Source organism: Trachemys scripta, chromosome 19 (genome assembly GCF_013100865.1).
Source record: "Trachemys scripta elegans isolate TJP31775 chromosome 19, CAS_Tse_1.0, whole genome shotgun sequence".
In the NCBI taxonomy this organism is placed as follows: Eukaryota; Metazoa; Chordata; order Testudines; family Emydidae; genus Trachemys; species Trachemys scripta.
This window is the reverse complement of record NC_048316.1, coordinates 8,576,285-8,717,474: the sequence shown is the minus strand read 5'-3', so window position 1 is coordinate 8,717,474 and position 141,190 is coordinate 8,576,285. Positions and strand designations below refer to the sequence as shown.

General features: G+C 49.6%; 3 protein-coding genes across 12 annotated transcripts in view; 2 read left to right on the top strand and 1 right to left on the bottom strand.

Moving 5' to 3' along the window:
- Nucleotides 1-15,703, top strand: part of AGRN (agrin) — a 224,232-nt gene extending 208,529 nt beyond the window's left edge. For 3 of the 7 annotated variants that reach the window (XM_034753062.1, XM_034753063.1, XM_034753067.1), the window contains 8 exons: nt 1-62; nt 869-1,058; nt 2,004-2,091; nt 4,952-4,975; nt 7,467-7,499; nt 9,131-9,355; nt 10,093-10,196; nt 12,372-15,703. The exon at nt 1-62 is cut by the window's left edge and continues 55 nt beyond it. In XM_034753062.1, coding sequence (XP_034608953.1) covers nt 1-62; nt 869-1,058; nt 2,004-2,091; nt 4,952-4,975; nt 7,467-7,499; nt 9,131-9,355; nt 10,093-10,196; nt 12,372-12,529 — 884 coding nt within the window. In that variant the 3' untranslated portion in view covers nt 12,530-15,703. The remainder of the gene's footprint in view (nt 63-868; nt 1,059-2,003; nt 2,092-4,951; nt 4,976-7,466; nt 7,500-9,130; nt 9,356-10,092; nt 10,197-12,371) is intronic. The other 4 variants (XM_034753068.1, XM_034753065.1, XM_034753064.1 and 1 more) reach the window with 3 other exon arrangements.
- An 11,924-nt stretch (nt 15,704-27,627) lies between these two features.
- On the top strand, nt 27,628-111,948 carry LOC117867923 (tyrosine-protein phosphatase non-receptor type 11-like). 3 transcript variants are annotated; one of them, XM_034753390.1, is made up of 16 exons: nt 27,628-27,723; nt 80,748-80,870; nt 94,335-94,529; nt 97,439-97,631; nt 97,809-97,928; nt 98,558-98,671; nt 99,035-99,131; nt 100,703-100,782; nt 101,933-102,088; nt 104,442-104,573; nt 105,176-105,330; nt 105,758-105,825; nt 106,663-106,814; nt 107,577-107,674; nt 109,481-109,601; nt 110,485-111,948. In XM_034753390.1, exons 1-15 carry the CDS (start codon nt 27,710-27,712, stop codon nt 109,563-109,565), a joined length of 1,782 nt encoding a protein of 593 aa, XP_034609281.1. In that variant the 5' UTR covers nt 27,628-27,709; the 3' UTR covers nt 109,566-109,601; nt 110,485-111,948. The 3 variants fall into 3 exon arrangements, with proteins under 3 accessions (XP_034609281.1, XP_034609280.1, XP_034609282.1); XM_034753389.1 differs by lacking the exon at nt 27,628-27,723 and adding an exon at nt 41,714-41,826; XM_034753391.1 differs by lacking the exon at nt 27,628-27,723 and adding an exon at nt 55,473-55,719.
- Nucleotides 111,949-113,821: 1,873 nt separating this feature from the next.
- Nucleotides 113,822-118,998, bottom strand: RNF223 (ring finger protein 223). Of its 2 annotated transcripts, none has more exons than XM_034753393.1 (2): nt 118,704-118,998; nt 113,822-115,253 (listed from the first exon to the last, which is right to left on the bottom strand). In XM_034753393.1, exon 2 carries the CDS (start codon nt 115,243-115,245, stop codon nt 114,454-114,456), a length of 792 nt encoding a protein of 263 aa, XP_034609284.1. In that variant the 5' UTR covers nt 115,246-115,253; nt 118,704-118,998; the 3' UTR covers nt 113,822-114,453. The 2 variants fall into 2 exon arrangements, with proteins under 2 accessions (XP_034609284.1, XP_034609285.1); XM_034753394.1 differs by lacking the exon at nt 118,704-118,998 and adding an exon at nt 115,609-116,304.
- Nucleotides 118,999-141,190: the final 22,192 nt, after the last annotated feature.

Below are 141,190 nucleotides of genomic sequence, written 5' to 3'. Positions count from 1 at the left end.
ACTTCAGCAAGCTGGCGCGCGCCGCGGCCATCTCCACCAGCTTTGACGGAGCCGTGCAGAGGGTAAGACTGTGGGTTCGAGGAGAGCCCTGCGCGGGCACCCAGCAGCGAGGACCCAATGGTTGGCAGCCCTTCCGTCCCTAGTACCCCACTGTGCCACCATTGTAGAAGTCACAGGAGCCTTAGGACAGGCCAGGGGGCATCCTGCCCCCCCAAGCACCGGGGGACATTTTGCAGCATGGTGATGCATGCTCAGCCGGGGGAGGGCAGGGCGTGTTCTTGAGGGCCATGCCAGGGGGACATACCAGGCTCTGGGAAGTTCATTCTAGGGCAGGGGAGGCCAACCTGAGCCTGAGAAGGAGCCAGAATTTACCAATGGACATTGCCAAAGAGCCCCAGTAATACGTCAGCAGTGCCCCCCCATCAGATCCCCCGTCCCCGCACCTGTTTTGTGGCATGCAGGAGGCTCTGGGGGGGGAAGGGGGAGGAGCGAGGGCACTACAGGTTAGGGGAGGGGGCGGGAAGGGTGCAGTGGGGGCAGGGCCTGTGGCAGAGCCAGGGGTTGAGCAGTGAGCATCCCCCGGCACATTGGAAAGTTGGCGCCTGTAGCTCCAGCCCCGGAGTCGGTGCCTGTACAAGGAGCCGCATGTTAACTTCCGAAGAGCCGCATGTGGCTCCAGAGCCACAGGTTGGCCTCCCCTGGTGCAGGAGGTGATGAGCTGAATTTCCATGTCCTTCTTGGGATGGACTCTGTACGTACCCTCCTTTCTTTGTGCCCACCCTCACTTCAAACCCCAGCTGGGAGTGGAGTGTAACCCTCATACTGCCTCTGGCTTCCCTCCCTGTGCCCCCCCCCCCCCACCTTTCAGATCTCCATTAAGGGCATCCCGATCCTGAAGGAAGAGAACATCCACAGCGCCATTGAGATCTCTGCCTTCCGCTCCCACCCCTGCTCCCAGAAACCCAACCCCTGCCAGAACGGAGGCATGTGCACCCCCCGGCTAGAGAGCTACGAGTGCGCCTGCCAGAGGGGCTTCTCTGGGGCACGCTGCGAGAAAGGTGAGGCTGGCGGGAAGCGGGCCTGGGCCAGACGGCAGTGGCCTCGCCCATTAGCCCGGCTCTGCAGAGCGCCGATGGCAACCGGCTGGAAACTCTCAGGCCACGGCTGGGGTTTTAGTCTCGTTGGTGCCACTCATGTTCCTGGGCAAGGGCCTTCGGGTCCCGTGGCCTGGCCATGCTCTAGAATTACAGGATATGACCGGGTGAGAGCAGCGTGCCCTGCGGCTGCTAGCGTTTTACATGAGGCGCGTCAGTGAAAACGTGGCCCACTGAGTTAACCAAAGGAAGCCCCGTCCTCTGGCTCTCCCTGTGCACGGTGAGGCTGGACTGTCATCCGTCCCCACTGTAAGCTCCTTGGGGCAGGAACTGGGTCTTTTGCGGTGGCTTTGTACAGGAGCAGTGCACTCGCCGGCCCTGGCTTGTAAGGATCTGTAGGTGTCACCCTGCTTAGCTGACTTAGAAGCCCGAGTCCCATTGACTCTCCTGAAACTTACCCTTATGGTACTTCTTAAAATCAGACCTCAGCATGGCCGCGCTGAGAGGAGCAGTGTGAAGATCTGGGGTTCGGTGCTTAGGAAATAGATGGTCGCTCTCTAGTTCACTCCTCTTTGGTTTTATATAAACCCAGCTCCCCAAACCAGGCTACCCTGCTTCACTCGCCTCTGCCTCAAAACCAAGCGAGGCTGTGGATGTCAAATAACCTGGCTGGTAGGCCCTAAACTGGCCTGACCTCGCTCCGCACGCTGGCCCCTGGTCGCCCAAAAGGTGTGGGAGCCAAGGACTTGCTCAGGGCGTCAAGTTCCTAACGAACCCCAGGAGCAGGCGAGTTTGCTAGGTGCCCTGGACCCGTCGGGAGCGCTCTGTGTCGGGCCGGTTTATTATTGCTCTGTGGAGATGCACCGATAGTGTCGTGATCCCTGCTTCTGCTTCTCTCCCCGCCTGCAGTGATCATCGAGAAGGCAGCAGGAGATTCGGAGGCCATTGCCTTTGATGGCAAGACCTACCTGGAGTACCACAATGCCGTGACAAAGAGGTGAGCTGGACTGAGGTTTGGGGAGGTTAAATCGAGGGGGGGGAGGTACTGGTGGGAGCTAAGTGCTCAGACCTGGGGTGGGCAGAGCTGCGATTTCACCCATCACCCTCTCCTGGTCTGGTCTTTTCCTCCCCTTCAGTCCCGTCCCACAAGACACCCAAACATGGACATTTTTGCTCATGAGTTAGGTTGGTGGATTTCCCGCTCAGCTGCTGTCTGGAGGTCTGGTGCATGCGCAGTCCCTAAGCTGGGCGGGATCCACTCTCCAGAGTTACTGGCCCAGATCAGTCATCCAGTCTGGGAGTGAGTCAGCGCCCAATAGCAACAATGTGTTATGACACCCAGAACTGATCTGGGACTGTACCCTGCAAACCTCGCAGGCTGAGGGGAGCGAGAGGGTCCTGCAGCTTCGAGGACGAGTGACATCCCCCAGTCAGTTTGGGCAGTCCTAAGGGTGCAGAATAGCGAGAGTGGGAGCTCTGTCCCTATCAGGAGCTGCCGTGTAAACACTCCTGCAGCAAGGGACCTCTACAGCACGGCCACCCAGCTCTCCCAGGGGCCTGCTCCCCATCTTTCTGTGCTCTCCTATCTCTGTATGTCTTGGTCTCCAGTCACTGTCAGTCTCCTTCTGTGTCTGTCTCCCTTATGGAACAGACTCCCCCCTCCCCCCCCTTTCCCAGACTTGGCTGTAACACCCGGCAGAATGGGCCCTACCTGCAGAATTCACAGTTCAGGGCTTTTCAGATGCAGGGTTTAGGCTCAGCCCAGCTCCGCTCTGCCCCAATCCCCCTGGAATGGAGGAGGCCAGGAGGAGATCCCAGGATCCAGCGGTGCTGCTGAGAACTCTTCCCGCCCTTCCCACCAGGCTTCATTGCTTGCCAGCTGTCAGAGACTGTCCTTGGCCAGCGTTCTGCCGGGACCTGGCCTGGTCTGCACCCCAGAGGCCGATATTGTACTGTATAACTGACTAATGGGTACGGGGCTGGGGAAACTATAGGCTCCTTACTGTAAATTTCCTATCCTCATCATTGGCTGGCTCCCAATGATTACTCGTGTGGCTTGTGATGTAGCCAAACGTCCATCAGGGACTAGGCTGCAGGGCCCAGGCTCCCCTGTGCGGGTGACCGGAAGCCAAATCCAAAGCCAGGTTTGCAGATCCGAAATTCATAGATTCCGAGGCCAGAAGGGACCATTGTGATTGTCTAGTCTGCCCTCCTACCGAGCCCAGGCCGGAGAACTGCCCCACACTAACCCCTAGAGCCGAGCTTTTAAATAAAACATCCCCGCTGGATTTTAAAATGGTCAGTGAAGGAGAATCCACCACTGCCATGGGTAAATTGTTCCAGTGGCTAATGACTCTCACCGTTAAAAATAGATGTTTTATTTCTAGTCTGAATTTGTCGAGCTTCAGCTTCCAGCCACTGAATCATGTTAGGCCTTTCTCTGCTAGACTGAAGAGCCCGTTATTAAATATTTGTTCCCCACGTAGGTACCTGTAGATAGTAATCAAGTCACCCCTTAACCTTCTCTTTTTTAAGCTAATGCTTAACATTGATGCTAGTGCTGTCAATCCACAGTGTCCCCGAGCTCTCCTCCCACACAGGAATTTCAGCTGGCTGCTGCAGGCTGGGATTTGAAGAATTTGTTTCCATTTAATATGCTGTGGGCCAAATTCGGATCTCAGTTACACCCCTGCACTCCTGAGTCCAATGGAGCAGCCAGGATGTAGCTGAGGGCAGCATTTCCCCTGACAGCTCCATCCCAAACAGTGGGGTCAATTCTACCCTCCGTTCTGCTTCTGCAACTCCATTGAAATGGATCACTGACTGAGGGCAGAATTGGGCCCTTTGTTTTCAAGCTGATGGTTTAAACTAACTCCCCTGGGACCCTGTCATTCTCTCACTGGCTGTTTGTGCCGCGATGATGCTGCTAGGGGCCATCTGTACTACGCGGGTGTCGCTGTTTGGCATCTTCCAAACACACCTGGACCAAAGTCATCCCTGGCACCACGGCCGGCTTTAGGAAGTGTGGTGCCCAATTCGAACGGTTTCGACGGGGCCCTGACAGGAATAACTAAGTAAAAAAAAACATGTGGGACTTGTACTCACCAGGCCGTGCTCCTAGTCTTTGGTGGCAGGTCCTTCATTCGCTCCGGGTCTTTGGCAGCACCCGTCGCCAAAGTGCCGCCAAAGACCCGGAGCACCGCCGGGTGAGTAAAAATTAAAAAGGCACCTCTAGCCAGGGAAGGGATTCTCTGCCACTTGCCCCCCACTCTGGGCAGCCCTGCCACTGGGCGCGGGGCCCTCTCAGGCGCGGGGCCCGATTCGGGGGAATTGGTGGAATTGGCCTAAAGCCAGCCCTGCCTGGCACCCCTCCGTTGACTTCGGGAGTTCTGTCTAGAATTTTATCCCGGTGCCTCCTGATTCTGGCCCGTCCGTTTGTTTTACTGGCCCGTTGGGGGGTTTTCTCTCACACTCAGTAGAGCATTGTGGGCAGCTAATAACAATGCGCTGTCAGCCGGGCGGTGCTGCCCACCTGCGGCTGACCCTGTGAGACCCCACCAAGCCCCCAGCAGTGACCGACTTGTCCAATCCACATCAGGGTAGCTCAGCCGCTGGTTTTATCCAAAGGGCATCTCAACTAGTTTCCTAGCTGTTCCTCAGCCTCATGGTTCCTGGAGCTAGTCCAGCTAGTTCCCAGCTCTGGGGACCATTCAGCATTTCTGGAACCAGATAACTAATTACTCTCTGCCCTCTTCCCACTCTGCTCCCCCACCTACCACTGCTAACACCCCCGTTGCTTGTTGCTCTTTGTCTGTCTGTCTGTCTCTTCTGAATGTCCTTGTTTCTTTGTTTTCAAGCCAACTGACCAATGAGATCCCAGCGTAAGTAGTTCACACACACCCCTCCTCACTGTCAGCCATCTGCCCTCCACCACTGCACATAGATTGCCATCCCCCGCCCTGGGCTTCCCTCCTTGACCCCGAGCCCCGTTCCACGCAGCCAGATAGCGAGCGGTGTTTGAGGGAGACGACAGCTGCTGGGAATCTCTCATCCAGCACCTGGGAAGAACAGAGCTTTGCAGTGGGCACCACTTGCGTTTCACTGGCAGGGTGAGGAGCTGAGAGAAGGAGCGAGGGGCTGGGCTCAGAATGCAGGGCTGAGACGCTGCCCTCATTGAAGTGGATGGGAGCAGGGCCGGCTCCCATCTTACCAAGCAGGTGCTTGGAGCGGCCACTTCGGAGAGGGGCGGCACGTCCAGCAGTTCGGCGGCAATTTGGCTGACAGTCCCTCACTCCTGCTTGGAGCGAAGGACCTCCCGCCGAATTGCCGCCGCAGATCGCGATCGTGACTTTTTTTTGTTTGTTTGTTTGGCTGCTTGGGGCGGCCAAAACCCTGGAGCCGGCCCTGGATGGGAGCTTTTGCCATTGGCTTCAGGGGGGCCAGACTTTATGCCAGTGGTGTGTGCGGGTTAGCTCCATCAGCGCAGATGTGTTCAGGGCAATGGGCATGGGGGCTAGCGGGGAAGTGAGCAGGGGATCCTTTGTCAAGCATCTCTTCAGTCAGCAGTGAAGGGGTGAAGCAGTGAGCAGGGTGGACCCTCTGGGAGCCTGATTCTGCGCCCACTTGTACCAGTGTGGATCCGGAGTGAGTCCATGCAGTGTAAAGCTGGAGGGAGGGTGTGCAGAGCCAGGCCCTGAGCTCCTGCCACCCCAGGGAACGTAGCCCAGTTGCCCACTGGGTAACATGCAGGGAGGGGCTCCTTGGTGCCAAGGTTTGGCTGGGAGAGAGGATTCTTGACGGCTGCTTATTTGCTGGTTGTCTGGGAGCAGAAGTGGGGGGTACCTGATCCCTTGGAAGCAGCAATGGCTCATCCAGTTGCATTCTCTGTTGTGTGTGTGTTTGGGGGTGCGGGGCGCAAGCTGTCTGGTGCATCCCCGTCCCACCTCATTCTCTCCAGGCCAGGAATTGGAAGGAGGGCTCGGAGGCTGAGAACCTGCATGCATGCATGCATGCCTGCACTGAGGGAGGCGGAAAGCAAAGCAGCCTGACTGACGCTGCATGCTGAGAGCAGCCGGGGGCATCCTCACAGGAGCCTGGCCCCCTCACCGGCTACATGATGTGAGCCCCGCATCTCCCAGCAGCCGTCCAGCTGGCAGCATGCCGAGTCTCTTTGCCATGCAGCTGGAAGCCAGGCTACCCCGCTGTGCCAGGAGGAGCGATGCACACTCGTAGGGTAGTGGAACGCTGCTACCTCTCTGCCCTGCCCCAAATGAGAAAGGGTCACTGCTTCCCGGCTTGCTTGGGGAGCTGTTCCACAGCGGTGCCAGCCAGTGCCCACTCACCTGGGCATTCAACCGGCAGTGGAGCTTAACGCTTCTCCAGCTGGGATTTGGCAGTAGACACTCGCTGGCGCCGCTCGGGGCGTGCTCTGCAGAGTTGCCCATAAGGTCTGATGGCTAGAAACCAGATTCTTCTACCTCAGTATGTAAAGGTTGGAGGCATGCTGGCCACGCGGAGCTGTTGCTAATGACACAGTTGCCTTGCTGTGTCATGCTGGGCATGAAATGCCCTTGACTTCAGACCCTGAGACTGGCCCCTCGTGTGAGCAGGACAGGATTTCCCCCACGCAGCCCTGCCAAAGTGTCCCAGCCCTGACCCAGAGTTTGCTCCTCAGCCATTCAGGCCTTGGCCGCTCATCAGACAGCCAACAAGGGGCCGATCTTGCTGATGCAGACACCTGTCTATGACAAACTGTACCAAGATCCACCACTAAAGACCGGTTGGGTGGGATCTGCTGCCACTCTGGGCTAGATGCAAAAGGCTCCATCTCCTATTGCCCATCCCCTGAGCCATGCAAACCCTCTCTTGCCCTGTGTCAGCCAGTCTGGATTGGACAGTTTGAATCTCTGAGGGGTTTCTTGATGCAAATACGTACCAGTAGCAAAAGCAGCTGTGTAATTAGCAGGACCCCTTGCAGCACCCTCTCCAGTCCTGCCTTGAAATAGTACCTTGCTGCCTGGCCTCCCCCCTTTCACAGGCAGCCTTCAGAGCATCCACAGCAAAGCTGTAGTGAAAGTGGAGGCTGAACATGCAGCGGGCTCCGCGTTCCTGTGTGGGTCAGACATGCCATGTCCCTGCTTCCCGGAGTCCTGAGAATTCACCCCCGTGGGTGTCAGGAAATCCAGGCGGCCCCAAAGGACATTTGATTCCCTCTAGAGACCGTTCCCCAGGCTTTGTGCTCAGGGTGAGAAGCTGCCCTGAGCCAGGCAGGGCCGTGCACCGCACCCGGGGCCTCCCGCGAGCCAGGCGGGTGGTTTTCTTTTTTCTCCTCTGGCGCTTATGGCATGCCTCCCCTTTCTTCCTGCTTCTAAGTCCCGAAGCGCTGGACTATGCCCCGGATCGCAGGTGAGTCTCCGCCCGCCTTCTGCTCTCGTGTCTCGTGCGCTCTGGTGTGGCTGCTCTGTTGGCCTCTCCGTCTGTCTGTCGTGCGTGTCTGAACGGTTGGCTTTTTATTGATAAGGGACGATGGTTCGCAGCCTGCGAGAGCCTGAAATAAAGGCAAGGCGGGGAGGTGGGGGGCCCATACAGCACAGGACGAGGACTCAGGAGATGGGGCTACAGCTCTGTGTCCTGGAGCAAGTCATTTACCCGCTCTGGATCTGCCTTTCCACAGTAACTCACCCACCAAGCAAACGCTTGATAGAGCAAATGCCCACAGCTTAGTGGGGAGGCTGGGTCATATTGCTGGTGATGCGGGCTTCGCCCAGAGCTGCCATCTGGCTCTTCGGCTGCAGCGTCCCTTGGGAATAAAATGCTCTCCCTGCGGCTCTCTGTTTTGTCTGGTGTTCTGTGTGCACACGGGTCTGGGAGAACAGAGAGGGAAACCCAGCACTTATAGCCACCTGTAACCGCAGCGGCAACGTGGCCAGTCGCTCAGTGCTGTAGCCAGTGGCAGGAACGGGGCTGGGGTATTGTATCCCACCCCAGGAGTGACTGAGCGGAGATGTGGATTCTGTTGGGGGATAGGCTGGCCCCAGTAATGCACTGGTTTTAGGAGGAGAATGTCTCTGTTGCCCCAGGTTCAAAGTGCAGCCTTCCCTCCAGCTCCCATTATGCCTCTCTTCCCTGGGTGGGTGTCAGTCCAAGTCACTGGGGGAGGTTCAAGCCACATCGACTTTTGTTGCTATGGAGACGTCTGATGGTCTCGCCATTAACCCTTTGGTGCTATTTCTGGATGCTCGAGAAGGCACTCTGACACAGGGCCACTCCATCGTCTGCAGGGCCGGCCCGGTGCTGCTCCCTGCTGGCATCCTGTGAGTCAGGGCAGAGGACGACCCTGGGGCTCTGGGGGTGAGGGGGCAGCGGTGTTGGGGGGGTCCTTCCCTCGTGTGTGGCACCAGCAGGTGGAATGATGTCTCCTCTGGCCGGACCCAGGGAACTTGCTAGTGAAGGGCAAAATGGCATCAGCCCCAGCTGACGCCTCCCCATGGCACTTCTAGTCCAGCTGACAGAGCCTCCTTTGTACTGAACTCGCCTTGGCAAAGGCTGCGGTGCGTGAAGCCGTGTTCGATAGCAGAATTGGGGCCTGCCCGGCCCCCCCTCCTGGCCATTCCCCAGGGCCTGCGCACCAGCCGAAACCCCGGGCAAAGCTCGTGTGTCTCGGGCCTTTAGCAGGGGCTAAGATGGGGCTGCGGCGGGCTGCTTCAGCCCCTGCCTCTCCTCTTATCCCATTTTGCAAACAGCGCGTCAGGCCTTGTGACTTGCCTGTGTCGGAGATCCATCACGTACTGCAGATAGGTGTATAACCCCCCCCCCACACACACACACACACACACACACACGCTCCCCGTGCCTTGTTCCAGAGGCTAGCCGGGGTAAACCACCAGGGCGGTGACCTGCCTGGAAGCAGAGGCGCATGTTGCTCTGGTGGGCTGGCCACCTGCCTCTCTGCCCGAGTGGGGGGCTGCCCATTGCTTCAGTAGTCCCCTTCCTGACTCAGGCCTGTCTTCCCTCCCCCATCCGGCCCCTTGGTGCAGCGAGAAGGCCTTGCAGGAGAACCACTTTGAACTGAGCATCAAGACGGAAGCCACCCAGGGTCTGATCCTGTGGAGCGGGAAGGGGCTGGAGCGGTCGGATTACATCGCCCTGGCCGTAGTGGATGGTTATGTGCAGATGACCTATGACCTTGGCTCCAAGCCAGTTGTCTTGCGTTCCACGGTGCCAGTGAACACGAACCAGTGGATTCAAATCAAAGCGTACAGGTGAGGAGGTTCGGGGAGGCAGGGGGGGTAAGGGCTGGTGGGGTTGCAGACAGTATGCTCACGGCTGGGCATGAGCTGGGCTGGGTCACGTCTAGGGCACCTGAGTCATGACCCTGGAGCCAGTCCCTGCGGTCTCCGTGGGTCACTGAGCCCTATAGATAATAATAGAGGAGCGGTATTCGGCCAATGCGGCGTTGGAGGGGTGCGTGCCTTGACTTGCCTGCCCTAGATTCTAGGAAATGCCAAAGGGACAGGCTCAAGGAAGTACTCCCGTCCGTGCCTTTTATTTTAGCCGGCTAAGGGCTTGGAATTCTGTTCGTGTTGGGCCTTCTGTGGTTTTTATTTATATTGGTGATGAGGGGAGTGGTGAGCTGCTCGCATGGCTGGAATGCCAGTGGTTTCTGCTGATGAGTCTGGAGGGAGTATTAGGAAGCAGGGGCTGTTGGAGAGCTTTGCATGGGACATCAGCTTGCAGCAGGACCCCCCGCATAAAGGCAGGCTGGAGGAGAGAGCTCACCTTGCTTGTCATACCAGCCTCTCCCAGGAGGAGTCGCTGCAGGGGATAGTGCAGGAGTGCTGGCAGGAGAAATCAAGTTATGCAGTGGTCCAAAGACAGCACAGAAAGCAGGGGGCTGATGCATGGTGGTGGAGCCATCTGCAGCATCCCTAGTCAGGCTAAGGCAGAGCGCTGCTCCAGGCCCCTTTACTGAGTGTCCCTCTCTCTTTTCTGGGAATAGAGTACACAGAGATGGCTCCTTGCAGGTTGGCAACGAAGCCCCCATAACTGGTTCTTCCCCTCTTGGAGCAACTCAGCTAGACACCGACGGAGCCCTTTGGCTGGGTAAGTTGAACGCGGGAAGGAATAATTAAATTCTCTTCTGTACCACAAAGCAGAGAGTCTCCAAGCCCTCAAGAAGGGTTAGACACACCGTTCCCATTAACCCCAATGGGAACTGAGTCCTAAATCCCCTAGTTGTCTGAAAATATCAGCCCTGGCGTAAATCAGTGGGATGGGCCACAGCGCTGGAGAAGGTGATGGCTGCTTTGTGCCATAGGTACTGCTGTACCATTAAAGGGATAGCACATTTTCCTCTGTAAATCTCAAAGAACTGGACACAAGCATTAACCTCCTTCGACAGCTAGTCTAACCAAGTACAGAAATTGTACCGGCAGCACTGTGGGTTCGCCTGGTGGGTGCCTACCCCTTAAAATCAAGCGTCTGTTCCCACCTATGCCACACTCCTCCTGAGGAATCTTTGGCAGGCCCCTGTTAAAGGAACATTCTCCATACAGCAAGGTAGCAGGAGGAGTTGGCTTCCCCACATGTGCCAGAGATGTCCATGTCGTCATGTCCAGTTGGGAAGTCGATGATGGAAATACTCTCTGGCCCTGTGCTTTTTCCTCCAGCCGCTTCGCTGACAGAGAATTGTGTCCCGATGTCAAATAATGGCTCCTTTCTTAAAAACATTTCACCACCGCTGCCTTTGAAAACGGTCTCTTGCACGCGCCAGTATCCGAACACCCTCCCTGCCATTCCAGTTGGGGGGCGGAATGTCATCACCCTGGGCAGAGAGAGGGAGACCCAGAACTGGGCACTTCCCCGGGGAGTCATTGTAAAGTCTGGGCAGCTCCAGGGATGCTGAAGGGCCACCCCATGCGGGGGGGGGGGAGGGAGTGGTGCTCTGGAGGCAGTGACCCTGCTACAAATATCCGTTTGTCCTTATCAAGATGCAGCCCATCAACAGAAGATAACCTACAGGCATATACACCTGTGGGGCCAAATTCTCTGCCAAATCCAGTGGACTTGTGACAGCAGAGAATTTGGCTCGTTGTTTCTGATCCTGCCCCCACTGAAACCCATGGCAACAATGCCCATTGACGTGGGTGAGAGCAGGACTTGACCTCAGAACTGTTTGTTCACATCCAGGGGGGCAGGACAGGGTCGAAAATGACCCACAACAAATACTATTAACCCTGCTTAATTACACCCCATGGTCTTCCCCCAGTGCAGTGAGCCATTTTGCACCACTCGTTGGCGTGGTAGCGTCAGACTCTGGAGCCCTGTGTTCAGGTCTCTGTTCTGCCACCGTGTTTGGGCAAGTCATTTAGCCTCTCTGTACCTCGGTTCCCCATCTGTCAATTGATTATAACAGCACTGCCCCACCTCACGGATGTTGGGGGATCAGTACCTTAAGGATTGTGGGGTGCTCAGATAGTAAGGGGAGGTCTTCAGATAGATCGAAATGGTCAACAAGGCGTGTTTGCTGATGATCTGTCACAAAGAAGCAACGTGACACATTCTCTCCAGCCTTTGCAGACACATCCGCCATTAGGGGGAAGTGGTGCCATTTTCAGCTGTAACCAATTTCCCTTGCCAAAGTTATAGGAAGGTTTCCTAATGGACAATGCAGCCTTTAACGATGCGGTGGCTGTATCCCCTCTATAGTTTGTCGACATGGGAGTTAAGAGAAGGGTCATCAACAGAGCTGGTTGGAAAACCCAAGTCTTTCCCACAAGAAATTCTAGTTTGAAAAGAAAAAGTGTTTTCCCACTGAACCTGTCAGGTTTTGTTTTGGATCAACATTGCAACATGAAGCAAAAGATTAATTTTGTTTCCACTTAAAATGCCATTTTACTGCATTTTCACCAGCAAACAAAAAAGAAACAAAACAATATTTGAAGTCTAAGTGCTGATATAAAATGTAAATTTTCATTTTAAAAATCCCCTCCAGGAAAAAAATTTTCCTGGACTTGCAAACAAATTCAGTTTTGGCAAAACCAGCCAGGAAAACTTTTCAAGTGAAACATTTCAGTCTGCTCTAGTAATTAACTCTTAAGCTTCATGGCACCAACCACTCCTTGCTGAGGGGTCAGGAAGGAATCCCAGCTGTGCAGCACCGCAGGCAGCGTTGCACAAGTGCCAGGATGGAGAAAGTCACTTTCCTGTGCTGCTGCTCTAGACAGACCGGCCCATCCTCTGTGCCCCTACCTGATCTGTCCATGCCATCTCTTGCAGGGGGAATAGAGAAGCTCAGCCTGGCTCACAAACTGCCCAAGGCCTACAGCACCGGCTTTATTGGCTGCATAAGGGACGTGATAGTCGACCGCCAAGAACTGCATCTGGTGGAGGACGCTTTAAACAACCAGACGATATTACACTGCTCAGCCAAATAACCCCCCCAGGGGCCCTTCCTTCCCCTTCCCCCTCCTGCCTCTTGCTGTAATTATTTTCTATTTTTGTAAACTTATTGCTTTTTATATTTTGGGGGGGATGAGGGAGAAAGGGGGAGGAAACACCTGTTGTTGGTTTTTTTGGTTGGTTATTTGTTTGGTTGCAGTGTAGCCACATCGGTCGGACTTTGATCGAGCAGCAGCAACATAGAACAAGCCCTGAACCAAGTCTCCAGGAAGTGACTGAGGAACAAACCCACGTAGCCTCCTTCATTGTAAATGTCATTAATACTTGAAGCCTTTTCCCACCCCCCCCCCCCCTCTTATTTTATTTTTATTTTGTGTTGGTTCTTGTTTACGCCCACGAGGGGGAGAAAAACAAGGATCGCGGCGCCGGCAAGACGGCGGCCTTCGGGGAATCCTTGCTTTGCGATCTCACGCTCCGCTTCCTTCATTCCTGGCTGAGCAGAGAAGTCGTCATTCAGGGGAGGGGGACATCACGTTGCATTTGGGCCAGGATCTACCAAGTCTTTTGCAGGCTTCGTATCCATCCCCTTCTTTCCTCTCTGTCAGTAATGGCAGTGTGTGAGGATCTCAAGTGGTTTTCTCTGGGATACTCTGTCAGGGAATGCTACTTGCTGGAAGATAGACCAAGTTCAGCTCGTAGCAGGTTGGAAAGCGCCGCTCTGTGGTTGTCTCATGCCTCCTTGACGACTGACTCGCTGGACTCAAGTTTGTTTGTTTTTTTATCCGTTTGGCTGAGGAGGGGCAGCAGCTTCTTTATGTGTTAATCACTCTCCTCCTCCTGGATGCATGCAGGAGCAGCTGAGAAACTGATTTCCAGGCTTTATTTTTATCCAGACATGTCCCAACTGCCTCGCTGCGCTTTCCACGAGTCTTTGCTGTTTACCAAAACCTGCCCTCTCTTGTGCCAGAGAGAACATTGCAGAGTATGTTGGCTGTCCGGGCCTTGATCCGGCGAGGTTCACCCACCCCCAATCTGTTAAGGTCAACAAGATTTGAGGGCACAGGCCGAGGGCCCTTTTCCTCTGTAATCCATGTGAAGCACACTTCCCTTTTCCAGCCTGTCCTCTATTTACAGAGATGATGGTTTTGGACCAGCTGTTCTAAGAATTTCTGCTTACACGCCTTGAAAGCTAATGGGTGTTTGGCCATTGACTTCATATTGTACAACAGCCAGCACAACAGGGGACCCGATCCTGGCCAAGGCCCATAGACACAACCATGATACAAACCATAACTTCAATGGGGAACAAGATTGGGCCCTTACTACACAGGCAAGAGACAGGGTTGTCGGGTTGTTGTTTTTTAAGCTATTTTTATTTTCCACGATGCAAATCATTCCTTGTAAAAATTTGCTATAATGCAAATACTGTAACTCCAGCTCTGAACCCAGTGAGTGTGTGTGTGTGTCTATTTACATGTACGCATTAGTATGCAAACACCGATTCTCTTGTTAAGAGAAAAAAGCCCACATGGCTGTTTAAGAAAAAAGGACCAAGATGCTGAAAAGGACTGACCTTCTTAGGGTGACCAGCTCTCCCAATATTATCTGGACCATCCTGACATAAGGGGCTTTGTCTTATATACACAACTATTTCCCCCTTCCCCTGAAAAAAAAATGTCCTGATTTTTCACATTTGCTGTCTGATTACCCTAGACCTGCTGTGTTCAGTTTCATTGTCTGTGGGAAGGACTCACTGATGCTGTCTAATACGGTACGTCTCCTTCCTCCCTGAGCTAGGCGGGTTTTGCTTTACTGTGTGTAAAGCACATTTTATGGAGCAGCCGAGCAGGGGGCATTAATTTGCAAGATCCTGCCTCTTATAAAGTGATCTACGGTTGTAGCAAAAGGTGCCACCATTTTGCAGTTTTCTGGCCTGCCTGCTGGTGCTCCCTCCCCCCAAGAAAATAACATTTCTCTGGGCTGAACTCTGAGCCAGGAAACCCAACTGCTTTTCGTGGGGTGAGATCTGAAGGCAGGTGAAGGGGACCGACATACCTTTTAAAATCACTTTTTTCCCCTCCTTCTAAAGCAAGAGTACTATTTCAAAAGTCAGACCAACTCACACCAGAGACGCCTGGACTAGAAAGTGTCCCAGGCCTCAAAAGATGCCCTGTCTTGGACTTGTGATTCCCTTTCTTTGGGGTGGGGAAGAGGCAGGGGCTCATTTGATATTCCTTGCCTGATGTGTTTCTTCTTTTCCCTGCCTAGCTTTATTTACCCAATCCCGCTTAAAGAAACAAAAAACTCCATCCCACCTGAACAGCCCTTGTTTCATGTCCCAGCAGGCAAGACATAGATGTATTTTTCCCAGTGGAAATCTACTACGCCTACGTTGTTGCTGCCCCTATAAAAATCCAAAGTGTTAGTGACTCAGTGGAGGTCGTGGCCTTCTGAGAGCTACAATGGAGATTCCAGTATTTTCTTGTGTGTGGCAATACCACATTTTAAGTGGCGACTGTAAATATATTGTGGGTCCCAATGGAGAGTAATGTGATTGTGTTGTAAAGCAAACTGACTACTGGACTTGAAGCACATGGTGTCGGTTGCCAGAGGCTAACTCGGACTGGGGTGGCGGCAAGGCGGGAATGTAAAACTCTCCTGCCGTATGTTAGCTGGACAGTGAAACCTCCTGAGCTGCAAGTAAGGGCTGAAGATGCCACCCCCGTGGAGAGGGAGAGGGGTGTGCAGAGAGGAAGCTGCTCATTTCCCAGAATGCCACTAAAATGAAGCCAAGGTCACTGCAAAACAAAACACTGTCTGCTTTTGCTGGGGCTTGGAAATGCCTTAAAACAAAACATTGTGTCCTTGTTGTCAAGCATCTTGACCCAACATCGGATTCAGCAGCGCTCCCTGAGGGCCGTGCACTTAACTTCGGCTTTATTTTCAACAGCATTTATAACTCCCATGTACAAAAAGACATTGAGTTTTGATTTTTTTTTTTTTTAACTTTTGGTTGGCTATTTTTTTTACAATTTGTCTGTCCACGTGGCTTCATTTTTAGGGTAAATTAATGACCATTGTGAACTGCTGTATGAATTCTGAAGGGCAATGCACAGTAGAGGAGCAGCATGATATAACCATTACTAACTTGTGTCTTTCGTCAATCACCATGAAATAAAGTTTGAAAACTATTAAATACGTTTAAAAGGGGTCGTTGCTTTGTCTCTCTGTGGCTCACATCTGCCTTCCACCTACACTGACTTCACCAGCTCAGGATCTGGTCTAGCGAGCGTCAATCTCAAGTCATGGATACAAGACCCTTTTGGGACAGTCATTTTGCAAGCCAAGACCGTAGCCTCATATATTACGTACCATGTACAACAAAAGGCAGAGTCTTCTCTCCAGTGAACTTTGCCCATCGTTCCCTGTCTCAAAAGGTGTGCTGCTGCCCTAGGCTTTGGTGCTTCTTACTTTTCTTACTTCCCTAGCCCAAAACTAGGGCTGGTCGACACTGAAAACATACCTTGGCATAGCTGTCTCTCAGGGGTGTGAAAAATCCCCCCCCCCCCCCCGAGAGCCGTAGCTAAGCCAACCTAACCCCCGGTGTAGACAGCGCTAGGTCGATGAAGAATTCTTCTGCAGGCCTCATGAATTAACTCTAGCAATGGGAGAACCCCTCCCATCATTGTAGTGAGTGCCTATACTAAAGAGGTAAGTGCTAAGTGAAATACACAGTTTAGAGACCTGTAAATATCCACCAGGATTAGCCTGAGCTTGTCCAAAGCTATACTGAGGTCAGGGGCAGTATTAGATCGTAAGCTCTTTGAGGCAGGGGCTCCCTGTTCTATGTTTGTACAGCTCCTAGCACAATGGAGTCGTGGTCCATGACTGGGGCTTCTAGGTGCTACTGCACGACAGTAATAACGGAAGTCATTCCTTTTACTTCCAGCAGGCTTTGGACCAGGCCCAGAGCTTGTGTTTTAACAGTTACATCGTGGTCTGCTAGAAGGTTCAGCCAAGTCTGAGATCTGCTGGGCAGACGTATTGTGTGAATGATCCGTTTTAATCTTCTACTTGTGTTTCCCTCTTTATTTTTTAAGAAAAATGGAGAGCAACTAATGAAAAACGTAAGATTGTGATGCAAACTGATTAAAAATCCAGGAATTTTAACAACTAAGAATTCGGCCTTTGTCCCCCAGTATCCTGTTGGTTTGGGTTTTCTATCTAGCTATAATCCGGTGTGGCTGGTTACGTATTCACTTGACATGGCTCCATTTTTACGAGTATCCTCGCGAACATCTTTCTACCGGAAGGCAAAGCCTTGGAACAATAAATCTGGAAGTTTAAAAACTGCAAGCTGGGGCTAGATTCTAACACTAAATAGTGGAGGGTAGAAAAGGCCTTTTAAGAAAAAATTTACAGACGCTTTAGGAATTCAATATTAAACCCCTGACTTTCCCAGTGCTCTGCCTAGAACCAGACCTGCCTTCTCTATTCCATGCATTGCCTTTACTGGCATTTTTAAAGTTGCATGTGTCTTTATCTGCAGGGGTGGGACTAAGCTGTGTACTGTCTTTGAGTCTGCAAACACATAACCTGAAACAACAGCTAGGAGAGATGTGAAGTGCCCCATTCATCTCATAGCTGTGTTAACTCTCCATTTAAAATGCCAGCATTTAACCTATTTCACTGCTGATCATGGGAGCAGAAATTTCTTGTTGTTTGGGGTCTGTGGGTGGAATTGAGCTAAAATAGCGCTCACCCTCCTGTGCCCTGCCTGTATCAGACGTGTACATATCTGCCAATTAATGAATTGATCATAGTGATTGAAGGACATTGAATTATAGAGATGTAGGGCTGGAAGGCCCCTTGAGAAGTCACCTGGTCCAGCCCCATGCACTGAGGCAGGACCAAACAGACCTAGCCCATCCCTGCTGCTTGTTTGTCCAACCTGTTCTTAAAAACCTCCAGCAATGGGGCTAGAATAATCTATTATTTAGCCTTGATCCTGCTCTGTCATGCTAGGGCCAGGAGACCACTGCAGTCTGCATCTTCATTTGTATAGAGATACAGTCCAGAAGCAAACCCATCTCTCAGCCACCATTCCACTCTGAGCCAAAGTGCTCAACCTACCCCATCCAAACTCTCCAGGCTCTCAGAGTCCTGTTACGCCTTCCAAATTCACCCTCCCTCTGAGAGTCACCCTCTATCCAACCCATCCTGCACGTAGAGGCCAAACACTTCAAAACACCTTCACTTCCCTTAAGGTGCAGCCCTGCCCCCTATGCATTTTTTCTCCTTCAGCCCCATCAATATTCTTTTCTCCCCTCACCACACCCCTTTATGGGCTCCCCCAAAGCACTTTGGTTTCTCTTACCTACTCCAGTCTGGGACTCTCCTCTCTTAGACGCACTAATAACATTTTTTGCGTTCCATGAAGTTGGTTCACCCCAATTTTTATGTGACATCACTGTCACCTCGTTGGGTGGTGGTCCAAAATGCAGCTTGTCACGGACTGGCTGACCCCTTTAAGGGGAGATGAGCCAGTGTAAAGTGGCCACCTTTAAGGTACAAAAACTGGGACAGCTGGGATGAGCCTGAGCCCATCAAACTGGCATTGTGGACTGAACACCCTGACAGACTTCCCATGACAGCTACTTTGAAAAAGGGACACGCCCGGGAAAATCTGGACAGGTGCCAATCTTAGCCCAGCCCTAGCTATGATCCACTAGCTTGTGTGGGGCAGATGAAGGAGATCATGGGACGAATAGAGTCAGGTGACAGCCTGGTGAACACCTGGGCCTTATAGAAAGGGCTGAAGGAACTTAGGAGGAGGAACTACAGGAAGCAGGTTAGGTTCCTCTAGGGAGGCCCCAGGAAAGGGAACCTTTCTGAAAAAGAGCCTCCAGGGAGAAAGCCCTGGGTGAAAGTCCTCGGCTAAAAGAGCACAAGGAGGAACTCTGCAGGGGCCAGGAATAAGGGGTGAAGAGCAGGGAAACCAGGCAGGGAGTCAGCACTCTATAACAGAGGAGAGAAGGCTTCAAGGTAGCACAGAAGGGGCTGAGACCTGAGCCCAGAAAGTGGACGGAAGAGTCACCCAAGAGGGCGACTTTGGTTTGTGTGGATTTTTGTTAGCCTGGAAAGGGTTAAATTTGTTGAATGACTTGATCAGAGGCTCAAGCCACATCACCAACATGAACTCATGTGCAGAAGGCTGAGGGAATCCACCAGCATGGAGGAAAATGAGGGAGCGATGCTGCAGGGCTACCCCGTGCCATGAGGGAGCGCTCTGGAGGGGGTGACCCTGGGACACAGCTATCTTATCAACGTCTGGGAAAACCAGCTGCCCTTTGTTTATGGGGTTCAGAAGACCAGCAGGGTGAGCCATGCACCATATGGAGTGGGTGCTCCAATGAATGTATGACTCTCCTGAAAAACACTTTCTCCTTCCTGTGCTAAAATGGAGGTGACAGCTGTCAATTTCAAGACCATGTCCTAAGTCCTGGTTTGCTTGGCAACTAAAGAAGTCCAGATGTGTTTCAGGCTTTGCCGCTGCACCAGCCTGAAAAGGAAAAAGCTCCAAATGATGCTACTTTATCACTTGTCTCAGGACAAGTCCCTGAAAGTGGGAGCATTAGCATCTGGACTTTCATGCACAGCAAGCTGAGGTGCCATCCTGTGAGGGGATAATCACAAAAGGCATGTGATTAATTGGTTGGTTCTTCTGCACTGCAACTCACGGGTCATTATCTAGGTGGCTGGCCAGAAAGGTTTTCAGGTGCCTAACTCCCAATACCTTTGCAGATCTGGGCCTTAGTTTGCAGATGTGTTCATGGTGGTGTCTTTTCACCTCCTAGGAACCAATTTAAGGCTGTTCTTCTCAGCTGTTGCATAAAACGATGGCAAGTGGAGACTTTAATTCATGCTTCCATATACAGGAGCCAGTGCTCAGTGGAGCTGCGTGGGGGGAGTGCAGGTTCTGTTAACCAGCAGGTGACTAGAACTTAAAATCAAAGATGTTCTTGACATCCCGCAATGATGAGCATTTGATTGGGGTCGAGCACGTCTGCCTCGGCTCAGTGGGAAGTAAACTTTTCAATGGGCAACCAGACGCCGGAGAATTCTAAGGAGGGGGGAACAATGGGGCTAGTGTTTTAAGAGCAAAAGGGGTGGCACAACTCACCACAGGGCCTATGTTTTGCTGAGGATCAAGCTTCTGGTGCAGGGTTTTTCCTGACAATGACCCTATTATGCAGCAGCAGGCAGCAGCTTGCTAAATCGGTACCTCTTCAAGCCACTGACGCAAAGCGGCAGGAGAAAAGCCACTGTCTTCTGGCACAGAACGAGCAGGGCCCTGCCGGCCTGTGTTCCACTCTAGGCACTGGAAAAGCAGCGGGAGGATGAAGGAGAAGTGCCGTTCTGGGCACACGGCGTGTGCAGCAGGCGTCAGTCACCATTCAGAGGAATGGCCTTCCCGTGCTTTGGGAGGTCACACACGGGCTGGAAGGAGGCTGGTTAGCCAGGCCAGGCGGTGCCCATGGCAGCAGCGGGGGCTTGTCATCTCTGAAAATCAGGCCTTTAACTTCAGGGGGAGGCGCAGATACTCAGTACCTTTGCAAATCAAATCAAACCAAACAGGGTCTGATCCTTCTCTCACCTGCACTGGTGTAAATCAGGAGTGACGGCAAATGGGAAGAGAACTGGGCCCCTGACTTCCCAGCCCATAAGCTAACCCCACGCTCAGCCGTGAGCATCCTATGGGGTGAGAGAGGAGTGTCTTTTTAATAGCCTCTTCCATGAGCCTGCCATGGTTCCAATTGTCAACGAAATTACTGGCTTTCGGCTCTGTCCCTCCAAAAGGCTCCTCTGCTCTAGTGCATTTCAGTGGGGGGGGGGGGAGAGGGGAGATATGTCACTCTGCTTCCACCCAGCCGCAGCCCCATTTAACCTCCAACATCCTAGCCTTCGGAGGGAAGGGAGATATCTGTGGCTGGAAGCTCCAAGGAGGAGGGTGTCAGGCATGGAAGGTGCGTGTACACCTGTAACACTTCCTTGCACAACTTTGTCACGGGGACACAGCCTGGGGTGGCTGTGATCATACTGAATGAGAGAGAGTCCCAGCGAGGGGCTGGCTAGATGGGAGAGGGGAGATGTGTCATTTATGGAACATCTCTCTCCTCCCCCGTAAGTCTCAGCTATCGGCTGTTCCTGGAGACAGAGCAGTAAACTTAATAGTCTGAAGCAGCCTGGCAAGCCCTGTGCTGCCTGCCACATTTGTATGCTGTATGCAGTGAGGCGAGCCTGGCGCGGGGAAGCGGGAGACCTGGGTTTTCTTCTCTGCTCTGTCACTGACTCGCTCTGTGGCCCCCGGCTAGTCAATTCACCTTGCTGCACTTCACTTTCCCCAGCTGCAAAACCAGAGATAATGAGATGTCTCCATCTTGGTAAATTGCCTTGAGGGCTATGGCTGGGAAAAGGGCTCGCTGAAGACTAAGTATTATTGCTAGGGTAAGACAGGGAGTGAAACAGGGCCCTGGCCCCGACAAATAACATTGACTCTTATAACAATCCCTCATTCTCTAAGTAGAGAGGCAGCCGCACGGCTACTGTAATTAAGGGTAATTAGAAACCCCTCATTTCGGGATTTATAACACACTTGTAAAAGTTTGCTGCCGGAGAAAGCTTAGCCCCTGCCACAGGGCTGATTTCTTTCCCCTCCAGCAGAATTCCAGGAAAAAGGTTTGGGCTGGTTACTATAATAAGAGACGGCGGACTGGCATTTGTATGCATGCGGCACGGGCCTGATCTGGAGCCCGTCAAAGCCAATGGAATGATTCTCATTGTCTTCAGCAGGCTTTGGATCTGGCCCGGTCACTGTGTTATCGCCACTCCTAAGGGCTGAGATGATCCTGCCCTAGAGCATCTCAGCTGTCGGGGCTGGTCCTCCTGAGGATTGTCTCTCCCCTCCTGAGTTCAAGCAGCATTGGAGCTGTTCAAAACTGGGAAGGGAAATGTCCAAGGGAAGCCCACGGTGCTTCTGGATATGATGGGAACTCAGTAGTGTTGTCTTCCCCGACTTAGTTCCAAACCAATGCCCTAATGTGGTCTCAGGGGGCGCTGTGCGGCTAGGGTGACTAGACAGCAAGTGTGAAAAATCGGGACGGGTGGGGGTAATAGCATCCTATATAAGAAAAAGACCCCAAAATCGGGACTGTCCCTATAAAATCTGGTCACCCTATGTGCGGCTCTGGGTGCTGGCTTTCAGATGAGATGTAAACGTCAGATCCTGGCCCCTTACCATCATTACATATCTCGTGCCCTTTTGAAACTGGGGGAGTGGTATTAAATATAGTGTCTGGCAAAAAACCAGTTTGGGGGTTACATTCTGCCAAACTAAAATCCCAGGCCCCTGCAGTTTGTTACGTAGGTGTTCTTTATTTGCGTAGTATTGCTGTGTGCTGTTAAACAGTGGTTCTGTGCCAGCCCAGAAGTGGCTGCATTTCTTCGGTAGGGGAAATGAGAAAGAGAGAGAATAGATGGATTGGGGAGAGATTATAAATCACTTTGATCAGTTCGTGAAATGCTTTGGGATCCTTCTGGATGACTGACCTTATCTAAATGTGGTTTAAGGATCAGGCTTCTACCTTAACCCCTAGAATCTTTGGGTCAAATGGGGTCTTCATGCTCTTGGAGAGAGAACTTTGGGTGTGTGGCGGCTAAGATTTGTAACAGCCTAGAACGCAGGCCCTCAATGCCACCAACGAGGCTCCCCTGGTACAAGAATTGGGTTTTATACAGCTGTCCTTAGCCAACACTCTCCCTCTCTCCTCTGCTGAACAGTGTTCTATGGGCGTATTGCTGTCCTTCCACCCCAGATGGTGCCGCGTCTCAGTGGTGCTCTTTGTACAGCATAAAGGTCCTGATCTCGCTCCTGTTAAAAGCCAATGGGAGCAATACGGGGGCCCTGCTTTATTTGCCTTAGCAGTCTCTAGCATGGAAATGCACTCGACAAATATAAGGCAAATCCCCTGCCCCGGTTATGCTTTCTGGCGGGTGTTAGATTGTTAATAAACACAATGCCAGCTGCATGTGCGCCCCAGCCCTTTAGCACGTCGGCGTTTACCAGTCTGCCCCCCTGCCCCAATACGAATGCCTAGGAGAACGTATGTATTATAGCTAAATATACCATGTCCCGAGCCTGCAGCGGGAAATGCCTCGGGGCTTGGGCATGAATGATGGATTCCACAGCTTCTGAGTAAGGAGCTGAAACCCCCTTCCCATACAGTTATGTTGGGCATGCATCATCACAGCCGCTCCCCCCTCTGTGGAGGCTCGATAGCCCTCCCTGGCATGCGTCAGAGCAGTTGCCTCAAGAGACCAGCCTGGAATTAGCAGTGGCAAATGAAAAAGGAGGGAGCAAAGAAGCCATCCTGCTGCTGCTGCCAGGGCCCTGGGTATTCCCCGAATAGAAGTGGAATTCGGTGTGGCTTATTATAGTTAGAAAACTGCTATTTGCGCTACTGCAAGTGGGTACACGGCTGGGGGAAGGGGAGTTGGTCAATCATGTTCTGGCTTTTTCTGCCGTAGACAGCTGGCTTTGTTTTCATGCAGTGCTCGGGAAAGGGGCCGGAGGCTAGGACTTTCTTTGGGCTAAACCCTGCCCTCATATAAAGCGGGGTAAATCATTAAAGTCCTCTGGATTTACACCACGGATGGCCAAATATTTGTACAAGCTTCCTCACAATCGGCCAGCTGGAGCCTAGCTCCACTGATGCTGATTGACACCAGCTGAGGATCTGGCCCAGTGTCCCACTCATTGGACTTCACCTTTGCCCTGGGAAAGAGGATAGAGTTAAGGGGACATTCGGCCTCCATGGCCCACTCAGTCCTTGCCCATTTGGCTGAGGCTAGCTGGGGCACCAGTTGGGCTGGTGATGCTTCTGACGGGGACAACTAGAAACTGCAGAGCTCCACCCAACTCATTGCATACAGCTCACCAAGCAGCCTTCACGTGGTAATTGTAGGCTGCAAGGATTTGGCTTTGCTTTTCCAGGGGCACAATTGGTTTTACTGGAAGCTGACCTGCATGAAAGAGAGAGTGAGTCTGATTCTTCTCTCGTTTACACCCATTCAATTCTATTGACTTCAGCGTGACACTGGGGCCAGACCCAAAGGCTGTCAGGTGGAAGAGCCGTGGCTGTAGATCATATCCAGTGTCTTAGGGCAGAATTCAAACAGTAACACAACATCGATCCCTTTCTATTGTCCTTCACCTTTTTTAAAGCTCTGTCCTCTTCCCCACACACATGGCACCTAAGTTCTTGGGGCTATTCCTTCTATTCTTCTCTCTGACTAGACTGCAAGGACGTTGGCCTGTAGATTTCATCACTTCGGCCTTTTCTTTTCTCCTTCTCTGTTCTCGCGCGTGATTTCCCTGTTTGCCCGCGTCTGTCCCCGCCCCAGCTCTGAAGCAATGGCTGGCTGTCCTACCACCTCTCACGGAATGCTGCATGATCCTTCTGATGAAAGATGCAACATAAACATGCTCCAGCCTGCATCCTTCAGGTCTATAGTACCAGGCGTTCCTCATTTAACCAAAGTGACAGCAGCTCTGCTGTGGATTCGCTTCTCCCAGACCTACTCAGGGGTTATTGGTTTGTAACTGTCTTACCCTCTCGTGGCTGGTTTGTAAAGCAGTTGGCTGGCAGAATGGGCCTCCAGTGACCTTTGCTTTTTCTAACCAGCCTGATTACCAGCTTGCTCCTTTCATCAGAAACCCAAAGGGGGAACCTAGGGTGAGGGGCTGCAGATTTAAGAGATGTACCAATGCAGCGTGGTCATTGCTGTTCTTCTCTGAAACCTAAGCCTGATCCTCTCTCTAAGATCATTGCTTAGGCACAGGGATGATCACAATGTGTCCCTTCATATTTAAGGACTCACTCGCTCTCCAAAAGAGAAGGCAAAACAAGGAATATAACCAGCCTTAAAGACCAAGTGGGCCAGTGCTCATAGGCTTACCTCTTAAGAACATAAGAACGGCCATACTGGGTCAGACCAATGATCTATCTAGCCCAGGATCCTGTCTTCCGACAGTGGCTGATGCTTCAGAAGCAATGAAGAGAAGAGACAATCAGTGAGCAATCCATCCCGTCTTCCACTCCCAACTTCTGGCAAACAGAGGCTAGGGACACCTAGATCAGGGGGCTGCCTCCCTGCCCATCTTGACTAATAGCCATTGAGGGACCTATCCTCCAGGAACTTGTCTAATTCTTTTTTGAACCCCGTTATGGTTTTGGCCTTCACAGCATCCCCTAACAATGTCTGATATTATGTTGGCATGGCTGGCAGCTTTATGCCACCTATTTGGTTTTGAACTAGCATAGCTAGCAGGTTTTTTCTTCCTACCTAGTATTGTACTGGCACGGTGGGCTGCTTTTACCATAAGTTGATTAACGGAAAGAGAATTTTCTTTACTGGCAGCCTGATTTAAGTGCTTAACGTAGGGGATTGAATTACTGTGGCATTTGGCCACGAAAGCCAAAGAGACCATCCTCCAGTTGTAGCTACTGTCATTCTATAATCAAAACGTTTGCTGTTCCATGTAATAATTATGTGCTGCATTTTATTTGATTTATTTATTTTGAAAGGTGGCAACCTTCTGTTAACTTTCATGCTGGGCAATTAAAGCAGATCAGATGATAACATAGAAAGGAAAGGTGAGGTGGCGGTCCTGACCTCTTAATTAAGTGGTATTATTTTAGGGAGCAGATGAGGTTAGCTTCATCCAATGGTGAGGGGAAGAAAATATACAAAGGTATTGAACTGTGGAGAAAGGTAAACAGCACATCAGAATACATTGAGCAATTGATAATGCAAGCCACAGAAAACTATAGAGAGCAGGGGGAATGCTTTCCCTGGCTGGGAAATTATTAAGCCATAATTAATGTGTAGGAAGCACTTCAAGAACCTGTGATAAGAGGTTGCAAATACCAATTACACATGTATTATAAAAGTTTAGAAACCAGGGGCACGATCGTGTAGATTGGGTTGGAGGAGGAGGAGGAAGATTTCCTTGGTTTTTCAATAGACGTAGTGCTTTATTTTTTATTAATGTCTTAAACATATTAGTTCATCCAAAAGGATCTTGAAGCCTTTTCTAAATATGGACCACATCCTACTTCCCTTAGTGGTGGGAGTAGTCCCACTCCAATGGGGCGGCATGTAGAGAAAACCATGCAGACACCTCTGGGAAAGCAGCAGTCTGGTGTATAGGAGGGAGGTGGAAAAATGTGGTCCTGGGCAACAGGGTAACAAGAAGTGCCCTAGTACCTGTAGTGGGCAGCAGAACAGAGAGGATCCGTCTCTCTCTTTCTCCTCCTGAATGGCAGGTCAACTTGTGCTCCTAGCGCCCGCCTAAATGTGTCAAGAAAACAAAGGACAATTGTATGAAAATTACAGGACAAAGCTTATTTTAAAGGAAGGCCTATCACAAGACCACACACTGGCATCTCAACATGTGATCTCTGATCTTCTGCCCTGTGCTGCCAGAGCCACAGGACAAAGCACAGCCTCGGATGTCTGAGCCAGAGGGCCCGGCACCAAATCCAGGATGTTGCCTGAACGAACGCCAGGCGCCCTGCCCCAGGAATTTTATTTACACAGCAGCAGACTAGGGTGGCTACCTGCCCTGGGGTCTGGCTAAAGCTCACATCATCCACTGGCAGAGGGACTAAGGACAACGGGCTGAGCTGCTCCCTGCTGAGTGTACAGACTCCAGCAGGCCTGTCCATGGGCTCTAGGGAACAGCCACAGAGCTACCATCCATCCCCACTTCCCTGGGCCCACCTCACCCTGACCTAGCCCAAGCGCTAGGGGGACCACAGGCTGTGATCGTGCACCCTGCCGCAGCCAGGCTCCTACCCTGCCTCCTCAACCAGGCTCGGCCTTTCCAACCTGATGCCCAGCTGCCTAAGCCAGTGTTTTTCAATCCGTTGGTCGCAACCCACTACTGGGGTCGCAGCATGAAAGGCGCTGGGTGGGTCGCCTTGCTCTGGTCAGCACCGCTGACCGGGAGGTTAAAAGTCCCGGCGGCAGTGCTGGCTGGCTAAGGCAGGCTAGTGCCTACCTTTTCCAACACCGCGCTGTGCCCCGGAAGCGGCCAGAAGCGGTCCGGCTTCTAGGCAGGGCAGACGGGGCTCCGTGCGCTGCCCCCGCCCCAAGCACTGGCTCCGCACTCCCCGAGCATTGGTTCCTGGCCAATGGGAACTGGGGGAGGTGGTGCCTGGGTGCAAGAGTCATGCGGAGCCGCTTGTGCGCCTCTGCCTAGGAGCCAGATCTGCTGCTGGCCGCTTCCGGGGCGCAGCACAGTCCACGGTGCACCCTGGCTGCGCCACTGAGCCGCCAGAGGTAAGTCCGTGCCACGCCCCAACCCCTGCCCCAGCCCTGAGCCCTCACAAACCCAGCGCCCCTCCTGCACCCCAAACCCCTCATCCCCAGCCCATAGACCTGACCCCCTCCTGCACCCCACCCCCAGCCCTGAGCCCCCACAAACCCAGAGCCCCTTCTGCACCCCCAACCCCTCATCCCCAGCCCATAGACCTGACCCCTTCCTGCACCCCAACCCCTTGCCCCAGCCCTGAGCCCCCACAAACCTGGAGCCCCTCCTATATCCCAAACCCCTCATCCCCAGCCCAGAGCCCTGACCCCCTCCTACACCCCAAACCCCTCATCCCCAGCTCCCTTGGGGTCGCAGGTATCAACAAGTTTCTTCAACTGGCTCCCCAGAAAAAAAGTTTGAAAACCACTGGCCTGAGCCATCCCCTCCCCAGGACGTGGGCTGGCCCTTTAAGAGCCGCAGCGGCTGCCCTGCCTCTGTTGCTAGGCGGTGCCAGTTGCCAAGCGGGGAGGGAGGGGGCAGAGGAGCAGAGGGCGGGGGTCCCCCCTCGTCACAGGGAGGGCTTTCCCCCTGCTGACACGTGGTTTAACCTTCCAGCTGGAGGAGGCGGGGCTACCCTGGCAGGCTTGACCAATGAGCGGCCTGGGGGATGAGGGCCGGGGCGTGCCCAGTCCATATATGGCCCGGGAGTGGGCGTGGCTGGGGGCGGAGCACCGCCCCCTTCTCTGACCTGTGCAGCTGCGCCTCGCCGGCAGGCACCGTGCACTTTGCGGAGCAGCCTGAACGCCGGCGTCCGCGGCTCTCCCCGTCCCGCGTCGCCATGACTTCCCGCAGGTAAGGGCTGCCCGGGGGCAGCCGCCTCGGATCCTGCCTGCCGGGCCCTCGCCTTGCTCCCTCCGGCTCTGCCCTTCCTCGCCCCCCTCCCCTGAGCTCGCCCGGGTCTGCGATCCCTTCGCAGCCGGCTATCTGCTCCCGCAGGCTGGCTCCCAAGCGGGGGTGCGCTGCGGGGCAGGTGGGGGCGCGCCCTTCCGTCGCCCCCAGCCGCAGCGGCTTTAAACCTGTCCTGGACAAAGCACCCAACTGAGCCCTCTCCCTGGCGGGGCATGGGCCAGCAGACAGCCCCTCCCCGGCCCTGGGCGTGAGGGCATGGCTTGGGCTTTGTTCGCGTGCGCCCTCCACATGTGGGGAAAACAGGGCGCGGTGGGCTTGCTTTTAAGGACCTGCTTTTTAGTTCGTTGGGACCATCGCCGGGGCCCTTATTTCCTTTTTTTTTAAAAGAAGTTGCTGAGTTGGTAGAAAGAGACTGAAACCTTTCCGCAGTGAGGTATCAAATAAGTAACACAGAGGAAATCATGAGAGCGGCTCCTGAAGGCTTGGAAAGTTTTGGCCTTGTGGGTTTTTTTTTTTTTTTGTTTTCAAAGCTGACTCTGGTGCATATTGCATTGTAGGTACGTTTAATAATCTAACCAGCCTCTTGGGCCATAGTGTGTTTAAAGGAAGCGGAAGGTGCAAAGTAGCGTTTGAGCTGATATTGGCCATAGCTGGTACACAGAAAGGAACTCACAAAAGTACTTTCCTGCCTGCGTTGCTAAAGCCAGGGATTTGAAGCCGGGGGCGGGGGAAAAGTTGATCCAGAATTGTGTTAAGATGTTGCTGTTTCGGCCAGGCAAAAGGAGGAGCTCGGTAGCGGAGTTCTGATTTCTACTGCAGTTCTTTTGCGAGTTGGCAAGGTAAATGCAGTTTAAGAGGTGGCCTTTGAAAACAAAGCAAATGGGCATCGTCCATCTGTCACATACCTCTCTACTCCTCCTGCCCCTTGGTCCTTCCTTCAAAAAGTGTGTTCTCCAAAGTCTGCTCTCCTTTACCAGTAGGACTTGATTTAAACCCATTCTACAGGCCATGGGTAGCAGCCGAATGTGGTTAAAACGGAGTTCTGATTTCCATATATAATGTGTGTAAATATGAACGCATGTGGTCGTTTCAGATCAACCCTTTTAATGTGCAGAGCTGCTCCATGGTTAGTTGCACTGAGCTTTTCAGCGAAGGCGGGATTAGCTGGGCTCTCTCTAATAAATGAGCAGTTTGGCTTCAGTTTTTCTCGACAAAGTGTCTTAACTCAAACTCTGCAAAGCTTTCCTTTTCCCCGATAGGGGAGGGAGAGAGAGGGTGGCTGACTCTGAATGTCTTCCCTAAATACTTGAGGCCTAAATCTGCCACTGTCAGAATCAGTCAGTTGCAAAATTGTTCCTGACTTAAGCCTCTGTCTAGCAGTAATTCTGTGGAGTAGCCCCATTTCCTTTATTGGGGCTCTTCCCGGGAACAGGGTTCTGATAGCATCATCATCGTGGACTTAGAGTGAACCAAGGGTTGCTCCTTATTTATGCAGGGGTTTTAAGGAGCGGTGGTGAAAGATGTTACCTACCTTTAAAACTTTCTAGTAACTGGCTTCCTGAGCCGTGGGTCTAAAATGGGTAAACAGACATTGCAAAGGATTTCTTTTTGACATGCAAGCTGCTTTCTCTTGTGATCCTATGAAACCAAAACACCTGCATAGTTCTGTATACCCCCGAGTGACTTTGCCCTTGGCGTCTGTCAGGAGCAGTAACTTTCAGAGCTTTTGTCCGTATTAAAAATGGGGTGGAGGGTGTCTCTTCTGCTGGGAGGGTTGAGATGGTGGTGGAAAGCAATCCTGCAAATGACTGACACTTTAAACTCTGATGTGGCTAGCTATAGGACAGGGACGATCTTTTTGTTCTGTGTTTGTATAGCCCTTAGCACAGTGGAATCCTTGTCAATAAATGGTGCTCCTAGACGCTACAGTGATGTAACGAATGTCTCTGGACTTGGGTGGTAATTGAAGGAATCTGTTTTCGCTTTACTCCAAATATTACTGGGTAGCAAGTATGTGCTCATGATTTGGGATCTTCACATTTTTTCTTAAAGCAAAAGGTTTGAAGTTTGCCTTAGACTCTTTCCTGCAGGGAGAATCACGTGAATGTTTTCCCCGAAGTATAACGGGGAAGTAAAAAATAGAGGCACCGCACTAAACTGGTGGGTGCCTTGTTCGCTTATGAAGCACACATCTGCTGACAGGCAACGGCGTTAGAGCAGAGGAGTGGGAGTCTAAACGCTTGGGTTCTATTCTCAGCTCCAGCTCCAGCCCCAGCGCTCTGAGCTTGAGCCAGTTGCTTTAAGCTCTCGGTGCTTCAGCTTTTCTGTCTGTAAGATAGAGATAATGGGCCAGATCCTCCTCTGGTGTAAACTCTCCCAGCACTATTGACTTCAGTGTAGTGACGTGACTCGTAGCAGATGAGGAACTTCAGTGAAGTCAGTGGAGCTGTGAAAGTTTATACCAGATGAGAATTCATCCTAGAGCCAGTGTAACCCACCGGCTTGGTATGTATTATGAACATAAGCACGGCCATACTGGGTCAAACCAAGGGTCCATCTAGCCCAGTATCCTGGCTTCCGACAGTGGCCAATGCCAGGTGCCCCAGAGGGAATAAACAGAGCAGGTAATCATCAAGTGATCCATCCCCTGTCGCCCATTCCCAGCCTCTGGCAAACAGAATCTAGGGACCCCGTTCCTGCATCCTCCTCTGTGCCTGATCCAGAGATGATGATGATGATCTGTTTCGAGCCACAGCTGCAGAGCCTGGCTCTTTGGTTCAGGCTGTAAAGACTTGCATGTTTAGCTTTGGACATCCCTAGTTCAATCCTCGGTGTTTCTTCCAAGACCGCGGCTGTCACACCTGCTTAGCAAGAGTGCAAGCCGTGTCATGAATGTCTATAAAACCACATGGAGATGCGTAGGTGCAAAGGGCAATAGCTGTGCAAAGTGTTCTCTCGCACCGTGCACCTGCTTTCTTGTTCGTGCATATTTCAGACTTGCACGGCAGCCCATGGTGCTAAGAGGTGCTCTGGAATGAATAGGCTTATTGGCTGCATTATTACCGGATGGCAGTGCGGAGTGCTTGGAAAGTGAGTGCAGGGCTCTGAAGTATCTTCCTATCCTACTGTAAGAGGCTACTCCAAGGGGGGGTTCTCCTCCATCAAGTGATACTCCAGTGGTTCCTGCCCGGGCCGAGGTGTGCTGATCTGCTGTTTCAAGTACCACCTCTGTGGCTATAGCTACCCTCTGCATCGAAAGATTGCAATGAGGTGCTTGCTAGCTTAAAAAGCTGGAGGCAAGTATGAACAGGAGTGTAACTGTGGGTCATCACTCATGTGTGTGTGTGTGACAGACTTGGTTTTAAACCCTCGTGGGGGTCTCCTGTCCTAGTGGAAGGCAAGACCAGATCCCCTGATATTAGCTTCAGTGTGTGTGTGTGTGTGTGTGTGTATTTAATGCTTTGAAGTAGGCCCTGCCTGATGTCACGAACCGGTTGCGTGCGGCGGCGTCACGGCTTTCAGCCTAGGGGCAACGTGAGGTGGTTACGTCGTTACGTGAACTGAGGCCGCTTCGGAAGCATTTGCTGTTGGGCTCAGTTGCCAGCGCAAAGCATCAGCACGAACGGCCCTTCAGCTTGTAATCTTACTGAAATAAGAAGGTTCTGTGCTCTGTTATATGGTGACTATTTTTGGCCCTTTCCACTTCAAACTGTAGGTCAGTTGTCTCGTGTGTTGGTGATGGGGCCTCAGGTTTTCTGGAAAGAGGGTGCAAGCTGTGAATTGACACTGAACTTCAAAGATCAGATGGCTACTGCTTACAAGAGGGCTTCGGCATGTGGCTAGTCCTAAAACGAGCTGATGGAAATCGTATCTGATTGGCCATTATACAGGGATATCAAAGGGCACATGGTGTACAAACCAGAGAGCAAGTTCTGTGCCCCGATGAGCTTACAGCTTCAGATATGTAACTAGGCTTGGAAGGATGAGGTTTTGTCAGTCCACATCGATTTCGGCATAAGCACTCGCAAACCGAGGAAAGAATATTTCCACTAATGATGGAAATTAACAGCTAGGCAAAGTAAGAAAAATGCTGCTTGAGAACTTATTAGAATTTGGTCTAAGGATATTTGCATGGTATATATTGACGTGTAACAGTGACATTTTGTGTTTTAATGGTTAAAGCTTTTACTCTTTTTGAATCTCGGTGCCTCTACTGGTATTACATCATGGTCTGATCCATGCCCCCCCCCCCATAATTTTGCACAACCGTGAACATTTCAATTGATGAAACTTAAAAGAAAACCCTGAATTCTGCGCAAGTGTGAAAATTAAATTGATTGAAAAATGAGCATTGGTATTATCTGTCCAAATTATTTTTAAAAAGGAGGGGAAAGGAAAGCATCTCTCTGGACAGATTTGTTACAAAGAATCGACCCTTTTGAGAAAGGGTTGAATCCTGCTTTCCCGATGCACAGAATGGGACTGTAATAATAGTGTGAGCTGGACAATTAAGCCCTTTATTTGTGTGATTCCCTGCCCCCATACGCAAAACCGGAACGAATGATCTGCCATGAAGTGTGTGGCGGGGAAGGAGCGGTGGTGAGGAGGGGCAGAGCTGAATTCAGCATTGGGGGCTGGCCTTGCTGGTGGTCGGCATTTGACACACCTCCTGCTTGTGTGTATCTGTTTTGGGAAGATAACGCGACATGCTAAAACTGCTCTTCCTTTAAAGGAAGGCGTAGGATCAAGATAGGTTCCTTTGCTTATTGCACATATATATTTGTATTTAATCAAATCACATTAAAATTAAATATTCCCCCATCCCCGAGAGAACTGCAGGTGACAGATGCTAATCTCCCTGCCTCATTATGCTTCTTGAAGGCACTTGGATACTAGGAGCAGTGGGGGCTGTATAAGGGCGTGTGTGTGTGTGTGTGTGTGTGTGTGTGTGTGTGTAAACTGACACGTGTTCACAGCTCTGCAGTAGAGGGAAATGGGTTTGTTGTCTTAAAACTGTAACACAAAGCTGTCCCTGGCTCCTAACTTTAGTCTTCTGCCAAAGCTTTGTTGTATTGGTTCTCAAAGGCAGCCTGATGAAAGAATAGTCACTTCTTCCTTCCACCCCTTCATTCACCCTTTAATAGCATCTGCTCCAGTTCAGGCCTCAAGACTGTCTGAAAAACACCCAAATCTGCAAGGTTAGAGAGGGCAAGCAGCAGGGTTCTGCTGAAACACCCTAGCTGGCTTGCTGAGAAGTCAGGCATCTAAGAATAGCTCCCCCCAGCCTCGTGCTTAAGTCCACTCCGGTGAGATTAGAGGTCTTTTGCTGGGATGTAGAGATCGGAATGGATAAATCTTGCCTCCCAGCCGTGACCGGCTGCTACTAGCTCTTGTGTGCCCTGCGTCCTGTTCCTAGAAAGGAGACGCACAGCACTTGTACTGTTGCTCCTGCAGGACCCAGGTATGTGCTGGGCCAGGCTTTAACTTCCATCAGTTCCCTGGGACTGCAGGGTTTAGGAAGAAAGAAGGGGTGGAGGAAACCAGCAGAGCTGGGTGGGAAATGGTCTTCCCCTCCCAGGAGAATTTTTGCATGAACGGAAAAATGTTTTGTCCCAATTCTGGACAAAGTCTATCTCAAATTTTCCAGAACAAGAAATCTTTTTTTCCAGATTGTGTCAAACAAAACCTTTCATTTCAATTTTGCCTTTTTTGTTTAATTTTTTTAACCTACATTTACTAAAATTTCAAAACAAAGTTTTTTCGCATATTTTTTAAAAAAAACCTTTCTGGTTGAAAATGTTAAAATTTCAGGAATTTGAAACGTTTTTTCCAAAAACATTTTGTGTTGGGAGATTCGTCAAAACCAACCCAGTTTCTCAAACAGTTTTGATGAAGCAGCATTTTTCAGTTAAAATAGTTCGTTGAAAAATTCCTCACTAGCTCTAGAAACCAATTCGGTAGCAAATGCCATTGGGCCAGACCCTGAACTTACTTATCCCCATTGTCTTCAGTTGAGTGACACTAACCTGAGCTCAGAATCCAGGCCCTCAGATATAAGAACTGCCATGTTGGGTCAGACCAATGGTGCATCTAGCCCAGTATCCTTTCTCGGACAATGCCAGAGCTTCAAGTTGTAAGTTTTGGCCATCGTGACATCTCACGAATAGTTAGGGCCCTTTGTTTTCAGTTTTTATTTTATTAAATTTCTCCCAGGAATTTCAGTGTTTGTTACCACCACAACAAAAACAGGTGAAAATCAGTGCAAAAAACTAGTGGTAATTTTTCTGGGTAAATATCAGGGTTTATTTTGATGGACGGAAAGATGGGGGGAGGGGGCAAGTATTCAGTAGATTGAACGGAATTCAAAGCATTAATGTGGTTTGCTGTAGAACTAAAACAGAACTCAAAACACACTGCCACCTGTGAGTTTAAGAAAACAATACATCCCTAATCTCCAAATAAAACTTTTGATTTGAATAAACAGTTTACTGTTGTAGATTTAGAACTATTAGTTTATAAACATTTACAGCGGATACACTCAGCTTCGTCCCTTTCTCCTGCTTGTGTTGTGTTTAAACTTTTGAATACTTGTGTTCTGAAATATATTCTGATACAGATTTTCATTTTCTTCCCATTTTAGTGTGTCAAATCATTATCTGCTACAGCTTAAAATGTGTACATGGTGGGCGTGAGATTCACCAGTATGTTCAGATGTACACGCACTTCAGAGCTTGCGTGCGTGCCCGTTTGTTTATTGTGTGTATCTTCTAGACTAATAAATATCTTACTTCCACAGGCAGCTTTGCATATACACACAGACTAATGTATTATCATAATACATAAAAAGAACAGGAGTACTTGTGGCACCTTAGAGACACGAGTACTCCTGTTCTTTTTGCGGATACAGACTAACACGGCTGCTACTCTGAAACCTATCATAATACATACATCTCATGCAATATTTTGTTTTATTAGGAAAACAAGTTATTTTTTATATATTTGAATGATACAAAAGTAGGGTGAAAATCAGAAAATACTGAAGAATACTTTTTGTAAAACCTGAGAATTTTTCGGTAAAAATCAGTTTAAACTGAAAACAAAGGGTCTTATGAAGAGAGTGGAAAGAGAACATAAGAATGGCCTTACTGAGTCAGACCAATGGTCCATCTAGCCTAGTACCCTGTCTTCTAACAGTGGTCCATGCCAGATCCTTCAGAGGGAATGAACAGAAAAGGGCAATTTTGATGGTCCATCCTGTTACACAGTCCCAGTCTCTTGCAGTCAGAGGTTTAGGGACACCTAGAGCATATCGTTGTGTCCCTGGCCATCTTGGCTAATAGCCATTGATGGACCCATGGGCTTATTTAATTCTTTTTTGAACCCAGTTATACTTTTGGCTTTCACAACATCCTGTGGCAATGGGTTCCACAGGTTGACTGTGTGGTGTGTGAAGAAGTACTTCCTTATGTTTGGTTAAACCTGCTACCTATTGATTTCATTGGATAACCCCTAGCTCTTGTCATGTGAAGGGGGTAAATAACATTTTCCTATTCACTTTCTCCACACCATTCATGATTTTATAGACCTCTATCCTAGTCCCCCATAGTCATCTCTTTTCTAAGCTGAATAGTCCTAATCTTTCTTTTTTTTTTTTTAAGTCTCTCCTCGTATGGAAGCCGTTCCATACCCTTGATCATCTTGGTTGCCCTTTTCTGAACCTTTTCCAGTTCCACTCTATCCTTTTTGAGACGGGAGTGACCAGAACCAGGTTGATATGGCTAAAGGCAGTAGGCTGTACCCGCACTTGTGCTTGCAGACTCAAATGGTGCACAGTCCCTGACTATTCTGTGTCGCTCCCTTTGCAGTCCCCAATAAAGGGCGGAGGGGGGCTTCCTCCTTTTCTTCCTGTTTGTGTGTAAATGTAAACCTTTCTTCTTAAGGGCATGTTACATCTGAAACTGCTGCTAAGGCCAAGCCTTTAGTGGGTTTTGTATGCATATACAGTGGCCGTGACTGTTCACAATCAACACAACACATCCTGCTCACTAATGTTACCACCCTCTAAGGGTAAGTCTATAGTGCATTGTAAACCTGGGTCTGTGAGATCCAGGCTTGTGGACTTGGTGTTTGCAAACCTGACTTGAGTGTGTGCAGCATTGGACACCTGGCTTGACAGTTGCTGGGCCTGGGTCCCACCGCTGTGCTAGCATGTCTGTAGTGCCCTACACAGACCTTCTGACTCAAGTCTGGCTTGAGAATGACAGGGTGTGGACCCGAGTCACAGCGGGACTTGGGCTCTGGCCCACCCAGGTCCTGAGTGCTTGCTGACCCGAGTCACTGATTGGTGTGTGTGAACGGAAGGGGAGCAGAGTCAGAGTCCAGGCTTGGTGTGTAGTGTAGACCTACCCTGAGCCAGGGGTTCTTAGGACAAATTTTTTGGTGGCCTCAGAGTGCGGCCACCAGCTCTTGCTGGTGATACTAAAATACTTGGGGGCTGGAGCCTGAAGCCCTGGGTCCAGATCCCGAAGCCCCATGGCCTGGGGATGGAGCCTGAAGCCGTGCGGCTGGAGCCTAAGGCCTGCTGCCGCCCACCCAGGGCTGGAGCCCGAAGCCCCATGGCCAGAGCCTGCTACCCCCTCACCCCAGAGCTGAAGGCCAACGCCTGAGCCCCACTGTCCCTGGGAAGGTGGGGAACTCGCCATCTGTGTCCTCCTCCAGCATTGTGCCCCAGGTGTTTCCAGAGAGGGGCTGCGTCCAACCCCTGCTGGCAGCTCCAGCAACCAACACCAAGGGGTGCATCCAGGAGTAACAGGGAGGGGCTGCTACTTTACTACATCCCCCTCTCCCCCATCACAGCCTAGGACGCTGTGGCCACAAGAAAAGCTCCTGGTGGCTGTGTGCGGCCAAGGTGGCCGCAATTGAGAAACCCTGCTAAAGCAGCCTGTATAGGTGCTACTTCACTTTGGGTTTTAGGTTTTGGGCTCCCTTCTTCCAGTCAGGCCCCAATGACAAAAAGCAGTCTTTGTATTCGTTTTATTCCAGAGACCGCAGATTTAACTCTCAAAGGAGTGAGGGAGTTAAATTTGCAGCTTGGCAAGCATCTAGAAGTGAGTTTACAGCGAATTTAAGGCTGAAATTCTGGCCCTATTGAAGTCAATGGGAACTTTGCCATTTGCTTCAGTAGGGCCGGGGTTTGACCCCGAAACTGGCCTTAGTACATGAAAATGTAGAATAAACATTAAGCTGCGGAGTCTTTAATAGCCATTATATCTGCAGAACTGTCAGCAGTTAGGGAATTAATGACCCAACTTTCCCATTACAACCCCTGACAGAAATCTCTGCTTGTATGCAGTGCACCTCTGTATTCTGGACAGTCACAGGGACCCTCAAGGAGGGTGGGTATTTTAAATAAGACGACTTAACTTTGAAAATCCCAGCACAAGTCCCCAAGGGTCTCTGAAAATCTCTCCCCCAGTTTGTCTCCTTATACGTTGTTGCCATCCAGCCTTCCAGCAAACCTATTTTTGCTGTAATATAAAATATATAGTCTTTCAAACTACCCGCCCTGGTTGATTTGCTGCATTAGCATGTTGAGAACAGGTCTTGTGCTGTGTAGAAGGCTTAACCCTGGAATACACACATAGGTACCCCACGTTAACCATGTGTGACTGGATGGCCCTACTCTCCAGGTGGCCTTGCTTCATGCTTCCTGACTAGCCAAGGGCCAAATGCAAAGTTTAAATGTTTGTAATACTTTAAGCTTTGTCACATCTCTTGGTCTTAAAAAGAAACGGGCTGGAAATCTTGGCAGAAAATCTTCCAACGCGGCACATCCAACAATGAAAAACAAAGGGAGAAAATGATCAGAACTTGGCTGGGGCGGGGGGCGAGGAGGGACTCAACTAAAAGGCAGGAGTTTGAACAGAGGTCAAAATATGGATCTGAAGTTTGCAAAGTGCTTCTAATTTTATAATGGGCTGAACCCAAACCCCTCAATCCAAACGATCCTGAGCTTTGGGGTGTACGGAATCCAGATCTGTCCTGGACTCTGCAACTTGTGCCTCTGCTTAGAGAAAAGGTTGTTTGAGCTGTGGGTGAAAGTCAGAGCTGCTTCCTTGTTTATCCAAAGCTTTGTCCATTTTCACTTTGCAGCCTGTGACCGAGGGTCCGTTTTCAGGTCCCTGCTCACCTGTAACTGGTGGGGAAATCGTCAGTGCTTCAAGTGCTCGAGTGTGAAGCAGGCGCTTCTGGAGCTCAGCAAATAAATCCCCGTTGGAGCCATTTCGGAGTGTGTTTTCCCCGCGGATATGTCTTCCACGAGGCGACCGGTTACGCTCCACAACGTGCCGCAGAGCTGGCATTACCAGGGACCTGGGCTGTTGGAGCTATAAAATGGCTCTGCAAAGGCCTTGAATTGCCAATCTCCCTGTTGGGTTTTTAACCCTGACCCGTTGTTGCAATAGGAAACATCATGCCAAAAACCTGCCCAAGGGCCTGTCGTGGAAGTGCCCCACTCCTTCACCGACGAGAACACACGTATTTCCTGAACTGAGTCTGAATGTAAATATTAGCCATAAGTATTTGCAGTAGCTGCTTGCTTTGGCAGCTGGGGGAGAGAGGGGGACTGGACTGGGGAGATTAAAACCCGTGAAGTTTTTGCCTCCTCCAGAGGCCCTTTAACAATATTACAGATAGAACTCGGGCAGCATTCCTTGAAATCAAAATGTCACGGCGGATCCCTTTTGCTTGGCAGCTGTGTGTCCCAGAGCAGCAGTGTCTCTAGGCTCCTAGTCAAGGACCGTAGCTTTAGTGTGGTGCAATAGGGAAAGAGCCTGATTAGGATGTCCTCTGAATAACCCTCCTCTTCCTGTTTTCTGCACACGGGCACTTCCTTGACCCGTGCTTGCCTAGCTGGGGTCAGTCCCAATACCAAGGAGTCCCTGGCTGTGCGGGTCACTGTATCTCCTCGATGCCCCGGCTTGTCTGGTCTCTGGGATTGTAGCAGCTAGAGAACATCACCGCCAATTCGGCAGCAGCGTCGCCCCTCTTCTCGGTGGCTTCTCTACAGCTGGTGGCCAGCCCAGCATGTGCCTGCATCTGTCAGGCTGGCTGCAGTGAGGGCGTTTTCAGTCGCGGGCTGAAAGCGAGAGAAACCAAGCGCTCGCCCCAGAACGGGGTTTCCCGCGATGCAGCTGTATCTGTCCCCCATATTGCCAACGAGAATTCCTCGCCGGTTTAACTGGAAGAGCTGCTGGTGCACTGAAAAGGAACTTAGCCCCCCCCCCCCCTTACTCTTCCCCCCCCCCCCCCCCCCAGTTTTCTGCAGGCCGTGAGTAACTGAGCCACCTTCTTCCAGTACGATGATTCTAATCTAGCTTCTAGGAGGGTTTTTTTCCAAACCTAGCAAAACCAAGTGACTTGTTCCTTTGTTCCAATAAAGCTACAAAGTTGCTAACAGAGGACAGAAACTTTCAGTCTCCCCCCGCCCCAAATACAGAACAGGCCGGCAGCTAGACCCAGATGGGTAGCTGAGGAGCGGCCCTCCCAGTCGGGGTTGATTACAGAGCTGAGCCTGTATTAGCAGGCCTCCTCCGAGGGCTGTATTGCTGTTTCCCATCCGTTGAGCAGTAACCGTGTCATGAGACCTGCCCCAGCTTATCGCTGGCAGGGTTTGAACCCAGATGTTCCGTGCTAAAAGCATGACCCTCTGTGCCGTGAGCTGAAGCAGCGGCTCTACTTGCTGTCTGTAGTAGTAACCTCTCCGCAGACGCGTGTGTGTGTGTGTGTAGATAAGCCCTCTCCTGCACAGTGATCGCTATTAAAAAGCTGGTGTCTAGGAGCTGTTCCCACACAGTGGGTATCTCCCCAGTTGATTCCTCTCCCAAGCAGAGGGTGGGGTGGGGGCTGAGCTGTCCCCTCGTTTTAAGCATTGGGGACCTCTGTGTATTGGCGTCAGCTTCGTGCCTTTAATGCACTGCATGTGGCGAGCCCGGATCCTGCTGGCCTTCTGTACCCATCTGGTGCTCTTCCATCCCTGATGAAGGCCTTGACTCTCACTGACCTCTCAAGATCTCCTCTTCTTTCCACCCACTGAGCCATGGCCTGGCCAGTGCTGGCCAGCTCCTTTCTGAACCAGGAACCTCCTTTTTTTGTTCAGGGTGGCCTGGTAGGGAGGGCACAGCCTGGGAGCTGGGAGACCTTGTTCCTGGTTCCGGCTCTGCCACTGACTCACTCTGACCTGGGCAAGTCACTTCCCCTCTGTCTCAATTGCTTCATCTGCGAAATGGAGATAGCACTTCCCTTGCCCACGTGGGCGTTGAGTCATGGGGGTGCTGGAGTGATGAACGTCATAGAAGTACCTGTGAAATTCTCTGTGGCTCTTCTTTCCTTACCTTACCACCCAGGCTGCACCGCTGCCCTTGAAATACAGCTTGTGTCTAAGCACATGCCCTGCCTTTGCCTGTCTTAGCCTCTCTAAATGGCTCACTGCACGTGATTGAGCACTGCCCTTGGTTCTAACTCAGACGCCATCCCTGCCCTCAGGGACTGGCAGTCTGAGTAGGTACTTACTGTCCAAACATCAGTCCCTGTCCTACCGGGGGTGTGGGGGGAAGTGCCAGTAGGGTGCAATCTTCGTCGGCATGAATCGGATAACTGCGTCGTCCTTTCAGTTGCTCTCTAGAACCCAAGACTGATCCCCTGGCTGGAATCGCACTTTTGGGGGCAGGAGTCGGAATGGAAAGTAACTCCCGCAAATCGTTTGTTTCAGGAAATGTGCGTAGGATGGAACCTAATCAGATCATGGAGCTGGTCTGTTTGCAGGCTTCCTGCATGAGTCTGAAGGGAAGAAGGAAATTCTTCTTATTAAACCAAACTGGAAATCAGGAACTGGCTCTTCCTGTATAGATGTGTGTGTGTGTGTGTGTCTTTTTTTGCAAACAGCTCAAACTGCTGCTGCGATCTACGGTGCTCTCCAAAGACCTGCGCTTTGTCTGACCACGGTGACTGAGGGACATGTACAGAAGAGAGATTTAATGTCTCCTCCTGCTTTCCCTCGCCCCACTTCCCATGGGGTGGAAAAGCAGCGAAATCTGGAATAGCAAAACTATTTCATAGCTTCGGCAAGCCTGACGTTAAAATGAAGAGGGCTTTGGGGGAAGGCTGTGGCTAGAATCCTGCTTCTATGAAAATGCTGGCGAAGCTCTCACTGGCTTTGCTGGAAGCCAGGAACAGGCCCGTTGTATAGGAGAACCCTTGCTAGCGGCAGCTGCTGACTACTTGGCCGTTCTTTGAAAATTCCCTTCTCGTTGTTTGGGGGTGGGAGTGGCAGAAAATTGTCAGCTTCTTCTGCCGTTTAAAAATCAGGAAGTAAGCTGGAAATTGTGCACAAGTCTCGCCCATTCCAGTCTTGCCATAGATATTCTGGGGTGAAAATCTCCCAAAGTCTGTACCCCTTTCGCTCCCCCTCCTCTGCAGGAGTTGGTCTCATCTTTTCATTGCCCTGGATAGGAAAGATGGGATCCCGTTTAAAAAGGGTGTCAGTAAGAATGATGCATAATCCTGGGCTGCCCAGCGGTGGGATATCCCCCAACCCCTCCAGTGGTTGCATCTATGGATAACCTGCAATCCAAACTTCCCTTTCAGAATTTAGGGGATGACCAAGAACAGCTGGATCTTGGCGTTTTGCTCTGCTGTTTGCTGGGAAGGGTACTTTGTTCGATTACTGTCCATACAGGTGTGGACAATAGAAATATGTAGCTCCCTCTCCCCCTCCATGTTTTTTTACCTCTCCCTCCTGATCCTTGACAGGCAGCATTAGAGCGATATCCAAATGTGTTCCATTTGTTTGCTGTCTGGTCTTTTAAACATTGACATTGTGGGGGGAGGGGGCAGTCAGGAATCTGGTTTTCCCTTAACAGACGGTTATTCTGCGTTTGGAGCGCTGATCCCTTTAGAAGTGAGGATCTAAACTCATCCCTTGGGCAAGTCCATCTGTTCCATGCGGCCCTCCACCATTTGGCCCCCGGTGTGTAATGCAAAGCAAAGGTCAGCAGAAGCTTCTCAGTTTCTTTGGCGATGTTTTGTATTCATTTCCCCGCATGTTTGGGATACAGATTAACTTCCTTGGCCCCTGTTGCTGTTACAGCTTCACGCTGGGAACAGCGGACACCCTGGTAAATGGATTGCGAGGTCACCTGGTGCGGCTGCCGTTCCTGGTAACTCCTGTGCACCCGGGTGAATCACGGCACCGCTCCCCTGCGGATGGTGCTGGTGAGCTTGCTGCAGCAAGGAGCGAGGCACTTAATCTGTCCTGTTGCAGGTTCTTTGGGTTGAAAGCAGCCGTGGGGGTGGGGGCTGGGAAACCCCAGCAGGGTTCTATAGACAAGCTGCTGGTGGCTGTAACTGACCTGATAGATCAGGTTCAGGCCCATCTCTTAGCAAGCATCTGCTCCCAAGCTTCCTGCGCAGGAAGAGATGGTCAGGGTGCGGTTCCCAGCCTGCTCTTCATGTGCGCAACTGTGTGACACTCCCCCGCCCCCCCCCCACCCCCCGGGAAAAACGAATGTGTGCACCTGTGACTGCTTGCTGACTTTGGGAGGAAGGGTGAGCACATCTGCTCAAGGCTTTAGAGAAGGATGTGAGTGTAACCCTCAGCCGGCACCCTGGGTTGCTGTGGGTGCATAGCACCTTTGGGAATGGCAACGTAGCCCTTTAATTGCAGCGAGCCTGGAGCTACCTAGCGCTTCCCTGTGGTCATGACGTTGCATCCCAGGCCCAGTCGGAACATCCCATGGAATTCTCTTCCTCCTGCTCCAAAAGTACCGGGGGTCTCGCTCGCGCACGCCTTGCAGTTCTGGTCCCCCTTCCCCTGCCCTCGGGGAGGGAGTGTGCCACGCAATATCCCGCTCTTTACATGCAGGTGCTGGTTGTTTAGACCAGCTTTCCCAAAAGGCCATGGGAAAACTTGCCAGCCTGGGCACAAAAATCTATTCACCCATCATTTACCGTGGTTGGTTTTTTGGTTTTTTTTTTGGGGGGGGGGGGCGCATGGGAAGGCAGTATGTAGGTGATGTTTCCTTTCTCAGGAAAAGGGGTGGGGGAAATGACCTCCGCTTTCTGCCTGTAACCCCAGTGTAGCTCTGTTCCCCTCTAGTGGCCGGTGTATGGGATCATGCTTTTAAATCCCGAAGCCCTGGGTTCAGTCCCCAGTACCCACCTAGGGATGTGGTGTTACGGCACATAGAACCTTGTGCCAGGCCCATTGAAGTGGAGCTGCCACGTTGGCTGCTATAATTTGTATTGCCGTAGCCCAGGGGTGGCCAACCTGGGGCTCGGGAGTCACATGCGGCTCCTTGTACAGGCACCGACTCTGGGGCTGGAGCTACAGGCGCCAACTTTCCAATGTGCCGGGGGGTGCTCACTGCTCATCTCCTGGCTCTGCCCCAGGCCCTGTCCCCACTCCAGCCCTTCCCACCTCCTCCCCATAGCCTGCCATGCCCTCACTCCACCCACTCCCCCCCCCCCCCAGAGCCTCCTGCACGCCACAAAACAGCTGATCGGGAGGTGCAGGGAGGGGCTGTCGGTAGGCAGGAGGTGCTGGGAGCGGGGCGGGGGCTGCTGATGTATTAATGTGGCTCTTTAGCAGTGTCCTTTGGTAAATTCTGGCTCCTTCTCAGGCTCAGGTTGGCCACCCCTGACATAGCACCTTGGAGTCCTAGTCAGAGACCAGGCCCCCACTGGGCGAAGGGCTGCGCTTTGGGATTGTTGCACACCCCCTTGTGGCTGGCCTTTAAACCCCTTTCACCCTTGTGGGCTAGTCTGATCCAGGATCCTTGCTGTGAGCAGCAGAGAGTTTGGCTCTCGGGATCAGGACAGAAGGCATTCTCTCCATCTTCTAGCAAAGAACAGCCCGGAGCGGGTCGGTCCCCTCCCTTTTTGTGGCTTGACAAGAACTGGGGGAGGAGATGGGGGAGTTGCATGAAGTCCCTCTTGAATCCATCCTTTTCCTTCCCCCCGCTGAATCGGACCCGGCTCCGGCTGCACGATAACAACAAGGGAGGGACCTATCGAAATTCTCTGGCTATTAAATGGGGATTGTGTCATGACTCTCTAACTAGCTGCCTACTAATCTCCTCTGTGCTTTACAGAAGTCTGCACTTAAATAAATTCGGGCTTGCTATAGCCAGCACCAGAGCAGCTAGATCTAAAAAGATGTCCCGCTCCCTCCTGGCAGCTTTGACAGACAGATGCTAAAGATATCTGCCTCCTGCTAGAGTGAAAGGCAGGAGGGTGAGACTGGAGACTGGCTGCTTAGCTAGAGGCAAGGGTGTGGGGAGAGGGTGCTGAAAACTGAGCAATGAGGGGTTCAGACAAGGGGGAATTCCCCCCCCAACCGTTCCCTTCACGTTAAACCTTTCCCAGGAAGGTCCCATTCCAATGGGATTCTGTGTATTCCCTGATTTGGGAGGGGGAGTCAACAACCTCCCTCCTCAGGGGTAGGAGCTGCAGCCTGGACACCAATTCCAAATTCATGGCCCTGGGTCTTCTTCCATGGAAGTCAATGGTCAGACTTCCGAGTTACTATAGGACCAGTCTGACTGTTGGCTTGTGTTTTCCTGTAGCCCACCCGGTGCTGCTACGTCTCCTTTCCCCCCCTGAGGTGCTTGGATCCAGTGAACTCCGTCTAGTAGAATCCAGTGAACTCCGTCTAGTGATATGGGGCTCAGAAACCAGGAGACAGACACAAAAACAAACAACCCCTGAACGAATTCATTCATGATTCTGGGGGGGGCCAGTCTCATGACTGCTGAGTACATGTGAGCTGGCCACCCATATGGGGGGGATCGCACTGGGGGCCTCCGGAGCAAAAGGAATGAGCTGCTTCAGCTTGAGTTCAAGAGCCAGATCTGGCTAGCTTGGGCTGGAACGTCTGCCTGTCCTCTGTGGATTGGGCACGTGGGAGGATGTGGAACAATGGATCGGGCATGGAGTTGTCCGTCCTGTTGAGCTGGGCGAACCATGGGTGGTTCTTTAATAAACTGAAAGCTCTCTAGTTTCAAGGTAGTTCTGATGGGGGAGCCTGTGTTGCATCTTCTTTAGGGAGCTATAATGGAGGACGTAGCCCCTCCTTCAGCAGTCGTTGAATAGGCACGACTGCTGGTTGGTGTCTTGATTTCCAGAATGCTCCACGATTGGCATATGCAGCTGTGCAAAATCAGTACAGCGCCTCCTACTGGAGAGGGTCAATGGAGCAGGGGGAAGAGGACCCAACCACAGAAGAGGTTGGGGAGTGACCACAGGCTGTTAGTGTCAGAGGGTGTGAAAGAGATGGGGGGGGCGGGAGAATAATAACAAGACTCACAACGGATCCAAGCATTGTCCATTCCATGTTTGGTAGTTGCCACAGCTGCTGTTGTCCTGGCCCCCTTCCCTAAATATTAGTCTCCTCCCTAAGAAGCGTAACCCGCCCTGCCGCTGGTGAAATTCTAAATATAACCGTGTTATTTATTTATTTATTTTTATCCTCTCCGATTCTTCATGATGCATCTAGGTAAAAAATAACCCTGGCAGCTCTTCAAAGGCGACACGGGTCTGTTACGGGCTATATTTTGCCTTGTCACCCTGCCGAGGCCCAAAATAAACCCATCATTGAATTAGCTCGTCGTGTTGTATAATCCTGAAAGGCGAGCTTGGGCCTGGCAGGAATGCATGTGATTGCCTGGTCTCTGGCAAACAGCAAACGGGGGAAGGTGTCCTAGGGGCGGGATGTGGCAGGAATCCCCTCGCCTTCTTTTCCCTCTAGTGCTGAGGTGGAGGGAGCTTGGGCTCCATTGCTTAGTACCGCCTTGCCTGGTCCCTGGGTGTAGGTAGCGGCTGTGTCAGGCTGCCTTCATCTTCCAGTGTCTGCTCCTGCCCTGGTTTTTTAAATCTTGTTAGCTGGGCTTCAGATGTGTGGCTGTAACTGAGAGAAGGGCCTCTTTAAGAATGGCCCCTCCTTGCCTGATAGGTCTGCCCCTTGGGGTAACCCTGTTTAGCTGGGTAGCGCTACAGGGGGGTGGGTTGAATTCCTTTTTCTGTTGTTGCCAAACAGATGGCCAACTCCTGGCCACGAGATCCCCGTTACTCCGTGGGTGGGTGGGGAAGAGGGGGTTATGAGTCAGAAAACAGTACAACTTCATTTTATTTGTCAGAGTACAGGCTGAGGGGTATGACTACGCTACAGTCGTAAGTCAACCTATGTTAGGTCAGCTTACAGCCACCGCAGTAACTACTTCAGTGGTGCATGATCCTGCTACCTTCCTTCTGTCGGTGGGGTGTGTTCTCCTCTGGAGCCATGACAAGACAACCCACGTAAGTACCGCAGTGTCTACACCAGGGGTCGGCAACCTTTCAGAAGTGCTGTGCCAAGTCTTCATTTATTCACTCTGATTTAAGGTTTCGCGTGCCAGTCATACATTTTAACGTTTTTAGAAGGTCTCTTTCTATAAGTCTATAATATATAACTAAACTATTGTTGTATGTAAAGTAAACAAGGTTTTTAAAATGTTTAAGAAGCTTCATTTAAAATTAAATTAAAATGCAGAGCCCCCCAGATCGGTGGCCAGGACCCGGGCAGTGTGAGTGCCACTGAAAATCAGCTTGCGTGCCGCCTTCGGCACACGTGCCATAGGTTGCCTACCCCATGTCTACACAGACACTGCGTCTCCTTAGCTACACTGTCATCAGCCCTACGCCTCTCATGGCTTAAATTGTCTCCTAAATGCCAGAGGTTCCCTGTCCTTTAAGGAGGGGTGTCCGTGTCGCTTCCATGTGGATGTCCTGCTGTGTCTCCTTGGAATGCTGCATTTGCAACTAGGAAACTCCTCTGAAGCAGCAGATCTCCTTTAGCACAGTAACTATGCCGACAGCTCCCTGTTCCTGCATCCCCTAAAGCAATGGGATCTGTGGGCTATGTCCAGGGAGTGTTGTATTTTGATAAAGAAGTGTCTGGGTAAAGGCCTAGCAAAGGTTTGGGCTCCTCTCTTGACGATAGCAATAGCTGTTCTTGCTCAAGTTGGTTTGTGTGAATTTATTACTGAGGGAGCCGTGCTGGATTGCTAGCCCTGAAGAAAGAGCTTCTGTCTGCTCCCCTGAACTGACAGAGCACGGACAGGGTCACTGACCAACAAACCTGCCTGATGCCTGGCCTGAAGGGGCTGCAGCTGTGGAGTGAGAAGGTATGTTGGGTCCTCCAGGGTCCATCCAGCCTTTGGCCTCTCTGCTGAGGTGGAAACCTCCCTTGCCCATTTAGTGATGCTCTGTACCGCTGGAGCAGCACAAAGAGGACTATGGGATCTGCCGAGGTGTCTGACATCCCTTTGGGCAGGTGTCCGTATCTTTTGAGGGTTTGTCAGCGGCCATTCAGACAACCATGTGTGCTGGCCACCTCTGCTCGGCCATGCATGAGTGGGCAGGGAACCCAGAGGAAGCCGAAGGGTTGGTTGGGGTGCATTGTGAGACACAGTGGGGAAGACAGAGGGACTAATTGAGTGGTGGGAACTGCTGGATTCATGACTCCATGACCGATGATTTGTTTTGCTGCCACTGTCTCTTTTTACAGAGCCTCCTTGTCTCCCCAACCTGCTCAGAGCAGCCCATCGCTCTTTCACATGGGATTCTATTGTTTTAGTATTGCAGTAGCACCTAGGAGCCTGTCGCAGATCCCATTATGCTAGGGGCTGGGCAAACACATGCATACAAATTCCATCTTGTGGCCTCCTAGGCCTTTGTCACTCCCTAGATGCTCAATGGTGTCCCGACATCCTTTGCTCCCCCCACACTCGTAGTCTCACCTTTCAAAGTGTGAGTTCACCTCTCTGTCTACCTCACAGGAGTCGTGGACATAAGTGAGTCTTTGGGGCGAGTTATTCTAATAGCCTCTCTCTATAGTTTTGCTAGCATGTGACTTGTCAGAATGTTTGTGGTTTTAAAGATGCTTCGTTAACGTTTCACTTGTAGGAAGAAGCTGCTTGTGGGCAGCTCAGCGAAGTTTAAAACTTTCTAACCACCAGATGGAGCAAAGGAACTTTAAAAAAAAAAAAAAAAAAAAACCAAACCAAAACCCATCACCAACGTTTTGGCTAAGGACCTCCAAAGGATGCCAGCTGTAAGCCATTGAGTAGGTGTTTCAGCCAGGCATCTAAAGCAAGACTTTTTCCTGTTCCTCCCTCCTTGCGATCTAGTGCTCTTAAATTGTCTGAACTGGTTGCTCAAAGAGAGTCCTGTAGGAGCTGAAGACTGGCTGCAGTTTGGTGAGCTGTCGGTATGTGCTTTGGGAGCTTCCCTCAAATCCCAGCCTTCTATTGGACATTCGCTGTTCCAGCCCCAGCCTCGTGGAATCTCTCTAGACATCAGTTCTGAATAGTGTGGGGTGATCTTGCAGTGCTCAGAGAGCCATTTGTTAACTAAACTGAGCCAACCAAGCTAATTTCACGTCTGCCCACAAGCCAGGCTCTCACTAACCCAAAGGGTCGTGCTTGTTGCTACTACAGCTAAAAGCAGCTTCACTCCTAGCCCTGACATCCTGAATTCAGTAACTATTCAGATTTGGTAAGTGGAAACACAATCTACCAGAACTTCAGAAAGTTCCACCTTCATGTGCGTCTCTTAATCTCTTGCGTCGGCAGAACTTGGTTGGAAAGCTGGCAAGAACGAGGCCCTTTCTTGTGGGCTTCTAGTAATTGTGGCCCTGTCCAGAACCAGGAAATGCAGAGACTAAAATAATGAAAGCAGGAGTTAAACGAATTTCTCAAACTTTGAAGTTTTTCAGGTTGGCTCTTGATAAGGTTGGACGTAAGACGCATAATGGGGAGCTGGAATTTTTCTCCCCCCAAATATTGCTGTGTAGAGCTGGCCTTTTGGTTTTGCCCATTGGAGTTGTTTGCAGTACCTGGATTTGGGTTTGAAACACCTCTGAGTAGGGAGGATGCGGGGGACATGTACTGGGCTAGCCCTCTCCAGTTATTTCAACTTAATCCAAAGGGCTAGTTTTTGCATCTGCATAAAGTTAACTCCCCCTTGCAAGATTAATTCTTGAGGAAAAGCCCTGTCTCTTGGCTGCAATCTCTGCTTTGTGCATTTATAATTCCAGCATCCGGACTTTTGGCAGGATCTCATTTTGAGAGGAGAAAGGGCGAAGTGGGGGCAAATATGCTTTTTTTTCCCCCCCCTCCCCTGTGTGCTGCATACAATGTGTAGACTGGCAGCTGTTGGTGCATTCTTTATCCATCCTGCCTCACCCCAGTGTGAAATAGACCAGGAGATGCTCACAGAACTCATGATTTGGGGGTAGGGAATGTGGCTGGGTGGGGCAATTGCTGGCACTTTGTGGTTTTTATTGGTCTTCTAAAAGAGCAGGGACTTGTGCTACTTAAAAATGCTGTGCAGCTCTGGTTGCATAAGCTCTGGTATAAAAAGGGAGGGTATCTGGGAAAAGAACAGGAAATTTCCTAATCCTGTTGCTGCCTGTTCCTTGTGATCACTCAGTCCCCAATCCTGCAGAGTTTTCCAACTGGGCTACGTGCCAACTTGCACCAAAATAGCTAAATGGTTTGAGAGTCACTTTGGTTGCTTCGTTGCAGATCTGATTGTGGACATTTGCACTGAAATAACTAAATCAGTTTTGATTCTCTGTTTTTGTTATTTCGAAGCAAGTTTGCATGCGGACAAGCCCTTACACAAGTGTGCAGTCCCATCAACATTAAGTTCATGCATCTGTCTCTGCGGGATCGGCCTTGCTGTCCTTTCTCTTTGTCATTTGGGCTACCAGCATTGAAATTTGGTTTGGGTAGTGTGCTTATCTAGCATGGAAGCACACAGCAATTTCCTCTCCTCCACCTCCTGTTGAGCTTAAACAAATATTGACTACAGGAGAAAGTTCTCGCTGCAGTTGTTCCGAAGTTCTGAGGCTCGTGTGGGAAGATTTCTGGCAAGTGCCTAAGGAAAAAACATTTTCTATAGCATTCGGAACATAATTTATCCTTAAGCTCTTCCTCCACTGCTGTCTTCCCCTCCCCCCGCCCGACCCTCATCCCCCTCGTGCCCAACCCTGGTGGGTTTTTTGTTTGTGTGGTTTTGTTTTGGTTTTTTTTTTTTTTTTTTTGGCTGGCATTTCTTTTCTATAAAATACAGATTGAGATTTTTTGAAGTGTAATGTAAGGGAGTTAAGCATCCAACTCTCCTTGACCTCCAATGGGATTTGGGCACCTAAGTCATTAGGCTCAGAGAAAGTGTCTCTCTGTCTCTAATGGAATACTGGTAACCACTCCATAGCTAAGTTTGGAAGCCAGTTTCTATTGTAAGACTTTTTATTTTTTACTGTTATGGATCCACCCTCTAAAATCCACAAACAAAGGATTATCTGCCTAAAAATGGATAGGTTAGATCTCAGGCAAAAGGGGCAGAGTTAAGGCCGTTTGAGGTTCCTTGACTGAGTTTCATAATTTAAAATGTTTAGGTTCCTTGTAAGTTTATCTCTAACTCTGAACTTCATGGCTTTACAAAGGGCTTTTTCCCTGTGCTATAATTTGTGGGTGTATAAAACCTATACCCAAAACGTGGTGTGGGTGTGTAAACACACATTAGTATGTCTCAGTCATAGCAAGAAGGAAAATGCAAGTCCAGCGGAGTCCTATTTCAGCCCAGGATGTAACCTACTTCTTTCTTTCCAGTGTCATCACAGCTGCTATCTCGTACATCTACTATCTCTGACCATTAACTGGCAGCGCTATCTGCCCATACACGGCATTGAGCCGAGAGGAAAAGTGCTTGAGTGTCAAATAGGAAATTGGTCTCTATTTTAAAGCACAGGTTTGCACGGAAGCGTTGGTAGTAAACAAAGGAAAGTCATGTTCTGGCTGTAAAGTTGCTGATGCAGTTAATTGCTGGAGAGGCAGGGTTTTGAGTCTCCCTTGGCACAGCAGAGCTCGCTTGGTTGCTGTTTTCACTCTTGGAATGATTGTGGGGAGGGAGGGTGGGTTTCCCACCCCTCCCAACTCTTCATAAATTGTATTTAATGACTTGTGTGCTGTTTGGGTTGCAGGCGGCAGGGCTGATCTCAGTGGAGTACCTCCGTCTTGTATGTGTATCTTAAGGTACAGGAGAAGATAGTATGCCAGCCTCAAGCACCACCCTCCAGCAAGGGACTCTTTTCTAGGGAGAGCTCACCCTCTTCCCCCGTACGGCATTGACTGTATAATAAAACTGCATGGGTGGGGGAGGGAGACACAGAAATGTCTGGGGAAGAACGGGGATTGAAACCTCATGGATCCATAAGTAACATGCAGATGTTTGTGTGGTCCTATTCTCTTCTATTTGTGAGCAATGCCCTGGCCTATGAAGCATGAGGTGCTGGCCGCTGTCCGTCAGGCGAGCTGGTCAAGATGGACCATGGGCCTGATGCCATAGGGCAGTTCCTATGTTTCCACTGCAGTGTTGCCAACTCTAGAGGGTTTTGTTGAGTTCCATGATGCTTGGGGATTTAAGGTCAACCCCAAAGAACTCCTAGAATCCTGCCATTGTGAGAATATTAATATTTCTAGCCTTTATGGTTGTGGAGAAAATCTGGAAAATGTGACGCGCACACGCACCCCGGCTCAAACCGAAGGCAAACAAAAAACTCCGGTTTTAAATCACGATTTTTAGGGGGCCTTACTCTTGACTTGTTTGAAATGCTCGGGCTTGGCAGTGCTGCTCCTGGGCTCTCTGCAAAGGTACTTGTGGAAAGGCCTGGGAATCCTGAAGGCGGTGAGAGGGGTGGCTCCTCCAGAGTTTGTCGTGAGATACGGAAAGGTTTGTCTTTTTGAAATATTTCAGTCATCCAGGCAGGGAGCAAACCCCGTTTTATGTGATGGAGGTGACCAATCGCGTGGATGCAAACGACTAGTCGACGCCAGCAGTTTGGGTGAAATACACCCTGGTGTAGAGGTCCCATCCAAAGTGTATATGCCACTTTAATCCCCACTAAAGCCCCTGGGGATTAAGAGACTTAAGTGGTGCATAGACATTGTGTGGGCTGTCTGCAGAGGCGTGCTTTGCCCTTTCTGCACAGTCCAGGGTCTGTAGATGCTCCTTGGTGAAAGGAACAAAGATATGGAACGAAAATCGGGATAGAGGCACAGACAGCTTGCGACCAGGAAAAAGGGCTAAAATCATAATGCATATTGGGCCTCATTCTGGTCTCCCTTATGTGGGTGTGAATCGGGGTAACACTTTGGGCACTACTGGAGATACACTGGTACAAAACTAGCATAAGTAGGAGCAGCCTCGGCCCATTGTTCACGAAGGGATAGCTCAAGCGGCCGAAGAGTGGGCGGAGAACTACAGGGGGCAGTCAGTGCTCTGCTGCCGGTTAGCCTTACCTGCTCCGGTGGTGTTAGCTCATCTTTCTGCCATTCTTTCTATGCGTCTGGCAGCACAAATTCCCTTTGCTGAAAAGTACCTGTCTGGCCTTTTGCGGTGTAATGACGGGTTATTCGTGTAATTGCTGCACGTTCAGGGGTAACCCTGAATTTACCAAGTTTGGACACTTTGTAGATTCTGACTATTTTGCTTGAATCAGACGCCGAATGTGCTTAGTCCGAGCTTTGGAAGATTCTCTGACAGGAGACTTCCTTTTGTGTAAAAGCGCCTTGTTTCGGAATGACGAAACATCAGCAAAAGTCCCCACCAGGTCTGATGATGGCACAAACCTGCCCTTTGTTCTGGCCCAGGCATGGTACAGGTGGGTGGCTGCTGGATAGTTCGGTTGGCGTTTGGCACAACCACACTCTGGCATGTAGGGAAGGCAGGGGTTACAGGGTGAGGGGGGAAACGTGAAGGCTGATCTACTGTCAGGGGTAGCCCATGCAATCTGTTATAACAGAGAGTTCCCGAGCTGTGGGCTGGTGATCTCTGAATCTAAAGTCCCTGAGTGCTGCCTCCTCTGTTTTGATTCCCGCTGAGAGGGGGAGATGGAATGAGCGGACAGCGTGACTAGCCGGGCTGGTGGCAGACGACAATTCCATTTCACGAAGAGTTCTGAGATTTCAGCACATTTCCATTCCAGTGCAGAATGAAACCAAAACTTTTCTGTGTGGGGGGTTTGTGAAAACTTGAGACAGATGCTCACCCATGCTGCAATAGCCAACAGCCCAGTGCTTAGAGTGTTCACCTAGCGTATTAGAGACCGCTCCAAGCCCCTGCCCTTCCCACATCAGACCAGGTACTTGAACCTGGATTTCCCATATCCCAGTTGAGTGGTCTAACCACTGGGCTATTGGCTATTCGGGGGTGGGTCTCCCTTGTTCTCATTTTGAGCTGAAGTTCCATCCTGGACCTGAGATGTTCCCAACCAAAGCTTTAGCAATAACGGTATGTTTTCACTGTAAGTCCCAGTTTCAACGAATCGGCATTTCACAGAAAGAGAGAACCACCCCCCACACACCTTTCTCAACATTTCTGACCAGCTGTAGTGATTAGGGTAGGGAGTCCTGGAATCTATTCCCAGCCCTGTCACTGACTCCCTGTGAGGCACATCCCCTCTTTTGTGCCTCAGTTTCCCAAAACGTAAAATGAGAAAGCAACCTTCTTTTGTGAAGTGCTTGGAGTTCCTTTGCTGAAAAGGGCCTCGAAGGGATCTCATGTCTGCATGGCATACTAAGCCCAGACCTATAGGACCTGGGTTTATGGACTTGGTGTTCCAAGCCCACGCTTTAGCATCCGCACTGCATTGTAAAACCTGGGTTTACAATGGCTGGCCTTGGGTCTCTCACGTCCATACCGCACTGCTCAGACGTTCTGACGCAGATCTGCAGCAGAAGCTATGTCCACCCTACAGAATGACACGACTTGGACCCAAGCCCCAGTGGGACTCACCCCCACCAACAGGGTCCTAGGACCTGGGTCCTGAGCGCTTGGTGACCCAAGTCAGACAGATTTGAGTGTGGACAGAAGTGGGGGCTGGGCTTAAGTCTGTGGGGTTTGGGGTCCGATTCCAATCGTCCCGCCCAAAAGTCATCCCTGAGTCTAATGCCACATGCAGGCAAAGTTTCATTCTGTCCATCCCTTCTCCCCTCCGTTCTGATGACCCAGGCGGTTTGAGTTAAGGTTGCTCCTCAGGCTGCAAAGGGCGGTTTCCATGCCACGCGCTGTTGGCCAGACGCACCGTGCAGGAACCCGACTCCAATCCACGTCCGATCTTTCCCCATCTGAGCTGATCGTGTGTGTAACCCCCCTCCACCCCCTGCTGCAGGGCATTTCCCAGCTTATCCACACCCTTCTTGGAAGCCCTCGCTCCATGCCGGAGAGCTGTTCTGTGGTTAGGATACTGCTGCCCTCTAATCCCTCCTATGCCTTAACTGCTCTGTTGGCACATTAAAGGCTTGCCACAGAGCGACCATAATTGCGCTAAGTGTCTGTTGGGTAATGGACTAAACACTCGCACATGCGGAGGCTGCCACATGCCTGGATATTTAATACCCTGATTGATGTATATTTAGCCGTCCTCCAACCCTGCGTTCCAGGGCGGCTCGTTTTCCTTCACTGTGTCAACCCTTGGGGTGGAGGAGATGAACAATGGGGGCAGGGCTTTGTCCTTTGCCAGCTGTCTCGCTTGTCGGCAATTTAGTTCTCCCATCGCATCGCTGTCAGTGGCTCTGAATCCATTGATGCGTTGCTGGGACTGCCAACCGGTGGCCAGGTGCCTGGGGGGAGGTCTGCGTGTTTCGCTTCTTTGGCAGGATCGTGCCCTGCTCGCTACTTGGTCAAAATAGGAATTACCCTGCCTACGCAGTTACTCTGATTAGAAGCGGCTGCCCAGGCCTGGTTGGAGCCAGCCAGCCTTGTGTTGTGCCTGTTTTGACTGCAGTTCAGTCCTGCAGCAAGAATTTTAAAGGGACCAAAATTCTTGCTTGGCTAATCTCTCAGCATCCAGCCTCTCTTTGTACCAGCCCTCCACCTGCCTTGTAGGGTTATAGCACTTAAAAAGGGAGCTTTGCGGTGTCAGCCCATGAGCAAGAGTCCTATATAGTTCGGGAGAGCCGGAAGCAGCCGGGTTGTGGCTCTGTGGGTTGTAGGAGCCCAGTGAAGCCCCCTTTTGTGTCTAAACGCACAGTAAGAGGCGCTCGCTGCTCCAACCAGCTGCAGTGTAAGAGGACAAGGCAGACAAAGGAAGGATTATTATCTTTGTTTTACAGATGGGGGAACGGGGTCGCAGAGGGAGCGGCTCTCCCGATGTCCCGCAGGGAGTCTCTGGCACAGGCAGGAAGTAAATCCAGGTTCCCTAAGTCCTGGCACAAGTGCTTGAATCACAAGCCCATCTTTCCTCTCCATTGCCTGTCCTGTATGAGTTTTGCAGGTTCTTTTGGACCTACCCTGTCGGGTCCCCTAGCAGGAGCGGAATCGCTGTTGAATTCTGTAGCCCCGGCTCTATAAAGGAGAAGAGAGGAGGGTACACTGGGAAATTCCATCCTGATGCAGGAGTTGCACACTCCACGTTTGGCCGGGAGGCCGCTCATCGATTGCCCTTGAACTAGACAGATAAGTGTTGTTTGTGGTGTTCACACCCTCCCGCCCCTTCTAAACATTACATTCACAGCTGCCAGCTCTGCGCTGATAAGAGAACGAGATGACTTCCTTTTCTTCTCTCCACCCCCTCTCCTGTCCAGAATAAGCTGAGTGGTGGTTGGTTTTTAGTAAATAACTTCAGCTGTCCCCTCTTCATTCGAAACTGCTCCAGTTCTGTCCCATTGGCCAAACCTCTAGTATCCTCAGAGGCTGGAGCTCTATTGAACAGCAAACTCTACTGAACAGTCCCACCTCTGGTGCCTTACAACCCTGCCTCCGCTCTGAGCTGCCCTGTGGTTTGTGGACTAAGGACTTCATACGCTCCTGGGGCTGGCGAGCCTTGACCGCTATGGTGAGGTAGGAGAATGGCTCTCTGCGTCTGTAGCGTCTGGGTTTCAACAAAGAAGATGCTCTTGAGTCAGAGCAAAGCAAAAGGGAGAAGACTGTATAAATTATATGTAGCTCAGATCCTATAATCTCTTCCACTTGTGCAAATGGACCAGCAGTTAGCATGGTGTGTGCACTATTGCAATGCAAATAATTACTATTGTCCATGAGCAGGTCCTCGTTTCCTTGGAGGTATAAGATTTCTGCAGTGGAAACGGGGTCTCAGATGCTTGGCTTTCCCTGTGTGGTTTTTTTTTTTTTTTTTTTTTTTTTTTTTTTTTTTACTAGTGTTTAGGAAAGTGCGTGAACAACTTTATTTGTATGATTAGCACAGATGGGGTGCATGGTGCTGTATGCCAGTGGCTCTCAACCTTTCCAGATAACTGTCCCCTTTCCAGGAGTCTGATTTGTCCTGTGTACCCCCAAGTTTCATCTCACTTAAAAACTACTTGCTTACAAAACCAGACCTAAAAATACAAAAGTGTCAGCCACACTAGTACTGAAAAATTGCCCCCTTTCTCATTTTTACGATATAATTATAAAATTAATCAATGGAATATTAATATTGTACTTACATTTCCGTGTATAGTATATAGAGCTGTAAAAACAAGTCATCGTCTGTATGAAATTGTGGTTTGTACTGACTTCGGTAGTGCTTTCTATGTAGCCTGTTGTAAAACTAGGCAAATATCTAGATGAGTTGATGTCCCCCCTGGAAGCCCCCTGTGTAGCCCCGCTGGTACACATACCCCGGGTTGAGAACCACAGGTGTACAGCATGTGGGAGAGGCGGTCCCTGCCCTGAGGCACTTGCGGTGTGTGTGATCTAACATGTATGTAATGGCATATGTATTATTACTTTGTAGCAATATTGCATTTATTGTGCCTTTGTTTAGAACACTTAGCCATGCACTGTAGTCAAGTTTCATTTTCTTTAATGATGAACCACAGTGCCTGTGTATGGGCTTTGCTGCTTCAAAGGACTGAATGTGTGTGACTGAATTTTTCAAATACTCATAAAATGCATCAGAAGAAACTCAAAAGTCCTCACAAGGGCAGTTTAGAAAAAAGTTAGTTGAGACCCAAAGCAACTTAAACTGTGAAAGCTGCTGCGAGTGAGCGAAATCGAATGGAAAGGGGAAAACTCTCTCCATCAGAGAGTGGATGAAGTGTGTGTATCAAGTCTATACTACGCTCTCTAAATTTACTTGGGGGAGAGGTGGGCTGGGATAAGAAATTTGAGTGTTCCTGAAGCCACACTTTGAATCTGCTAAATGCAGCCGGATCGTTGTGAAATTGAGCTTTTCAGGCATAGACCCTCGCCTCAGAACAGAACACGGAGCATGCTTAGATTTTACTCCAAAATTACTGGTATGATCTGGGTGTGGATGGATTAGAACCCTCTCTTTAGAGGTCTGGACTGTGCTTACTTTTCAGGAAGTTAACCTGCTGTCCATTCTACCATAAGAGCGACCCAAGGTTCTCATTAGCTCATCCTAAAATCGATTGTTTAGTGCCTTGCGAAAGCCACTTCGTTCCCTCTCACCACCTGCCTCCCGGAGTCTCGGCTCCTACCTTGAAGCAGAATGCAGCATCGGGTCATAGCAAAGCAGCTAAACCAATAACTTGCTGCTCCACGATGGGACATGTCACTCAGGTGGCAACCAAGCAGTTTCGTAGGTGGCTGGTGACACACTTTTTTTTAAATGCCCCAACTTTCTGCCAGGTGTGTACACAACTTAATTACAATGGGAACAAGAGCATCTGTAACATGCAGGCTGGTAAATATCCCAATAATTAAATGAGATGCTTGATTTAGTCTCTCAGCTGTGTAGTTCCACCTTAGCTTGATATGGAAATGCAGTTCTATTGGGGATATGAAGTTTACTTGGTGTATAATGTAATACAATATAATACAGAAACTTGCAGATTGGAGAGTTGATGGGTTTTATTTGGCCAGTAATTTTGAATATCTAATTTTAAATGACAAACTACTTGTGGACAACTTGCGAACAGGAAGAGGTAAAAGTTATCAGCTAAATTATTCCCTCAGTTTTTTTTATGGGGGGTTGATCACTTTAAAGTGGCTTTGAGGATTTAGTTGCCCCTCCATTAATTTTAAAGGATGATGGGTCTAAATCCTCTAGGCTGCTTTGAAATCTCAGCTGTAATTCTTGTCCTACTAATACGGTGGCGTATGATGCTACGCTGTTCTACTGACATACAATGTTCTTCTATACATTTGGGCTGGGCTACATTAGACCAGTTTCTCCCCTTCATAGGGGACCCAGTCTAGAGTCAAACAAAGCCATGGCTTCTTCCTATGATCTGTCCGAAACTCCCTTGGGTTGAGCTTTTTTCCCCTCTTGCTTTTTTGCTCCTGTCGGTCACGGTCTATCCATTGCACAATTGACATACAAAGTCTGGACTGTAGTCTAGCAAGCAGCCTTTCTTGGTGGTCTGCAGTGTGCAAGTCATCTAAGTTCTGAAATCCATCCTTAAAACACATTTAATGCAGGAAGCCTGTAGTCTCCCTAGTTCACATATTGCCTATAGAGGTCCAGGCTTTCTGTGTGTTGGGTGAAGAGAGGAAGGAAGCAAGGTATCAAAATCCCGGTATGAATCTGACATCTTTTTTCACTTGCAAAACTTGTCTACAAATAGACACCTGGCTCGCCATCCACTTATATGCCTCTCGATCTATTTGTCTTGGGTATTTACATTACACTTGAACTAAGCACCTCACAGTCCTTGTTTTTTCTCCCTCAACAGCCCTATGAGGCAGGGAATTGCTATTAACTGGGGCAAGTCACTTCTAGTCTGTCTGAAGTCACAGCAGGGAGCCTGTGTCAGAACAAGGGAACAAACCCAGGTCTCCCATGCCTCCAAGCAATCACCATAACAACGGACCTATCCTTCCTCTCCTAGGTCACTTTCCATCCATCTTTGCACGTAGCCGTGCGGTGCTTGGGAACACCGGCATGGATAAGAACCTGGGTTCACGTTAAAAATATCTGCTTTGTATGCTAACTAGCTAAATGGATGGAGTGGGCTACATTGTGTCTGGCAGGGGAGAAATAAGATGCACGTTCTTAAAGCAGTGTCCTTTAGAGAGAGAGAGAGCGACACACATACACACACACACACACACACACACACATACACACACACACTTCTGCAGCAGTATAATCCACCCCCACGTTTCTGGAGCGTTCTGCCCTAATCCCATGGGAAGAGTCGCATTGACAGTTGGCTGTCAGAGATGGAAGCTGGTCCTTCTCCTGAGAACCCCACCCTGGCTAGCTGATGGCCTGCGGACATATGCATTGCTTTATGTACATGCAGTCTGGGGGTCCGAATAGCCTCTCTCTAGAAGTGGAGAAAACTTGCTCCAGTACCAATGAAAGGTCCAGTTGTGCTCATTGCTGTCCCACCTGTGTCCTGTTCTGTGAGAGTTCCTGATGTGAAAAGTACCGGATGGCTGGTGTAGAGGACTTCAGTGGAGCTATGCTGACTAGCACCAGCTAAGAACCAGACTCCAAAATTTCATCTAATGAGTTAGGAGTTTGCATTGTAGGTGAAGGCACAGATGGGACACTTCAGCCAAACGACCCGTCTGGCCGAGCGGCACTCCCTGACCTTTAATCCCTCTAATGTCAGAGTCCTAAGACTTCACCAAATTTGAGGTGGACGTATCCATGTTTTTACACCAGTGCTGAGTGCAAACATCCAGCTGCTATGATCTAGCGAGGCGCCAAACGAAAGCTCAAGTCTGAGTGCAAGCCTGTGATGTGAAGGAGATTCTGTGATGTTCACACAAGTGACTCGCTAAGCGGCTGACCCAGGTTTCGGGTTAATCAAATGTGGCGAATGGGTGGAAACACAGATTCTAATTTTAGAGCTTGAGATGGGAAACGTCGCTGCCGGATTTACATGCAGTGGCTGTTAACACGCCAGGTCTTGTGTGGCCCAGGACACTGATACTTTTCTCCAGGCAGGTGTCACGACTAAGTGCACTTGTCTGTGAGAATGCATCGGGGAGAACAACACCATGAACCCCAGTGCTATAGCCCTTCCTTGCAGCTGAATGCCGTGAGGTGCTGCTCTAGTGGCTTGGAAGGGGGGAAACTAAACCTGCCATTATAGAGCCTTTCCCCATTTGAGTCCAGGGGCTTGGAAAACCATTTACAATTTCTTCCCCGCTTGACACATCGGTTGCCTGCTTGCCGTGTAAACCGAACTCCCAAGTGAGACTTGTCATGGTGTGATCTGATCAGTAACAGCAGGTACAGTTGGAGAGATTGTGTTCATCAAATGCAGAGCAAAAGTCCTTGTTAGCTGCTGTCGGATACTATACCCCAGCCTCCATCTCCAAAACATCCCTTGTGGAAGCAGGTGACACCTGAAAGGCAGTGGGCAAAACGGACACATCAAGGTATGTTCAGAGCCAGTTTCTGATAAAGTGCGTTGTGTGACTCAAAGCAGTGCCTTCAAAGCCCACCCTGAGGACGCTTCACCGTGTCCCCAGGAAATTAAAGAGACAGCTTGTGAAGAGAAGATGTCTGTCTGCAAATGCTGCACCTCCCCTAGTTACAGATACCACCAGAGAACATTAGAACTGGGGGAAATTAGCAAGAAGGCTGTTTGCTGTGTGCTTTTGACAGCACTGTATGGATAGTTTCCTTCACCATATCATAATCAGACTTCTAGCATGTACACCCCGACATAAATCAACATCTGCTGAAGCAGGTATTGTTAGAAATGCATGCTAATGTGCAGTGTGTGTGTGTGTGTGTGTGTGTGTGTATGTGTGTGGGCGGGGAGAGAATGGAATGGGCTTTGCTAGATTTCTATAGGCACTATAGTGTGGGGCCTTTGGATCTGAATGCAGAAGCGGCCATAACATTTCATTTCAAAGATGGGGTGTGTTTTCTGCATGTGGTAGGGGAAAGCTTCTCTTTTGGGATACTGGGAATCTGACCACTCTCCTCCTCCTGCCCCATCTTGAGCCATCCTCCCTTTCTGGCCAGAGACCAGCTGGGACCCCTTATGGTGCAGCTTAGCGCTGTCCCTGAATTACCTGTTGCAGGTTGTAGTTGTGATGCTAAACAGCACGGTACCGACGGGCTGTTGCGTTGGTCATCATGGCCCAGTTTAATGGGACCGTTGAGCGGGCATGCGCAGACGTACACGTAACCACAAACATGTCAGCGCACATGTACGGTTTCGCGCCTGTGCCGCTAAACCTCTGCCCGTTTCTAGAATAGCTCTCCACGGAAGTCCTAGCATCTCCCTCCCCTGCCACGTCAGCTGTCGTTTTTGTGGCACCCTTTCCATTTCCAACTTTCGTGGGGGCCTGGAAATAGAAGCTCTGCCGTCCTGTCGGACAGGCTGTTCTCGCTACATTGCTGGAAACTAGCCGCCGCTTGTGAGGCTTCCAGCTCAGTGTTACAGGCACCATGAACCAGACCTTGGGCTACCTGTCTGAGCTGCCCCTGTACAGAGGCTCACTAGTAATGCTCCATTAGAATCTTCCCCGGGAGCTACTGCCCAGAGCAGGGGCGTCTGCTCGACATTCGGGTTTAAAGACGGCTGGTGACTCGTCATTCCTTGAGCTAAAACTCTCTGTGAACACTGCCTTGTGCTAGGGTGATGGACACCTTTCCATCACGTTGCAGGCAGCCTCATACGCTGGCATGTTGAGTCCAGCTGTGTGTACAGCTGTGAGGCCATACAGATAGGGGGGGCTGTGGCAGTGGTCATGGGGTGCATCACAGCTGCTTCCTGGCCCATGGCAGGGAGAGAGCAATGCGCGGGTATGTGCTGATTCCCATACATGGGCAATCTCATTATTTTCACCTCCTCCGTGCACCTATATTTGTGTGCACATCTCAGGGGTTTTTTTTGTATGCGCATGTGGCGGCAAAGCGGGTCTTGCAAGCCCCAGTGCGTCAGCATATCTCTGCCTGCCATGCAGTTCGCTGCGTTCCCGGAGCCGGTCGTCATCCTTCTCCTCCGTAGAGGACGTCTTTTTTTAGCTGCTTCCCTTCCTTGTCACTTCATGGCTTTTTATCTGGGGGGGGGGGAGGGAAGAAAACTGTTGAAAGAGGCTGTCCACATCGGTGCTGTGGCTTGGCGTGGGATGGGCTGTGAGGAAGTCCCTGTGATATGCAGCACGCTTGGGTTCAGGGTATGAGCTCAGGGCAGAGTCTAGCAGGAAAGCAGCTTTCCAGAGGGTGTTGGGCTTAGCTTTGCCTAGGACCTAGTCTAATCTCTACTGCTGAAAAGATTTCCATTACGGGGACTCAGGAAATCAGTGTAGCCATGAGGACTCTAACACTTGGGGTAGAAGAGAACTTGGGTCTGATTTCTCTTTTTTCCAGGGGGGCTCAGCCTTGCCTTTTCCAGTGGAAGTAAATGGGAGCTGTAGGCTCTCGGCATCTGTGACAAGAGCTCCGATTCAGGAAGGTACTTAAGTTCATGCCTAACTTTAACGACTTCAGTGGGACTACAGGCATGCTGAAGTACTTTGCTGACCTGGGGCTTAGGAGGGGCTGAAGCTTCCTTTGCTTTCCGACCAGCTGCGGGAATTAAACGTGGGAGGAGAGGGGGAAATGTGTAAATTGCTGCATTTTTAGCAAAGTCAAGGCTGACTTTTAGATTGCAGGTGTCTGCGCATAACCGTACTCAGGTCAGCTGTGTTACCGTGCTTGTAGATGTGTGATCTTTAAAGACTGTTGCTTTTAGGGTTGGCTCACCCCAGCTATGGGATGGTGCCTTATGTATTTAGAGCGGTTGGCTCCAGAGTTACAATAGCAAGGATCAATAAAGTGGAGGGAGGGGGAGGGGAGTCGGGAGAGTCAGGGTTTCCCAAAACGGGTGCCTACCTTTAGGCTCCTAAATAAGTGACTTCTTGGTGTTTGTTTTTTTTAAAGGGCTGAGCACTCAGCTGCACCCAGCTGTTCAGTGTGAATGAGAATTTTCAAAGGGTGCCGGTAGACGTCTTAGACCTGGTCTACACTGGGCGGGGGAATAGATCCAAGTTACGCGACTTCAGCTACGTGAATAATGTAGCTGAAGTCAACATACTTAGACCTACTCACCGCGGGAGTACAGGAATCAACGGGAGAGCGCTCGGGGGCGATTTATCGTGCCTAGACTAGACGCGATAAATAGACTGCTGCCCGCTGATCCGGCGGCTTGTGTAGACGTACCCTTAGAGTAGCTGCTAGTGCTTGCAAGCATCAGGGCCTCCTTGTGCACTAGGTGCTGTAGTGACAGATGATCGCCGGGGAAAAGGAGTCTGCGACAGACCTGGGAACATGAGTTCATTCCCCGTATCCCATTCCGGTGATGCTCCAGGTGGTTCAGTGCACTCGCCTTCCATGTCTTGGGATATGAGTTGAAATAAGTCCTTGCTCAGGTCACCGATGAGAAAAGAGCTCACTCATATCCCGGTTCCTATTTGCCTGTGTCACACAACCATCTGGACAACTAGCAGTCCTCTAAAAAGCATAAGCACGTGGCCTTTGTTTGTTTGACAATTCCATCCAGACTTACCAGGAGCGTGAGTGGCTGTCATTCTGATTAGTAAACTTTAAATCCAAATACTCTCTGCAAAGGGAAAGCCAGTTCTTGCGGTTTCTCCCCACTCCTTGGCTTATCTCTGCCATTTGCTAGTTTTGAGCTGATGACCTGGTTAATAATCTGTTTTCCCCAGGGAGGTAAGGGATGACCATGTGATGGGATTCTGACTCTTCTCCTCTTAGATCAGAGCCTTCTTTAGATATGTGAACTCTGCACACAGCTGTCTCCTGCAGAGTGGCTTTCCTTCTGAGCGTGGGAGTGTGTGGACCCAAAGTTGGCCGAGGGTGGTCAGGAGGGTTCATTTGCAACAAGCATGTTGGGCCTTCACGCCGCAGTCGGGACCCTACGCTTAAACCTATGTGCTCTTCTGTTCAGCCTGGACAATCTGGGGGGCAGGTCTTAGCAGAAACCAGGCCTGGTTTAGAGAGGCAGCGTGACCTGCTGGATATGGTGCTGAACTGGGAGTTGGGAGACGTGGTTCTAATCCTGGCTCTTGAACATGCCACTTCACCGCTTTGTGCCTCTCTCTGTATCCTAAAAGTGTATATTCTTTGCATCAGGGGCTCTTGGGCTGTGTCTCTCCACAGTGCCTCGCATAGTGGGGGCCCTGATCTCTGCTAGGGCTTCTGGGAGTTACTGCAATGCAAATGCTATGGACTCTAGGCCTACTTTTGCAATGGCATCTCCACAGATGGACTTTATTAAGCTGTGGGTCTGCCCATGGAGATGTCATTGCAGGACACTGTCAAATAAGGGTTTAATTTGGGTGGGATAAAGCAGTAGTTATATATTAGTGTTACTTGTTTCCTAAAAGGGAGCATTATTGAGACAATTGAGATAATATTTGTGTAATGCTGTGTGTATAGATCTCAGCAGCTTTATTTCTGATCTAATTTCCTATTTCCACTGCAGGCCTGGGTGAAATATTCACAACTTAATTTAACTTTTTGAAGCAGAGATTTCAACCCTCAGAAGTCAATTCTGACACAGATCAGTTTTCGTACAAAAACATGGCAAAAGATTGCATTATTTGGTGTGGAAGTTCTGGGGTTCAGAATTGCACTGAAATTTTGAATGTGTGCGCACACACAACCCATGTACTAATGTGCAACCCTAATAAGTTGCTAATTATGAGTCCCATCTAGGCATTTAGTGTTGTACAGCCCCGTGGTGACATGGTCCTGTCCTGATGTGCTTCTCTCATCTCATTAAGACGCAAAGTAGGGCTGACACAAATAATGCATGAGATTCCCGTTTAACTTGAAGGAAGGTGGGCATTGCATGGAAAATGCAGCAGCATGTTTTTTGGGGGTGAGATTTGAAGGAAAAGGTTTGGTGCATAACCAGAGGGATGCTGTTCCATGTGGAAGAAGGCATGCGAGTGAGAGCAGGAGCAAGGGACAGAAAGGATGGACATGATCAAAGCAAAGGGAATGAGGAGAGCAGGAGGGAATGGGTGCAAAACCTTGGGGTATGAGTGGGAATCTCAGTGGACATAACACTGGGCTAGTGGACATAACACTTGAGCTATTATCAGCAATTTACACCAGCTGTGCATCTAGCCCAGTATCGCAACCCTGAGGGTGTTACGAGGCCAGAGAACAACCACCGTGTGACTTCACCCACTCCAAGGTTGGCAATTGCTCAGAACGGAACTGCCGGGTCTCCCCTCCTGCCTGCTTCCCCCCTGAAGCCCGACTCTGATAGTGAAATAAACTTGCTCTCCATTACCATGTGAAGTCACAGTGGCGGCATGTGACCGTTTCTTGTAAAAACTGGTGGTGACCTTCCAAGAGAAACAGAAAGCCAAGAATGATTATATAGTGGATACCATGAGATTAGGAGCCAGGACTCCTGGGTTCTGTTTTTCTAGCTCTGCCCCTGACTTGCTGTGGGACTGAGTAAGCTCTTACTTACTTTAACGTCACTGAAGTTGGTGTGGGGTAAATTGATTGAAGTGTCCATGCAGAGGTTTGCCCTGGTATAACTAAAGCAATATCCTAACCAATTTTAGTTGAACTTGGTGCAAGTTTCGTGTGTAGATATGACCTACGCACCTGATTATTTTCAGAAGTGCTGGGCACGTACGACTTAATTTTGAAGCTAGTGAGCCTGAGAGAGTTCAGAACGTCTGAAAATCAACCCCTTAACTACCCGTGCCTCAGTTTCCCCACTGTGAAGCGAAGTTGTAAGCCTGAATCTGCTACGGTTTCTAAAGTGCTTTTGAGACCCTCTGTGGAAGGTGCTAGAGAAATGAGAAGTATTCCTGGAGTCGGGAGCGGAGTTCCTGTAACTGCCATGTAATGCGAAGGGTGGTGTTTTTCAAATGTGCCCAAGTGACTTAAGAGAGCAAGTTGTATTAGCTTTCCATAACACTTTTGTGCTCAAATTACGTAGGGAGTGTGAAAAATCTGCCCAAATCTATGCAAGCTGTTTACTATGAACCAAATTGGATTCTCAAGGCTTCTCCACCCTGGTGATGTTTGCAGTGGTATAACTGCGCTCGTGCAAAGCCCTAGTGTAGATGTGTTGCACTGTTTTTTTGTTTTTAAGGGGGGCACCTGAAGTGACTTATCCTGGATTCAAACTGGGATAAGTTGCAGCAGTGCAGCTCCATGGTGGACAAACCTCCCCACCAAACAGACAAGACTCCAGTTATGCTCGGTCAGTCCAGAGGAACGCCACTGGCTTCGGGATCAACCTCCCCTTTCAGTTATTGGCTGTCTCGACTTCCCTAAATGAGTGGGTTGGGTTCTTTATACAGCATGTTACCCTCACTTCAGCTTTTCCTGTACTTTTGGCTGTATCTCTGGGACCTGTCTGGGAAGAAGGAGGATGGTGACTTTTTTTTTCAGCTGACGTGCAGTTTATCTGAGGCTGTGGCACAGTTTTCACTGCCAAACCCTCCCACTTCCCACCCCATGCTGAGCCAAACTAGGGGTTTGAGGAACACGTCCTACCCTCCTCCATTCCCCAGTTCACCCCTTCAAAAATAAGGAGCCTACGAGAGTTAAGCACCCAACTAGACTTTGATCAGGAGCATGTAAAATATATGAAATGATCAATAAGAAACAGAGCACCTGATTTAAAAAAAGACACAGAAAAAACCCACCAAGAGACTAATCTAAGGCTGACAGCTAAGTTTGTGGAACATGACTCTCAGCTATCAGGGTGGTGGTTGCATTAGAAGCAGAGAACCGATTGGTGGGTAAGCTCATCTTTTCACCAAGATAAGGATGCGATTCGCTTCTAGAAACAAGGGGGAGGGAGTATGGCCTGATGGCTAGAGCACTGGATTACTGGGTTTAGGAGACCTGGGTACTATTCCCAGCTCTGCCATTGGCCTGTTGGGTGAGCTTGGGCAAGTTGCTTCACCCCTCTGTGCCTCAGTTTCCCCATCAATCCTCATTTTACAAGTTGTCTGCTCAGGCCTGTGGTGGTCTTTTCTTTTTTTTTTTTTTTTTTTTTTTTTTAAAGCCCAGACCCAAGTTTGAGAGGGTTGAATAGTTTTTTAGCCTGACCGCTCCCCGCTGACCCTGAGTCACTGTCGTCTCTCTCCTCGCCCGGGGTTGGCGTGGCTGTGTGCTCCCCTCCTGCCATCCGTGCCCCATGCGGTGTTCTGCGCGCTGCGGGATGAGATGCTGCCATCCCTCGGCAGGCACGTTCATTCAGGACTGCACGCGGCGAGATGGTGGCAGCTCACAGGAGTGGGAGCAGCAGTGGGAACCCGCTGGTAGGAGGAGGAAAGCCAGCCCAGCCTGGACGTGACACTTGTAGTTGGGTTGGGGTTGGTTTGCAGGGATCTAATGAGGATAAAGATACTGACCACCTTTGAGAGGCATGTTGAGATGTACTGATGAAAAGCGCTATAGAAAAGCTGGGTATTTGTTTATTTAAATGTCTAATGTTGGAATGAACCCGATAGCTGCTGTTAAAGGACCAAAAGGCAAATAGGGCTCATGCTTTTTCAATGCTATTTGATGCTTGTTATAACTAAATCATGTTACTTATGTTTTAACCTCCTTTATCCCATTCATCCGAATGGCCGTTCTGTTGGACACCACTATTGCTAAGCAATGCATTGTGGACCTGGCAGCGGGGAAGGGTTTAACGCAACCTTTTCTTGACCATATATAGATGGGGCGGGAGGAGAGGGCTCAGTATGAAGCATTTTGCCCAGGAGTGACTCATCATGTAACTGAGCAGTGTTTCTCTGGGGAAGTCCCTTTTGAGCGTGTACACTAACCAGCTACTTCAAAACTACATGGAAAATATCTGTACAGTTCTTGTCACCGGGCTGATGGAAAGTCTCTACCGCTGGTCACCGGGTGCAGCTAGCAACTGGAAATATGCACACACCTGGGCATCTGTAGCAGCCCCCTAAGGTACCAGAGTAGACTGGCTTCTACAAATATAGGACTTGCCATACCTGATCAGACCTGTGGTCCAGGTAGACCAGTATCCCATCTCCAGCCATGGCTAGTCCTTTCAGCTTCAGAGGAAAGTGGAAGAAACCGTGAAGTAAGCAGTTTGGAGATAACTTGTCCCCAGAGAAATTTCCATCCTGACCCAGTTAATGAGCGAGTGAGTTCTGCCCTGAAGCATGAGCGTTTATATCCCTTCTAAAATTCCCTCTTTGCTTTTCTTTTTATTCTTACTGGTGTGTGTTTTAAATATTCCTTTTTTATCCAATCACTTTTTTTGCATCCTGCTAAGCTCTTGGCCTCAGTTACCTCTTGTGGCAATGAGTTCCACAGGGTGATTGTGTGAAAGTTTTTGGCTGATTATTAACCTGAGTGCAATTATAGAGGTTTAGCTGTATATAAATAAAAGGCTCAGTGCAGAATGCTAGTCATTATAAGAGTCTTTGCCTCTAGGTAATGTCCTAGCTGTCTACGGTGAAGTATGTGCTTTCGACCCTGCTAACAAACTAGGCTGGAAAGGGAAATTGACTGAAAGATTGTCTTGGGGTAAAACCACAGCACTGGGCATGAGGAGATCTGGGTTCTGTCCCTGGCTTTGCCACAGACTTGTTTGATCTTCAGCAAGTCCCTTTGCTTTTCTGTGCATCTGCTCACCTATCTTCAAAATTGGTGGGGATAGGGGAGGAATAATGCTTTCCTGCCTCGCAGGTGGGCTGTGAGATGAAATTGATTAGATTGTAGGGCACTTTGACATCCCGGGATGGAAGATCTGTAGAAGGACAAAGTGTTACGGTTGGGTTGAGACTGTGAATTCTCAAGTGAATTGCAAAACAAATTTTAAAGTTTTTGCCCTTTCTTGGGAGTTAGTGACTGTCCCAAAGATGTCTCAACCAGTTGTTCATGAGTTGTTTATTTTTTTTTCTTGTGGCGTGTGCATATTTAACTCGCATTTATCAGCCCCTTACTGCTGTCTGTTTGGAGCAAGATTCAGAGGACCTTGGTAGTGATGTTGCACAGGACTATAATCTGTGCTGCCCACCCAGCCTTCATCAGTGCTGCGAATTCTACCACCCTTGATCTAGTACCAGTGGGAGCACTAGTGTGGACTTGTCACTGGAGTTCTTCCCTGTTTGTCATCAAGACCAGCTCTGAGCCAAAGGTAGGAAGGTGAGACTGTTTAAAAACCCAAGTGCCCTCTCTGTACTAGTGACCAGAGGGCCGGGGGATTATGGAGAGGCAGCAAGCCACACTGTTTTTTCAAAATCATCTTGTAAAAATTTTCTTGTGAGTTGGCTAAGGCTGTGTCTACAGTACACAGTTTTGTCAACAATAGTCGGCTACTTCCGGGGTTCTCAAGCATTGGTGTACCTCACTCCTGCCTATTCTCTGCCTGTGGCAAATAATAGTCTAGTCTCCGGGGGGCTGTAATACTCTGGTTATTGGATTTGGTGTGTGGGTGCTGGGGGGATGTCAGTGGCCTGTGACACGCAGAAGGTTAGATGGACTGATCTGGTGGTGGGCCTTTTGCACCTGGATCTCTAGGACCAGGCTCGGCAGAATTCAATAATTTTGATCGAAAAATATTGATATTTTAAAGCATTTTTTCTGTCTTTTCACTATTTAAACTCCCACCGTTGCAGGAAGCGTGTGCGCGCGCGCGCATGTGTCAGATTGCGGAGAGGTGGGAGTCAGACCATAATGGCTTAATGACCGAAGTTGAGATTCAAACAGTTAATAGTTTATAACTGTTAAAACACATCAGCAGCATCATGTGTCTAAATGTATGAAGTAAATTGCCTTGAATTATAATCCAAGAAGTTCTCAAGCAACATTTTGCATATTCTGCCTATCTGTAAATGTTGAGTATCGATGTCACCTTGGTTTGTGAAATCCATGTTTACAAACGTTTATCAATAAAAATCTAATCCTTCCAAGCATACCTATGACTTTGTTGAAATCAAATCAGTACATAACTTGCCAGCCTAAAGTAATACATTATTCTGCGTACATGTATATGGTAGCCCTTGTGGAAAAGCCCTATAGAATTGATAGGTCTAGAACAAACAGAGTTCTATAGAAATGACTTTCAAATCCTGTGGAATGATAAAGCAACATTATCCTTGCTATAGAACTGGAGATGCTGGTTTCAAAATTCAATCCAAATGTTCTGTTTCCCTTAAGTTCTGTAAGACTTGTTCCCTAAAGGATGCTTTAAGTGCTGTGCAATGGAATGCTTAGCTGTCTGGATGCTGATTGCTTTGGGAAAATGGAAAATATTTACCTGTATGTAAAACTGACCCTATTTGCTGGATGTGTTTGTTTAACACACTCCCTTTAGGCTAGGGTTGGTATAATTATTCTCCTGACAGGGGTTTGAATTGAACCAGACTAGAAAGAGCAAAGGAGGCAGACTTGTCTTATCAGGTTTAGGAAATGTTTTATATGCAGGCATGCTTTTATGTAGAACCGCTATTACCATACTATTGAGAGAAACAACTAATCTACATGTATGGAAACATCTCAAAGCAAACGCAGCATTTACGGTACAGTCAATGCCCAGTTTTGTTAAAACACTAAGCTTTAATATACTAAAACAAATGTGACACCCACACATCCCACGCCTCCCTCAATGATACTGAATTAAACGGCTTGCTTATTTCCATCTCTGTATCAACAAATCTTTGTGCAAGAGGTCTTAAACCCCAAACTATGACACACGACCTCCATGCTGCTCTGCGTTGTGGACTCACGATGACTTCTGTTTCCCGAACATCTTGCTTATTTGCTCTCCCACACTGATTAGCGGTTCAGTGTTGCTACTTGACATGATAGGGATTTTGTTTTTAATCCCTTGTCTTGCAATATTTGATATTAAAGCCCCAGCTGCTGGAGTCAAGTAATTGAGAATCTCGGCTTTCATTGGGGGGGGGTTGGGGGGGGAAGAGGGGGGGAGAGTTTCACGCCCTTGTGGTTGTGGCGAAAAAAGCTAGAAAATGTGACCTAAAGACTCAAAACACAGAGGAAATAAAGAATCTAGCATTTATTGTTTAAAAAAACCTCCTGATTGTGAGGGTTTTGTTTTTGTTGTTTTTCATTTGGAAAGCACCAGATATTTTGGGCACTATACTGACCTGGGGGAAAGTTGATTAGGGGGGAAAAAGACGTGTGTGGGGACACTAAACCTTGTGTGCCCTCCAGAGACGCTGCCATCTTAGTAGTGTTGCATAACCCTGTAATGTAGATGCAGCCTGTGCCGATGGAAGGGGTTTTTCTGTTGGTGTGGGGGCTTCACCTCCCTGAGCAATGGTGTCTAGGTTGACAGAAGCATTCGTCTGTCAATATAGCTGCAGCTGCACTGGGGGTTAGGTCAACATCGCTACCTTGGTTGGGGTGTGCTTTTTTTTTTAATGTAGCTATGTTGACCTAACTTGCATGTAAACGAGACTCTAGTGGTGCAACTTCTCTGCCTAGACAAGGCCTAAAAGCTTTTCTGTACATAGAATTGCTTGAGTCCTTTGTTCCCATTAAGAGTAACCCAGTGGGAACAAGGCATTTTTGTTCTGGAATAAGTGTCCACAGGTGGAGTTATTAGGAACAGCTGTAGAGCTTTAAATTCACACTCTACCATAATCCACATTCACTTTCTGATGTAGACAAGCCCTACAAAACAATGCCTTCATTGCCCAGTTGAGGTCAACGGGAACTGCGGGTGCTGAGCCCTTTACAGAATGCACTTTGTTCCACACAGGAGCAGGCCCAACAAGACAGCGCTTTCCTCTGGGTCTCCCAGTGTCACTTCTTATCTGAGTGCAAATCGCGTTTGGAGGGGTGCACACAGTTTATGTCCCTCTTAAACTAAGGAGTCTAAGCCATGTGTAGTTGTGCGAGAGACAAGGCAGTGTGAGGTAAAACCGTGTGAAATGAAGTGGGCAATTGCTGTTGTAACACACACCTTCCTGCCCGCTAACCCTTAATTCACCACTTCATTGTAAGTGGTCTCCTACAGCACGTGTGACTCCCTTCTGCTTAACAATCTGTCCCATCCTGTGTTTAGCTTGGACACTTTGGTTACCTTCTCTGGACCTGAGGAACTGCTCTTTGAAGCTCGAAAGCTTGCTGCTTCCACCAGAATAAGTAGATCCAATAAAATGTTCCCTCACCCACCTTGTTTCTCTCAAGGGGACCAAAACAGCTGCAACAAAAACTGCAAACGCCACCATTTGTAGGCAAGTTAAAATAGAGTGGGATTTTAAATCCCGTTTTAATGGGAAATGGGCATCCAAACCCCTTTGAGCAGCGTTGAAGACTTCAACCTGGATACATATGGTTTTCCAAGTTCCCTTTCTTTGCAAAATAGATTTTTAAATAACATTGATTCTTGGAAACCATTAGAGTATGCAGCTATTTCAGCATGGTCTCCAGACCTCCATAGGGCTATTTAATAAAAAAAAAAAGCTTTGTCTATGTCAGCATTTTTTTTTTTTGATCGTTGTTGTTTTTTTCTCCTCCCTCCAGATGAGAGCTTGCTGACTTAGAACTTGTATATTATTGCCACAACATAGTTCAATAAAAGTAAGTTTTTCGGTCTTTTGTTAGTGCCAGAGTTAGAGTATGTCTTCGCTGGAGGTTAGCTGACTCGAGTTAAAATAACTGTGGAAAACCTGGCAACTCTGCTTTTAACTTGTTACCAGCTCAAGTTCAACCCCAAATTTCCCTGTAGGTAGGCTTGGAAGGAGTAGATTTTTACTGGTAAATGTCAGTAAATGTGGATTTCACCACACACAAGCTGACAAAATATTTCCGTCGATAATTGAAATTTGCAGATAGGCAAAGATTTAAAAACAAATCAACAACAACAAAAAAGGCTGTTTGAGAACTTGGTTTGATTTAAGGATATTCATTTTGTCAACATCACATGTCAAAATAGACAACTTGTGTTTTAACAATTATAGAGTGTTAATGTCTTCTGCTATTAGGAATTAACAGTCTGATTTCTGACCTCTTTCCTCTCCACCCCACCTTTGTCTGGCCCCTCCATAACTTCCTGAAACTGTCATTCGAATTCAGCTACGCTGCAGCCTATCTACAGGCTTTAACTGGAGGGCTTAAGTGGGGCATATGCTGTGTGCTGGTTCCTGTGCATTGTGGTGAATCTCATGAGCATGAAGCCAAAAACATGATGCTTTTTCCTCAACCCTTTATCAATGACTACCAGCTTTCTGCTTGTGATCCTAGCTGTCATGGGGGTAGATGGTCTGATTGGTGCATTGAGGGAGGATTGTGTGTGCAAGGGAGGGCTATGTGCACGCATGGCTGAGTCAGCATATGTAGCTGTGAGATTTCCCTTCTGAGCAAGATGTAAATTTCATTTTTTTTTTTTTTTTTTTTTTTTTGTTCCTGGCAGCCTTAGTCTTAACACTTCTGCTTTCCCATCACTAGGGCTGCAGGAAATGTTCTGCGCTGGGTGTCTCGGAAAGGGGGCGCACTATTTTTTGCGACACGGGGGGTGTTCTGTCACCCTGGGGCAGTGGAGTTCACAATTGTGACCATAGGAGTCAGCGCTGGGCATTATGGTGCAGCGGCTGGAGGACTGATGGGGTCGAGAGAGAGAATGCAGTGTCTTCATCGATGCTGCGTCAACCTCAGTGCATTGACTGGGCTCGACACCGCTCAGGCAGGTGGCGTTACTATGTTGGCATAATGGAGAACTCGTGTCGGTGGGAGTCACGTTTAAGTGCAAACACGTGCACAACTAGGTCAACACAAGGCAGCTTCTGTCAATCTAACTTTGTAGTGTAGACCTGGCCTCAGCGGCTTCAATGCAGCGCTGCATTGGTGCCACTGTAGCATTTCCAGTGTAGCCGAGGCTAAGGCAGGGTTTGAAGCAATTGAACTAATTCGGGTTTATCCTCATTTATGAGTAGGGTAAATCCTGGGGTTTGTACCAATTTAAGGCTTGCTCCTACCTGTAACTGGGGTAAGCCCTAACCAGTTCAGTGGTTGCAAGCTCCAGTTGGCCCTTGTCTAGACTCAGGGCCGGCTCTAACTTTTTTGCCGCCCCAAGGCCCCCCCTCCAAATTTTCAAAATGCACCGCTCCGCCGTAACAACCCCCCCAAGCATTTTGCCGCCCTGCCCTGCCGAAACAACCTCCCCCCCCGAGCACCGCCCTGCCCCGCCAAAACAAACAAACAAACAAAAAAAACCTCGAGCGCTGCCCCACAGAACCAAAAAAACAAACAAACCCCTGAGCACTGCCCCACCACCCGAAGATTGGCCACCCCTTACAAGGTGCCGCCTCAAGCACGTGCTTGGTCGGCTGGTGGCTGGAGCCGGCCCTGTCTAGACTTAGGGTGGGCCCGTGTGCAGCTACATAGGTGGTGGTCCACCCCTAGCTGAATTGGGGCTAGTCCCAGGTGCGAACAAGGCCTCGGGGAAAAAGGCTAGTGTAGACGCAGTCTGTGCAGGAGGAAGAGCTAGTAAGATCCTGACCTCACAAGAGCAGTTGAGACTCAGCTGTGTTGCCTCAAGGGAAAGTGTTGCATGTATCATGTGGGTTGTCTGGGTTGTCTCGTGTTCACCAGGTGGTTAGTCATTCCAGGTTTTCACACAGGGCTTTCTGGCATTTTTGTGGTTGTCAAACCTCTTTCTCCTTTTGACTGAGAGCTGGAGCATTAGTCAGCCTGGCTTTACATTTAAACAGAGAGCATCTCTCGCTGCATTACTGTGTCAATTCCTGTCCAAACTGAATCAGGCTTTCATAGCCTTCTTCCCTGCAGAAAGGCCTGAGTAACTTCCTTCTGGGAGTCTGGCTCTTGTGCTGTTTAACTTGTCTCGTTTCCTGTCTTGTTTTACAAATTTCCTGGGGCAGCTTCCATTGTTGATCTTTGGGTTCCTGAAAAGTGCTTGTTTTTTATTTTTTATTTTTTTTATTTTAAATTGTATTTTTGGTTCGAGTGAACCATGGAGGAAATCTTCCATTTCTTTGTAGAAAAGCCGACTTGTCTAGAGAAGATTTCAGCTCCAGATACAAAAATGATGGTTGTTACTTTAAAATGAAAACGGAGATCAAAGTCTCTTAAGGCTGACCCAGTTCCACAAAAGCAAAAACAATTGAATAGTTGCACCGCATGTTTTATTTTACAGTGGGTCACTTATGCAATTCATGTTCACTAAAACAATGGACCTACTTGAAGAATGTTCCGCTAGTCATACTTTCATCTTGTGCTTTCCTTCCCAAAGGGGGGGAGAGAGTGTGAGTGTGTGTCTCAGAGAGAGAGAGATCTATATTCATAATTAAAGAACGCTTGAATGAATGACCTTTTTAGTTATTGGCTTTTGTTCTGTTTTTTAAATCCACTGTCTCAAGTTGTAGAGGGAAATCTCCTCTTCTGTTGGGAAGCTGTGACTTTCCCATTTTTAGCCCTCATGGGCTGCATGCAAGGTTCACTAGCCAGTCCTGCACCAATAATGGGTCATTTTGGGGAAAAAGAAACTACGGTAACTTCTGGTGTTGTCAGATGAAGCTGGGGATCTCCCTAGAAGCAGCTTTCTTTCAAGACTTCGTTCAAATACTTCTTGCTTCCTGTCAGGGCAGAGGTTATTGGCCTTCTGGGCCAACCTTGAACCCGAAAATTAAAGACCCCCCCCCCAAAAATTGGGTGGATAGCTGGGAATTAAGTCACCTGCATTTGTTTCAGCCCTGTCAAAGGTTTGGTTTGGAATGTGTATTTGAACTGAACCAGTGAGCCCTCAGTTTTTGCACAGCTATTCATACACGTGCAGAGTGTCCTTCACAAAGACTTTGCATTTAGGAAAGGGAACTACCGAGTGGGGATACCCTTGTGATAACCATCTGTACTTGAAACAGTCAATTTCGTGCGGTGAGTCTGCAGTTAGCTGCATTTCTGGGCCAGAGAACTATCCCAAGGCAGTTCTCAGCAAATCGTTCCCTTCTGCACGTAACCTTCAGAAGGAGAGACCTCCGGGGGAGGCTTTGTTTTTTCTCTTAGCACCCAGTGAGGGTCTGTAAACCTACTAATGTTTGGAAGAGATTCTTCCACTACTGAACTCGGAAGTTGGCCTTTCCTGCCTCTGTTTATGAGGACCACCTAGGTTTCATGCTTCGTGCTCACTAAACACAGCGGGGTGTGTGCATGGATGTTTGTATTGACTTCTTTCCAAGCAGTAGGGAAGCATCTTGGCTTTTAGGTTCTGCTTAGCTTTTGAGAGATGTCACCCAAGTTGACAAGCCCCAAACCTGACCCCTTCAGGCGCCATCTCGTCCTCTGTTCCTGACGGCCTTGTTCCAATTTTGGGTGTGCATGTGAAAGGCCCACATTTCTTTGCCATAGTGCACTGAGAATCAGTAGCCAAAGAAACAGATGCTAATGAACATTGCAGTGGGCCCAGGGAAGCTAAGTTGATACGGGGTGGAGGAAGAGACTGGAAAACTAGAGGATACTGGGCATCTCTCTGCCCCTGAGTCACCATCCTGCCATTCCCCCATAACAATGAGACCCTTTCCTGCCCTTAACTCAACAGGCTCCAACAGCATCTCTGTTCCTCCTGCCGTCAGTGACCACCTTAATACAGGTGCCCTGGTTTGTGACATCAAAAATATGGCTCTAGCCAAGAACCTGCTAGCATTTAAATATTAATCGTGGGATACAGAGACCTTTGTAGGTGTCAAGTATCAGGGGTAGCCGTGTTAGTCTGTATCCACAAAAACAACAAGGAGTCCGGTGGCACGTTAAAGACTAACCGATTTATTTGGGCATAAGCTTTCTGCAGAAGTGTTTTTTTTTTTTTAACCCACGAAAGCTTATGCCCAAATAAATCTGTAAGTCTTTAAGGTGCCACTGGACTCCTTGTCTTTGTAGGTAGGGGTGTGGGTGTGTGTGAAACATGAGATACTGGCAGTATGACCACACATCACACCCATATCCCGATCCTGACCTCTGCATTCCCTGAAGTTCTGATCTCTTGGATACTAGGATGGTATCAGAACACACTTAGGTTCATTGCTGTCAAGCTTGGTAGGGACTGTTTATATGCATGTAAAGTCGTGTAGCCCAGAGTTACCTGTGATGCATTTAGCTAGAGAAGAAATCATGCCCAACGCTCACAGCTCATCTTTGTCATTAGGCACTCAGCTAAAACACTATCCATGACATTTCGCAACTTTGCCTTGTCCCCGAGCTCCATTAAACTCCATTAGAGCCATTTGTTGTTCTGGCTGTAGCAGCTTTATAGAATACTAAGTACTTGGCTTCTGCCCATGGCAGTATAATAAAAGGGGAGTTGCTGCTTGCGGTCTCAGAAGTATGAGGTTCTAAAACAGTTCCGATTCTGGCCTCCACTCCCTGTTTTCAACGTGGTTTTTTTGGACCAGTTACAATGTAACTTCCCCCTTCTCCCCCCTTTCCAAAAGAGCATTTCAGTCGGGAGAAATAGCTCTAATTGTCGAGCAAATGTTACATTCATTTTAATTTTTTCTGTGTGCATGTGTGTGTCTCTTGCACGCGCACACAAACACAGGGGCAAGACATTTCTCTGTCCTTCACTTTCCCCATCAGTGAAATGGAGGAGATGATGATTTCCTGCCAGACAGGAGGTTTGTGAGGTTTATCTGGCTTAGCGCCCTACATATAAACTAACTTATTAAATGTCCCCAGATTTGCCCTTCTTGTGAAGACCCCAATTTCACTTTAAATGGTTGATTTGAGAATGAGGTCTTGTGTTTTGGAGTCACTTTATTTAGAGTAGTAGTGCAAATCTCTCCACCCAAGTGAGGTCTCTTCCGAGATTGTCCATAGTCAGTGGAAGGGGAGCCTGAGTGCAGTGCAGTAGAACTTCAGAATTACGAACACCTCGGGAATGGAGGTTGTTCGTAACTCTGAACAAAACATGATGGTTCTTTCAAAAGTTTACGACTGAACATTGGCTTAATACAGTGTGAAACGTTGCTATGCAGAAGAAAAATGCTGCTTTTAACCATCTTAATGGAAACGAAACAGTTTCCTTACTTGTCAAATCCTTTTTTTAATTTTCCTTTATTTTTTTACTAGTTTACGTTTAACACAGTACTGTGCTGTATCGTATTTGTTTTTATTTGTCTCTGCTGCCTGATTGTGTACTTCTGGTTCCAGATGAGGGGGATGATTGACTGGTCAGTTCGTAACTCTGTATTTGCTCTTGTCGTCTGTGACAGCAAACCCTTGAAGGACACCACTTCACACCTGCTTAAAGGTGTATTAGAGCTTGCTAGCTAAGACCTTGTAACTAATACGTATTAATATGCTAGGTCAAGATATTAGTGACTAATTTTGTTTTTAGATGTGCAACTTGAGATGCTTTTAAAGGGGCCTCGTTTTTCAGAACGCAGGTTCAGTGCGTTCAGACAATCAAGCCCTATTTAAGGAGTGTTGAACTGAGCACCCAAAAATGGTCACTTCCGGAAAAATCTTTGCTCTCGTGTAGATAAGGCTTTATCTTGTGCTGGGCTGGGGGAAGCACCAGTGTCTTGTAGTTCCATCAAGGGATTTTGGTACTGATTGATACCATGAGAATTGAGGTCAGTAGATGACTTGACACTGAACCTGAGATGAAATTAAAATAATCTAAATGATGATGAAACCTTGTCCCCTGTGCATAAGTAGTCTCCTTTTTACTAACCCTTCTTCCCTGGTACTCCCTATGTATGATCTACATACACTGACACCAGTGGCACTTCTGAATAGCACTCAAAACAGCTTCCCGCATCCTGCTGTGTTCTCTGCTTTCTTTATCATCTGATGCTGAGGACTGGGCTAGTTTTTAATAGTCTCCATGCTTTACCAGACCCGTATCCTCTATGGGGTTGTGCATAGCGGGACACGTACTGGCCAATGGGTCACTCTCACACTTTAAAAGGGGTGTTAAAATTAGGCCCCCGGGGGCTCCCTCACACAGGCAGTGGCAGGACAAGCTTCCCCCATAATGCCCTGCCAATGTGTCTCGACCCTCTCCTGGAGGTGTAAGGGTAGCTCTGTCTCCTTGGCCTGTTGAGTCCCTGACAGCAGCTGTAACACAAATTGTGCCTCTTGAGTTAGTTTGATACTCTCTAGGAACAGGTGTAGTATTGTCACCTGGAAAATTAGGTTCTCTCTGGGGCACTGGCCGCACTGCAGCTCTAACAAAACTTGTGGTCAGCGCAGGTCTAAACCTGACTTGTGTCCACCCACCATGTGGTTAATGCTGTTGTTAAACACATCGCCTCACTGGCCAGGGCCTCGACTAAGCTCATGAGTAGGGTTGCTGAATCTGGGGTGCAAACAACTGGGATCTCTGAGCCATTTCATCTGGGACGGTTCCCTCAAAACAGGGATGAATGGGGGCAACCCTGCTCATTGGCCTAGTTAGCACTTGCTTTTTTCCCTTTAAAAATCCCCTCCTTTCATGAGGGCTCTGTGCAGCCTTAGTACATCACAGGCTCCCCTCTCCTTCTTCCCTGATCTGGCAGCAGACCCAGATGGGGAGGGCCCTCTACCCTCTCTCTAACCACTACCACTCGGGCAGCAGAATCGGAGTAGAAAACTCTGAAGGTCTGATCCTCTGCTTCTTGCTCAGGATCTGTGGCTACAAGGTAGCATTAGAGCTTTGGTGTTTTTGTGCTATTTTGGTTTTGGTTTTTTTCACCCCCCCTTTTTTTTCCGTCTTAAGACACCCACACAAACCCTTAAATGAATACCACAAATGGGCCTGTCATACGTTGGGCCAAACTGACTGAAGGCAACAGTCTTTGGCCTGCTTCTTAACTGCTTTCATAGGGCCCCCATGAGTTAGGACTAAACCTAGAACTGTTATTTTCCCTATTTTTTTCTTTAGCACCACCTTGTGCTAAAGAAAAAACCCTGTTGTTGCTGGGGGAGTGGCATAGGAGATGTGGTTTGATTTTTCATTTGCCGTTGTTTGGTCTGTAAGTGTATAGAGCGGGGGGGCAAACTTTTTTTGGCCTGTGGCTGTGTCTCCCCAAACAGCCTGGCCCCCACCCCCTCCCACTTCCCACCCCCTGACTGCCCCCCAACCCATCCAACCCCCCTGCTCCTTGTCCCCTGACTGCCCCCTCCTGGGACCCCCCCCGCACCTAACCACCCCATCCCCTATCCAACCCCCCTGTCCCCTGACTGCCCTGACCCCCTTACCGTGCTGCTCAGAGCACCAGGACTGGTAGTCGCGCTGCCCAGCCAAAGCCAGCCACACCACCGCGCAGTCTAGAGCAGGCTGGTGGCTCTCACAGCCACACTGTCCGGCAGGCGCTCACAGCCCCACCACCCAGAGCCACACTGCCCGGCACGGCGAGCTGAGGCTGCGAGGGAGGGGAGACAGCCGGGGGCTAGCCTCCCCAGCTGGGAGCTCAAGGGCCAAGCAGGATGGTCCCACTGGCCATAGTTTGCCCATCTCCTGTATAGAGCATCTGTATGTGATTGCTTGCGCCCCCGCCCCCATTTTCAGAACCCTACTGTCCTCTTCTAAGCACTTGGGTTCATTTCCTTCAGCTTTCCACTGGTTATTGATGGTAGAGAGGGTTTTTTTAGGTCGCTTGCTATTTGGAAGTTAGAAAGAAAGATTGTACCCTTCCCCCAGCTAATGCGTATATTTCCAGTCTTCTGTGTCTGCGCCGATAGGGAGGAGAGAGGGATGGGAACTGCCATTCTGAGATCCCACCCAAATTAATCGGGGGAAGAAGGGTTGGGGCAGAGCCGTTAAAATGTAAATGTCTGCAAAGGATGGTTCTTGGGCCCTAGGACAGTGGGGGGCAAGCTTGTATCTGTGAGAATTGTAACTGGGTGGAATGGAAAGACCCATCGCTTTCAAGTGGGTCCCAAGTTCTCCTACCTGGCCTAGTCAGTGAACAGAAGCCAATATGAACACCCCGGTGGAGGAGATGTTGATGACTGGATGGTACCTAATGTATATTTCTTTTCACACCCCACATTTTCGTTGTAGGTGGTTTCACCCCAACATCAACGGAATAGAAGCAGAGAAGTTGCTCCTGACGAGAGGCGTCCATGGGAGTTTTCTGGCCCGGCCTAGTAAAAGCAATCCAGGAGATTTCACTCTTTCCGTCAGGTATGAAAATGGGGGCAGGGGAGCATTGCACTGGGGCAGCTATAGGCATTGGCCTAAATTTTCAAGCATGCACTCTTGCAGACATTTGGTTAATTGGCAAATTCCTGATGAATGCTCCTGCAGATGGGGGGAGGGGGAGCTGTCTGCTGCACACAGGTACCGGTACATGGGCCTGATCCCAATCTTGTTTAAGTCAATGGACGTCTTTCCGCTGACTGCCACAAGCTTTGGCTCGTAGGGGGTTGTGTGCACACTGGGCCAACTTGTTGATCCCTGTCGAGTGTGCATAATAGAGCACCGGCAGGGTTCTGTGTTTAGGTGCGAATGCTGATAATTGAGGGCTTTAAGTGCAAGAGACAGGCTAGTCCTCTGAATGTCAGCTTTGAATCCCTCAGCACCCGAGCAACACAGCATTAAATCCTGGCACCGCTGAATGATCCCTTCATTGTTCCAGGTTAAACTTGAGTACCATTCATGTTGGGTCGGCTTTTTGAACGAGACCTGTGAAAACCCAGGTCCTGTCTGCTCCGCATGGACAAGATCCCAAGGCAACTTCCATTAAAAATTGGGCTTTGCCCTTGAAAACTGGGTCAGTGTGTCTCATTGTCAATGCCCAAAGCCATTATTATGGTGATTTGGCTTTGGAATGTGGCCTTCCAGGAAACAGTGGATCGCGTTCCATTTGTGCCTGATGGGACTCCACTGATGTGAAAGTTACAATGAAGATGAACATAAGAATGGCCCCACTGGGTCAGACCAGAGGTCCATCTAGCCAAGTCTCCTGTTTTCTGACAGTAGCCAATGCCAGGTGCCCCCGAGAGAATGACCAGAAGAAGGCAATCATCAAGTGATCCCTCCCCTGTCATCCAGTCCCAGCATCTGTCAGTCAGAAGTCTAGGGGCACTGAGAGCATGGGATTCCATCTCTTACCATCTTGGCTAATAGCCATTGATGGACCTATCCTGCATGAATTTATCTAATTCTTTTTTTAATCCAGTTAGTTTTGACCTTCACAACATTTCACAGGTTGACTGCATTCTGTGAAGTACTTCCTTTTGTTTTAATCCTGCTGCCTATTAATGATCATTCGGTGACCCCCTGTTTCTTGTGTTGTGAAGAGGTAAATAACACTTCACTTTCTCCACACCGTGTATGATCTTATAAATCTCTATAATATCCCCCCTTAGTCATCTCTTTTCCAAGCTGGATAGTCCGTGTTTTTAATCTCTGCTCATATGGAAGCTGTTCCATACCCTTAATCATTTTTGTTGCCCTTCTCTGCGAGGTGACCAGAACTGCACGCAGTATTCAAGGTGTGGCCGTACTGTGGATTTGCATAGTGGCATTGTGATATTTTTTGTCGTCTTATCTATCTGATAATGCAAAGACTAAAGTTGACTCCCTGGGTCCGTGAGGCTAAAAGGGGAAGTTGTTGTATTCCAGGGGTAGCTTTAACCCCTCCTATGCCATACCTACCTGAAGCCTTACCGGTAAAACAGGGTCCCTGCCCCCATGCAAGCCTCTTCTGAGGTTATTTTAGTCGTTTGTTGTTTTTTCAGTGGCTGTTAACTTAGGTTTACAAGTCATTACCATATACTTGGTTTAAAGTAACCCCATGCAGCAATATATTGGTTGGTTTTATTTTTATTTTTCCCCCGATCTGGCAGGGTATTGCAGTGTTACAGGATGTAGCATAACTCGTTAATTGGAGTGACTGTATCCCCTCCCCCAATGCCCTGGCTTTTGGTAGCCACTTGCAGGTTTTAATAGTGTTTTGAATATTTCAAGTGAGTTTTCACTTTTGCTGTTGCCCCAAAATAAAATCTCGCTCCTCCTCCCCACGTTCCACCCCCCCTCATTCCTCTCTCTGATGCTGGAACCCAAAATATCCCCATTCATGCTGATCTACAAAGGGCAACTAGTTTCTTGGCCACAGTGAGAGGGTTTTTGCCTTTGTTGCTCTATAAAGCAAGCAACAATTGATCTGTTAACAAGCTGGGCAGGGCCCCTGACTTTTCTGACCATAGAGCAGTAATGCAGAGGGCCCTGGGAAGGAACGTGGCTAACTTTTCAGCAGGCTAGAGAGTTTCAGCATCAGACTCTAATTGCTTATGCTGCAGGTAATCTTTGCAATCAGAAGCTGTTGGGTTAATAAGCGACAGGAAGTGTTTCTAATTAGAATGGAAAATAGAGTTAGTCACACAGAGCTGCCTTGAACAAGCTGATCACTGGGAGAGAAGAAGCGTAAGACTGGGTTTGGCTCTGGGTGATGCTAATGCCTTTTTTCTTTGAATTTCTTTTTTTTTGTGAGTCAGTGTTTTTGTCCGTTTTCAAAGTGAGCCACTGACGGCATCTCGGTAGAGTCAGGTATAGTGTGTGAGAAGCGGCATCTGCCTGCACAAGCTTTCCTTTCCAGCACTCTGCCCACACACGCCTGCCATTCCAGTGCCTTGCCGGGGCTCCGTTCTTAGCTGGCCCTTTGGCACTACCCTGGGCAACACGACGGAGGATGATGCAAACTGCCCTTAAATCTGCAATCCCGTCTGTTCTGCTCCTGGCGCATGCTGTGAGGAAGGGTTAAAATGCCAGTGACCTCCTGCCGCTGCTAGCCAAAGCTCCCCAGATCTCTTGTGTAAGGAAGTCTCTGTTCCTTGTTCTTGCAGGTGTGTGGGGAGGGGGGCAGCAGAGGGAGAGGAGGGTGATTTGTGATTTCAGGGGAGTACCTGGAACATTTTTCTAGAGGAAGACGATGCTTGTGTTGCCATTTAGTCTGATCCATGATGATTTTACTTCAGGGGTCAGTTATTGTATGTGCTAAGAGTGTAGGTGCTTTCCCACTACTCTTTGGGAACCAGGATGCTCGGTTACTGTTTGTAGCCCAATGGAGTCTTGAGCTGGCTGGCCTCTAGGTGTTACCACAGCATAAATATGGACTTAAAAAAAACACTGTGGGTAGCTCAACCCAAATCAAATGTCCCTCGCCCACGGCCAGCAAGGTCTGTGTCAAGCACAAAACACAAAGTTTACCTTGAAGTCTTAATATTTATCAATTGTGTGGCCACAACCCACTGACACATTTTGATTCAATGGAAATTCTGAACCAACCTCGCACACAAAGTATGAAATCAGCAATGGCTGTGACACTTAAATGTTTCCAGGAAAGTGCCTCTAAGTTGGTGCATTTGATTTTTGCAACCCAGGTGTCATATCTGAAGTGTCAGATGCTTAAGCGATGGAAAAAATCTTTCTCCCTGATTATCTTACCTTTGACAACATGCTGTCATCTAAAATCTTCCCACCTTAGCTCCCTTCTCATTTCTGGTGACTGCCTTCAAATGCTGGCTTTGTCACACACATGGGGCCACGTGCATGATGTATGGTATCTCCTCTTGCACACATTTCATGAGTCAGGAAAGCAGTTCTGCACACGCTTGTGTCCCATTGAAACTGATGCCATGTAAGTGTGTGCTTTCATGAACTGGAACTATAAAGCATAGATCAGTGTACAGAACGAGTAGCATTAGATTATCTGAGTTCCAACCAATCATGTTGCCCAGCATGTTCTTCGAAGAACCAAATGGGTCTGAAAAGTCAGGAGCAGAAAGTACTTTTTCAGAGAGCAACCTAGCCTTCCACCTTCAGCTTCTCCAAGAATGTGTGAAAAGGCAGCTCCCTTTGTGAGAGAGGGGATGTGGGCCCAGGAGAGATGTTAGATGTAGCTCTGGCTGACCAGACCCCAAACAGAGGGATCCACATGTTCATGGATCTCCAGATAAGTCTCTTTCGAGAGGCTAGCAGCTGTTTTGCAGAACCTCCGAAGCCTTCGACAAAAGATGCAGCAGCCTCTGTCCGCATCCCTTGAATGCCTCTTCCCACTGAAGCCAGGCTGCGTAGAGAGGAAGATTTGCTTCTGTCTCTGCAGCAATTACTCTGTGTTGGGTTGGAAATGGAGTGATACCCTCTTTATCTTCTTTGTACTTATTTGGAAAATCAGGTAACTTCTGAGTGAGTCAGGTTAGTTCTTTCCAAACCAGTGAAAAATCTGAATGGAGACAAATTCAAAAACAACCTTCTATGGCTCCATCTCTCAGTTCTCTTTCTTCCTTCCGCCCCTCTTGGGATAGTTTTCAGCTAGTTAGTGTAACATGTTGCCACACTTGGGATATTGAAAGCCCCTCATATTCCAGTGTCGGGAGAAGTTTGTTTTCTTGAGCAGTCTTTATTTTTGACATGGGTCTGTGAGCACTGAGCCTTTTGTTAACTGAGTCTGTCTCAAGCTCTGTGCACTTCAGCAGTGCTAACAGAATACATTTAATAATAGCTATGCATAAATATTTGATTCAGCATAGAGCAGAAAGGGTCTTGCAACTTTAGCTGAAGAAATGCAGCAGTGACTCTAATACTCAGATTAAGGGGGAGATAACTCACGAGAAACCGTTGTATATTATCTTATTGTGTCTGTAGAGTGTCTAGCCCAGTGTGATCCTGATCTGTTATCTATTCCAGTAGCAACTAGATACACTAACAAGGTGACTGTGCACACATCAGTGGGTTACTTAGTGCTGAATTACCCTTTCAGGGACTGGCTCATGTGGGTTATGAGAAGTGGAAGCTTTTCACAGGGACCTGGCAACAAGCCAATCCTTCCTGTTTTATTACAGTGGCACACAAAGCCAGTCTAGACCAGGATCTTGGGGAACAATGGGGCACTTTGGGAGAGATTGTTAAACTTTCACAGGTTTGTAAAACTTAATTTGGTTTGAAGGCCAGTTACAGAAAATGTGAGGGCGGGCGGTGTGGAACGGTGACATCAGAGGTTGTTCAGCCAGTTATCTTAGAGTTGATTTGCATAGAGGGTATTTGCATATTACATTCTCGATTAAAAGATGTTCTAAAAATACCGTAAACGTTAAGTCTGTTTTCACTTCGCACTTAATCACAACTCTCTCTTATCGGTTCAAAGGAAGGACTGGATGCTAATTAGGGTTTTGGTACCCAATCTTATAAAGCTCAATACTGGCTCTTCTCAGAACTAGCCTTTTATACCAGGGGTGATATGATGGAGGTTACTTGAGAGAAGCAGGGAGAGACCCTGGACTATATGTACTAGGCCTCCTCTGTTCTCATGTGGGAACTGTAGTGGGTGCTTCTAGCCGGGTCTCTGGCCTTTTGAAGCATCTAAATATTTAGAATCACTTCTGAGAAAAGCAAGGGTCCATTTACAGAATCAGCCAGCTCTCTGTAAATAACTTTAAACAAGGGGAAACAGTATTTTGAAAGTTTCCTGAGATGCAGCTGGCCTTGGGCCATAGCGTAACACAAATCTGTTAAAAGCACCTAATAGAGATCCTATTAACTTGGTAAATAGGTCACATTTTATGGGAACAGATCTTATCTAGGTTTGCTGCATCCAATAGAAAATGCTTCTGGGTAATAAAATCTTGCTAGAGTGCTTCTCTAGTGATGTCCCTATTAATACTTCTGTAGGACACTGTGATTGTTAGCTAGACAATGGATTTTATAGGTTGTTCCCCCTTCCTCCCTTCAAAAGGTAGTAAAAGTACACTCCAGCTGGTATTTGGATGCTTCAATCTGTAACCAAAGAGACAGAATTTGGGATTCTATCCTATGAATTGCATATACACACTGCAGGGTTCAAATCAAACTCTGTTACTGAGGAGATATTGTTTGTTTGCAAGAGTATAGATACAATGAGGAGGAAAGACGCTGAAAGAGGAATTCAAGAAATCTTGTGAAAATGTCTGTAAAAAAGCTATTGTCCTTGCAGCTTAGTATGTTAGCACCTAGAGGTCCCATCCCAGAACACAATATACATATGCTTGGTAAGACACAGTCCCAGCTTCAAAGAGTTGACAGTCTAAATAAGCCAGACAGAGAGTCATTTTCATTTAACGGCTAGGGAACCGAGAGACGTGCCCAAGGTCACAAACAATGTCTGTGTCAGAGCTGGGATTAGAAACCAGCTGTTCTGAGTGTCAGTCAAGTGCCTTAATTGCAAGACCATCTTTCTCGAGGGCTGGGTTTCTCACCTTACGAATAGTAGATACAAATCCTGTTTTGTATTCTAAAGGGCCAAACTCTCTGTGGATGTAACTGCAAGGAACTCAGTGGAGTGTCACTAGCAGAGAATTTGGCCTAAATGCTTTGTTTGCTGATATTTCTTGCTTTTCAAGTTTGACTCCGGACTGTGGTTTGCCCGATACCTTGGTACATCCTGGGAATGCCTCCTTTGAATCATACATTTTGTTCTTCCCAAATCTGGCTTGACCAGCAAAATTGGGGAAGTGTTACTCTGGGACCAGCAGGCAGGGAACTTGTTCTGTATGGAAAGCTTGGAATCTATGCAGCACAAATCTCCCAGAGAAACCACTGTCCACTGATGAGCTTGCTAATGGCCTAGATATCCTTGATATCTGTGCACCATCCTGGGTCCATGATGTGCCCCTGTGCTCGGTAGTGCATGTGCAGTGCCTGGTACTGCCCTGCTGATTCACGTAAGCAATGCCTGACAGCATCTCAGGTGGGACGCATGTGATCTGGGATCACCTACTAGCTTTTCCAGAAGTCTCTCTCCTTCGTGGTGGTTTTTTAAGCACCCTACCAAGTGAATTCAAATGATAAGAGAATGGGTCTCCTCCTATTGGGGAACATTTCTTGTTGCCTTGTAATAGGAGGTGGGTATCTTATGTTTGTTCTGCCTGGGACGCTCTCTTCTCTCCATTGCAGAGAAATCTTGGGAGTGGTGGGTAGCGGGATGGGAGAACTCTCTGCCACCCTCTTGCCGCCCCCATTGAAGCCTGCATTGCTTGAACCATCTGCACCCATTCCATAATTACCCCATGTGGTGATTGCAGGAGAAGTGCCCATCCAAGTTAGGCTGTTGTGTGAAGCCATCCCCCCTGGCCTCATGCTAGCTGGTGGGAAGGAGGAGATGGCCTCAGGTCCACATGAGTGAATATTGATTTGGGGCCTGGTGAACTGAGACAGACGAGGCTGAGGGGGAGCTTAATGCAGCGTGGCTGAAGGGCACCTGTGGTCTGCGTGGGCCTGTAAAGAAGGGAGGTGCTTCAACGCTGGGATTTCTCTCCAGCATGGGTCACCAAAGGTTTCTGCCCCCCACAAGGGACTCTCGTGATGGTGAAAGATGCCAGAAGGTCTTTCTGAGAAAACAAACAGGTGCAGCAACAGCACAGGCTCATGTGTGCTTTGAACCTCAGCTGGAGAGACCGATTCTAGGGTGAGAGACTTAATCGCTCTCCATGCCCTTTTGATCCTTGGCCTCTCTGCTAAATTGCTGTACTGCGTCACCTATCCAATGGGGAAGAGGGCTGATTTCATATAAGCCCCTGGGGCATCGGGTGGTAGTGAGTTCTAGCCTTCATGCACCCAACCTGGATTTGAACCATTAACCACCTGGATGATGACCCTCGACTCCATTCTGGAGCCATTTAGTTCTCTGACTTCTGTCTGTCCAGTTGGATGTACGTTTCAAAAGGCAAGAGAATAACATTCAGCTTTCTTTGGCATGGTGCAATGGTAGAGAACTCAGCATTTTGTGAGCACCCAGGCTACTGTCTGATCAGGGCCAAGTTTTCAACCACGTTTCTAAAATACGTGGGAGGCTCTTCCTGTTTTGCATAGACAACATTTTGGTGTTTTGCAAGTGGGGTCACACGTTGCCTGATAAGCTTTAGGCTGTCTTTGTGCCTCTGCCCGATGAAACATGTGACCAAAAATACTTTGGGGGGACAGCAGCCAAGCATGGCTCATGTTTTGACTCGTAGACCAGTTCTTCTGCCTTTGGTGCCAAAAATGATCTGATTCAGATGCCCGCCAATCTGAGCGTCTTCGGTCTAGAAATCGGCCTTGAAACCTAATGAGGCTGTTCTGGAAGTCTTGAGTCTGTTCTCAATTGGCCCAGTTAAGAAACAGCACCGAGAACGATTTCTCCCAAGGGGGAAATCTTATAATAAAGAAAATGCCAAATATTTTCAACCATCAAAAAAAAAAAGGGTTGTGGTTCACTTTGGGGCCATGGGCAGGGTTTGGGTGAGCTCTGAGCTCATGCAAAACATTTTGACCACCCATCGTGAGTTTTACCTAGTGGTTCTGAATGCTGTGAGTAGCTGCATCCCCACTTCATTAGCAGAGCATGTAGGACAGAATTCTTGTCCCTGGTAGGGCTCTTCCAGGCACTACTGCTTGTCCTACACAAGCTCCTACAGAAGCTGCTGCTGATGTGAAGGTTATGAAAGGAAGGGTGGCCAGATTCAGGAGATCTTGTTTTGAATCCTGGCTCTGTCACCAATTTCTTGTGACCTTACAAAAGTCCCTTTATCTCCTTGTGCTGCAGTTCTTCACCTGTAGAATAGAAGTAAAAATGCACAATAGCTCTCTCCTTTTATCTCTCCTCTAAGTAGATTGCAAAGCCTTCAGGGCAGGGACTGAGAGTCTCGGTGTTGATGCAATGCCTAACATGGTGGTGCCCTGATCTCTAACAGGGCCTCCAGATATGCCATTGTAATACAGGTTATCGGGGTTTCTCATGAGAAGTTTGGAATGGACGCACCATCTAGTTCAGAGGGTTTTGAACTTGCTGACTCTGAAATCTCCAGAGAAGTTGGATCCTGCTAGCAAACAGTGCTGCGTCCACGTGCTAGAACAAAGTCCATGTTAACGAGCAGTAGCAATGCCACTAGGTGAGCCGCGTATCTCGGCTTTGCTCTCTTTTTTTTTTTTCCCCAATCAGGCCAGGTTGTTGCATCGATGAGGATGTATTTCTGGGATCGGGGTCTATGGCCCAGTTTGAAACTACTCAGGGAGACTTTTAAAGTTGCAAAAGGGCACTGGGGGGGAAATGAAATCCCTCAATGCCCTTTGTGCTAAGCATGACCTTGAGGGCTGCCTGGATAAAGGGCCCCAATTGTCCATTTTCTCTTTGCATCCATGCAGTCAGTGCTAGCAGTCTTTTTGACCGGGGGGGGGGGGGGGGGGGGGGATTTCAGTGAACTGAGGCTTTGTAGGTTTTTAATGGGCTTGGGTTGTGGGGAGGGAGCAGCAGAATGAAGGAAACTTCAGAGCGTCTGGCCAAATGGCGAAGATGTGGCTTCCATCCGGTGTGTTCTGTGCTGAGCAAAGGCTCGCCGCGTCCAGCCTCAGGCACGAAACAGCTGGCGAGCGTCATCTGCCAGCTGTGATTGGATCAGTAACGATGCTGCCCAATTTAGGACAAAACTTTTGCCCGGCCAGGCTGCCACATTGGGGAAGCGGAGCCTAGAGATCTCCCCCCTTGATGCTTTTATAAGCACAAACTCACTTTGCATAAGGGGTAGATAAGGTCTGATTTTAACCCACGCTCACTCTCTGCCTCTCTCACTAAAGATGTTTCCAGAGCGTGTGGTGACGATTACCATCTCTGACTATGGTCAGGGTGTTTTTGAAGGGCTGAGTAACCACAGTTGGAGACAGACTTTGAAAAGACTTTCCACATTTCTCTTGAAAAGCTGGCCCAGAATCCCCTTGGAAATCCTTCTCTAGCAGGTCAGTGGCAGGGTTCATCATCTGCACCCCAGATCCAGATGCTCCCAGACCTTTTTTAAGGCGGTGTCTATACTACAACTAGAACAGACTCCGAAAGGATCCGATTCAAGCCGGAGGTAGACGGGTGTTAACCATGTCCCGGTAACTCCATCTTTCAAAACAGTCGCTTCTGCTCTGCCTTCGGTGCACGGCAGCTTAGTTTCTTGAGGACTGAAATGCTGTGGTCTATCTCGAGCTTTTGCGCTCAGTATATGGGGTTTCTGGGCGAAAGGCCAGACTAAAATTCACCGCTCGGCATCGTGTGCCTCTGTTTACTGCGTGTGACGTACTGTGACCAGGAGTGCAGTGCCGGCCCCTCCAGAGATGGGTTTCATGTATTGCTGGGCCAAAAATTCTCCTGGCACGTAGAGTGGCTTTTCAGAAGCGCCCGGCATTGTCCTAGCTCCGCTCCGTTGACTCTACTGGGAGCTTCTGTGGAGAAGGGCTGGTTTGCTCATGGCAGCATCCTTATTTGCTTAAGAAACGTCTCCCTCTGGCAGAACCAAAGGTAAACGGCCCGAGCTCCCCAGCATATGGGCACAGCGCCTGTGGCGCTTATGCCACTTTACACCCGTGGAGGATCTGGCCTACCGTGGGTGGCTGCTGAATCTTGGAGGAAGCGGAGCGGCTAGAGAACATCTGGCTACTGCTGCATTTCTGGAAGTCAGACTTTTGCCCTGGGTCACCAAGGATTCAGAAATCCTGATGGCACTTAAAACTCATCTGCACTTCTTGAATAGCTTTATTGATCTAAAATAATGCAGCTATGTGCCTTTGAAAGGGACTTGCCCGCTGAGCTGGACCTGAATAAGAGATGCTCTTTCGCAAAATCCATTGGCTTTGACAGTCACGTCATCCCTCTGCTATTGCTGCTGAGTATTAAATGAAATGTATTTAGTGTAACGACTTGGCCCTCCTTTCCTCATTTGATTCCTGCCGTAGTGATGTCACAAGCCTCCCTTTTGATGTCACGGTCCCTAGATGCAGAAATGATTGTGCTGTCAACTGATGGGGCGACTCTAGGCTGGAAACCCATCTGAGGACCCAAATCTGGGCCAAAAATCGGGGCTAGATCATCAGGTGATGCAAACTGACTTAGCTCCATTCACGCTCATTCCATTTCATTGCTGGCTGGAGACACGGCAGGCCATCACGTGCACGCTTGCACCGGTTCGCAGTAGTGTAGATCAACTTGTCTGTACCCGGCATCCTCTGATTTCCCCCAACCCATTCTACAGTGAGGGGGGCTTTCTCCCTCACTCAGAATAACTGGAAGCAGCCCCTTGAGGAAAACTCAGCCTGCAAGGGCTTGTCTAGATTAGAGGAATTTGCACGGAAGCAGCTAAATTGATGTAAGACACTGCTGCAAAGTCTTGTAGGTGTGGTGCCAAGCTGGGCTTGTACTGCTGCCGCTGTCCCAGTGAGTTACGTGGTAAAGCAGTTCTGGTACCAGCCCCATCTCGCGGCAGTGTGGTGCTTCTAGACTGGGATCGTAGCCGCGTTGATACAGCTACTCTAGTGCACAACCTGCAGTGTAGTCTGGGCGTAACCACGCCTCTTGCCGCTTTGCTCCTCGACACGCAGCCCGCTCCTGGGGTGACCTGTTGAAAGCAGCCTTGCCCAGGGACTGGTGGACACCCAGGGAAGGGCTTGTGTTTAGTCAGTGGGCTTTGGATGTGGCTCTTTGTTCCATTTGACCCCGCGCAGAATACGTCCGGCTCTTCTAATTCGGTGTTCTCCGAAGCCGGTGACTCTTCTGCATGACCTAGCCCACCCCTTGCACCTCCTGGGTCGTCTCCATCCTGCTGTAGGAGTTGCTGTGGCAACAAATAGAGGCCAGGAGCTGCTTGTCCTCCCTGTCTGTCTGTCTTTCTCAGCGACCGACCGGCTCCCAGCGACCATGGAAGAGCTCAGCAGGGCAGCCGCTAAGTGCATTTAAAATGCAATTCTCTTGCCTCTCGGAAAGGTTAGCAAGAGCTGTGGCGGGAGCTGGCTGGGTTTTACAAGGGCTGAGAGGGCCCTTGGAAGAAGCTGGTAAACACATGTACTTGGGGCTCCGAGAGACACCGGGGCAGAGCACGTGGCAAAGAGGGGATGGACTGAGTTTGCTTGGATGCTCTGAGCACTGGACTAGCGTCTCATCGCGCCCAGGCCCCTGTGGTAAAGGGTCGGAGGGAAACCAAAATGAGTTCCAAGTGCAAGTCCGTCCTAGCCAACTGTCTCGATGGCTTTAGAGGTTGGGGTGGGAGGGAGGGAGAGAATGAAATAATCCAGCTCCGTCCACGTTCTACTGCTTATTTGCTTTGAATGCTGAGGGGTGGTGGGGACCTGGACTCTAGCCAAGGTCGGGTTGTCACTTTCCTTTCCAAGACAGGTCACACGTGGGCTGGAAGCTTTTCTCCCCAGGTCACGGCCAGTGCACAGTATCTAAATCCTGCTCTTCCTGTCGTAGGCTTCTCTCCCACGTCTAGAAATGGGCACCAGCTGCACTCTGCAGCATCCGCTTTTCTCCTCCCGCGCTGGGCTCGAGGACCTCTGCACAGCCCATGGAGGCGAGCCTCCAAGCCTGGGTCAACAGACTCGGTTGTGCTATCGCACTGAAAACAGTGGTGTAGCCAGTGCTTTCGAGTTGTAACTTGCTCTGAAGCCTCGGCAGAGGGGTGGGCTATTTTTAGCATTGGAGCATGAGCCTGTCTGTCAGGGCTCGGCACCTGCTTGCTGCTGTGGGCTGTGTAGACATAGCCTGTTCAGCTCTGCCAGTGGACCTGAGTCCTGGCCTGCATCCAGTCCTGGGTCTTGTGCAACAATGCTGTTGCAACTCTGTCCTGCTTGTGTAACGCCGACAGACCCTGGTTGTCAGCGGGCGGGATCGAACCTGGGACCTTTGGAGCTTAGTGCGTGAGCCTCTACCGCATGAGCTAAAAGCGAAGTGGCTGTTAGCTAAGGCTGTAGCAGACTCATCTAACGCTAAGTGGTCTAGGTGCCACTAGATGGGACAGAACGCCGCACCCAGGAGGTGTGTGGGTTACACTTGCATCTAGGAACACCCTGCTAGTTCAGTCCTGGAGCAGGCATGCAGAATGTGTGCACAAGTTCTGTGGCTTGTGTCCTGAATAAATGTCCGTCGGGTGCTAGGAAGGAATCCTCCTCGCTCTGTCCTGAGGTTCCAGGCTTTGAACCTGGGGTGAGTAGGTAACACGCACGCACCAGTGTCCCTTAGCAGCGATCTCCAAGTTGCTCTAACTGGGGGAGGGAGCCGTAGATCTCCAAACTGGAGTTAGAAAGGAGAAAACATCGTCTGAACCAAGTACAGACACCTCTTGGGCTCTTAAGCACCTGTAGGGTCTGAGTTGATGGGAGAGGCAAATGCCCAACTTCTCTGAAAATCAGGCCCCGAGGTGCTTTTAAATGGGGCACTGCTGGGGAAAAAAATACGAATTATCTGATGTGAGGTTTGTGCGATATGACTCCAGTTGATGCGGATGCCTATTAATGTGGGTGTATCCGCAGAGGTAGTGTTGCTTAGTGGGCAGAATGCTGGACTGGGACTCAGGAGACCTGGGTTCCATTTCCAGCTCTGCCACTGGCCTGCTGACTGACTTGGGAAACTGAGGCATGGGGAGGGAGTTGCTTTCCCTGTCTGTAAAATGGGCATAATGGGGGGTACCAGCCTCCTTTGTAAAGCCTCTTGAGATCTGCTGCTTGAGTGCTAGATAAGAGCTGCTTGTTACGATGCCCTCGTGTTTGAATTCTACCGGGGGCCTTGGACTCCGAAGCTCACTGCCTGTGTGTGCTGTGGTCCGTCTCCCCTCCCCTCCCCCCCCACCCCCGCACTGATACAATGTCTGTCTTCTCCCACACCAGGAGAAACGATGAGGTGACGCACATTAAGATCCAGAACACTGGAGACTACTACGACCTCTATGGAGGGGAGAAGTTTGCTACCCTGGCCGAGCTGGTGCAGTACTACACTGAGCAGCAGGGGCTGCTGCGGGAGAAAAACAGCAACGTGATTGAGCTGAAATACCCTCTGAACTGCCAGGACCCCACCTCCGAGAGGTGAGCTGCCAGGCCCGGGGGACCTCTCGATGAACATGCCAGGCAAATCCCCAAGCATCACTCACTGAGGTGCTCCAAGGGGGTTTGCGCTCCAGCTAACCATGCAGCTGGGCTGGGTTTGGAATGGAGCCCAAAACTGGGCGCGTTTGGGTTTTATAGTCCAAGAGCTTCCCACACAGACCCTCGTGATCCCTTTCCCGTCCTGTTTAGCAGTGCGTTGCCCCCTCCCGCCGCCGCCCCTTGTGACAGTCATTAAAACCAAGAACCTGTAACACTGGGGATCCCTTTGACTTCTGTTGAATTGCAAACTTGCCTCCGGTAACCTCAGACTTTCCCTGAGTCCCAGATTAGCGCCCCCGCCCCCACCCCCATGACCATCGCGCTCCGATTTCCCCAGCGTTACATGCCCCCAAAGAGCTGGCCTGCCTGGACCAGAAAGAGAAATGCATGGGCAGGCAGGCGGAGATGCCACTTACGGCCCCTAATTACTCTAACTTTAGCAGCCACAGTCAGTTGGCGGGACGGTCTCACTTCCTGAAATGGCAGCTCCGCTCCCTGTGCACTATCATGTGAGCTGCCCCGGGTGAGGGGCTGGGAAGTCCCTCCCGCTCATGTGCTGCCCGGTTGCTAAGACGGGGTAGTTGCTCATTCCATCCTGCAGCATGAGAAGCAGCTAACACTAGCAGAAGACCTGGAGAAGTGGAAACCCCCCTTGTATTGATTCCCTCCAAAGAGACTCTGGCATGGTGAAAGTTTTTTTTTTTTTTTTTTTTAAAGGGTTTCTGCTCATTGCCAGCACTATGTGACTCTGGTGTTTAAGAAAAATGGGCCCCAGGTCCAGGAATACAAGGGGGTGGGGGCTGCAGATGTGGGGATCTGGCTCTGGAGTAGCAGAGGGTGCTGGGAACGGGGATTGAGGCGCATTTGCAGAGCAGCGTGTGGGAAGCGTGCGCGGTGCCTGGCTGGCTCTAGCCAAGTGCTGTCATTCCATCACTTTCAGCAGCAATAAAATTCACCCATACGTGTAATCCTAATACAGTCTCAAATCGGTGTGAAGTGATTTGCTCTTCAGGTTCCCCACAGCCCGTGGCTGAAATCGCTGTCATCGCAGCCCGCTCCGAAAGATCGGCCTCGCTGGCTCCCTCTCCATAAACGTTGTCCTCTGGGACAAAGTTACCGAGACATGACGTGATGCCGTTGCATCGTCCCTGGAAGATATTTTGGGCCACTTTGAATTCCCATCAGCCTGGCTTGCAGGCCAGGAGCCAACCTCATCAAACTGGGAACCAAGTGGCATCTGCCCAGAGACACTGTTCAGTTGTTGATTGAGCGTGGGCAACGGATGCCCTGAGGCAGAGAAGCTCTGCGTTAGCATAGTCTGTATTACAATAGTGACGAGAGGCCTGATTGTGCTGGGTGTTGTATGCACGCAGTAAGATAGTGCCCACACCCACCAAAGAGAGTAAATCTAAACCGATGAGACAAGACTGGGAGAAAAGGAAGAGGAGTATGGCTGGAGCACTGGCACGTAGACAGATTTACCCAAAGTCACACTAGAAGTTTGTGGTGGAGCAGGAAACAAACCATGGGTCTCCCAAATGCTAAGCTAGTGCTCTAACCACTGGACCATCCTTCTACGATCAAGGCTGCTGGACCTAAGTGAACAAACGAGTCCAGGAATAAAAGCAGCATGTTCTAGTTGTGGCGCAAGGCTAGGAGGAACTGTTCTGTGCTCAGCCAGCCCTACTTCTGATTCACTAGGTAGCCTTGAGAAAGTAACATAACTGCTATGTGGGAAATGGCCACTCTTGTAAAGTGCTGGGGTTCTGCAGGTGAAAAGTGTTATTTCAGTACGAGCTCTCGCTTAACTAAAGCGTGTCCCCCTCTGTCCAGAGCATGTTAGCGCTGCCATCTAGTGGAGAAGGTGTGGAACAATAAGTGGCTTGCATTTTAAAAGCAGGGCGGCATGGAGATAGGAAGGTAATTCTGTGCAAGGTGAGAGGGGTTGTAGTTTCCTGGTAGAGCAGATCAAATCCTGCTGTTTTCCCAAACTCTCAGCGCAGCAGAAAGCAGAAGGCCCATCGGTGATTTGTTTCCAGTGTTCTTAAATCTCAAGGTGAATTTGGTGGTCAGGAAAGTGAGTGGCTGAATGGTGCTAACTGGAGCTTGTGGGGTTATTGTGCAAATCCTACACAGACTCCCAGGGTGCAGTCTGCTAATGCATCTCATTCCTGAGCGGCAGCAACCTCTGCTATTCCACTTGTGGGCTTTTGCTGACCAAAGACTGCTAGTTATGAGTGTCCTGCTGTGTCTCTCTTTAAATATAGATGTTCCCTAATGAGATCTGCTAGACTGATTTCACTTGTAACGTAATGAGGAGCTGATCCCAGAGGGATAAATTAGTATATTAAACCAATGTGTTATCTGAGGCTACTGCCGTTTTGTATTTGTCCGGTGGGGCAAATAAAAGTCCTGATGTTTGCATCCTGTCAGCCAGGTGAAGTCTTGATGTGCCATTGCAGCATATACCAACAATGTCCCTGGGGTTTTACTCCTAAAATATTCCAAGCTGGGGACTTTCCCCAGTTAGGCAGTGGGGATGATGTAAAACCTGTGTCTCCTGAGTGGCAAGGATAGCTGTATAAACTTGGCGTGCCCGCTTTGCAGGAGCTCATGGGAGCACTCTTTCCGGGTTTAGCTTGAGAAGTTCCCATCTCTTTGCTCTGTCTTCTCTGGTTCGGGCCTGCGGTTTGCAATAAAAGCTGAAGCCAGGTAGCATCATAAGTTTTTGGCCCAGTCTTAGTGGCATCTGAATCACCATCTGTCTATAGGGAGGCAAATCTTTTCTCCGAGTGCTGCTATATCTGTGTGTCTCGCCTCCACCCTGATTGCCTTCTCCATTCTCCCAGGTGGTACCATGGGCACCTGACTGGCAAAGAGGCAGAGAAGCTCTTGACGGAGAAAGGCAAGCCAGGGAGCTTTCTGGTACGGGAGAGCCAAAGCAAACCGGGGGACTTTGTCTTATCAGTGCTGACGAATGAAGACAAGATGGACACAGGAGACCGGAAGCCACGGGTGACTCATGTGATGATCCGCTACCAGGTGGGAAACCCTGAACTGGCTGTTAGAATGGGGAGTTGGTTTTCTTTGCTCTCTTCAGGCCCCATCCAGCTCTCCGTGGAGTCCAGTGGGAAGAATTCCACTGACACCAGCGAGTGTTGGATCAGGCACATGACGCGTGCTCTGATCACACTAATAACTCGCCACTTCCTCCCGCAGCTAGATGGGAAGTATGATGTTGGTGGAGGCGAGAGGTTCGACACGCTCACGGACCTGGTGGAGCACTACAAGAAAAACCCCATGGTGGAGAAATCCGGAGCTGTGGTTCATCTGAAACAGGTGACTACTACTAAACGTGGACTCGGTACACATGAACTAAGTAACCCTCCCAAGAACACGTCACGGGGTGCTCTGTCCAATCCCGTTTTACAACGGGATCGTTGTTTGCATTCCCTCTGGTGTCCATGTAGCGGCTTCCCATAAGATGTTTCCGCCCCCCAGCCTGGCTTCTCCCACTCAAACAGTGGTGCCTTAACAAACACTTTAGGAAGTGGAAGAGTTTAGGGGGTTGAGCCTGGAACTTCTTGCGTTATGCCATGCCATGACTCTGGCCTGAGCCTTGCTGCATTAGTGACCCCTGGCGACACTGTGCTTTTGTCACCATCTAGTGGCTAGTCCACAAGCAGTTTTGTCTGCTACAGCGCCTGGTTCTCTGCGTTGGGTAGTAGATTCCTGCTTTTTAGGTCCGGAGATAGTGGCCACTGCCCGACCCGAGCACATCCTGTGACTCTGCCATGAGCCCAGCATTACAACTGCAGGATCGAGCCGAAGATGCGCAGGAGGGTGGGTGTGTGCTTTGAAGCCCATCCTCTAGCGAGTTGGTGGGGAGAGAGCAGGGCCCCCCTGTGGGAGTGGAGTCCCAGTGTCACGGGGCGTCTCTCTGTGTTCTGACCCTGCCTACCTTTCAGCCCTTTAACGCCACGCGCATCAACGCCGCCAACATCGAAAACCGAGTGAAGGAGCTGAACAAAATGGCGGATCACAGCGAGAAGGCCAAGCAAGGTTTCTGGGAAGAGTTCGAGGTACAGGAGTTCGGCTGTGTTACCCCTCCCCTACCGCCACCCGCAGAGGATGCGATCTCAGCATTGAAATATCAGGCTTGCCCAGTGTCTGAGCATAAAGGGAGGCGTCCCCCACTCACAACCCTCTGCCCTGCCCTATCTGAGGGAGTTCCCTGCATCTCCTCTCCTCCCACCCATGCTGTGTTTGTGAGATCCCTCTTCTAGTCCTACCCTCCTCTCCTCCATTCCTTGTTTCTCGAGGAGCCCCCTCCTGGCTCCCCATCTCTCCAATGCCATGTTGGAAGAACCCCCCCATCCCAATCTGGTATCTGAGAGCCCCTTGGTTGTGTGTCACTGTTCACTTGCGTGTCCCCTTCTCCCCAGATGCTGCAGCAGCAGGAGTGTAAGCTCCTCTACCCCAGGAAGGAAGGGCAGCGAGTGGAGAACAAAGCGAAGAATCGCTACAAGAACATCCTCCCCTGTAAGGAGACATAGGCTGTTGTTTTTTCTAGCCACCAAGTGTCTCTGGGGACAGTTGACCCGTGGTATTGGGGGCTGGGATTGTCTGGCATTAGAGGCTGTCAAGGCTGGATCCCCACTTTGAACTTTAGGGTACAAATGTAGGGGCCTGCATGAAAACTTCTAAGCTTAACTACCAGCTTAGCTCTGGTTCGTCTGCCACCATTTCAAGGGATTCCCTTCCTGGGAAAGCTTGAAAAACCTTCACCAAATCCCTGGTGAAAACAAATCCAAACCCCTTGGATCTTAAAACAAGGGGAAATTAACCATTCCCCTCCTTCCTCCCACCAACTCCTGGTGAATCAGTTCCAACCCCCCTGGGATCTACAACAGGGAGAAATTAACCATCCCCCCTCCTTCCTCCCACCAACTCCTGGTGAATCAAGATCCAAACCCCTTTGGATCTAAAACAAGGAAAAATCAATCAGGTTCTTAAAAAGAAGGTTTTTAATTAAAGAAAAAGGTAAAAATCATCTCTGTAAAATCAGTATGGAAATTAACCTTACAGGGTAATCAAACTTAAAGAGCTCAGAGGACTCCCCTCTAGTCTCAGGTTCAAAGTACAGCAAACAAAGATAAACACTCTAGTAAAAGGTACATTTACAAGTTGAGAAAAACAAAGGAAAACTAACACGCCTTGCCTGGCTATTTACTTACAAGTTTGAAATAGGAGAGACTTGTTTAGAAAGATGTGGAGAACCTGGATTGATGTCTGGTCCCTCTCAGTCCCGAGAACGAACACACTCCCAAACAAAGAACACAAAAAACAGCCTTGCCCCCCCCCCCCCCCCAAGATTTGAAAGTATCTTGTCCCCTTATTGGTCCTTTAGGTCAGATGCCAGCCAGGTTACCTGAGCTTCTTAACCCTTTACAGGGAAAAGGATTTTGGAGTCTCTGCCCAGGAGGGGTTTTATAGTACTGTACACAGGACAGCTATTACCCTTCCCTTTATAGTTATGACAGAGGCCCTGGCCTAATATTCACAAACCAGTGAATCGTTGCCAGTCTGCTAAGGAACGTGGGTTTTGCCTATCGCATCAGAGCCGGGGTCCGTTCAGTTCAGCCCCTTTCTCTCGCTTTCCTGAACTCCGCACTTCTGCATCCCAGGGACTCTGGCAAAATGGGTTTTTCCTCCTTCCCCTTTTGTGAAATTCAAACCAGCCCAGAGCTCAGTTGAGCCTCGCTGGCGTCGGCCAAAAATCACATGAAGCCAGAGCTGGTCCCCGGGGAAGTGAGACCCGCTCGAGGGTTGTACCATTGTGCCCCTCACTGCAGTAGCATCCGAGCTCCTCCCAGGTGTCTGGGCTTAGTTGTGGGTTTGTGGCGTACCCCAGAGCCAGGCAGAATGGACTACCTTGATGCATCACTAGGGGAAATTTTCTCTCTCCACTCTGGAGTGGGACCCAATTAGCCCCAGCCCTGAAATAACCAGCTGGTCACATGTGAACGATGCGGGTAAACTGTTGGGGGCCCGGTGTGCAGCGCGGCGATGCTTCTGCGCGGGGCTCGATTGTGGCGTCTCTTCCCATGCAGTCGATACCACGCGGGTTGCGCTCCGAGACGTAGATGAGAGCATACCGGGCTCAGACTACATCAACGCCAACTACATCAAGGTATGTCGGGAGGGAAAGGTGGCTCTTGCGGGTGGGGGAGGGGCAAGGCTGCCCCTCGCTACCCATGAGCGGGTGCAGCGGCGCCAAGAATGATGCCGTCACAAAGGCAAGCCCAGCAGGAACCCCTGTATTTCGCTGGTCATGGGCCAGATGCCGTCTCTGCTGAGAATCCTCCTGCTCTCCAAGCAGTTTCCTGATACTCCCCCACCAGTTCTGTAGACAGCTGCCGCTTTGGCAGGGTAAGAGGCCCCTGTGGGCTGCTCCCTGCAGCCAGAGACTCTATTCCAGTCTGTATCTGGCAAGAGGAGCTGCTGCCTAATGCCCTGCGGTCCGCTCAGGAACTGACTCTTTGTCAGGTTGCCTCAAGGGAGGTCCAAGAGCCGGGTAACTAGCACCCGGGCCTGCTGTCGTTCTGGGTGGCCAGAAAAAGCAACAGGGTTGTGGTGCACAGAGCAGGAGGGTGTGTGTGTGTGTCGGGGGATAAAGAGGGGAAGCCTTGCTTTTTTGTGAAGTGTGTGTGTGTGTGTGTGTGTGCGCGCGCTTCCAGACCTGAGGCTTTGCTATTGCTGGTGGGCGCCATGTCCTGGTTGCCCCTGCACCGTGACTCCGGAGACGCCTCCGTCTCGATGCCTAGCATCGCTCTTCTAACCCCGGCCTTCCCTGCCAGCGTGGCTGTGTTGCACAAGGTTGTCGGCTGGGTCAAACTCATTTTCGCCTGGGAGCTGAATCCAAATTGGATTCGGATTTCCAGCCGGGAACAGCTCAGGTGTTTAAGCCCCTAGTCTTCGTCATGTGATGGGGTCGCTTATTTTCCAGTCTGATTCAACCAGAACTTTGGCAGCTGTCTTGCGACCTGCATCTAGCACTGAGTAAATGGTAATAAGGCCCTACAGAGGTCACGGCAGGCAGAGGGTGTCTCATTAACACTGGTGATGGGGTATCGAGAAACTGCAAGCAGAATGATTTCTGTGGCCAGGGGCTGATGTTGCTTGATCCCTCGAAGCCTGTTAGCATCAGATGGCAGATGTTCCACTGGAGAGCTCATTCAGTGCCAGGCAGCCATGTCCTATAGGACTCCTCCATCTTCTCAGCTCGGGGCTGCACGGGGGCAGTCCTTGGTCCCTCACTCCTATTTCCTTTCCACACCCAGAGCATACCCGAAGAGGGAAGGAGCTCGGAGCACTGCAAAGTCTACATCGCCACCCAAGGCTGCCTGCAGACGACGGTGAACGACTTCTGGGCCATGGTGTACCAAGAAAACACCCATGTCATCGTCATGACGACGAAGGAAGTGGAGAGAGGCAGGGTGGGTACTTGGTTTGCAGGTTATCGCCAGACCAACATGCAGTGCATTGTCTGTGGAACCTCTTGCCCGCCAGGTGCATTTCATCCCTCCTGTTGGCCAGGCAATTCTAGATGGGAAAACTGCTGACTTGTGGTGCCTCAGCCTGGTGCCTCCATGACGACCAGCTAATGGCAATAGTCAAAAGCAGGCCTAGTGCAGCTAAGGCAGTGGTGGGCAAACTGTGGCCCATCAGGGTAATCTGATTGCTGATTGCTGACGTTGACCATCCGCAGGCATGGCCCCCTTGCAGTGCCCAGTGGCCACGGTTCTCTGTTCCCAGCTAATGGGAGCTACGGGAAGTGGTGGCCAGCACGTCCCTGCAATGAGTTAGAATTGTACAACTTGTATGTGCTCTGTCTGCATATATTTTCATACAGAGTTGGGGGGGGGGGGTCTGGAGAACGTGTTATTATACCAATAGAGCCACTAACCAGAACTGCTTCCACCGATAAGGAGAGGTTACCAAGACTACACTAGAAACTTTTGCTGGTATATCAATGCCACTTAGGGTGGTGGGTTTTTTGTCTTGTTTTGTTTTAAAATGTATACAGTAAAAGCCCTAGTGTAGATCCAGTCATACTGGCCAAGTGCTTTTCCCAAAATAGCTAATTTATTAAGGAAAGTGGTAGAAACTGACAACGAAAGCACTCTTGTGCCGGTGTAGGCTGTGTCTGAACTAGAAGACTCTCCCAGTATAACTGGTTGGTAAATTGTTTAGTCAATTGCTTGACCACACTTTGGTGTGGAATGAAATATATTCAAGAGACGAGCATGTTTATTGCTGTAAGCCAATAATAATCTAGTACAGGCAAAAGGTTCTATGCGGTGAAGAAGCTGTCTCGTGCATCATTGTTACATTCACCTTATGCAGAAGGAGTGATCCCAAAGTTGCACCTTTCAGCTGGTATTATTTATCCGATGATTTTACAAGTCACGTATCACTAAAATCCAACCCCTCAATTTGTCCCAGTTCCCTAAGTTCTGTTCCTTCCTTCTTTGTTTTGGATCCTGGCATTTCGGAAAGTGGTCCATGGAAGTACTTCCCTAGATTGTACTAAGACCTCGAACGAACGTGTCTTGATTTTTGACAAGTTTCCTATCTGCTTATGCCAAATGCTTGCTTCAGCAAATGCAAGGTGTTATGGGATATTTAGCATAAGTGAACAGGGTTGTATAAAAAGTATGGGTCGGTTTAAGCTATATAACTGCTATTGTGTGCTTAATGTGTACTGCTCTACGTACGGTGTGGATAATACCTATTGGTAATGTAACTGATGTATATATGCTAGCCCAGCATATATTAGTCAACAGCTAGACCAGCAAACCCTTTCTAGTATAGGCAAGGCCTTAATACGGTACAAAAATAGGGGATTGGTGGGGTTTTAGATGGGATGTTGGCAAGCAGCACCATGCATTGGGATGGCTCCGGCGTCATGGAGTGACCCATGTAACGGCACATGGGACAGCAGGGGGTGCTGCAGGTCAGGACTGAAATGGATTGGCAGAGCTGTGCGCACACAGAATAGGTGTGATATCTAGGGGGAAAGTGACCTTCTGTGAGATTAGCCGCCTTTAGGCATTTGTTCTGCAGGCCAAAAAAGCCTTCCCATCGAGGGTCCCTGGGGGCAACGTGGGTAGGGGGTGGGGATCTCCGCCCCAATCAAACTCTGGATTGTTTAACCTCCTGCAAGTTGCCGCCTCCTTGCTGGAACCATCAGTCGGTTTCTTGCAGGAGGGGTTGGGGAGTGGGGGGTCAGTGCTCTCGGGGTCTCTTCCTGGCTCAGCCACTGTCTCATGGTGTGACCATGGGCAAGTCACTTATCCCAATGGTGCCTTGAATCTCCCTGCCTTTACACTTGTAAAGTGGGGACAGCACTTGGCACTGCTCAGTGTTACTGCACGGGGAACCCCACTGCAGTCAGTGGGATTTCTGGGGGAGGAAGGTGCTATTTATCTGTGGTGAGGGTTCCCCCTAATGTTAGTCATGCACTATGGAAGTGCTGGTGTAACCCACCCCTGCTCGGGGTGGCGCTCTGTCCCCTGCTAGCAGAGGCTGGGTCACACGCCAAGGTTGAGGAATATTCTGCAGCCTTGGTTAAGAGAACTGGGTCCTCGAGTTCAAACAGCAGCAGCCCACGCTTTTAGAATCGGACGTCCCTGCTGCTGCTGACCCAGCCACCAGCATTGAGTTCAACAAGCTCTCGCGGTCCCAGTACAGCAGGCTGTTGGCTGAGCTCTAAAGGAGTTCCCGTCCAGCTCACCGGTCCTGAATGATGAGCAGAGCCCTTCACGGCATTTTCCCCTGTCCCTTCAGAATAAATGTTTCCGCTACTGGCCTGATAAGAACTGCACCAAGGAGTACGGCTACATCTGCGTGCGGATCGTGAGCGAGCGCGAGGCGCAGGGCTACTACCTCCGGGAGCTGGAGATCACGCGGACAGACCGGGTGAGAGGCCTCTCCTTTCTCCTGCTCCTTTTGCTGGGCGTTGGGACTCTCGCTGAGCCGTGGCGGGGGAGAGGCAGCCGGCCTGTAGCTTTATAGCTTTGCGCTGTTGTAGAAATATTTATCTTATTGATGCGGTTCCTCCTGGTATCGCCCCCGGGGTTACAGCTCTTCCGTTCATTTACCCTTTAGCCCCGTCGGGTTCTGGTTGTCGGAGTGCTTCTGGAGGTCTGCATTGCAGGGAATGCTTCTTGTGCGACTGTGCCATTGGTTTGCACTGGGGTTCTGCTGGCTTTGTGAGAGTTTCCCAAACAAGGACTGGTGCAATCAGCATGGGGCAGAACATCCCTGACCTCCCCAGTAAAAGCATCTATCCCTTGCATTTGTCAGCACGCTCCTATTCGCTTGGGTGGCTACACAGATGGGCTCTATCCTAGCAGAATAGTCTCTCTGCCCCATCTCTAGGTTGTATCGACCAGTTTTCTCTCATTGTAAACTCCTTGGGGCAGGGACCATCTTCTTTACGGGGAGAGGGGTGCGTGCACGGTACTGTCTGTGGCACATGGGGGGGTTCTAACCAAGCAACCGGGCTATCTGTCCGACAGGAGGAGCACCCCAGACAGGTAAAGCACTATCAGTATTTCAGCTGGCCAGACCACGGGGTCCCCAACGAGCCAGGAGGGGTCCTCAGCTTTCTGGACCAAGTCAACCGAGCACAGCGAAGCATTCCAGACTCTGGACCGATCGTCGTGCACTGCAGGTACGCACCAGCGATCTGGCAGCCAGCGGGGTTGTCTCGGTGGCCAGTGGGGGCTGTTGCTCACGTGAGCCAATAACGAACAGAGGTGAAATCTGTTACATCAAAGCCTTGAAATGAACCTCCCTTGTCCCCTAGCGTAGTGCCAATACTGAGCACTTCCCTAGGGCTGTTACAGATGGGGTAACCGAGGCAGTGTGTGGCAGAGCCAGGATTAGAACTGGGGAGGTTCCCAGTTCCCTGCCCAGACTACTGGACTACACTTCTCTGAGGACTCTGCTTCGGCAAGTCTTTATAGCAAATATTCCAGGCACCGGCTCTGGTCTTGATGCGCCAATGGAGGGCGTGCACTGAACTGGCTAGTTATATAGGGTCTGGGGAGGCATTTTGGCTTTTCCCACACTGATCCTGCCTTGTCTTCTCTCCCCAGCGCTGGAATAGGACGCACGGGCACTATCATAGTGATTGATATCCTGGTGGATATTATTCACAGGCAAGGTATGGCAACTGATCTGTTCGATTGCATTAGCTTCTCCCTTGTCCCCAGGGTGTTCCCTTTGGTTGCAGAATGGCAGTATAGTCTAACCCAATCCCCCTACAAGTGCAATGAGTTTAAAGATCTCTGGCCAATGGGCTCAGATCGGCAGTATGTCTCTTAGTATGGGCTTTGACCTGAAAATATCTAGAGGGCTGGGGAAAGGCCTCTTACCCCCCTAGAATGTAAAGTTTCCACTTCTGGGCTGGTGGGCAAAAGGGGAATAGTGCTCTGCCTTATGGGGAAGAAATCCATTGCCTCCTGAAACAAGCAAGCGTGCCCAGATGCCCCCAGCATGCTCTGGTTGAAACGGAGGGTGAGCTCTTGGCCTCACTTAGGAAGTTCTGCTATTGGGTGAACCAGCCCCTCTGAAGTCAGAGTGCCTCCTTAAAGCCCTCTTTCCTTATGGAAAGGTGTGGCTCACATCCACCAGCCTCACCAGAAATCATTCCACCAGCCTCACCAGATATCATTCCACCAGCCTCTAGGAGGTAGTGGAGAAGGATCTCCTTTCCAGAAACTCTGTGAGTCATCCTCCAGGGCAATGCAGCCAGGATAGGTTTCTCCATCATGTTCTACAGGAGGGTTCCAGACACCTGCAGATAGGTCGTCCTTCCCTGTTAAACCCTACCAGACTCTTGCAGAAGGGTTAATTTCATGGCTTCCAAGCCTCTCAAAGGAGGTGGGGTCTGTGTTCGGTGAACAGGGGGGGAGGGGAAGAGAAGAGGGAGGGACTGCCTCCCCCCACCTTGCTGAAATCTCACTCAATTCCCGATCCTTTGCTTCTCCCCCTCGAGCAGGTTTGGACTGTGACATAGACATCCCCAAAACCATCCAGATGGTGCGCCGGCAGCGCTCTGGCATGGTGCAGACGGAAGCGCAGTACAAGTTCGTTTACATGGCCGTTCAGCAGTACATTGAGACCGAGCAGAAGAGGCTAGAAGAAGAGCAGGTGGGTCCCGTTCCTGCCCAGGGACGTTAGGCATACGGGTGGGAATTGGCTCACTGGCAGAATCTGGTCTGAACCAACCCTCCCCGGTCAGAACAGCAGATCTGAATGGAGCCGCTTCTCCCTGTCATGGGATGAATCCACATCCTGGACCTGGACACACTGAACGCAAGCGCTAGAAATCTAGATCCAAACCCAGCCTTCTCCAAGCTGCTGAACTTGTGTGTGGATTGACATAGTTCCCAGCTATGGACTTGGAGCCAAATCTAGCTCCCAGGTGTAAACCCAGGGAAGATGGATTTGGGCCCATCTCCGGTTAATAGTGAAACTGGGAGGAATCTTACTGTAAAAACATGGCGATTTCATGAGCCCCAAGTGTGTGTTCATCCATGGAACCACGTGCCCTCCCTGTTAGGACTGGGCTCTGCTGTGCACCAGGAGTAGCTTCTGTGGCTTCCAAACATATATCCCCTGCCTCTGTAGCAAGAGGAAATGCTAGGTGATGCTCTTACGAAGAGAGGCTAGGGGACTGGGGTTCAGGATCATGTCTCTTTCCAGCTCTGCGCACCTCCACTCTTCTCTTCAGCATCTCAGACTTGGGAAGCTGGGCTCTTCCCCAGTGCTGTGGAAGTGTCTGTGGGGAAAACGTCTTCCATTCTTCTAACTTGCCCTCCTTGCTACCTGCCTGTAGGGCAGAAGATCTGCTCTGCAGCCAGTGCCTCCATTCTTGCCTCTGGTGGAAGTTTTATCTCCTTTCTCTTTCAGAGGAATAAGAGGAAAGAGCGAGACTACCTGAATATCAGACACCCTCCTATGGATAAAGCCAGAGCCAAAGGGCAGCCGCTCCCACCACGCGTCTCTGTGTAAGTTTGCGTGGAGGGAGGGAGATTGACGTGACAGGGAGCAGATGGGGCTGAATGACCATAGCCCCCAGTGGCTGCCATCTTTCACGCAGCTGCTTCCTTCCACCTAGGGCCACTTCTAGCGCGCTGGTGGGAGGAGAATGGCTATAACTGGCCATGTAAATATTTATCAAACATAGCAACATCCCAGCCAGCTGGTCTGTCCCATTTTTGCAGCTACCGTAGGGGTGTTCAGTCGGCAATTACTTAAGCCCCTTTTTCTTGGAAATGTCCCGTGAGCCGTGGGAGAGGAAGGAGGGGAGAAGAGTAGCAATAATCTAGTACAAAGCACAAGAAAGAGAGAGCGGGCATGTTGGGGGAGAGGTGGGCGTGAGCCCGGACAAGCAGAGGGCTGAGCGAATAATGTAGTTTTCAGTTCACTGGCAACTCTGAACAATAAAATAAAAATTCATTTGGGGGCTCACAAAACACTGGATTTCAAGCGTGTTTTTAACGTTGAATTTTAAAAATAAAATCTCAGGTGTTCCAATGGAAAAACCGAGGCCGTTGGTTTGGAAAATGTCCAAATGAAACATTTAGATTTTTATTTATTCGTTTAGTATTTTTTCCACCAAAGCAATTTGGCGAAACCAACGTGAATTTAACAAACACTTCCTGGTCCTGAATCTGCATTTTTCACCAGAAAAAAACATTTAGGTCGATAAACGTCATCCAGTTCTGCTGAGGGCCCTTCATGGACGGTAGAAGTTCTACACTGATGTCTCTTGTTTTAGATAGGAGAGTAGTGAGCAGGGAGAATGTCCCATATAAGCAATGGATTCGCCACTACTGGTAACTTTTTTGTTTTAAAGCAGTGGTTTTTCAACCTTGCTTTCATTTGCGGACTCCTAAAAAAAAAATTTCAAACACAGGTGCGGACCCCTTTGGAAATCTGACATAGTCTGTGGTTCCCCGGGGGTCTGTGGACTGCAGGCTGAAAACCACCGTTTTAAAGAGATTCTCTAGTTCAAAAGGAATGACTTTGGGGCAGTTCTGACCTGTGCTATGCAGAAGGTCAGACGAGAGGGTCACAGTGGTCCCTTCTAGCCTTGGAATTTGAGTGGGAGGGGCAGGGTTTGAGTAACTCCACTCACTCATCCAACATGGACCTGCTGGGCTGATGGCACCTGTCTAAATGTTGAAAATCGTGGAGGTTTCACTTGGAGTTCTTGGCTGCGTTTGAATCTGTAACTCTAAATGAATCTCCGGGTGAAGGTAGGGAGGGATCGCAGGTGGGACAAAGCCAAAGAAAACTCTTCCCTCCTTGCTGAATATTGCATATCACTCATTGTTTCACAAAGTCTGGGCTGGATTTCAAGCAAAGTTTGGGGTTACTTGGATCTGGGATTTTGGTTGGACCCATTCTGAACAAGAAAGTTGGTTTGCAAAAATCAGATCTGGATCCAGGTTCCTATCCACCTCCCCCCAGAAAGTCCATTGTTTTGGCTCAGTCCTATCTTTAGACATATAGGAAGTATCGGTGATATTCTCACTCAGATCACGTCCCAGTGTGGCATGCATATATAAAGGCTTGCATCTTGGATGAATGTTCAGGGCCCAGCCTGGGTGTGCATTAAATGTCTGAGGGGCAGCAGGCATGAAGTGTGTGGGTGTGAATAGGCAGCGGGTAATTCCCAGTCTTGCCATTTACAAGGCTGTGGGGGGGGAAGGCTTGGAATTTTGTTCAAGGGCCCCCAGGCAACCTGCTCTGGGGAGGGAATCCAGAGTAAGAGGGTTACTCACAGCAGGCTTTGTGCATCTTTCCAGGGTCGATGATGACTCTGCCTCCGTCTACGAGAACCTGAACATCAAAAACCCCAAAGTTTCAGGGATGAATAATGCAGGGAGATAAAGGGGCCGGAAGGGGAGCTGGATGGAGGCTGCACAGGTACGTTCATTCTCAGAGGTTGGCACTAAACCCTTCCAGGAGTCTGTTGGCTCTGGTCCCTGTTTGGCCTCATACATGAAGTGCATGGCCCCATCTACCCAGGGAAAACTATCTATGTCCTGGGTCAGTTTAACAGACCTTAAAAATGTTTGTGCAGCTCCTGGGCAGTGCCCAGCTAGTGATGGGGTGGGGAGAAATGGGGCAAGACTTGAAAGAATTATTATTATTATTATTATTATTATTTTTTTTTTTTTTGAAAACTGCCTTAGAATGAGACCCACAGTGCGAGCTGAGGCTGTTTTCCTAGTGTACGGTATCAAAGGGGTAGCCATGTTAGTCTGGATCTGTAAAAAGCAACAGAGTCCTGTGGCACCTTTAAGACTAACAGATGTATTGGAGCATAAGCTTACGTGGGTGAATACCCACTTGGTCAGACGCATGCTCCAATACATCTGTTAGTCTTAAAGGTGCCACAGGACTCTCTGTTGCTTTTTCCTAGTGTAGACTCTGAGGGTATGTCTACACTGTAGTCTGGTGGGATTGCAGCTTGAGTAGACATACCTAGGCTGGCATGGCTACAAATAGCCATGTAGATATGGTAGCATGGACTTGAGTGTGGGCATCCAGAACCCTGGGTACCTACTTGTGTTGCTGAAAGCCCTGCCACCACATCTACACTACTGGCTTTAGTTCTGCTAGTGCAGGTATGTCTGCTTGAGCCTCAGTCACACCTCCAATTGGATCCCAGAGTGAGAGAAACATACACGTGCGTACTGGGAGCATCGTCGTGTGTGTGTGTGTGTGTGTGTGTGTGTGTGTGTATGTCACTCTGTTATACATAATAGCTGACACCTTCTCTCTCCTCTCTTGTTTTGGGTTTTAGGATTTACAGTGTTCACGTCCACACTTTCCAAGTTCTGTCACCGCTGCCTCCCTCTACCCTCGTGCCCCCCCCCCCCCCCAAACCCCTTCAAGCACCTTGGATCCAGCGAGGAACCAAAATGCCGAAAGCATCTGAGCAGGACAGAGTGCGCGCCTCAGGAACACGCCTCAATCTAACTTATTCACGGGAGCGACCTTTTCCGTCCCTTTTTCACATAGGCCGATATTTATGTGCAAGTGCCTCTGGATGGTCGTAGGGTGTAAAAGCTCAGTTTTAAAAAAAAAGTTGTTTAAAATTTAATTTAATTTTTAAAGAAATTGATTTTGTAAAAAGTTAAAATAAAATGACGACATGTGTAGGAGCTTTGCCTGCTCCGGACAGTCACCGGGGGGTTGCTGCACTTCACGGCTTCATGAGGTTGGTGGTTTCTCAGCTAGAGGTGTTTAAACTGAATCTTGGGTTAACTCTACTGCCATGGAAGTGATGGACTGGGCATGTGGACTGGCCCTAGGTACGGTGCAAATAACCACTGTGTAAATGCCCTCCGCCCTCATTCCTTTAGAAAATGCACCTCCTTTCTGCTGTGCTAGGCTTGGGCACCTATGCAATCTGCCAAAGTGCCTAGCTCCTGACCCTGGAGCAACCCCTGCTATTGCAGCATGCAGAGAAGCAGTGTGGTGCAGTGGACTTGTCTGTCTGGTAGCAAAATCCCCGTGCTGCACGCTTACTAGATTCTGACACGCACATGAGTAGGGAGCCTGCGTTCGAACCCTCATCTCCACCAACACAGGCCTCTGCTGCGGGAGCTAAGAGATCTCCCGTAGCTGATGGTAAAAGCAGTAGGGAGGCAACTTATCTGTGTGCTCAGCAACCAGAAGGCAACATCACATGTATCCTCAGCACATTAGGGCATAGCGTTCTGCTGGGTTCCTGACTCTGTCGCTGTCTTGCAGGATGCCCTGCGTTAATTCACCCAAGTTTGTATGCTGCGCCTAATGCTATGTATACAAAATAGGGGAGCTGTGGGCAATGGTTAATATTTGTACAGCACCGCGAAGAAGAAAAGAGAGCGCGCTTTGGAATGTTAACATTCCAGCTTTGTTCACGCACCTCAGTTTTCACTGGCTCCGCTCTGCCAAAGAATCTCCTTTCTGCCGGACTCCTTGCTATGCAGGGTCTGAATGCCAGGGCCGAAACCAGGAGAGCTTGTCTTGGGCAGCTGTTAATGGGGGGGGAAAAGAAACGTTCTTCCTTGTCTGTGTGGGATAACGGATGTGCGGGGCAATGGCATTAGCTCTCAGTGCTGGAGTTGCTGTTCTCCCCAGGCACTGCAGGGGTTGAACAAAGAGTACACCGATGGAACGGGGCTGTATTTACCGGCTGGCATCTTCAGTCGTTTGTCACAGGGACAAGAAAACAGTTTATTTTTATTGCACTTTTAATAAATGTTGAATATTCTAAAGGTTTTTTTTTCCTTTTTAAGCTTTTGAAATGCTTGTGAAAGTGACCGATGAGCATTTGAAAGGGGGTAGGATGCCAGCGGGTGCCAGGCCTCTCCTAGCCGAAAAACCTGCTTCTCTTACACCCCGACCAGAGTCCCGCTCAAGTGGCCCAAACGGTTTTGGGCTAGCTCTGAACCAGCAGCTTCTGCACGAGCCTCTGTAGCCCATTACCAGTTCTCCCAAAGCCATCCCGCCCCTCCAGCTTTCAGTGTGGCAGCAGGCTGGGAAGTGAGGGGTATTAAATGCTGCAAGGGGGATGTATGTGTGTCGAGTGTCAATACGGTAAATCAGTGGGAACGGATGTGATGGTGGCAGGTGGACGGGTTCAGCCTGGGCTGTTTGTAGAGGGAAGTCAAATGAGCATATGGCAGTCAGATGTGCGTACAGTGACAAAGGAGCTAGCTACGACTCTGAGGAGAAGGAATGTGACGGGGGCTTTGAGGCAATGCAGGCACTCGTCATCTGGCGGCTACTGATGAGACTTCAGTGGTAGTCTGCTGCCGGGATGGACAAGATCACCCAAGAGAGTCCCTGGCAACCCAAATGGTTCGGACAAACACTGTTAAAAGCTCTGGGTCCAGCAGCCAGGGAACTGGGCTGGACAATACCAGCCTTCTAAGGCTTGCTATAAATTGGCAACCTATTGAATCTGTTGCAGCAGCCAGGACCCTGCTGAAATCCTGCCTGGCAAAGTTCCTGTGCCACCGGCTGCAGCATGCTCTCCTATTCCAATCCCTCTTTACAGCTTTGATGGCAAGAGGAGAGATGAGCGGTGGGGTCTGCCTTTTCCTCTCTCCAGCTGGAAACAACAAAGGACGACCAGCCCACAAAATGAACCTTCCCCCTCCGTTCAGGTGGCTGCAATAAGATGACCAGAGAGAGACTGCAGCAGAGGTGCTGAGGGTGGGGGAGTGTAGTTGCAAGCTGATGATTAGTGTAAACATTTATTACTTAGTGCCCAGCTGGATACAATAAGCCAAGCTAGAGCCACAGTAGTGCTCGGAGTGCTGGATTGATGCAGAATTTGGGGAAATGCAATTAGCATCTGAGCTGGATTTTAAGCTTAACACCCCTAAATCGCACCTAGAAGAAGGAGCAAAGTCATGGAGTTAACGTCTGCAGCCAGTGCCACCTATGTAAAATGTACAAAGCATCTAAATACTATTACAACACTTGCCTCTAATGCTGGCTAGGTTAAATTATTCTCTTAAACCGCATTATCAGGTCACTTTAACAATGGCGAATTGTTCACTGAGCCCCTCGTGTTCGAGCAATGCAGAAGTCATCCCGTTAAATACATAGTTGGAGCAACTGCCCCATGTCTTCCCCTAGTGGTTTTAAAGGGGGTCAGTATTAGTTATGGAGCTAGACTGACATTTTTGTGATGTCTAGGAGAATGATCTAGCTTTTCTCTTGTATGTCAGCTACTACATTTTAAGTTGAACTGCAAAATTCTCTGTGAAATGGTAATCCCTGGGAGGGCTGGTTTTTTTTGGGTTTTTTTGCATGTTAGAAATAAACTACTCCCTCCTGCCCCCTGTTTGTTTTTGAATTAAAAAAAAAAAAAAGTGGCCAAGCTAAATATTAAGCAGAGATGGCTTTGCAACAAAAACATGCAGAAATTTGTATTTTTCTAAGAACCTCATTTGCGGGCAGTTCCACAAAAAAATGACAGAACTTTAAAGCACAAGTGCCTGGCCAGGAGAGGTGAAAATTCACAATTTTCTTTTCACACCTTCGGCATGGTCTTCTCTGAGCTGAGTCTTGTTCTGCTGACCAGAGTACAAAGCTAGTACTAGACCCAAAGACCAAGCAGAGGCAGGTCACCCCCACCTCCAGCAATAGTTTAATACTAACAAAATATACAGTTGAAATGTTTAATAAAGCACATTGTATAAAATTAAATATGGTCACTTTATAGACACAGCTTTCGCATGCTTCTTTCCAAGGACTGATGGATTTCTATCCCTTAGAAATAATCACATCTAGACTTTTTCACAGTGTTGTCGGTTTCCAAGAAAATAACCCTTCCCTTAGCACTTCCTTTCCATCGGTGAGTCGAAAGGGCCAAGGCCATTCACAGCTGTGTCTTTATGACAACAGCCCCACACTTTGAGGCACATGCACCTTTCCTGGGAAGCAGCAGTCCTAGAAATATGCCCTTTGTGCAAGTCTTTAAGGCTCCGTTATCTATGTAGCGTTTAGGATGACTAGAGATTTAGGTGAAGCAGTGGCTTAAGATACGGCTATGCACAACCCCCCGCCCCTTTGCGTTGGCGGAGTTGTGTGAAAGCAAGGGGCTGGATTAACAGGCTGTTCAGGTGACGTTCAAAGTGCATAGGCGGAGCAGTGTGTAGGCCGAGAACGGGCTGCTACAGCTTGGCAGTGAGGTAAGTTGGCGAAGTCCAGTAGGCAGCAGCTTGATCTAGCTCCTTGGCATGGGCAGCCTTTTAAATGCCAGCTCTTGCTAGCGCGAGGGGGGGCTGGTCCCGGGCGCTGGCGGGGTTGTATACATAACCGGAACAGGGTTTGGCCTGTTGAATGTAACCGGCCTTGTGAAGCAGCGGAGGTTCCCAGTTTTCAGGGCACACTGCACCGGCCACAGAATGATGCACAGCAGAATGATGACCAGGGCCGAGAGGAGGACGATGCGTTTCCAGTCGTCGCACATGGCACAGCGGGACAGCCTCCCAGCCATGCCCTCTGTCGGCGTCACGGGGGGATTGGGCTTGCTCATGGCCACGTCGAGGCAGATGCATGCGTCGGGATCTTCTGGGTCCTGGGATGACTGCCTGCAGCACAGCTTGCTGCCTTCCATCCACACCACCTTCTCCCGTTGGTATTCGGCAGGCAGGGTGGACAGGAGCTCCTGGCTGGTCTGGAGAGCCGGAGGGCCCTCAAGGGGGATCTCTGTGAGCTGTCTGCAGAGGGGGCAGGGCAGCTGGTCCTCAACACGGGGCTGGGGCAGTGCCGAGGTCAAGCGGGCCACGCATTCCAGACAGAAGACGTGCGAGCACCGGAGCAGCTTGGGTGTCTTGAAGCTGTTGTCATAGGTGTTGAAGCAGATGGAGCACTCGATGGGGGAGGTAGGTTTGGGGGAGGCAAGACTGGACGTTGGGGAGCTGAGCTTCCTGCCGTCAGTGGGGGAGGTGACTACGATGGGGCTAATAGGAATGGGGATTTCATCCGGAGTGGCAGGAACGGGGCTGGTGGGGGAATCTGGCGTCTCGGTGCGCCGCATTTGGGGGAAGCACAACATGACCGACCCTGAGGAGACAAACAGAGCAGTGTCAGAAGCTAGATAAAGAGGGTGGGAAAGACCCTTTAACTTCTGTTACATTTTCCCAAGACCTTAAAGGGAGACTAGTCCTATGCTCCCTTGAGAGCTGCAATTCTAGCAGAGCTGAAATCACTGTTGGTAGATATGAAAATAAGACACCTCTTCCCCAAGTCCGCAATCCTCATCCAGAAAGTTTGTGTTGGGACAGAGACACGCCACCAGCAGACCACAGCCTAAGCCAGCATCAGGCCAAAACTTTTCCACCACAGCCACGGGGAGAGAGTTTACAACGGCCGTCTCCCCCGCATACCTCCCACTGCCAACAAAAACCAAAACACATACCCCAAGTGCCGCTTCCCATAATCTGAGAAGGGAGGAGAAGAGCAGAAGATTCCATGAAGTCAACTAGGGACTTTGCTATGCCAATCTATTACCCTGGGAGGCGCTCAGGTATTACGGGTGATGGGCACCAGTGAAAAAGCCTAAGATAAATAGATAAATTGTATTCATTGATACAGTGCCCCAATGGGCGAATAGAACATCCCCTCCAGCTGATGGTCAGCACCACCAACCAGGTGCCTTCACGCTTGCCTGAGTGTCCTCTCCAGCATGCCCTCCATGGGAGTTGAGGGCACCCAGGTGCTTTGCAAGATCTGGTCTATCCTCTGCTCCCTCCTCCCCCACAGGAAGGAGGGGAAAAAAAAAAAAAAGCTTACCTGCCTTGCAACCATGACATGGAAGAAAAGTTGCCTAAGGAAATTCCCTCAGGTGCCAGAGTGGGGAGAATTTTCCACTGAGCTATTTCCTTATTGTCCTATTGCTACCTCACGGGGAAGCTGCTTCTGTCTTGTCATCCACGCTGACTGAAAGTGCCAGCCTGCCTGTAGCTACGCGATGCCATGGTGCTTTCTGTCCACAAGGACATCTGAGAGCGAGTGGGAGCTCTGGCACCGAGTGCTAATGCTGCCAGGGTGGCAGCAAGTTAATTCACAACCTCAAATGGAGTCACTCCAGATGGAGTGTGTAAACCTGGTCTCCCCGTTTGAGGCTATGGTCTCCATGACAAGATGGCAGCTAGCTACCTTGACTTATGGGGCATTTAAAAGTTTGTCCTGGAAAGTAGACATTTTAATTGGAGGGTTCCCTCGTAAATGCCTGGGAAGCATTCATTTCCGACTAGTCGCTGAACCGGGTGAACCTGTTTGCTTGGCTTTGAGAAACGGATGGCATATGGATGACATGCCAGGGGTGTTCAAAGCACAACCCTAATAGCTCCTGAGTCACTCCAAGGGTAGTTCACCAGCCTTGGGCAAGAATCTCCTCATCTTATGCAATGCAAGAGGCTAACTTTAAGCTATTGAAAATCCTGCCTTGTTCCTCCACGTCCGTAAGTAAGTGTGTGCATGTTTCCCTCTCGCTATCATGCAGGAAATAAAGTCCTGCTCTGTTACAGCTCATCTTGCGAGAGCTGAAGCTAATTTTAGGTACCCAGATTATGCACCTATGAGCTAAAACCTGGTCACTTAATGAGGATAATTTAGCTCATCAGTGGGGGCACTGTTTCTCCCCCACACACATGTGCACACCACCACTTCTTAATCTTAGAGTTACCTAGTAAAGCCCTGATTCTACAGGTCACCTGGTGGCTCTTGTTAATATCTGCCAAGGCTCTTCAGCAAATCCTACCATCATTTTACTACTTTTGGGGCAACAAAACTTGAAGCTGGCATGGTTTCTAGTTCCATCACAACCCTTTTCAAACTGTTCACAAACCTGGGCCCAGTTTGGAGAGAACTTGGGGCAGATTTCCTGGCTTTTAATCAAAATCACACAAACTTTGTGGGTTCTCAAAATTCCATCACTTTCAGCGTTTGGGGCACAAGGATTGAGAACCCACATGGACACATGATGCAGTAGGGTGTTTGCACCAGCCTCAGCGATGAAATCGCTGAGTTCTGCATGACTTAATATGGCCTGAAGCCTAAAACGTTTGGTAAAGAATTTTTACTAGTGCTCCACAACAGTCATTGCAGAATCAGTAATAACCCAGACGCTCCTGGTAGTTAATCAAATCCTAAGAAAAATAATTACTACTTTTATAAAGGAGTGTAATTTAGTTTTATTGATTCAAAGATATAGGAATGACATTCTTTTGAGTTGCTCTTGAATTACTCCTATGAATCTGACAGCAAAGCCCATAAATATATTTAAAATAATCCCATGCATTAGTAAGAATGGTATTACTTTGGCATAAACACGAAACCTTCCAACTAAAGGTAGTCAGGACCCAGCATTTTATATTTAAAGTCATACACATATGAAGAAATCTAATTTATAAGCTAGTATCAGTTGATTGCCCCAGAATACAGTAAAAAAAAAAAAAAAAAAAATCATGGGTTAAATGTTTAGGTTGAGAATTTGAGATCAGCCTAGGGGATTTTGATGCCTCTTAGTTTTAACAGAAAATGTGTTTAAACCCTATAGATGGCTTTAAAAATCTAACCATTAATGTTCATCTCGATTGATTGAAAATAATAATCTTTGTTCTTTTTAGACTCCCTGTTGGAAACTAAAACAAAAAGTTAGAAATAAGAAATGTTGTCCAAATTGTCACTGAAGGTGTCAGTGCACGTGGATGGATAAAGGATGCTCTGAGGAGTCTCTCCTCACCAACATTCTCTCTGCATCATGGACGACTTGTACGAGAGATGAATGGGATGGGGGAGGGCACTGGACTGGAAGTCAGGACACCTGGTTTCTATTTTTTTGTTCTGTCCTCACCTGCTATATATCCTTGGACTTTCCCCCCCTTCTTTCTCCTTCCTTTGTCTGTTCTGTCTATTTAGTATATACGCTCGACAGGGCAGGGACTGTTGCTTATGTATTCGTACAGCACCTAGCACAGCAGGACCCAGATTGCTACTGGGGCTTCTAGGAGCTACTTCTGTACAAATGATAAACAACAATCAGAACTCAAGATGTAAAATGAGAGAGGAGGGAGGAGACCCAATAGCAAACCTCTGGGTTGTACACTGAACAGAATTGATTAAAAATATTTTATTGCACACCTGTGACACTGAAAATAATCAAACAGTGAGCCAGAACTTCTGCTGGTTTAAGCTGGCATCACCCCATAGGCTTTAATAAAGCAATGCCCATTTGCCCCAGAATGTTGTTCGAAGTTTTCCATACACCTTTTCCACTTCAGTAAATAAGTGAATCATGAAAGAAGACACAGTAACTCATCAAATTCAAAATCACTTGCCTATTTCAGGCTGTTGCAAAAAGCTAATTTCTTTCTTGACCATAAAACTAAGACAAAGAAAACACAGTGGCCACTAATGCTGTGTAACCCAATTCCCCAGTGCCACCTTTAACTCCAAGCAACTGAATGCAGAGTTAAGAGCTATATAACTGAGATTGAAGTCTATAATTACCTGTACAGAGTGCTGTTTAGCAGGTGAAAAGCATGTTCTCTCTTGATTTCTATCCCTGATGTGTCTCCTCCTCAGAGGATGTGTTTAGTCTCAGCTCTTTTTATTTATAAGTTGTCTCTGTTTGTCTTCTGATATCCAAGTCCCCTGGTAGTTTGTGGATAAGTTTCCAGGTGAGGTTGATCTGGTAGGGTGAATGATCTCCCGCTGCTCCAAGTGTATGTGTGAGTGTCCTGCCTCTGTTACTCAGGTGTCTTTTATACCTTCCTGTCTGGAGGTGACTTACCTGCATCACCTGGCTTTTCCAATTATAAGTGAATCATTCCATTGACTGCGAGAACATTTCCACTAGGGGGCAGTTTCTCTTTTGACAAACAAAGAAGGTCATTGGTGAGAAATAGGGTTCCAGCAATACCTGCTCGTTCACTGTATGTAGTATTTTGCTGTTTATAGAATCAGATTATGGGAAACACCTATTTGCTTATCTTCTCCACTGTGTCTGTGCAAGCCTGTTCTCTCTCTAGTATGTTTGTCTAGCGCTTTGTCTGGTCTGGTTTAGTCTAGTTTTAAGTAGTTCATGTTAAATACATCTCGGCTTACAATTCCATCAGAGAGGATAATAGACTTTATGAAAAAAATATTCTCTGTGTTAGTAAGTCTAGCAAATTTTAGGAAGGGGAATGATTTTTTTTTTCCTGATTCTTCATTCAGCACAAATTACTTGAAATCATTTTGGATCTGTAGAAAGAAAGGGACCATCCCCAGACTTCCAGTGAGAGATGGGATATTTTGGCATTCACCTGCCTTGATCCTGGTTGGAAAAAAGTGTTTTTTTGTTTTAATGGAAATGCCCTGCTAGAAGTTAACGGAGCATGATAAACCTCTCCATAGGTTCAGTGAACTGTCCTATAAAATGTATATGCTTGCTAGAGAATTCTATAGGATAGCTCAAAATAATCCTTTAGAAAGAATCTCATTCTCTATTAAGTATTATAGGGTTTCACATTAATTGTTGTGGAGCGCTATAGTGTTTTTTCAGTTTGGGGGCACATCAGCTGGCTAAAGCCCATTGACTTTCAGTGGGAATTGGGCACCTAACTCAATTTGTGCCTTTGAAAATCAACCCCTTCCCTCGTCCCTGTTAAATTCTATAAGTCTCTAAGGCCAGAAGGGTGGATTTTTAGGAATAAGAAATGTGATGTTTAATTGTTTTGTTTTGTTTTGTTTTTTGTTTTTTTTAATTAAATCTGGAGTTACCTGATTCTTCCGCAAGTGTTTTTTATCTGGCCTAATATATGGCTCCTAAAGTCAACCTGCAATCATTTTTTCTTAAAGGTTTAATTTGAGATTTTCTTATGTCCTAGAATAGAATATCAGGGTTGGAAGGGACCTCAGGAGGTCATCTAGTCCAACCCATTGCTCAAAGCAGGACCAATCCCTAGACAGATTTTTGCCCCGGATCCTTAAATGGATTGAACTCACAACTCTGGGTTTAGCAGGCCAATGCTCAAACCACTGAGCTATCGAATGTACAGATCACACTGCAAGTGGGAGACCTGACATGGAGGAAGGAGGACTGAACAGATAAGCCACTTAGTAGATATACAGCCATCTCCTTGGGGCATCTGAACTATGCAGTAGGACCCGTGAACAATAGCTGCCAGAGATTTGTGTATAATGTGTGTGTCCGTAGTACTTTTCAGACATCAGCCATGTCAGTGAGCAGACACGGTGTGTATCTTAGACAAAGCAGAGGTGCTTATTAAAAGTATTTAGGTTCAATTGTAATTTGTGGTCAATTTAAAAAACTCCGAATGGCTTAAGCACGTGCAGAAGAGCTTTGCTGAAGTGGGAACAAAATGAATAACTTCATGCCAGTGCCCACCATGATGCATCCCCTGAAATACCCAAGCAACAGATGCTGCTTAGCTCAGGGCCAAATCATTGGCAGGTGTAAATTGGCATCACTTTAATGAAGCCAATGAACCTACGTCAGCTTACACCAGGTGAGGATCTGGCCCTCTTGCCATCTTTGAAGGAAAGTAAACATTCAAATGTTCTAAGCCTTTAATTAATGAAGACTTTTGAGAGGAAAAGAAACCAGGAAGATTTTAACCCAACCCAGCCATTGCCAACCGCTGTGCACTGCTGGCATTTTCAAGCATGGCTTTGTTTACCTTGGTTTCCCCACCAGCCCCAGCGTGATTGAGGTGTGGAACAGATTGACTCAGCTCCAGCGGCTGATTGCCTGGGGGGATTGTGTTTGTGTCTCACATGCCCACACACGCTTCCCCAGCGAGGGCACGCTAGATCCGCAATACACTGAAAGCGCCCAGACTGATCACCGTTCTGGCATTTGACATCAGGACTTCAGCTTCCAAAGATGAGTGGGAGGTTGTCTGTCTGTCTTATTTTTATCTCTGACATTCCACCAAACACGGGAAATACAATGAGACTGTCATGATCAGCTGCTGCTTTGCTTAAAGCCCAGAAGATCTTTATAAGCCTGCTAGAGTAGGACATATTTTATGATGTTGTGCCTTAAAACTTGGCCAGCTGTGCCTAAATTAAATACATACAGTTACTTCAGAAGTTGTTATTCCCTTGTTCTTCAGGTACAGAATAGACCAATACAAATACTTCAGTTGTCTAAAGCAATGAACAAGTTTTTGGAGAAACCACTGTGTGTGCGCGCACACACACACACACAGAGCTAGATATATTTGCTGTCAGATTACTTTTGCCATGCAGTTGAGGAAGTGTGGTCATGTGTTTCAAACACTGGACTGGGACTTGGGAGATCTGGGAACAATCCCTGACGTTGCCACAGACTCCCTTTGTGACCTTGGACAAATCACTTAATCTCCCTGGGCCTCAATTCCTGATATGTTAAAAAAGGGGGTGAGAGAACTAGCCTTCCTTCTCCCCCATGCTGTGTCCATCTCCTCTATTTAGATTCCAAGGCATGTGGGGCAGAGGTTGTCTATTACTTTGTGTATTGTGAAGTGCTGAGTCCCTTGGGGGCCTTGATCTGTATTCATTCACCAATGAATCTTCCAGTTACTCTGGAATGCGCAGCATCACTATGGGCATTTCCCAATTCAATTATCTGCGGTCTCTCAGATAGCACTGTGGGTAAAGTGCTAACTTCTTGGGTGACCACTGGCTCCACAGCTCTGAAAAACCAATGATGACAAAAGCCACAGGAATTATTTTGAACAGCTGCCAGGCAGCCTCGTTCCCCAGCGAAAACGGGCTAGGGAAGCCTGACCAGTGACTTAACATGAATATCTGGCCAACCTCCTTTGCTCTAAAACAAAGTGTATAATAATAAAACTAAGAGAAACTTTGATGGAGTGCTGTAACTGACTGGTTTCCAGGGCTGGGCCAGCAAACTGCTGCTTTCACTTTTCCCATCATTGTGCACAAATTGAACTGAGACGGCCAAAGAAATAAAATACGGCAAGGAAATTAAATACATAAAGCAGCAGGCCAAAGGGCTTATTTTGCTCTCTTCCCCCATCCATGCTCACAGGTTTCTGGGGCGCATGGGCTAGTTTGCACGACAGGGGAGCCTATCTTTTGGTTATGTTTTGGGGACCCTTTTTGTAGCTTGTGCTCTGGCTTGTTGGGCTGCAGCCCAGAACGATGGGGAAACTAGCAGTCCTGGGTCACGCCAAAGCTGGGCTGTCTTTAGAATGCTTTCCTACCTTCATTAATGCTTGCAAAGTGCTCTGAGATCCGCAGGTAGGAGATGCTATCGAAATTCAAAGTATTAATCCCGACTGCTTCAGCCCTGTTCCCCAATCCCACCCGGCATCTGAAGGGCAACGCCCCACGCCATTCGGATGTTATCCCTGCCCACTACAAACCTCTTTGCTGCCTTCCTGATGTGGCACCTTATTTCATGCCCAAGAATAATCAGTTCAATGCTATGGCCAGCTGAACTGATTTTTTAACAAGCCTGGCCAAACCTGCCCCCGTGCTCAAAACAGAATGGAAAGGCCGAAGGGCGTTAATCGCACGCAGTGGAGAGAGAGGGCCTTGATTATATTTTTTCCACCAGCGTTCAAGTTCCTGACCCAGATCCCATTCAAAGGTAGCGGAAATACGACCCCTGGCTTCAATGAGCTTCGGCATAGACCCCACAGCAGCAGCCCTGCTCTCTGCGCCACCCTCTCCTCTGTTAATTAGGCTGCCCTGGATGGAGATGCAATGGTGAGGAACAGTCTAGAGGGAGTTTTTGTGGCAAAAATTCCTCCTCCTTTGGCCCTAGGCTAAAGTCACTCTTTGATCCTGGGCCGCCTTTTGTAGTGGCGAGGCCTTATGCGGTCTGTGATTTAATGATCCTCTTTACACAACAGGTGCTCTAATGATTTGTTTTTCCTTTGATAACTCATGGAGCCTGGCCTGGGCCATGTGCTCAGTGTAAGGATTTATAATCGCTGCAGCAGTTTGCACCTAGGACAAGGTCTGCTGAGGAATTTAAATGTTCAGATCTAATCTACAGCCAGGAAAGAGAGGTTCCGTGAGTCATCAGATAAACAGGCTAGGAACTCATGGGGGTCCTTGCTAGCATAATTGCACTTTGAAGATCCTTTGGCCGAAGGAGCTAGAAACGGACAAACACTTTGCCAGCAGCAATGAGTTAAGTTTCCCCACTGCCCTGTTTAGCAGGGATGTTGTCAGCCCATTTTACAGATGGGGCGACTTCGTGGAGTGCGGAAAGCTTGGGTAGAACTGGAGGAGGATTGCTCTCGTGAATATGACCTGTACAGGGATAGGACACGCCTATAGGTTCTTCCCAGTGATGGCAGCATGGTCATCCAAGCAATAGAAAAGGACAAGGGTGGAGGGAAAGAGCGAGAAACAAAAAAAACTACAGCTAAAAGGGGAGATGAAATGGGGATAAAAGCAAGCAATACACAAGGCAGAGATGAGGTGATTCAATCAGATGTTATTCTTTTCCATAGTTTAGGCGTTTTGAACCAATACTTTGTAAAGTGAAAGCTACTCTATAGTGCTAAGGGCCGGGGCCCAGGCCAGTAGAGTATTTTAAGGGATATCCCAAAGAACTAACATGCCCAGTAGTGTAGTCTGACAGAAATTAGACAGAAGCTTTTACTCTTTACAGTGCTGGATCTAGACCCAAATGCGCCACCCCTTGATACTCCGGCTCAGAATTCCTGTGAGTTACGGCAGGCCCAATCAAAGCCGTGGAAACCCACAGCTACGGCGTTTAGCACAATCAAACTGTGCACCCAGCTATTGTGCCTACTCTGCACTATTACGCCTCACTACAGGAAATGAGGAAGGCCAGCGATTATATAACAATGATGAGGTGCTAGGAGGTGAGGAGCTGGTGTCATACCGAGGTGAGGAGCTGATGTCATACCCATGTGATTATTACTCTGCTACATGACTTATCAGCCGGTCATGGTGTCATTCACAAATAGTAGGAATAGCAACCATTCTCCTGGAGTTAATGTCAAGCCTTTTTCCCAGCCAATTACTGGTCAGGAGGCAATGGCCTAGGGCTTCTGTCATTCCTGCAAGCCTCTTCCAGCTATGGTGACCATTTAGGCCCTTGATGATGTAGATTTCAGTCCTTAAAATGGCTTCAAGCCATATTTCTACTGCTTTGGACTTCTTCAGTCCACCTTTATACTGTTCAGTTGCTTACACTGCTTGGCTTTATGGACTCATAGACTTTAAGGTCAGAAGGGGCCTTCGTGATCAAGTCTTACTAAAGTTCAGCAAAGCCACCAAGATCCCTGAAAGATGGGGGATTGTGTGTGTGTGGGGGGGGTGCGCTGTTCCCTGGAATGTCTGCCATGAAGAACACCGATTCTGGGAGCGGCACTTGCACCAGAACCTTTGATAGAGGCAAACCTGAAATTGTTCCTGCTAGCAGATGTCCCCAGAGGCCCCAATGAATCAGCCCCCAGGATCAACAGAACACATCAGCCCTATCCTTGCTCTCTAAACTGGCTTCCCAAAGACTATCAAGTCAAGTTCAAGATCATGGTCTTTCTCTTCCAGACCCTCAGGATATCTGAAAGATCACCTAAAGCTCCAGGATGAGTACTGTGGTCATCAGCTCTGCTCCTCTGGCACAATGGTTCTTTCTACTCGTCTCTTCAGGAGACCAAGCCTTCTCAAGGGGCCGTCCCAGACTGTGAAACAAACTGCGTCAGGAGCTAAAGACAAAGCTTCTGCAGATGCTGGAGACATCTTGGGCCTGATCCGGCTCCAAACAAAGAGCTGGACTGGGGCACTGGCGATTAAGAAGCGCCAAGAGACTAACTTCTGCTTTGGTTGGTGTTACTTTAGTTGAGATTTACCGTTCATAAGTGATTCCAACTGAACATGGGCCATAGCACCTGTTCGGCACATGGGAACCAAAATAATTACCGAGGAATGATCAGAATGTTCTCAGTCATGAACCAGCAACACATTAGTGTCATTAGTGACAGCAACGGAATATACCCTGCAGCAGCTACATGAGCAGAGGTTAACAGCAGGACTAATGGGGCAAGGTGGTGCTGACAACGAAAGCAAGACTTAGAACAAGACCAATCAATTACCACAGTGCTATTTTCAATTGCCCTCGTGGCTGTTCTGTGAGAGACCAGCTTCCTTCAGTGTTACTCATGCCCCTGATCCATGTGGTCATAGTCTGAGCTTGGGAAGGGGAATGTGGTGCCAGGGATGAGGAGTAAGGATTTTTGGTGATGCTCTATGTAGCTCCACTTACAACTGCTTATGTAGTGAGCAACCTGCCATGCGAACTGGACAAATTCTCTTGAAATACAGGGGCAGCTCCATTGAAGTCCGTCACATTGCATCGACACTACAGGAGAGTTGGTCCAAAACTAAATATCATCCAAAATTGGGTAAAAATGACCATGAAACTTTGACAGCACAGCTATAGCTGATGGAATTTGCAAGAAAAAAATTGGAGTTTTTTGGGAGGAATTTCAACCAAAAATGTGTATCTTCTTGTTGCCCCTAAACACTGCTGTAATGCAAATATTAATAAATGCGAAGGGAGGTGACACTGCAGCAAACTCATGTTAAATGCCCTTTACGGGGGAAGTTTGTATTTTGACCATGCTACTGGAGTATGGCGGGAGTGTACAATGTGCAGCGATAGATGGGTGACAACCTGGCAGGTGGCCTCAGAGGAAGGTGTATCCTTCCCTGGGAAAACACCATCCCAAATGGAAAAAATAGGAGCTTGCAGATGTTACATCAGGGGTCGGCAACCTTTCAGAAGTGCTGTCTTCATGTATTCACTCTGATTTAAGGTTTCGTGTGCCAGTCATACATTTTAACGTTTTTAGAAGGTCTCTTTCTATAAATCTGTAATATATAACTAAACTATGGTTGCATGTAAAGTAAATAAGGTTTTTAAAATGTTTAAGAAGCTTCATTTAAAATTAAATTAAAATGCAGAGCCCCCCGGACCAAGGCCAGAACCCGGGCAGTGTAAGTGCCACTGAAAATCAGCTCGTGTGCCGCCTTTGGCACACGTGCCATAAATTGCCTGCCCCTGTGTTATATGATCCCTCAGAGTGTCCCTGGCAAAACATTTTGAGCCATAGGCAGGGAGTGGGGGCGCTCTCGGAGGAGGCGGGAAATGACCTCAATTGGCTGAATGTTGACAGGTGGCTCTTGGGAGCCCTGCCCATTTAATCTGAAATCCCGAAATTTGGACTTACTGCAGCACTGATGCAGGACGGTGACAGCACATCTCACTCGCCTCCCTGAAGGCAGTAGTATGAAGGATTTGATACGAAGGTGGGGTGTTGTCCTTGTATAAGAATCTTTTCTCTGCAACAAAGGATTGTCGGGTAAGTGGCACCCCCTCGGCCTGGCGCCTCTGGTGTCCATGGAAGTGCCATGAGGAACTGCTCTGGGGCATCCAGCATTCCTTAAGCCATTGACAAGCCTCTTTGTGCAGCCACCACAATGCATGTTTTGTCCCTCTGAACAGGCTCTTTTCTTCCTGCCTGTAAATACTGCAGCAGGCATCCAACACAGACACAGGGTGGACACCACTTGCAGAACTAGAAAAGCAGCCCTGTTACTAGAAGAGTGGGAGGGTTGGGCAGTACTTCTCTGTGTGTGAAATAAAGCACCACTCCCCATCTTTTCTAGGGCGACTCCAGCTGCATTAACTCAAGGAAGGAGTTAAACACTCTCACTTCAGTCTGAAGCCCCTGGGCGCTGCCGGCACTCAGCACCTCCCAGAAGTGCTCAGAACTTCGCAGAATTGAACCCGGAGGTGTGCCTGCTCGGGAAAGCACTTCGGCCTGTGCCCAAGTGCATGGCTGAACTGGGACTAGGCAGTCACAAGGGCTGGGCTCTGTTCCCATCTGTAACAAGTCCCTTCATCTCTCTGTCAATGCTACTGACTCAGCTTTGGAAGGGGCTGTGAGATTCTAAGGTGAAAGTCCTAAATCCTTCACCTCCCACCAGCATACCACTAAGTAACCCTGAGTTCTAATTCTAATATAGCCAGTGCTGCCTCTGATCTATAACGAAGGTTGCCATACACTTTCCATTATAAAACCCTGGAAAGGCCAGGGGGTAGAAATAATAGTATGTGATCATGTAACTAAAGACTGCGCTATGATGCGTATCCACCAGGGGGCTGAATTAAGGTTGCACGGGCAACCTTAACTCTGGCATTGCCTAATGTGTGAGTGCTTAACTTTGCAACCTCAATAGCGTTATTTTAATGTGGTGTTTTGGGTATAACATATATTCCAATGCCAACAGTATTATCAGAAGCTTTAAAAAAAACCCCGACAGCATCCTTTACATTCTTTAAACACACACACTCCCATCCTTCCATATTACAGAATACGGCGCTGCCACTGCCTTTTGCATTTAAAAAGACACCCAATCAGTAGATCCCATTACAAGAGGTCTTCCCTTAACAGGACATGGTTGGGCTCTTGAGGCTCGCTACAGCTAGGCAGTCAAAGTTTCAGACTTTGGCTGAGCTCTGCAGACCTCATTGGCCTTGTCTTCACTAGGAAAAAAGGTATGTTCTGCCCTCATGTTCGTTTCCATGTGTTTACACACACAGGTGAATAATGCCCCTTCTTTCCTAGTGAGGATGCACCCTTAAAGTCTGTGCAGCTGTAGTAGAGATCTCGTGAGAACAAGCTGTTTCCATCTGTCTTCGATATTGCTCCAGCTGGGGTGGCACTGGGTAACACAGAAACATAACTGCACAAAGTATAATTCCCTGGGGGGGAAACTCCCCCTATGCTCAACCTACAGCGATTTCTCCTAAGATGATTTTTAACCAGGCGAGCTGGAAGAGATCAACACATCCCCAACCCTCTACAGAAAAGGAGGAGCGAAACCTCATTGAGAGTGAGGTCTTGAGCAAAATGAAAACACCCAACCACATGCCAGCCCTTTCCTGCTTACCAGCGGTGCAAGTGGGGAGTGAACCACTGTATTGCTTGCACTCTGCCCTAAATACCTGGAAAGGAGAGCAAGGCACAAGTTACCAGGAGAGCGTAGCTGGTTCTTGCCCTTCTGCTGAGACCAGTCTGGATTCTGCAGCTCTGAAACAGGGTTTAGTTTTTATTCTCCCTTCAACCAGTTAGCTGATGGCCCCTGTCCCTTTCACTGCAACCCTCCAGCTGTTGGCGGTGGGCAGTAGATAAGCAAGAGGGATAGTACGAACATGGGACAATGGCACATGTGAAGAAACGCTACTTCACTGAGCTACAGTCATGGAGATGTTGGGATATGGACCGCCTCAGACCGTGTTAGATGTCTTTCCCTTGGTATGATTGCTGAGAGCCTGACGGTACCTCATTTGTAAATCAAGCACAATAACTAAAAACGTAGGGTGAGAGTGACATAGTTTCAAATTTCAGTGTCATATTAGTAATAATTATATTCTTATATGCCAGTTATTAGTGGCATAGGGCAACTGAGCAGACTGAAGATGTGACCTTCATGCTACCCCCTTCCCTCGGACTGATTTGCACATATACACATGCAAGTGTGCATGTTAACACACATGGACTCTTTCCTACCTTCCAGGCATGTTGCCCTCATAGCCTGAGAATCTCAGTTCTGGCTAGAACAGGATTTCACTGTAGCACGGCAGATTTTCTTGTTTGTGGGCTGGAAAGGGCTGGCTTTGTGTTTACCTGTATAACTCAAGGGTTATAAAGAACACTCTTATCAATTCAAACCTTCGCTGTTAAAGCAAATCGACTCGGGAACTGATGCAATTTATATATATATATATATATATATATATATATATATATATATATATATAATTTTTTTTTTTTTTTAAATGTAACCAGTGATGAGTATCTCTGCCAGGCTCATTCCTGGGTGTTCGCTGTAAACTTGTTTGCAAACTGATTTAGATCCTCAAAATTGATGAATGTTTTTCTTCAAGTGGAGCATAAGTGACAGTTGCTTTGAGGCTAGTGGCCCTATACTCTGAGCACCTAGTTGTTTTTGCTGATACAGACTAACACACTCCGGGGATTTGGCCTGGCCCAGCCCAGCTCGGGGGGGAGGGGGCGGGGGCGGCGCGGCGCTGGGGGGAGGGAGGGGTTTGGGCGGCATGGCGCTGCGGTGGGGGCATTACGGCGGGGCGGCGCTCTTCTTTTTTGCCTGGGGTGGCAAAAAAGTTAGAGCCGGCCCTGACGGCTACCACTCTGAAACTTCTCTCTCAAGGAAAGTCAAATGAGGTTTGCTCAAGCAGGCTGCTATGTGCCTGTAGGGGGTGCAGACACCACTACCCTCCCCCCCTTCCCCCCGCTTCATTCCTGGGGGCATGAATGGGAGTGGAGGGTGCTCAGTATGTTGTAGGGTTAGAGTCAAGGTTTGTTTCTCTTGCCTATATAATGATTAGCCATAAAGGGTAGGTGAGAGATTAGGTGTCATTAATCTCTAGGCTAGGACTTCAGTGGAGTTTGCCAGCTTCAAACATTCAAAAACCATGAGCCCGGCCCTTCCAAAATCATGAACTACTGCAATTTAAAAAATCACAAGATTTAAAAAAAAAATGATGAATTTGGCACTCTCTTCCTTTGCCTCCTGGTTTCTGAGCTATTATGGTACGGGTTGGGTCACATTTCCAACCTTTTGTCTGCATCCCCAAGGGCGAGAAACCTTTTCCAAAACTCAGGCCACCACAGGTGCATATTTACTTATCTTTAGGAACTGAGACTTTCAGTAACGCAGAAGGTGTTGTGAGAGTTGGCAACACCGCCTAGAGCTGGCTTAAAATAGACCCTGCAGCCAAGAGTTTTTAAATGAGCCAGTGTTTGGGGGAGCCCCATGTTTTAAAACCAGGCCCCTTTTCAGCACGGTGTGAAAATCAGGCCCTTTAACTAGTCTCAAAGCAGGACTCCGCTCTTTCTTTAAGGCTGTCCTATAGGAGGCAATGTGGCCTAAGGGGTAGAGCAATAGCATTGGACGCAGGGTTTTATTTACAGCTTTGCCACTGGCCTGCTGGGTGACCTTAGGCAAGTCACTTCCCTGCCCTGTGCCTCTATTTCCCCACCAGTAAAATGGGGACAATGTTAATAATCGCCTTGGTAAAGTGCTTTCAGAGCTACTGCTAAGAGCTAGGTGGTATTATACACTTTAGAGGTAATAGTAACAGCCACCACCAGAGGATTTCATACCACCTCCCCCGCTTCTTCCTCCCCACCCCCATGCCGCTGGACAGTGTGGGAAGCAGCAGGAACTGGCTGCCTCTCTTTGACTTATTAAAAATGCAGGACTTATTGACAGAAAGATCAGTGATTTACTGGTGAGATTCCTAAGGGGAGAGTGGGCGCTACCCAAGGCTGGCTTCTTGGACTTTGTGCCACGGGGCCATAAATGGCTCAGCTCTCTGCCTGGCATGGTGCGTCAGGATCTACCTTCTCCTCCAACAGGCTTTTCTGGGATGTTGGTAAACACCAGAATAATCCCACTGGCTCCAAAGATAATGCGGGGGGGGGGGGGGGAACTGCATCACACCAGCGCATACGCGTAATGCGTCTCCCGTTCCATGTCAGAGGCCAGCAAGCCGTGCCTCTAGCCTAGACACTTGAAAGCCCTCAAACCGGCATAAGCCTCAGCCGTTGTGGGTCCTGATTAGTCATATGGGAAAGTTTACTTCATGCGGAAGCAATAAGCCACTTGTTCTAGGCAGCAAATGCTAATGTAAGCCATAGGGAAATACAGACAATAGGGCCTATGTAATCCCGGGCTAGGCATTACTAAGGGGCAGATTGTCGAAGCCAGGAGGGCTGGGAGCTGCAGCCGGCAGTGGTGCTGGTCTGCTGTGGGGCTGGAGGTCAAGGGGTGCAGAGAGCCAACACAAAAGCGCTGCAGTCCCTGAGGCACGCTTGGGGTATAACTAATGGGTCTGCAACAGCATGGAGCCACCATTCTGTGCTCCTTCCCCCACCTGCACGCGTGTATGTACGGCTGGAGTGTGCAGAACTCCCGGATTGCAGCTGGACTGGGAGCAAGCAAGATTCGGTCACTCTCCCCTGGGATTTCAAATGAGAGGTTTAGCGCCAGGGAACAGCTGGATTAGAAGGTGCTTTACCATCCTACAGATAAAGCCTCATGCAATAGCTAAAATTGCCTTTTCTAAACATCTTCCATACGACCCAGTCAGGAACCAGCTTTATCCCCTCTTTCGGTCCAGGCATGCGGCTGAATTTGTGGGCAATCCGCTGGCCCAGAAGCTGATCCCAGCTGGCATTTTGGAAGCACTGAAGTTGTTGAGTGTTTAGCTTGAATCTCATCTATTACATCCAACCCCTTTCAATCATACCGTACTACAGGGTCACTGGGGTAGTGCCCTGAGCTTTCACTGTGCAGGAATCCTAGGGATTAACACACAACCTTTAGCCCTGTGCATAGTGAGAGAAGAACCACTGTGACACTTTCTGACATACATACTCAGCTCAGAAAATCCTGCTTCCGACGTGCTAAACTGAGTCCTGGCCTTTATCTACGTCAGCCTAAGGCAATATTTACCCACGCACTGGGCCCCCTTATCACTGGTTTCTGACAATAACTCTCATCAAGCAGCAAATCGCGCACACGGTTACTCTGCACCAGCGCATGGCCTATCTCAGGGAAACCTAGTGCGCCCTCCGTCAGCGATAAAACGGGACCTCAGACAGCTCATGCCACAGTTGCTAAGCACATTCAGGCCTGGTCTAGCTGCAGCTAGCGCTTGGCCGAGGGTTAAGTCTAAATACAAACCTGTAGCCGCACTAGCCTAGGGTTACCATATTTCAACAATCAAAAAAGAGGACGGGAGGAGCCCCACCCTAGCCCCGCCCCTGTCCTGCCCTAGCCCCGCCCCTGCCCCTTCCACTCCCTCCCACTTCCCACCCCCTCAGAACTCCCAACCCTCCCCCCCACTCCTTGTCCCCGTGATTGCCCCCTCCTGGGACCCCGGCCCCTAACTGCCCGCCAGGACTCCACCCCCTACCTAAGCCTTCCTGCTCCTTGTCCCCTGACTGCCCCCTCCTGAGACCTTCCCCACATCCTAACTGGCCCCCTAGAACCCTGTCCCCTGACTGCCCCAACCCTTATCCACACCCCCACCCCCTGACAGCCCCCCCCAAGATCTCCTGACCCATCTAAACCCCTCTGCTCCCTGTCCCCTGACTGCCCCCTCCTGGGACCCCTGCTCCTAACTGCCCTTAAGAGCCAAGCTGCCCGAGCCAGTGCTACCGGCTTTGGGCAGCCCCCCCCTGCCTCTGAACCCCAAGCCGCCAGAGCAGAGCAGCTGGAGCTGGGTAGGAGAAGTTCCTGGCTGGCGGCTCGGGGTCCGGAGGCAGGGGGGGGGCTGCCCGAAGCCGGTAGCGCTGGCTCGGGCAGCTCGGCTCTGAAAGTCTGAGAGGGGAGGAGCGGAGCAGAGCCGCCGTGGGAGAGGAAGTGCCCGGCCGGCATTTTCCTGGACATGTTTGGCTTTTCGGCAATTCCCCCCGGATGGGGGTTTGATTGCTGAAAAGCCGGACATGTCCGGGAAAAACCGGCCGTATGGTAACCCTACACTAGCCGTAGAAAGGGGAAGGCAGCTGCTGATCGGCACTTAAAAGCAGCTGCACTGACATTAAAGTTGGTTCTTTGTTTGTGCCGGGGGGGGGGGGGGGGGGGCGGGGGAGTGCTGTGTGTAGCAGAAGGCTGGTGATACTCCTAGGAACGGGCGGAGAGGTGGGCTGCACCTAGTGACCGGGAGGGGAGGTGTCATTGGCCTATTAAGATGCTAGGCCCACTAGGAAAAAAAATATACCACAACCCCTGACATAGCTGCATGTGATTTCCCCCACCCCCCACCCCCACCCATACATAGGCGTGTGCCAAGCACAGCACAGGCAACGGTCGGGGGGGGGGGGGGGGGGGGGGGGAGAGCTAACAAAGGATGAAAGGGAGACTTGTTTTTGGAATACAGGAACTGCCAGGCCCCTGAGGGCCAGATAACCCCTTGGCCAACAATGGCTGGTACCAGCTACTTCAGGGCAGGTGCAAAAAACCCTGCAGTGGGGTATGGGTGAACCTGCCCTCAGCGAAAATGATTCCGCCTAATCCTCTTTCAAGGCCAGAGGGACGATTAGCTCATCTAGTCTGACCTTTTGTATAACACGGGGCATTACATTAGGCATATAGCCTGAAGCAGGAGGGTTTAGCGCTTTCCAAAACGCTGACATCACGGTTGTGGAGGCAGCGGCTAGAGCGCTGGACTGGGACTCAGAAGCCGTGGCTTGTATTTCTGGTTCTGCCCACAGGCCTGCTGGATGTAACTTAATCAGTGTTTCTGTGGCTCGTAATTGACGGGAGCTGACTCTGGGCTTTGCCGGTAGACTGAAGTCAATTTTATCATTATTGCTATTAATTAAACCGCAGAAACATTGAAAAGGGTTAAAGAACCAACAGTCGAGTGTTTTATACACTGCGGTGCAATGGGGAACCAGCTTGTACTTTATGGCTCATCTTGTGCTTTGCATTTAAATAGCTGCATTATGGGCATGGAAACTTCCGCGTGGCGGTGTGCGGCTCCTGTCCAGGAGCGGGCGAACCACTTGCACATGCTACCGTGACCAGGGACTGCTGCCAGCCTGGGGCCCCAGTAGGCAGGGCTGCGCGGGTGGGAAAGACGGGGGCAGTATAACCACACAGGAGGAGATGCACAGGCTGGGCATTGGCTCCTATGAATAGTGGCCGGACATGCTGCAGTTCCTGCCCCGGTCACTGGCCATGGCCCTACTGGTCTTGCTCATGCCCGCTAGAGCCCTGCAGCAACTCTGCAGCTCGCTACAGCCGCGGCTATAAATTGTGTAGCTAGGCAGGGCTCTAGCCGCGTAATTGCTGAGCACCTCGCCCTCTTGAATGTGTTAGTCCTCACAACACCCCTTGGCGCCAGGCCAGTGCTATGAACCCCATTGTGGGGACGGCGGCGCAAGGCGGCTAAATTGGTTACCCAAGGTCCCACCAGAAACCTGTGGCTGAGCAGGCCACGTTGGCACCCTAGCCACTAAACTATCCTTCTATGCCACCTTTGGGCTATGCCAGAGGTCCCCAAAGTGTGTGTGGGGGTGCTGCCCCCCCCCCAGAGGGGAGTGGAGGACCGTCTGGGGGAGGTGCGGTGGGGCCAGCGTTATGCCACCCAGCCCCTCCCCACTCCCAGCTCTGCTCCAGTCCTGCCCCCAACCATGGTCCCTGGTAAGGATGCCAGGTGTCTGGTTTTCAACCCTGGAGGCTCCTGTGCTGACCAGGTCACTAAAAGTCCGGTTGGCGCCAGCAGGGCAGGCAGGCTCCGTGCCCGGCTCCTGGGAAGCGACTGGCATGTCCCTCCAGCTCCGCAGTGCCCATTGGCCAGGAACCATGGCCAACGGGAGCTGCAAGGGCAACGCTGTTTGATTGGGGGGGAGGGGAAGCATGTGGAGCCCCCTGGCTGCCCCTCTGCCTAGGAGCTGGAGTGACATGCTGCCACATCCTCCATCCCCAGGAAATGCTGGGGCCGCCTGAGGTCAGTGCTGCCTGGATCCTACACTCTGCACCTACTCCTGCAGCCCAACCGCCTGCCCCAATCCCAGAGCCCCCTCCCACAGCCTGAACCCCTCATTTCTGGCCCCACCCCCCCAGAGCCCATTCCCCCGCCCATACCCCAACACCTGTCAAGAGCTCCTGCCCACACTCCAAACCCCTCGCCCCCCTCAGCTCAGAGCCCCCACCTCCTCCCCCAACCCCTCATCCCAAAGCCCATACCCCCCATCTGGAGCCCTCACCCGCTCCTGCACCTCAACCGTCTGCCCAGTGAAAATGAGGGTGGGGAAGAGTGAGTGACAGAGGGAGGGGGATGGAGAGAGTGGGGGAGGGGGAGATCTGGGGGAGGGGAGGGATGGGGTAGAAACCAGGCATGGGTGTTCAGTTTCCTGCAGTTAGAAAGTTGGCAACCCTAGCTCCCGGCCCCAGACCCACTCACAGCTGTGGCCCCCAGTAGCCTCCTTATCCTGACTGGCATTCCTTCCCCCCCCTGACCACAATGGAGCCTGCGCTCAGCCCCAGCTCTGGGGAGGGGGCAACCCTCAAAAGTTTGGGGCCTGCTGGGCTATGTCCACAGGACTGAGGGCCATGCACTTGCTTTCTCCCTGCAGGGGTGGTGCACTTAGGCCTTGTCTACACTACGAGAGTAGTTCGATTTTACTTAAATCGAATATTTGGAATCGATATTGCAAAGTCGAACGTGTGTGTCCACACTAAGGACAGTAATTCGACTTTGTGAGTCCACACTAACGGGGAAAGCGTCGACATTGGAAGCGGTGCACTGTGGGCAGCTATCCCACAGTTCCCGCAGTCCCCGCTGCCCATTGGAATTCTGGGTCGAGCCACCAATGCCTTCTGGGTAAAAAAATGTGTCGAGGGTGCTTTTGGGTAACTGTCGTCATCCATCCATCACTCACTCCCGCCCTCCCTCCCTCCCTGAAAGCGCCGGCGGGAAATCATTTCGCGCACTTTTCAAGTCATTGACAGCGCGGACGCCACAGCACTGTGAGCATGGAGCCCGCTGCAACCATCGCTGCAGTTGTGGCCGCTCTCAACGCCTCGCAGCTTATCATACAGGTTGCCCTGAGGCAGATGCAGAAAAGTCAGGCGAGGAGGCTACGTCAACGCGGTGATGGCCTGAAGTGTGAGAGTAGCACAGACCTCTCAGAAAGCAGGGGACCCAGCGCCGAGGACATCACGGTGGCAATGGGTCATGTTGATGCCGTGGAACGGCGATTCTGGGCACGGGAAACAAGCACTGAGTGGTGGGACCGCATAGTGCTGCAGGTCTGGGATGAATCACAGTGGCTGCGAAACTTCCGCATGCGGAAGGGAACTTTCCTTGAACTTTGTGAGTTGCTGTCCCCTGCCCTGAAGCGCAATGACACCCGGATGCGACCAGCCCTGACTGTCCAGAAGCGAGTGGCCATAGCCCTCTGGAAGCTTGCAACGCCTGACAGCTACCGGTCAGTCGCGAGCCAGTTTGGGGTGGGCAAATCTACCGTGGGGGTTGTTGTGATGCAAGTAGCCAAGGCAATCGTTGATGTACTGCTGCCAAAGGTAGTGACCCTGGGAAACGTGGAGGCGATCATAGATGGCTTCGCAGCGATGGGATTCCCAAACTGCGGTGGGGCCATAGATGGAACTCACATCCCTATCCTGGCACCGGACCACCAGGCCAGCCAGTACATTAACAGAAAGGGCTACTTTTCCATGGTGCTGCAAGCACTGGTGGACCACAGGGGACGTTTTACCAACATCTACGTGGGATGGCCGGGCAAGGTTCATGACGCTCGTGTTTTCAGGAACTCTGGTCTGTTTAGACGGCTGCAGCAAGGTATTTACTTCCCGGACCACAAAATAACTGTTGGGGATGTGCAGATGCCTATAGTCATCCTCGGGGACCCAGCCTACCCGCTAATGCCCTGGCTCATGAAGCCCTATACAGGTGCCCTGGACACTGAAAAAGAACTCTTCAACTACCGGCTGAGCAAGTGCAGAATGGTGGTGGAGTGTGCTTTTGGACGTCTCAAGGGGAGATGGAGAAGCTTGATGACTCGCTGTGATCTCAGCGAAACCAATATCCCCATTGTTATAGCAGCTTGCTGTGTGCTCCACAATCTCTGTGAGAGCAAGGGGGAGACCTTTATGGCGGGGTGGGAGGTTGAGGAAATTAGCCTGGCTGCTGATTACTCACAGCCAGACAGCCGGGCGATTAGAAGAGACCAGCGGGAAGCGCTGTGCATCCGGGAGGCTTTGAAAGCAAAGTTCCTGAGTGAGCAGGGTAACCTGTGACTTTCTAATTTTGTGTACAGAGAAGCCTTCACCCCACTTCCAACACACGTTTCAAAATAAAAATAGTTCTACTTTGTTAAAGCACACCGTTTTCTGTAATACTGTTTTCGCGGGAATTTTTTAAAACTGGGACGCAGACTGTGGTGCGGAGCGGGTGTAGTGTAGTCGCGCGAATGCAGCTTCTAAACTGAAGGACTGACAGGCTCCGGTGCGGTGGGATGGTTCTTTCAACGGAGCCTGTCACCCCTCCTGATAGGGACTGTGTGTATGGGGGTACTATGTGACTTTGTGGCGGGGGGGGACGCTTACAGATCCCCTGCTGTGTGGCTCTGTGATCCTGCCTAAGGACCGCCGCTTCAGATCTCTAACTGCCCTCCCGTGCCACAAAGTCACAGAGCAACCCACCTCCCACCACATAACATGAAAAGAACCTCCCAGACTAACCAGGGTAAGTAGTCACTGCATCACTGCACTATGTATGTGCCCTGCTGCTGTGCCTGCCCCCGACTATGTACCCTGCCAAAGGTGACTGTCCTGTCCAATTACCAACCCCCTTTCCCCCCCTCCTCCAAAAGAACATGATGGAAACAGTAGTTAACAGAAACATATTTTTTATTAACAACTACACAGGGGACTGGGAAGTGAAACTTGGACGGGGGCTTGTGTCAGGCGGGAAGGAAAGAACTTGTCAAACTTTGGGGACTGAGAGCCTTCTGCTGCTCGAGCTCTCTGCAGGGGTGCAGTGAGAGTTAGCAGGGACTCTGCCGCCTCTCCTTCTGTGCACTTTGGGTGAAGGGAGTATGGGACTTGGTGGCGGGGGAGGGCGGTTAGAGATGGACTGCAGCGGGGCTCTGTCCTCCTGCCTCCGTTCCTGCAGAACATCCACAAGGCGCCGGAGCGTGTCCGTTTGCTCCCTCAGTAGTCCAAGCAGGGTTTGAGTCGCCTGCTGGTCTTCCTGACGCCACCTCTCCTCCCGATCCATGTTGGCTTGGTGCATTTGGGACAAGTTCTCCCGCCACTGGGTCTGCTGTGCTGCCTGTGCTCTGGAGCAGGCTATAAGCTCGGAGAACATGTCCTCCCGTGTCCTCTTCTTCTTATGCCTAATCCTCCCTAGCCTCTGGGAGTGTGATGACAGGCTAGGTTGTGAGACAGTCGCAGATGGGGCTGTGGGAATGGGAAAAAGGGAGTGAATTCCTCAGAAAGATAAATGTAGTTGTGAACAAAGAACATAGTCTTTCTCTGTGAACAGGACCATGCACAGCACCTATCACATGCGCACTCAGCACAAGGTCGAATTCTCGGCCTTCGCATTCACTGTCTGTGGTTTTGCAGAGCACTTTTGAGAACCCTGTCAGGACAACGGAATTTCTGTTGCAGGCAGACATGGTAAGCCGTAGATTCGTGGCAGCTTAAAACTTTAATATTAGCAATGGCCTCATTTCACATTGAAATCAATGTCGGTCCCTGCTGCCAGCAATCCGGCAAGCAGGAAGTTTGCTCCTGTCCCACACCCTCGCGGCTGTCCCCGGGAACGATCCCTTTCGGCTGACCCTTTCCCGCCTCCACCGCGTGGCTGCAAACCAGCCAACACTAATAACATTCCCCTACCTCATTCAAAGCAGGTCTTCATGAGCGACATCACCCTCATGAGGATCTCTGAGAGCGACAGACAGAGAATGCTCCGGGAAAGCCTCCAAAGACCAGGGCCGTATGCCGCCATGCTGTGCCAAGCAATGATTCCGGAGTACTTGCTAGTCTCGTGGCGCGGCAACGTGTCCTACTACGGAGGACCCAATAAGGCCGCTCTCCCCAAGAACCTAATGCAGCGGATTTCAAATTACCTGCAGGAGAGCTTCCTTGAGATGTCCCAGGAGGATTTCTGCTCCATCCCCGGACATATAGACCGCATCTTACTGTAGCTGCAGTAGCAGGGACTACACAGTAGAGCGGCTTGGGCAGGACAATCATGCAAAACCGGACATTGCTAGATTTTTTTGAAATACTTGCACTGCCCATGACTGAACCGTTAAGTTATTCAAAGTAATCATGAGAAACCCATTTTTTACATTGTTAATAATCATGTTCTGTTACAAATAAATGTTTAGATGTTTACAACACTTACTGGATGATCCTTCACCAGATTCTGTGTCCGGGGTAACGGCTGGGGAGGGTTGGTAGGGGATCTCTGTAAGGGTGATGAAGAGATCCTGGCTGTCGGGGAAATCAGCGTTGTGAGCGCTGTCGACTGCCTCGTCCTCCTCATCTCCTTCCTCATCTTCCCCGTCCGCTAACATGTCCGAGGATCCGGCCGTGGACACTATCCCATCCTCAGAGTCCACAGTCAGTGGTGGGGTAGTGGTGGCGGCCGCACCGAGGATGGAATGCAGTGCCTCGTAGAAACGGGATGTCTGGGGATGGGATCCGGAGCGTCCGTTTGCCTCTTTGGTCTTCTGGTAGCCTTGCCTCAGCTCCTTGATTTTCACGCGGCACTGCGTTACATCCCGGCTGTATCCTCTCTCTGCCATGTCTTTAGAGATCTTCTCATAGATCTTTGCATTCCGTCTTTTGGATCGCAGCTCGGAAAGCACGGACTCATCGCCCCACACAGCGATGAGATCCAAGACTTCCCGATCAGTCCATGCTGGGGCCCTCTTTCTATTCTGAGCTTGCACTGCCATCAGTGCTGGAGAGCTCTGCATCGTTGCCAGTGCTGCTGAGCTCGCCACGATGTCCAGACAGGAAATGAGATTCAAACTGGCCAGACAGGAAAAGGAATTCAAATTCAAATTTTCCCGGGGCTTTTCCTGTGTGGCTGGTCAGAGCATCCGAGCTCGTACTGCTGTCCAGAGCGTCAACAGAGTGGTGCACTGTGGGATAGCTCCCGGAGCTATTAACGTCGATTTCCATCCACACCTAGCCTAATTCGACATGGCCATGTCGAATTTAGCGCTACTCCCCTCGTCGGGGAGGAGTACAGAAGTCGAATTAAAGAGACCTCTATGTCGAACTAAATACCTTCGCGGTGTGGACGGGTGCAGGGTTAATTCGATGTAACGGCGCTAACTTCGACATAAACGCCTAGTGTAGACCAGGCCTGAGACTCAACCCTGAGCTGGGATGGAGGTGTGCAAATGGCACCAACTGGGCCTCAGTGATACATTCAGGAAGTTCATACCCAGATACAATTCAGCCTTTCTCAGACCCATCAGTCACGTACATGACTTGGAGGGTAACGTCACTCATCCATTAGCCTGTGTCGTCTAGTAAGAATAAAACCTAGTGTCAGTTATGAGGAAAGATAAAGAAAAATGTTGCCCCATCCTGAACCTTTGCCCCCCCCCCACAATGCTGATTAATAAATGATCCAGGAAGGTTATAATGACAGCAGCGTTTTCGCTCATCTTCCAGGCAATAGCAAAGGAAAACCCTTTTGCAATCTCGCACTCTCTTGCCTTAAAAAACTAAAAAGCCCCAACCGTGCATTCGTAAAGCTGGAGCATCAACCCTGACTTTGAATTCCTGGCTTGTCGTTGCAAATGTTATTCCAACAGTGGTGGTGGGGGCTGGAGGGTGGTGAGGTATTAAATTTAATTTCCTTGTTTGATTTTTGTGTATTTAAAAAAGGTGGAGGAAACAAAAGGCTAATTTTCCAATGCTGTAGGAGGTTGTCGAATCCTGAGAATGGTTCTGAACTCGCCTTAATCTGTCACACAATCACTTAGTTACGATGCGTGCCATTCGCCTCAGAAATTGATGAACAATAATTAACTACGGCTGTTCGGCTACCCCTGCTGAACGGTGCCAGCATGATTGACAGGCCACGGAGACTTACATTCTCGCTAGCGACAGAGTAGGGGCAGCATGAGCAGTGTGGTCTAGGTCAGATTTGAACTGGTGACCTAGAACTAAAAGGCACCACTCACCCATTCCCAGCCCCTTGGATGATTTGCAACAATGAGTAGATGCAGGCTGTAGATTTCTTTACCGCCTAAAGGCCTAGTTCCAAGACCGGCCGAACCCCCAGCGCAGTGCTGCGCCTGAATTCTCCAGGTGCAGGAGGCCTGTTGGAGGAATGCCAAAGTAAAACAGAGCCTGCCACCTATAGCAAAATGAATCCGCTTGGCCAGAGGCCA

Excerpts from the sequence above, each read along its gene's own strand:
- RNF223 (XM_034753394.1), bottom strand. The coding sequence starts at position 115,663 with ATGGAATCTTCTGCTCTTCTCCTCCCTTCTCAGATTATGGGAAGCGGC. Across the intron at positions 115,254-115,608 it reads TATGGGAAGCGGCACTTGGG|GGTCGGTCATGTTGTGCTTC; the intron begins GTATGTGTTTTG and ends TTGTCTCCTCAG.
- LOC117867923 (XM_034753389.1), top strand. The coding sequence starts at position 41,780 with ATGCGGCCCTCCACCATTTGGCCCCCGGTGTGTAATGCAAAGCAAAG. Across the intron at positions 94,530-97,438 it reads CAGGACCCCACCTCCGAGAG|GTGGTACCATGGGCACCTGA; the intron begins GTGAGCTGCCAG and ends CCATTCTCCCAG. Across the intron at positions 100,783-101,932 it reads TCAACGCCAACTACATCAAG|AGCATACCCGAAGAGGGAAG; the intron begins GTATGTCGGGAG and ends TTCCACACCCAG.